The sequence below is a fragment of the Cinclus cinclus genome, chromosome 8, assembly GCF_963662255.1.
Source record: "Cinclus cinclus chromosome 8, bCinCin1.1, whole genome shotgun sequence".
Taxonomy (NCBI): Eukaryota; Metazoa; Chordata; class Aves; order Passeriformes; family Cinclidae; genus Cinclus; species Cinclus cinclus.
This window is the reverse complement of record NC_085053.1, coordinates 15,395,922-15,540,100: the sequence shown is the minus strand read 5'-3', so window position 1 is coordinate 15,540,100 and position 144,179 is coordinate 15,395,922. Positions and strand designations below refer to the sequence as shown.

The window sequence follows — 144,179 nt, the reverse complement described above, 5'->3', positions numbered from 1 at the left end:
CTTTATTCAATGGTTAAGTTCAGAGGTACAACAGTTTGTTATTCCACACAGCCACCTCTCTGTACTAAAGCCACCAAACAATACAGGCAACTTCTGTATGGGTGTGCAGCATTACCCTTCTTGTGTCATAGTTTCCACTCTTACACTGTTTTTTCCCACAAAAAGTTTTGGCTTCTTTTTCACTGTATCTGTACATGTAATGCTATTTTTTGGTAACTGCTAATAGTTAACCATCTATACATGAAGGAAGCATAACAGACTTCCTGAAGACTCCTATGTCATGGTCACCATCAGCCAGAGTTTGGAGATGATCTTCTTGAAATATTAGAATAGGACAGTGCTCTGTACTTGGAGGTCCACAACAGGTCACTAAGGTAAGTGTATTGTCAAAAAGTAAGTCCATGCATTAAACATTCATTAACTGCTGCAAGTAGAGATATCCTCAGGTGGAGCAGCCTTGGGACTATAGGTACTCTAAGTAAAGACAGCAAAACAGACAAATTTCAAAAAGCAAAAATCATTTCAAAGTAAACCTAATTCAGAACAAACAGCCCTAGTGAAACATGTATTTCCTTTGTATATGTTGTGTTACCTACATAGAAACAAGAGGTAGGAATCTAACAAGGCCTAGCAGTGAACTTACATTGGGGGGATTACTGATCTTTGTTTACATTTCCTGTTCTGTAGCAAATCAGTAGGGACATAGCAAAACAGTGCTTATCAGTTTTCAAACATGCTTGAATCAGGTCTAAAGCACATAAGAACTTCTCTTCCTTTCCTCAGATATATGTATTTCCTCCAAAAGCACAAAACAGGTATTTGTTACAACTGCATTTTGCTCACTAGAGATTTTTGAAAGTATAATCAGAATTAAATGCCAACAGACAGTCCTGTGAAAATATGTACAACAGAGAGAATTACTGTGGCACTACGTATTTTAATGCAAAACTAGTTGCAAAAAAAGGTATGAAAATATAAGTCAATAAAAAGCGTGGAATGCAACTGCTTTTATAAAACACATCCAGCTTTAAAGAGAAAGAAAAGATACTACTTTTGCAAGTATGTCACTGTATAATTTATAGGAAAATTAAGACTTTTCATTTCAGCTACTAATAATTTTCAGAACATAAAGCATGAAAGTCTGAATACTCCCTTTTTTCAAGCAGTAAAGGTCTCAAGTCTTTACCCCATTCATATTTGTTATCACATTCCAATCATTTGTATTACACTGATTTCAAAACATACAAAATGGTCCATCAGAATAATGTATTTTATAGATGTTACAAACTGTATTACAATCCTTCTACATTATTTACCATGGAAACTACAGTAATTTTCAAGTAATAAAACTTCGTGCTTACTTTCTGGAGTTCTAATTCTAAACATATCATTCTGTTCAGTGATTCAGTATTATCTGGTAGTACCACACTCAAAAGCATTCATTCCCCTTTGTGAAAAAATCAGTTAGAGATGGTAACTGATATTTGCATGAATTCAGGAGTCTAAGCAAAACTAAGGTACTGCACGTCTGTTCATTAAGAAGTCAAATCAGCATTCAACTGCCCCTTTAATTATTACTAATATTAGTAAGAAAGATTTCAACTCAAAACATTATAAGAATGATTTGTCTCCCTAATCTTTCAACAGATGAAATAAAAAGAGCGTTTTAAGAAGAGGTGCATCAAATCCAGCATCTGGGAAAAAACTTTCTGGATTACTATCAGTCTCATAGAGTAATGTTAACTGCTGCTCTTCAAACTTCAAAATAAGTGGTCCATTAATTTTTAGCTCTTTCTTCTACTCCATCTTTGAATTTCTTCATTTTGCCTGCCAAAATACCTGAATTGATCTGCGCAAGAACATGATTCTCCATGTGTTTTCTTGTGTCTGCAAAGAATCAGTTTCAAAACCAGTTAGACAATTCAAAATGGAGACTGACCATAAAATCAGCTAATCATTTCATGAACATACTGAAATAATAAATACAAGAGACTTATTTAGTACTCTTTAAAACACCCTGAAGTCCTGCAGGTGCCCGGCTGCTACACGGGGAGGGCTCTGTGTGCCCTGGACCCCCAGCCCGGCTGTGCGTGCACATTCTGTGAACCCCAGGGCAGCTGCTTCTGCCTGGCCCTGGAGCGGAAGAGCCGGCTAAAGCACAGCTGGGGAACAGCTGGCTAAAGCACAGCTGGGGAACAGCAGCCTAAAACACAGCTGGGGAACAGCTGGTTAAAGCACAGCTGGGGAACAGCAGCCTAAAGCACAGCTGGGGAACAGCTGGCTAAAGCACAGCTGGGGAACAGCAACCTAAAACACAGCTGGGGAACAGCACCCTGAAGCACAGCTGGGGAACAGCAGCCTAAAACACAGCTGGGGAACAGCTGGCTAAAGCACAGCTGGGGAACAGCAACCTAAAACACAGCTGGGGAACAGCAACCTAAACCACAGCTGGAGAACAGCTGGCTAACGCACAGCTGGGGAACAGCAGCCTAAAGCACAGCTGGGGAACAGCAACCTAAAACACAGCTGGGGAACAGCAACCTAAACCACAGCTGGGGAACAGCTGGTTAACGCACAGCTGGGGAACAGCACCCTAAACCACAGCTGGGGAACAGCTGGCTAAAGCACAGCTGGGGAACATCAACCTAAAGCACAGCTGGGGAACAGCAGCCTAAAGCACAGCTGGAGAATAGGTGGCTAAAGCACAGCTTCCAATGGTGTGTGGCTCTCACAAAGACATAACATCTACTAGGAACACTGCCTCTTCATTTTTCCCCAATGCTAGAAGTTTATGAGTCTTTTATCCAAACTAAATTATGTTCCTAAAGAAAATTTTATATTCCTTTGGGAAGAAAATAATAAAAGGGAGAGTTGTATAAGAGTGTTTTATAGAAAACAAAACAAAATATTCAAAATATGCAGCTGTCTAACCATCCTACATATCCAAATATGGAGTTTTAAAATGGGTTCATTTTGGGAAACTTCCATTCATGGGAAAGCACCCACAACACAAAGAGAAAGAATATATGTATTAAAAGGAATGAACCAAAGGCAGAATTTGAGACAACTTTCAGGGAAAAGCATTTCACCACCCCCAATATGATTGAATATCCATCTTGCAAATAAACTATCCAAACAGTGGGGGGGAAAAAAATAGTAAGAATTTTAGATCAAATTAAAATGAACCACTGGATGGCACTGAACTGTAAAACAGGAGAACTTGGATTCTTCTTGCAGACCTGTGTCTGACTTGCTATGAAATCTCATTTGCTATCCTGTCTGCCTCAGTATCCTCCATTCCCTTTCTCAGCTCTGGTGAACTACAGAGGTTATGGACCAGCTGTCACAGTGTTATGCTAAAATCAAGAGTGACAGAGGGGGTTGAATGAAAACATTCCGAGATCAGCTTCACTCTCACTGGCCTGCTCAACAGACTTTCATTGTCTGAATAAGTGTCCATGATGTCTGTCAGATTTGCATCCTGTGCTGTAGCCCATGTTTCCAGTCGAAGCTCCTTGATAAAGTTTCTTTCAGCTATGCCTACCAGTCCTTCACTCCCAGCACTTAAGTACAGTGAGCAATAGCAACTTTGAATAGGTGACACCTGGATCTCCAAGAGCTCTCTTAAGCACTACTTTATAATACAAAAAACTAGGTGCTGCTGAAATAAAATCAACTTTCTTGCACTGATGATTTGCTCCTGGACTAGTCCCACTTTTCACCCAATTTGCTTCTAAAAGCATTTCCTTTGAGTCTGTCTGATTCACTCCCCCCTCTGCCTGGAGTGTAGATCCCTGCATTTTGTGTACTGAGCAGCCCCAGCCTGTGCCAGCCCTTTGCACTAGGCCCTGCAGCCAGACACCCATGAAATGCATCAGGGAGCAGATGCATCACTTCCCCCTGCAAGCACTGCAACAGCCACTGCATGGGTGGTTGCTTAATGCCAACAGTGTGATGCGTATTTCCTGTGCTGAGGGAAATTGTATCTTTCAGGAATTGCATCAGGATCTGGCAAAAAAATAAAACAGCTAGGGAGAACATATTTCAATATGAGTGAGCTAATTATAATTTTGGCTCCTAAAGCTTTTTAACAGCCAACATATAAAGTCCAGCTGGCATGTCCTTCCGCCTGCCTGAAGGAAATAATCCCAATTTATAGCATAATCAAAAATCATGTTTCTATATTTTTGGGGTTTTCTTTAAATTACTGCCAATACTTCTGCCTATGGAAAAGCTCCGACTGCTTTCCAAGTGACTGAGCGCCAGGAAGAAAAAGTTTCAATGTAGACACATTTTACTGCCTCTGCACTGGTTTAAAAAGCACACAAGGTTGCCTGGCTGGAAGTAAGGGGAAAAGAAGTATCAGTTAAGTAAGGAATTTGTGAATTACGTAGCCCTGTGTAAGTAAGGGGTCTATTTTAGTTTTCAGATTGTCATAAAGTCATTGGTGAATTTGAGAGAATTCAAAAACCAGTTACAACAGAAGGAAGAGGGGATTGGGCAGTCTGCGGAAATGAAATCCAGCCCACAGAAACAAAATCTTGCAAGAACCCAGCACTGAAGTATGCTATGAGAATAAAAAATACATAAGCAAGTGCACAGATACAGTCTTTTAAAGACGAATGTTATTTGGTATGAAGGCAGAGGGTGTTGCACAGCTCTCAACACAGGTTTGCTAAGTGTATCAGGCTCTTACTTATTTCAATTATACTCTGAAAAGTTTGAAACTACCACAGATGTACAGGGAAGTACTGAATTTCACTCACTATACCTGCAGTAATAAATCAATCAGTAACTCTCAGAAAAATACTACAGCACTACTTGCCCTGAAACAGCTTTGTGAGCATGCACCTGCAGAGGCAGATAAATTTTTCTGCATCTCATAACTAAAACACTACACCACAAATAGCAGTTTGCAGTGATCAAAACAGCATTTATATGTCTATTTTTAAGTGATGTTTCTTTAGCAATATGATTTTGATTCCTTATGCATCAACGTAAACTAAATGAAACATACTCTAGGTGGTATTGAAAAAAACCTAAGTGACCAATTCTAGAAACTTTATTAAAATGCTTAAGTTTTAAACTATCAACATCATAGATTTCAGCATGACTTTTTTTGTATGTAAAAAGTTTGTGCAGCAACCCTAAATAAATTAAAGCCCAGAAATATGATCTTGATTAGTAATCCTGCAAACCAAGGACAGGGAACCATATTTACTCTTCAACTGATAGTCACCTACTTGTGGGATCTGTAGCACATGAAGTTTAAAATGTAACATTTACTCAGGTTCTGAGACTGGAAGTTGAATAGGGTACACCTCCTGCATTCTGTGGCGTACTGAGACTTGAATGCAATTTTCTATGCCATATTCACCCACTCTACATTTGTATGCTCAGGTATTCAAGTTCCTTCAATCTAAGTCAATGCCTGTCTAAGCCATCCTGTCTAACAGCAGAATCTAGATGGAGGACTTTAGGTGTCTGAAGAAACAGTCTATTTCAGCAATTTTCTTCAGTTGCACAAATTCTTTCAGTAGTTAAACAATGTGCAACTTTAAATTATGCTTTGGATAGAAATGAAAGCAGAATGGAAACCTGCCTCCACACCTTGCCTGCTGCTTCAGCCTTTAGCCTTTACAACACCAAAACCTTCAACTGCTCCTGGTGCCTCTCCTTGGCATGCATTGTCTTATTACACTACACAGAATGTAGTTTAAAGTACCAATCTTTTATGATTTACTAATTCAGTCTGTGACAATTGCCCAGCACCCATCAGTCTCCCATTACTAGTTATTTACTAGCAGCTACATCCAGAACCCCGATTTCCTCTCAGGACCCCTGAGGATTTTCCTGTCTTATCAGTTAAATACAAAATTCTGCACATCTTTATACCTTGATTATCTGGGTATCTTAACTACATGTCCTTCGGATGTAACATTTGGGTTGTATGAGCTCCTGAGGAGAGGATGCCAATCTTCAGGTCTGGGGCTGCAGGGATTGCCAGGATCCATTTCCTGGGGCTGGGGCAGGTAAGGCAATGTCCTTGCTTGCAGCAATGAGCTCACATTACATCTGATGAAGACAGCACTCATCATCCTGGACTAACAGCACAATCAGCAGATTGAGGGAGGAGAAACTCATCACTTCTTAGACCACATCTGTAAGAGTGTATTTGGGGTTGGGATGTCTACTACTACTAGTCAAAAGACACAGGTAAATTGGTGTGTCACCAACACTGTCAGGGACAGAATATACATATATATCTCCTGAAGATATGTATATATCCAGAATATATATATATATATATATATATATATATATATATATATTCATACATATGTGTGTATATGTGTGTGTGTATTTTTCCTCATTTTTATATACACACAGACAAAAATAGACAGAACACACACATACATATAAAAACATAAGCATTTATTGACTCACAGTTGGCTATGTGCTAGAAAAACATCTAGGTGATATACTTGATGTATATTTTCCTATATTTCCCTTTCTATTTACCTACATTTAGAAAAAGGATATTGGGCTAGAGAAACTTTTCTTGTGATTCAGTATGGAAGTTTTTGTAAGTATTATTTTCAACTGTTTCAGTAATATGTTGTTTTCTATCCCAAATATCCACAAAGCATAATTGACAAGAATCCAAATAATTTAGAGAGGTTTGGATTAGCTCCTGTTTTTCATAAAGAAAGTATGAGTTTCAGGAGAGTGGAAGACAAGATGAGCCACAAGAGAATCAAGCTGCAGCCATGGTCCACAGAAGTCTGAGAACTACCAAATCACTAAGTACTCAAAATTGTGTGTAAAATATGAATAAAATATTGATTTCATTAAAAATGTTAAGGACTACTTAATTCAACAACATTTTATATGTTTGCATATTTATTTCCAAATTTGCATATCTGTTTGCATATATCTTGTAAAGCTGAACATTAATTATACTTTAAAATCATGTATAAATTGTAACCAAGAATATTGTATGAATTTTTGAAATAAGAGACACGCTCAAGTACCATTAATTATAAACTGCCATTTAAAGCACACTGAAGCAAACCTCATATTGAGAAAATATTGAGACCTTGATAAATAAAGAAGGTAGCAAGAGTTATTAACTGGCCTAGCTGATTAAATGGTGTGTCCTACAAGCACAGCACAGATTTCTTTTCTCTCTTTCTCCTTCCAGATCTTTCTCCCTCCTGGGTTTCTTTTACTTAGAAGTGACACATGATGATTTGCTGGCCAAGGTAAAATTCTACAAAGACCACATGATTCACTGGTTCATAGTTTCTGTTTAGAGCAATTCATTTTTAAAATTTTTATTCATGTAGAACTGAAAGAAAAATATAACAGCAGAAAAAAATTCATGAGTTACTTTAATGGACTAACGTCAAATGAGGTGAATTGAAGTGATTTTCTCACACGCTAATTAGATATGTGAAATGATTTTAATTAATTTAAAAAGCAAGGTCAAATCTCAAGCAGCTTCCAAAAACCTACACTTGCTAAATATACAAGGCATGTTGATCTGATTATCACTTAAAGTGGCAATTGGAGACAGTCAAACTTCTAATACTTTTACATATAAGTCCAATGTCAGCTATCCCAATAATCATTAAGAACCAGGAGTTTCCTAAGAAATGCTTCCTTAAGAAGACTGCAAAAAGCATTACTTGCTCTTGTTAATTTTAAGAAGACATGTTGAAGATCCATAAATAGTTAAAAGAAAATAATTCAAACATACAGTTTGCATAGAGAAGGCTCCAAACGTTTATTAGTGCAAATCAGTGTTGCTGCCCTTGAAAGTTACCTATCTCTGTAAGACAGGTGACAGGCTTAAGGGACAGGCTGCTCCCTTAAGCAAGGACAGCAGAAAGGGAAAAGTCCACACCTCTGTCTAGACACTCCAAACTTGATATCTTAATTTACATGAACAATGAAGCTGAATTTGCATTAATCCATCACGCTGAAAAGTATATAAGCAGAGATGCAAACTCACATATCTTGCTGTGCTAGCTTTACCTCGTCAGTGCAAGGAGCAGACTGACAGCCAGGAGCAGTGAAGTCTCAAACTTCTGCATGTGTTACACAAACAGGACCACGTCCATCAGCTTCAGTGGTCTTGCACTACAGCTTGAATTTGGCCTGCATAGGTCTGGCCTAACACTGGCATGTTATCAGCCATTCACGCTCCTTGGTCAGGCAAGGGAACGTTCTTCAAATCTATGGAAGCCTCTTTGCCCAATCTAGTATTTCCCACTAGAAATAAAGACTAGAGGGAGAGCCACGAGATGGATTACAGAAATGCAGTTCTGTGGTTATCACTATGTTAAAGTGTGATTACACGAAAATAGCCAGAGAGCAGTCACCTCAGAGACATAAACTTCTCATTTAATCCTGTCTTCTGAGAAACAACTATTCTGCCTGCATGTTCTTTCTTCTTCAGCCCACACTTGAGACAAAGCAAGTGGTTCCATAAGAGGACATGCATACTTTAGCACAGAGGCCTACTGTTAGCATTTCTTCCACCATGCAAACACTGTTCACACTTGCAGAGCTGAGCTAGATTTGCACTAAACTTTAATAGTTGTAGATTCATACTATACCATGTCAGTGGTAAAAAATCATGGCAAATTTTCTTGCTCTCTGCAGGAAAATAATGTGAAACCCCATGAGTTCTGACTTTTGATTTCCTAATTTTTTTAATTTCTCTTTTGCTTTTTATGAAACGGTCTGCAAAGGAAATAAAGGCTGTGATTCCCGTGACCCTTCAGAAAATCACATGTCACTACTTCCAAAAGTGACTGATTCTCAGCCCTGGTTCTTTCTCCTATATCAGGGCATAACTTGGAGAACTTAGTTTTAAAGTAGCAACCAGCACAGCTGTATAGACCAGGGAACTTCCCCGATGTCCAAAAATGCAATGAATAAGTTACCAGCAGCCATCTGATGCGTTTCTTCCAATGCCCATATCCTTCACCTACAACCATGGAACATTTATTTTCAAAAGAGGGGAAAGAAAAAAGGTGCTTTGTTGAAAGGAAGACATCTCTACAGCTGTAATTTTCCATTCTAATGAGAATCTATAGTGAATGAATTACTAAAGCACTACACAAGCACCAAATAGTTCTCCCTCCTGATAGATTACACTCTAAAGGCAACAAAAACTCATGGTTGAGGCACTAATGAGTATTAGATAACCCATCTGTTTGTAATAGGAGCATGCTGTAGTGCCTGTAACAGAAGGACATCGTTTTGATATTCTGTTACAGAAGGGTCTAGAACTAGATTTTTTTTAAGAATTGGAATTCAAACGAAGATCTTTGTAGTAAAAATATCAATTGCAGGGATAAGCCAATATCCTGACTCAGTGCTATGCACTCAAACTTGTACAACTATAAGTATTTAAATATTGAGTAAATTTCTTTTGCTGAGCTTTCATGACTACAGTTACCTATTTAGCTAAAAGCAGAAGTAATTTGGCAGCATGATTTAAACACATGCTGAACTAATACAGCTTAAACTTTAATTTCCTCTGTTGCTTTATAATGCTTTGCTATTTTGATACAAAACAGCAATTGTATTAGATTTAGGCCTCAGTAACTAATTAGTAGGTGGTAGTAGAATTACTTAATAACGGTTCAGAAATATTAATATAGCAATTCACAGTTTGTGTCATCTTTGTTTAATTTTAGTGCAGGTAGGGAGTTCAGTAATGTTTGACAACAATCATTGTAATTTGGCATATTCACGACTTGCAAGACTAATACAAGTAAGCTATTGTCTAACTTACATGTTTTTCCTGATTTTTCAAGTCTAATTATCTTCCCAAGTGTTTCATCAGCAAATTAATTTCTTAACTGAAAGTAGTATACACAAAATATATATAAAGATGCACCCATCAATTCTTTATTTATGCAAAAGCTACAAATATCAGTGTAGCTGTTGGACATTTTCATACCAAGCATGCTTTAGATAACTGCTTTAAAATGGATGACCTGATAAATGTACTAATTCCTTACTACTTAGCAGCCTATTATCAGTGTGATTCTCAAAGAGAGGCAGGCAGGCAGGGAGGAAAGAAGGAAGGCAGGAAGGCAGGAAGGCAGGCAGGAAGGAAAGAAATGTAGTTTTGTCCTTTTTCACATTATAATAAAGAATAATTAATACAGAGAAAAGAAAAATGGTGAGAAAGGGATTTTTTCAGATAATTGCCATGCCTTGTTATTGTACTCTTACCAACAGACCATATTCTGATCACACTTCATAAAGAACTGTGCAAAAGTAATTTTCAAATTTCACTTTTTGATCTCATTGATTTTCATTTTAAAATTAAAAAAAAAACCAACTGTACTTGTTGGAAATATACCTGTAACCATTAAAATGTCAGGTAGCTGCAGCTGGAAAGGAGCTACCATCTTATGCTTTCAGGTAGTCCATCATGTGTCTCCCAGTCTTGGCTTCCCCAAAGATGCAAAAAGAGACCAGGGGTGTTAAAAGACAGAACATGAACTTTTGGACTTGCGTTCTGCAGTTGCAGCCATGAGAAAAGAGACCTCTGAACGTAACAGTGATCCACAAAGCAAAAACAGGGGTTGTGTCTTTTTGCTGCTTTTATACATTCTGCAGAATGCCAGCAGGTTGTTTTACAAGTTTCTGAAAAGCTTACTTTTTGCTTTTTGAAATAGAAGGAAAACCAGGTTTAACTCAGCACTAATTGGAGGGGATGGAAGTACTGAACCTTTGTCAGTTTTTTTTCACAAGTGCTGTTGCTTAGCAGTTGAGACATACTGAATATACTTTTGTTATGCTTTTTGTAAACTCAAAGGCAGCATTTGCTGTAGTACATTATCAATTACTCCGGCTCAGTTCTGTATACTCCACTTGAGGTGACAGTCCACCTTTTCATGCACTCTTACATGCACAGACAACCGTGAGACAACAAAACTGCATTTGATAATGTCAGGAAAGGGAGCCTCTAATCTTCAATAACTTGATTTTTGCAACTGCCAGGCTAATCTACTGTTACAATACTACTTCATCCTCAGAAGCCCTATTCTGTGCATAAGCAGTGATGTCAGCATTGCAAAGGAAGGGCTGCATGACCATATTAATGAGTCTATCACCCACTTCCTAGCTAAGTGACACTTTTTTAATGGTTAAAGAAACTCTCACAGCAGAGCCTGTCCAAAACCAAGTAGAAGTTAAGCATATCACCTGAGATATTTCATGTAGCTTTGGGGTTTTTAAACTGGCCATGTATTTCCCTCTAACATGACAATAAAAATGAGACTTACGGAGCAGGAAAGAAAGAGAATATGAGCAATAGAAATAATTCATTAACTGGATACATCAAAACTACTAAATGTATACAGTGTTGGCAGACTCTGAGAAATTCCTGTGGATGGACCTACACTGAGCAATCTGATCAAGGAACAGGTAGAATCAATGCCATCCTATGTATAGAATAGAATAAAGTCAAAGTCTTAACTACATAGAAAGAGGTTTTCCTTCTTTTCTTTCCCTATATCAAAATGTCCACTTCAATGAAGATAAAGCCAAAACTATTGGCTTATTCAAAGTTCAGTCAATTTACTAATAGAAAAGGCAGAGTCCTCTTGCTTTGAGAAGTATCTGTACAATCTATGACACCAGAGAAAGCACATGGCTCTGTGACATTTGTATTTGTAGGATTGCTTAATTTGGCTCTAAAGTTGAAACGTATCTATGCCAATCTAGCTTTCAGATGAGTTTTGCAAGCACAGCCTCATATGTTCAAATTTGTACCTACTTAATTAACAACAAATTAAGATTGCTTTTTTAATGCAAGGTACTTTTCTAAAATGATCAGTATATGAACTGAAATGTATCGATCCTCAGAATAACTTCTTGGCTGAGTTGAAACCAGCAAACAAGGAAGTCTGAACGTGGAACTCCCCCCAGCTGTATATTGAAATCCCCAGGAAACCTTTGTCTTAGCCATGTTCTGAAAATTATTTCAGCTAGGGGGCGTTCAACTAACATATTTTCCATGGCTGCACTTCAGGCATCAATCTGTTCCCAGCAGCTGTGACAGCAGCCTCCTGGTGAGAGCTGTAAGTGCAAAACCCTGATATTCCAGGATTTTAAATTTCTCCCTTACTCTCTATGCAAGGGCCTCAGACTTCACTGTGAAGCTATAGCAACAGGAGTAAATAAGAATTAGTGTCTCATACAGAAACGTGCCTGCCACTTGCTCATTCTATAGCTCTACTATAGGCACTCTAACACGGGTACTCCAAAGCTCTCCTGCTGTGAATGTAACAGGGATGTGCATTATACCAATACAGTTAAGCCATAACGCACAGAACAGATCACAGCAGAAGTTCACGTACACAAAACTCCTACTGGCATAAAGCACAGATCATACCTCATGTCACCCCAGCTTTCTTACTTCCTACAAGTGACAGCAGCAGCATAACTACAACCTTAAATACATACCAATGCAACTATTTTGAAATACTACATTTGGGGTATTTATGGTGGCAAAAACTTTGTATCAATTAAAGCTTAACTTCCCTGGCCACATGTCACATGTGGCTCCAGGACACTAGCACCTCCACTTCGCTGGGTAAGTTTCCTTGCTGGACAGAAGTCAGAGAAGTTTCATCACGTGTTCACACACTAGGGTCTGCAAGAGAACATTTATTCCTGCCTCCTCAATGTAGGCAAGACATGAGAAACAGCACCTTTTTACTGGTTTAAATAAGGGACACAGATTTCAAAACTTCGAACCAACAAGATAAATACAGATCTATAAGCATGGGTTCAATAAGGGTAGGTAGACACTGAAGTAAGGCTAAAATTTTCCTTCAGAAACTGTCACCTCTCCTACACTGATGATTCTCTGGCATGTCATAGGCTTAGCTGACTGTGTTGGGGCAGGAGGTCTGGTTAAGAAAATGCTTTAATACCCCTTCAGGCCATATTGCATGAGATTTCTTCTGCTATTATCTCCCCATCTGCAGATGAATAACAGAGAAAAAGTACACATTGCAGCAGGTGACTCATTATATTAGTGGATGTCCTGTGCTAAACTCCAGATATGAGAATTTCCATCATTTCATGGGTACCGCTTTAAGAAACAAAATGAGCTGAACTTCCATTGTGCTGTGGGAAGTAACAGCACATCAGAAGTTATGGTATTACATATGGACTTTTGCTTCCTCCTGGGAGTTGTTTTCCTTAGAAGCAAAGCTGATTCCTATTTTCCACTTTGCTGATAGCTCTGTTCCTGCATAGTTTGTACTACAGTGGGAACTATAATGCACCCTTCCCTCTCCCTCCCACTCCTGCATACCTACACACTTCCTCTTTCCAGAACAAAAGCTTTTTCCAGTTATTTAAGGAATCTCACAAAATTATACTTCCTATCCTTATATACTTCCTATCCCTCAATCATTAGCTCCAAAATATATATTTGAAGGGGAAAGTATAACTGTTACTCAGGAGCTGAGGCTCAAGCTTCTATCAACTTTGTATTTAATGTTAAAATAGTCATGGGAGAAAAACTTTTGGGGAAAATGGGATTCCCTACCCAGTTCTGGTTGCACTATCTGTATGAAAGCAATTTGATTTCAGAGGATTATTAATGGAAAGATTTCAGAATCCAAACTTACTATAAATTCTGGTTACCTTCAGTTATTACTAGTTACTGTTTTATGGAACTACCATCTGGGATTTAGTTCACAGTCTGCAAGCAGTAATGACAAAAACTCAAGACAGGTCAGGTTACTACATCTTAGCTATCATACCCCTTGAAAATACACTGTACAACCTTCAGAAAAACAGGCTTCCAATAAACACAAGAAGGAAGTTCCAGTCTCTGATTAAGAATTCTCCTATCTCTTAGCCCTGGTGCCCAGGCTAATGAGATGACTTTGAGAAAGCTGTCTTTAAGTGTCTGCCCTTTATGCTGTCCAGAATTCTGCAGGCTGTATGGCCCATTATATGTTTCTCATAATACTGATTTGCCTCTGCCATGATCCGTCTCTCTGCTGCCTGAGTGCAGGAATGCCACACACTAAATTAAAGGGCCAGAAGTACAGGGCATTTCAAGAAGGACAAGGAGGTGGCAAAGCTCACTGATTCTGCAGGGAAATTGCTTTCGTAAGGGAAGTGTTTCATGTACTCAGGAGGTCTGGAAGATGTAGTTTCTGGGAGAAGGTGGTTCAGTGCTGATAGAGGTGCTAATATAAACTGTATATGAGACTACTGCTGTAATTTTAAAACTAAAGGGATATACAGCCAATCCTTCAGCCTTTCTGTTCCCCCAAAGTCAGTATTTTGTTGATTTTAAAGCTTTGCGTTGACACAGTGCCAACCAAAGGCAAACACTACAAAATACAAGCACAGACCCAGCATGTCACTTTACAAAACAAAAATAGAATGGGGAACAAGTACTACAATGTCATGCAAAACATCTCTAGGCCTAATTAACAGAGAAGAAAGAACACAATTTTAGATGGAATTAAATGTCCTTAACCTAGAAAAAGAAACATTCAGAGAACTGGAATAAAAACAGTGCCATACACTATTGCATCAAAAAAAATCCCTCAGCTAAACTGTAGCATTCTATAAATTACTGAATTTAGATTGAATTAAGAACTGCAAAGACCTGAATGCTGAAAATTACTGTCTTTTGTTACAATCCATAAGAAAATAGCCTAAAACTGGAGGTAATTTTTTTTTAAACTATGATATTTTGGAACTGTTTTGGAACTTTGCTTACAATATTTAGCCACACACAGAGAACAGGAGTGGTGTACTTGAGATGAAGGAGTTGTGGGGCACTGGACTACAAAACATGCATGGCCACAAACTGATCTGTGATTAGCACAGGGCAGTGGAACAGCCTTTGATAATCAAGCCTCAGAATAGGATCAGACTCAGACCAGAGCTGCTCTTGTCAGTAACAACTTTATTAAGCAAACCACTGACATTCCCCCACATGTAAACAGAACAAAAAACCAAAACAAAGCAAAACAAAACAAAGCAAAACCAAAAAACCCCACACTTTTATTGATTATGCCTTTCTTTTTGAAGAGTGCATTTTCAAACATGCATGGGGGAGCCTAACTAGTACCACTGTAAGCCTAGTTCAGACTTGCAGTGAATTCAAGTAAAGAATTTTCCATTTACATTGCAGTAGGTCTCACTAGGCCAAGTTTACAAAGAGCACATCCCTGTAAATGCAGTCAAGTTGAAAACAATGGCCCAGTTCATACAAGTACAGTTTTGTACAAGTATATTGTAGGAAGGAAGGTGTTCAGGATACAGTGCTACAAAATCACCTCAGCAAAAAAGAATCAGGCTGCATATGCTAAAGGTTGAAAAAATAGGAAAATACACTTTGCTGTATAAGAGACAAACTAGTGTCTGGATATTTCCTTATCACACAACCCTCAAAATGTAGAAAAATTCACGCAGCAGTTCCAATCACCCATCCAGCATGAAAATAAGTGTTCATAATAATTTGTGATGGTTCTGAAACAATAAAGAAAACATGCAAATTACAACAATACAATAAAGACTTGATTATGCAACTGTTTTGCCTCTTTCACTGCAGCAATAAGCAAGCAAATAGAGACTGAATTGAACACAATTTATACTGCAAAAGAATATTCACTTGTGTTACTGCTTCAGCTACTTAAAAGAAATAATTTTGGTAAATCATTATCATTAGGGGACCCTATTTAAGGTCTATATCAAAACAATCTTGAGACTGATTTCATCATGCTTGTGCTCCACTTCCAGATTTTCAAGACAGAATTGCTTTGCTCTCAAAAGACAGTAGAATACTTTTTACAGAATGTGCTCAAAATTTTTAAGAGTGTCAGCATTCCAGTTTTGAGAATTAATATCTTGAAATAATCTTTCTTAAGTATTTCTACATAAGAATACCTAAGCATATTAGAATTTACAAGTCCTTTTTTAACCTCATCACAGTCACTGGAAGTGAAGTACAGGCTTAAATGTGTTCTAATTTTCATCCTGAACCAGTGGATATTCCATTGTATTTTAGACCAAGACAGAACAACACTGAAAACTATGTATCAGGCAGCTTTCAGAGTACACACACAAGATATGCTATACAAATCATGGCTATATGCTAATAAAATAAGTTATTTCTTTTCTCATACTGTTGTAAGAAAAGACACCAATATGTTGTTTATGGGGGTGATCAGAAGAAAAAGATGCCTTTTATTCAGCTACACGAAATCTAAATACAAGAGAACGTTTCTCTTTCCTGGTTTCTTCTCAGAGCAATGGACTTTCTCACACCACTGTGGGTGAGAATCCACATTTAAAATTTGATTCATTAATGGTGCTAGAAGCAGCATTAACTCATCCTCCAGCCCCTGCGAGCTGTGTCAGAAGGGGTCACAGAGTAGTGGTGCTGGCCAGCAGCCCATGACAGCATGGCAAGCAGCCAGTCATTCTGCTATGGACAGGAGGGGGTTCCTGAGGGAATTTTACAGTTTTTCTGTATTTCCACTTTTACTGCAACCCAAGATCTTCTGCAGAATTTACATGCACAGCTTATGGATACTAAAGGCTATGCTTCTCTTTCACTGAATGCTTTCATATGGAAACCAAATCAACAGTAAGATTTCTATACAGCTTCAGGAAGCTGAGGTGCACGAACTTCTTTCGACCACATCACATCCACATTCAAGACCTTGCGGAATTGATAATTTAAGATAATTCATGCTTTCCTTCCAAGCTGAGAAAAACAAATAAAGGAATTAGCAATACCATCTTGTCTAAATTCTCTATTTAGGAGGAAAATAATCTTCTTTGTTACAGTTTCCTGTACTTTAACATTCTTACCAATGAATTACCGGATTTGGTCCTGAAACATTCTGCAGCAATTTGGAAAATTTCTACATACCTGTGAAATGAAACCAAGTTACACATGGCTTCTGAGAAAATAAAATTAAAGCTTGCATACAAGAAAAAGAGGCAGTATGGGTTATGGAGGAAAAATATGCACCATGGCATACCATAATAGTCGGCAATATCACCAACGCATCAGTTTCTCATATATATTTATAAAGCCTGATATGTAAAAGCACCTGCCCACAAATGCACAACACAAAAATCCACAGTTCTTTGGGAAATGGACTCCGTATAATCTGATAGAAAAACTTTACTGCAGCATGCTTGAAAATAGATTGAAAATTATTGCCCCACTTTGAACATTTCCTGAAATGCACTGTAATATCACTACAAAGCTGACTGCATCAATCAGATATCTTCAGATGCTTCATTTGATTTTTCAGAGAGATGAGAAAGCAACAAAGTGACTAGACCAAGCAATTCCAGGTACTTATAGCACATTAATCAATTTGAAATGAACTCCTTTTGTCTGCTGCTGCAATGGTTTAGAAGATATTTCCTAAACAAATAGATAATACTTTCTTTTCTATTACAACAGATCAAACTCTGAGACTTATAAAAGAAGTTTTTTTTTAAAACACACCACACAGTACTAGTGTGCTTTTTTTATTATTATTAAAGAGCATGCTTACAATTGTGAAATTGTGGTTGCAGAAGTTCAAATAAAGCTTATTTTTTAAATTCTATCTGACCTTGGATTTGACAAAATTGTATATGGGTCAAGATTATGAAAGGGATTTCATTACATGAAGTTATCTAAGTATTGTTCAGACTGGTTTTCAGGATGAAATACTAGCTGAAGTTTGTATTTACTTCATGTGCAGTCACTTTAACCTTGCTATTTGCACAGCACATGTCTTCCTCACAAGACTACAGAAGCTATTGACTATAAATCTTGATAAAATAAGCTGTTCATTCCTTCCTTGTCAGAGCACTCTAAAAAGTCGCATAAAAGAAAACAATTACTGAACTGAGGCAAATACTAAACGCTGATCCTTGAGGTTTTACGGGGTCTTCTATACATCAGCTTCTGCCCACGTCAAACCAGCAGAATTAGAATCCTTGTAGGAAAGTCAGAATACAGAATTTGATTCACTTGTGACACTAAATTCATATGAATGCCAAGACAGCAGTTATAATTTTTCTAATTGGCACTGTTCCTGAAAACTCAAGAGTTAAAAGAAGATTAAATGAGCACAGTAATTCAGCTACTTCTTTTATCCTTGCATCTTGCCCATTCAGTCACCAGTGACACAATGTGTGGCGATAACAGGAATGGAAAAGCACGTATTCCCCATCCTAGTGGGGAAGAGAGTGGCCAGAACTGCCAACTCAACAGTTTAAATTACCAAAAACCTCCCATGAATGCTTTCCACTATCTCTGGAAATAATCTTGGAAAGCAGGTTCTATCCATTTTTCTGCTTTACTGATTAAGGAAGTTTGTTCCACTTACAAAAGCAACATCAAATCAACATAAGAAAGATTGAGGGCCCCAACTTCCTGTTAAGAACAGACAGATGAAAATAAATGAAAAATATGAATTGAATAAAATATAATAACATAAGATATAGTAAAGTATGAATTAAATAAGAATATGAAAAATACACAGCAGATGATATTTTGGCCATGTGTCTTCACAATAATGGTTAACAAAAAAAAAGCCTGGATAAGGTGAACTGCCTGTAAAGAAGGTAAGATTGTTCCTTCATTGGAGAGCTATTAACATGCTCCAGGCAAAGTTTCTAATTCATCCCAAAAATGTTTGGCATTTTCGAATTTAAATTAGTGGCTTTCAGGGAACCCACTATAAGGAAAAAAGTACTATCTTTTCAATCTCTCTCCAAAAGGTGACAGAAAAAAACACCACTCCTGTTATTTCCATTGTTTTCTACAAATGAACTTTCTTGATATACAAACCTGATTCAGCTTTTACTTATGTGATGCTAATGAGCTGCTCCTGAACTTTGTGAAGTAGATAAACAGTCAGGTTATTTCCTATTGACCTTCTGTGGGATAACAATTCACTGACACTAAGCAGCAAAAGATGCATTATGATTGAAGTCCTTTTTCTATATAGGATTCCATGCTTTGGCTTACAATATTCTACAGCCTTTAGGCATCTGGGAATCTCAGAACAAACAGAAAAGTTACCTGCAGCCCTACCTTCAAAGATGACTTATTGGATAAAATAACCAATAATTGGCCGAGCACACAAGAACACCGTAAGATAGGCCCATCTTTGAAGCACATAGAAACAGGCCTCAAAAACCAACATTAGCATTACTATACATAAACTAGTCAGATAAGCTGTGTATTCGCAGTCCAATAAACTGGATTTGCTCAATCCAAACAGGATTCTGCAGTGGCAAGACCACAGTCACTATTTGCATGCTGCAGTGCAGTCTCCTTTGATAGTATGTTGCTGTTAAATCTTTCTGAAAACCAGAGATTACCTACTGCACTTTCTGAATTAAATGAAAGAAATTACAAAGCTATACAAACCTTTAATACTTAATTAGCTATCCAATCAAGGAGTGAAACCAAGCAAGATGATATGACTGATAATACTGATGATATAACTGATCCATTTGGATTGTTATTTGTCACATTATTCTTCTCCAAGTGACCACAGAGACTTAACACAAGTAATGAGGAGAGCTATTCTTTGGTTGCTTAGAATCAAAGTGTAACACATTTGCTGGTGATTTTCCTAGCTTCCCCTGTCAGCCCTGCCAAATTTCTTTACAGCGAACTAATACCCAGTTATTTTTGCCAAGTCTTCAAGCTTAGAAAAGTGTGATATATCTGTTTTCAGAGGCTGAGAATCCACAATTTTCCATATCCTCACGAGTGGCAGACCTTGCTATTTAAGCACCACAATCCAAGTGTTTTTCCTAACTGCCACACAGAGCAAAGCAATTGTTTTAGGTCATTTCAAAGACACCTCTCATGTGGAAGAAAAGAAAATAATCATAAGATCAGATTTGCAACCTTGTGAAGATGGCAAGTTACATGGGTGAGCTGTAGAATTAGGTCTGTAACTGGAAAGCATTTCTAAAGTCCTAGAAGCAGTAAACAATAAATGTGATGGTGCACAGGAGATTCATGATGCAGACCGATTTGCAGGAGAACATGCAGAGAAGTACGTGATTACTGTCTTACAGCAAACGAATGGGACATAACATTATGTTTAAAGGAGGCAAATTTCAAACTAAGTTCAACATAACCAATCCATCCTTCTTAGCAAAACATCCTATCAGCCTTAGGAAACCTCACCACTAGAAAGCCACAGTTGTTTCTCTCTCAGTAAGTCAGGTGCATTTCCTATAGCCCTGTGGGACACTGCATCCTCCTACAGTTTTGTAACCTAACACAGGCCTGTTACCTCTTAACAGATACAAAATCGTATGATCCAGATGCTTCAGCCTTGAAGACTCTTAAATTGCTCAAATACTGTAACTTTTTAACCAACTTTTAACTTTGGTTTGCACAAGACATTCTGATACATATAGCAGCTACATCTGCACGTATCTGTCAGCTCAATCCCCACAAGGACTTTTTTGGGGCCTTTAATCAGAGGTTGAATTCATGATCTTGCTTGTTGTGGGCAAGATATAGAGACTTTTTCCAGAAAAGTGATATTAAATAAGACCTACGTGCTTCAGAAGGACATCCTGTCTTTCTGTTGGAGCTTTCTACAATGTCCAGTTCTACACTCCAACACACAAATCTAATGCTAAACCCAGAAAGTAGCCTGAAAAATGCTACTTCTAGGGAATGTTTGCCTCCATTCCAACCCCTTATTATTTTCTGTTCCAAATCACCATGTATATCATAACCCACTTTTTACTCACAGAAGAGAAGGGAAAACTTAAACCCCACAATTCTACTCCAGGAGAATAACAGGACAAAATTCAGTTTAGAAAAACAGGGAAAGAAAAGAGAAGCAACTGAAAAGATAAGAGAGATCTAGAAGTCCTTGAACAACTAATTTTTCCCCTGCTATGCCTGGCTCATACCTCCAGCTGCCAGTCTGTCAAGTCTGACAATAACTGCTGTGATTGGAATCTGCTAAAGAAAATAGGATGCTATGAGCAGCCATGTTTAATTAAACAGTGAGTTCACATTAGCAATAAACACAGGAAGTGTCAGAAGTCTTGGCAAAAGCCAAGTACACAGTGTCACTTCTCTGCTCTGTACTTAAGTGGTCCTTTTTACTGGTTGTCTTTACAACAGAGCAGAGACATTCAGGACTTCTACATAAGTTTTCTTAGGTATGCTACTGAAATACCAGGTGATTCCACCTGTCCAGAATAAGAATGTCTAGTTCTGCTTCAGACGTTCTGCTTCTTAAGCTTTGATTCACAATTTCACAGAAACATGAATGCAGACATGGGGAGCTTGATGGACTGAAAAAATGCCTCTCAATGAGGACTTCTGCTTTGATAGAAGTAAATCTAGAAAGCAGCACCAAAACAGTCCATTATCTGTTATGCAGTCATGGAAGAGATGTAATTAAAATCATTTCATACTAGCTACAATATTAGGACTGAAATTACTCCTGAAGACCTCATGATATCAGAGGTTAAAAGCCTAAACCAAAACAAACCTGAGTAGAACAACTGAGTGGAATGCTTTTTTATCTGTCAGCATGGAACTATGTAAAGACAAGAAGTCACACACTGGTTCTCTTTCCCACAGTACACACCACTAGAACAGTTTTTGATTAGAGGTGGATGTGAAAATCAGTTCTTTGCAATTAGCTGAGAGTAGGCCAACCATGGAAACACCACAGAAGTTAGAATATGATACTCAATAAGAATCATATGAAAGAAATTTTAAGAAGGAATTATACTTGACAGAACTAGAAAAATCATCAATGGTAAGAATGAAAAGAAACAAACAAAATAAAAAGAAAAAAAAAGTGTGGCATTTATTTCTTTCGGGAGATAACATCTATATGATCAAAAAGGGTTGAATAATCAGTAAGATTAGATTTTATTACAATCCAAAATGAAAGAGGTTAGCCATGCTTGGAGATCTAGAATCACTTTTTGATGAAAGAGAATAATAGTTATTTGCTCAATTAGGTCACACAATCTAGCATTAAGCTTATGAAATAAGCAACCTGATGCAGTAAACAATGTAAAATGCAAAATGCCACAGGACAGATAGACAGAATTAAAACTTCATGGCATTGGTCTAATGAAGAAGGTGCAGGAGACCAAAATTTTCAGAAATTTGGGAGAAAAGCAAGCTCTTGAAGTCCAGGATAATGCCAAAAAACCCCAACAACTCTGCAGGTCCTGAACTGTTCTATGGAAGTTGTTCAGGCTCAGATCAGACGGATCAGCATCAGTACTCTCAGTAACCTGTAAAAAGATAAACATGCTCACCATTTTTGCATCCACCCATAACATTTTTAAAAAGACACACTCTGCTAGAAACCAAGGAAGTATTACAGAAGCAAAGATGAAGACTAAAGAAAAAGTGGTCATTGCCAAATATTTATTTATGCTGCATGTGGGTAACAGACAGGTTCTGATGAGCACATCTTGAAAAAAATAGAGGAATATACGTCAAATATTGTCTCCCTCAGTGCACATGCTGACTGTTTCCTGGGACTGCTGCTGCTTGGCTCACCCATGAAACAATTGTTTCATTACAAAAATAAGGCATTTTCAGTGGTATGAGAAGTAAAATGGTAAAGATGTTTTCCAATCTCAGAATCACTACAAAGGCCCAACAAAGCAACCCCAGAGAGGAGCAGAACTGAACTAGTACAAATCACCATAAGGCATACTCTGACAATATACCTGCCTCAGGAAACAAGAAAGATTTCCTATACATACTTTTAATTAATTCATAGGAAATTTCTACTGTTTTATGAAAAAGCACCATTCCATTTCACAGCAATTAATTATTTCTTCATGCACTATTATCAGAATGTGCTACCTTGTATTTCAAATTTTGCAAGTTTTGCCAAAAGTACAACAGTTGAGGTTAAAATGCACACTTGCAAGGAAACTTTACTTAGCATGTAGGGAAGTTACACAACTGTGATATTCAGTGGCCTGGGAAAGGAAGACAGGAATAGCAATCTGCAATTTTAAGTGACCAAACTAATTGGGAAGAGGAAGTCTGGAAAAGTGCACTACATGGTCCATTATTCAAGTGAATAGTAAAAACAACAGTCTTGGAATACAATGAAGCTCTTCTAGTTTTATAGAGCAGTTTCTTAATATTAAGGAGTACTTAGACACGAAATGAGGAGAGAATTAATCTACCAGGAAATTAAAGATAGTAGATTAACCAAAACTGAAAAATTGAAGACAAAAATAAAGGACAGGGGAGTAAGCAAATGCAATGCACTTGTTATATTTTCAAGAACAAACAACTTTCTTTTTTAAAAACCTAGTACTTAAAATCGGGATCTAGACTATTTCAGTTAGCCCCTCCCTGAGTTCTGCAGGACTTCAGCTGCTGGTTTCAGTTTTCAGAAACTGAAAAACAATACAAAACAATCACCCTTGAAAGTGATTCATTGTTCTATGATGTTGTGTTCTTAAGCACCTCAGTTCCCTTTAAAGTCAGCTGCACAAGGGATCACAGCAGTGGGCAGCAAGAAATATGCAGGTGTCCTCGAGTGACCCCTCTTTTTTGTTTTTTGGGTTTTTTTGTCTTTTCAAGGTGTTCAATGGAAGAAAGCATCAGAGGTGTCTGGATTAAATCTCTTCTCGAACATTTTTCTTTTGAATTTTCTCCTATTTTCATACAGCTAGGAAACACAGATGTTTTCACCTTGATTGACATAAGAATTCCAACTGCTTGCAAAGTGTATTGACATTAACAAATAATTCAGTTATTCATAATTATTATGAGAAGTACAGCATCAGTGCCAGATAAAGCATTTGAATGAAACCATCTGCAACTGATATTTCTCTCATGTTGGGACATGAGATGCATCTCACTATGCTGGACTCAGTATATGATTCACTGTGTATTTTAGCTCTTTGACTTCATCCTTACTGTACTATTTATGCAATTCAGCTTCTCTATTTTCCCTCTCAAGAAGAACCAGAACCAAAGATAGTAAGGCACTAAAATCAAGATCTCAAAAGCAGTTTAGACATTTGGACACATAAGGCTTGCTTTCATTGAAGTAAATGGTAAAAATCCTCAGAAGAAACTGGAAGGAAAATCGAAGTTTGTACCTTGTCACATGTGCAGTTCCCTTGGTAGAGATCTTCCTATGTAAAAGGAATATTATTCAATCTTAAATTCTTAAGAGGCATAATCATTACTAAAGGATCACTAAAGAAAAATGTCAGTTTTAGAAGATAGCCACTAGATGGAGCAATTTAATATTAAGATTCCATTTATAAAGATTCTTCCACCTTTCCCATTACCGATTTATTTTTTCCTCTTTATGCTAAGGATACTTAGAAATACTGTGTCCTTCCATCCTATGCAAGTAAAAGGAAAACTGCATATGAATAAACACTAATGTTTCTATATTTTGCCTGTATTCAAGCAAAGGCTGGAAACAATGTAAGATCATTCTAAATTCTAAACCGCTTATGTTAAACTGTTAATTTAATTAATCCACCAATCTACACTCCCTAATCTTCAGAAACATTAAGCATTAAGAAATATTAAGCAGTTTATCAGAATACTATGCTCTCTATTCACCAGACACCAGAAGTTTTTGCCAGCACAGATTATTCTATCCTACCCTTAACATTAGCCTAACTACTATATATATAGAATTCTTCTATATTTTAGTATCAAACTGAGAATTAAGACTATTTTGTACTGACACAAAAGGAAAAGAGACTTGACCTCATTAGCTTGAGTCCAAATTTACATCAGTTGTATCTAAGACAGCTGTAGAACTACAGTGCCTTCTGTCAATGTAAGACCAAAAGCTGAACCTATGACCACTTATATTTCTAATGTTAATTTCAAGCAACAATTTGCAGTTGTTACTATCCAAAATATCACCTGATAACATCTATCTTTACCTTCTGAAGGTGATATGTATGTTTAAAAACAAAACAATGGTGTTGTTGCTGAATGCAGCTCTGAGGCACCAAGAAAGTAAATCCTCAATGATTACATGGGTCTTACAATCCTTCTTAAATACTGGATTTGCAGGGAAAAGGGGAAGCAATAAACACAGTTAAGGACAGCCTGCAAACAGCAATCCCAGCTGGCCTCTGCTTCACCCTTTTCTTTTAAGGGACTTCTGTTATATCATACTTATGAAATATTCATATTTCTGATTGATAAGTATGATAATCTAAGCATCATGAAAACAAGTTTTACTGTCTGCTGCATCTGAAGTCTGCAAACATCATAATAACTGTATTATGTATTATACATTTTAATAACCTTCCTATTATTGCACTTTTCTAATGTTAAATCAACCTCTACCTGCATAGCAAGTGCAAATAACAACTGGGTCTATTATTCTGTTTCGGTTCATGGTGAAAATCCATGCTTTTAATGTCTAGATGTGGTGCTTTCTTTTAACAACTGTTACTATTATCTGTCATGATCAATGATAAACAAAACCCAAATGTTAGGCTGTTTATACCAGTATAAAGGTAATCGTGCATTTCTCTCTAACAGAATTCAGTCATGGTTCTAAAGATTCTCAAGATGTATCATTGATATATACCCATACCATCCATCATTATCATGACCACATTTAGCACAGGTTCAACTACTCTAATTCAATCAAATAGTCGTTAAAGACATTGCAGTTCAATGCTTACCAGATGGATCTCAGAATGAAGAGAAAGCATATAGGACAGGAGGAGGGTAAACCTTATTGTTTTGTTTTGAGATTATTACACTTCGTTTTTATGCCTTGCTCCATCAGTGCACTACTTCCAGGGAGAACAGGGAAGAGAAGGCAAAGAAAGGCAAGAGAAGGGGAAGAGAGAAGGCAAGAGAAGAAAGCAAAGAACAAGCCAAGAATGAGCATGTGCTGCATTAGCTGGAGGTATTTCTGGCACTTGTATAAAAGCTGCCTTCATTAAAGCTAACATGTTAACACTGCAGCAAGCAAAGGCATAAATGAACATAAAGAACATCCACATTATCACATTTCAAACATCAAACCAGTATACTTCAGATCTCTCCTCCATTAACTCCACCTCAGTGACTGCCTCTGGCTGACTGCTCCTTCTTGACACAGTAGCTACAGAAAACAAATAAAGGCTCCAAAATGTTTTCCCTACATTTTTCAGTGGCTTCTAGCTTCATTTTTCTTATAAAGAACAAGTTCACTAACTGCAAACTACCTGCTAGACAAATCAACTTTAAAATGTTTTAGACTTCATTACATGATGATAATAAACAATTCAAAGCCGAGGCCAGACTAACAGTATGGTGTTTCAGTGAATCAAGCACAATAACACAAAATGATGCAGCTTACTCCTCGAGTCCTCCAGTGTTTGCCCTAGAACATTAAACCCATGACATTAAGTCCTTACAAGAAAACACTTTACACTTTTAAAAAAATCACTGGCATCTATGTATCTAAGCAAATTAAGAGAAGCACAAGAGTTTAATTAAGCTCTCAGATGCCTAATCACTCTCCAGTCAGAAATGTCATTTCATGACTAACTTTGCAACTAGGCTTCAGTACAAGAAATCTCACTTAAGCCTTTCTACATTGTGGTATTTTTCAGAACACATGAAAACACCAGCAGATTCATTCACACAAGAGAAAACGCCTTTGAAGAACCTGAAATGTGTGGAAATTACAGCTAGTTTAAAAGGTATATCCCAAATGTAATAGGTGTGGTTAACTTCCCTGCTTGCTTTTGTTATGACCATCCCTCTCCAGGGATGGGGGAAAGAAGAAAGAAAAAGAAGGAAAAAAAGAAAAAAAAGAAGGAAAGGAGAAAGAGAGAAAGATACTAGTCTTACTTCCCCTTATGCTTAAATAACAGTTAAGGGGAATACACTGTAACAAACCATCTCTGAAGCACAGGGTTTATAAGCAGCAGAACATAAATAAAAGCAATGCAAAGTTGCACTAAATTACATAACAGCAAGTTTGCCACAGCCTAAAAATAAAAAAAAACAGAAGGTGATGGGGTTAAGACAAGGAAGAGGGAGGGGGAAGTACTAACGTATTTGGTATCAGAACGTCTTTGAATGTTTTTCTCTTTACATTATTTGATGCAATTGTCATTTTCTCAGGAAGTTTTTAAGCTCTCTTCTCTCCTGAGGATGTCAGTCCCAGCAGAGCAAGAAGAATGCAATTAGAGCTAGCTACAAACCTGCCAGGTAACTCTTGTTCTAAGTGTTCATTAGATGAAGATAGATCTGCCCTTTTAATTCAGACACATTGCCTACTAAGTACAAGTTAATAACTACTCAGGACTTCAGTCCCTGATGGAGTTACATATGCAGGCTACTGTCTCTGAGAAGAGATAAAGACATGGAGAAAAAAAAACAGCCATCAAGTTAATCATGACCAGAAATCATTACCATCTAAGACTGACTGTCTGATGAAGTCTGTTTCAGGACCATTTGACATAGTTATTCATGTGTCCACAAACATATTAGAGCTAAAAAAACACTGCTGTATAGATGCTGCATCACCAGACACGTCATACAAAGGACTTACTTCCTCGTTTTGTCAGTCTTTGCTGCAGATTTCAAAACAGCAAGTGAAAATTGGTTGAGGACGACCAGAAATTCACACACACACATCAGCACATCCACAGCACAAGGTGAGACAAGTCTGTCGATAGCATGCAGAGGATGCTAGGAGAATGCAGAGGAGATGGAGATGCAGAAGAGGATGGACACAATCTTCTGACTTCTGTGAGCTGCTAGCAAATCTGCAGTCTAATATTTCTGGAAGCAAGACTGCCCATAGGCAGGTCAAACCCCACGTTACAAGCATGCAAGAGACATCCCTGCAGCAGCCTTTCAAGCACAGATCTCTTTCTGGGTAAGCCATGTCTGACTCATCCTTTGCAATGCATTTCCCTTTCCTCCAAATGTAGACTGGGATTTCAGCTGAAGCTGTGAAACTTTTTGTTTAATATTTGAAAAGCCTTTTCAAGGACCTTGATTTTACTAGAATAATAGGAAGTTGCACACCTTACTGCTGCACAAGAAAGTCCTTCAATTATCTTCTGTGCATGATTTTCTGATGTTTATTCATAGCAACTTTAGGTCACAACCAGCCACCTACATTCGTTCAGGAAACCAGTCTTCATAACAGGATGACCTATTTGTCATCTTGCCTTGTTTTTGTAAATTAAGATATTTTCTCCTAGTCACCATTTGAAGTAATGTGCTTGCAATTTACAGAAAGGAAGCAACGAGGCCAGGAACTATCCAGAGGTACAGCTACCTCAGACTGATCTCTTCTTACCTACATTGTTGGAAAATAAGGTCTTGATGTAATCAGTGCTGCACCAGGCCCTATTCACTTCAGTGGATTCAAGGAAAGCACAAGAGTCCATCTGGGCAGTTCATTTGCAGAAACAACATCAAGTATAATAAGCTAGATCCTACAATCAAGATTAATTAGAATCACTGGGACTTAGCATAAGTGTAGAGATCAATAATGTTGATCCACTTGTGGGCTCATAGCCTTAATGTAAAGGCATAATGCATTTTGTTATTACTTCAAATAATCTAAGTGGATCTCCTCTAGGGAAATGAGGTCTGATCTCAGCAGCTGGCTCTGCACAGGTAAGGCTTTCCTCTCCCCAAGGTACCACTGACATTAACTGGCATAAGGCAGACTTCTCCTCATAAGAGAAGGATGGAAAAGAAAAACAGGAGGCCATAATGAACAGGAATAAACCACCTTCCCCTGGAGCACTCTTTTCTCACTGACTGCAGGTCTTCCCAGGGTCCAGAATTAATAAAATAGATAGTAAGATAAAGTTTGTTGCACTCCACACCTCATAACATCTGCCTACACTTAGCCCTGGGTAATAGTAGGTAAACATAAAAGACAAATTTTAAGTAGAAAGTGTGCAGCAATTGCTAGGAGGGTTATGATTACACCACAGTAATCCACAGGGAAGTTGTAAGATTAGTTGTGTAATTAAAAGAGTAATAAAGGAATAGTTTAAGTATACTTGAAATATGCATGCACCACAAGAGCTAAATAAACTTATGTAGTCATTTTAGTTTTCTGTTCATGACATGCCATAAACTTGTCCCCTTCACTGCCACTGGTACATCAGTAAGAGCCACAGAGAGCTCTCAGGTGCCTTTTCTTACACAGAATTCCCTTTGAGAAATCTGAGTGAAAGGTGGGTAAGTAACTCCTTAGAAGTGCTATGAAAGAAATGAGTTTTCAAAAAGAAAAAGGAAAATTATCCACACTTTTGTTTTTTTCGATTTTTTATTTTCTCCTTTATGGTATTTTCTTTAAGGAACACCAGCAAGTTGTTGGTCTAAGAAAGATTGTTATATAAATTTATTTTTTGTCTCAAGTTTTAACCTGACCTAGACATATTTATTCCTAAACCTATTGGAAGATGTATTGGAAGCCTTAAATTGAAGATTCCTCCTATTACCACAATAATTTGCAAAGCAAAACAGGAAGATGGAAAGTACTATTCTTCATTAATATTTTTTTCAACACCCTTAGGCTGAAGTAAACAAATAAAGAAGGCAAAGACATATACATTCTCCATCTCATTTTTCTGTGCCTCATAGTTCCAGAATTTCCTAAGGTTTTTAAAGGATCCAACTTAGAGGGTCAACTATGCAAGAGTAACACTGCTTTGTCTAGAAGTCAGGGAGAATTAATGGTTACATTATTGAAAATCTGTTGTGGTGGGGTAGTGGTTTGGGTTTTTGTTTTTTTTTTTTTTTAACTAAGGTCAGGCAGGGCTACATTTCTTTTATATAGTTAGTTAGTTGTCTTTATTCCTAAGTGAAAGGAAAGTTAAAAGTTAAATTTTATCCCAAAGTAGACTTCAAGTGTGAATTTTAGCATTCCTGCTTTAGGAGATAAAGATTTCCCTTTACAGGTATCAATATTACCTGCAAAATCAAATAATCTTTACCCAACCCATTAACAGGGTCATTAATTCTTAGAGCTTGTTCTATGCTTAAAAAGGTGGTGAGCTGGCCTAGTATTGTTCTGCCCCACTCACCTATTAAGAGCATATGTAGAATCACATCCAATTTCTTCTTTCCTAGAGTTTCATTTTGCCCATACCTAGGCACATCTCTACACTGCTGTCCCTCTAGACCTACATCACTAATTTAAACAAACAAGATTCACCAGAAGTCTAAGTAAGAAATTACATTCCTCGTAGAGGTTTGCAAGTAGTGAGAGTATACCTATCTAGGGCTTTTCACAGGTCAACCCTCATTTCTAGATGCATCACTAAGTGAAAGTAAGCTCTTTCTTAGGTGATATATTGGACTAGTTAGAACTATTCCAAAAAGTACCTTTGATTTTGCTTACAGTATCCTGAACGTTTACCTAGAGAGTTCAGTACTGTGCTTAAGGGTGCACAAGTTGTGTTTTGTACCAGGAACTCTGAATGTCTCAGCTATTCACTTTTCCAGGTCTTTGTGACAAAGACATTAATAACACAACCTGAAGAAAAGAAACAACTAAAGGCCTTAGCCAGAAGTACTGACATCCATTACATTCAGTTTGCTTTTCTAGCCTGCTGATTGACTGCAGGGATGAGCTAACAATAATGGCTGAAGAAATTGCATTCAGATATTTTAAGGCACAGGCTGAACTCAGAACTCCATATAATGCTAAATTCTCGGACTTACATACTTAACTGCCTTCTGTTCTGGGACTCATTCGGAATGTCTCCTCTTCCTCAGCAGTTCACTGTCACAGTACTTAAATGCAGAGCTACAGTTATCCAGGACTGCCCCATGCTTTCCAGACTCTAAAAGAACAATTAGGAAGTATCAGAGCTTTTGCTAAGCTAATATTGTTTTACCAAGCCAGTTTCTCCCTAGATTCCTGTGCCACCACACTTCCATCAAAGAATCTAAGACTGTGTCCTTCCAAGTTGTGTAAATAATATTTGGAATACAAAAAAAAGATCACAGGCATTGTCTTGACAGGGATAATAATATGCTCTAGGCTACACTCAATAGGCAGGCTAGGTTAAGCATGAACCAAAGCCAGCTGCCTGTTCTCTCCAAGCTTCACTAACTTTGTTGACATCCATCAATATATATGAATTTTCTCTGAGGGACAATCTGTGTTTCCCTCTGACCACATCTTGTAAATTAGACATGCAAGCACATTGATTCTTCTCCTTTGCAATGGGACCAGGCAAGGAGATGAGCTGCAGTAATGGACCACACGCATGCTGACAAGTAAATGAAGTCCTAAATCACGGTAATCCAGTAATTTGTGATTACTTCTTTATATCCTTCAACATCTGTTCTCAAAACCAGTTCAAAAGAAGTTTAAGCATTTGAAAACATTCTATCATGGTCAAAATGAGAAATAATTGTATGAAAGTCTTTCTTTCCTCATCCTGTTTGTACGCACTGTGCCCAAAACTGCACAAGCCACTTCAGGCTGCTGACATGGGACCACTAAAACAACACTAATTCATACCACTGACACTGAAGCTGTGCTAAAACAGATTTCACTGGATAAGAGCCTTTCTAAAATAGTGACTTTTGGACAATCAGAAAGTAAAGTTTTCCTCTGAGCCTGTAATTGCCTGGCCACATAGCACAGAAATTAAGCCACTGTCTTCATGAAGACTAAGTCTAAACATAAATTTGCACATGTGAAACATTATAAACTGTATCAAACAGCTACTTACATATATGTCACTGAAAAAGTAATTTCAGTAAAAATGTGCATTGGTACTGTAGAATTATCTTAGTATTTCTTTTACATGAAACTGTGCGCATATGCTCATAAACTTCTTTTCTACTGCATGATAGACAGTACTGTCAGGTTGGTTTAGTGCTCATCTGTGGAAGCATAAGCACACTTAAAATGCTTCAAATTCGCTAGGAATAGTAGTGGTAGTGCAATGTTGACTTCTGCCATTCCTATTTCCTCAAAGAAACAAAACAACCCTCCAAAGTTTAACCTGCATGCCTAGAGCAAAGACTACTATTGGTCTGTAGCCATACAGAGATGCAGCAGCGTATACAGAACAAATGCTGCTGATGCTTGCATTAAGCTGAATCTATTGAAAATGCCTCAGCTTATGATTTTGAAATGAACTGCACAGAGTAAAAAAACAAAAGAAAACAAAAAGCTATAATTGTTTGACAGAGCATTTTGCATTAGTCCAATTAGCCGAACGTAACATTCAATATTAGGGTGGAATGACAATACATGTGGATATACAGTCGACAACAAAAAGCACACGTTTATGGGTAGGTGAAGAAAACCACCAGCTCTCGACACAAGCAGGAGACTGAAAAGCCCGCTGTCACAGTGTCACGAGGGGAGAGAAAACAATTCCTCCCAGACACTCAAACCCATTTTGAAGCTCTGGGAAGCTTATTATTCTGAACAGTGCCAACCCCCAGAAAACTCACCAAGTATCCCAAGTACAAATGTTTAGTCCTTTAAACTGTTAAAAACGGCATTTACAGCCCCCACTCACCATAACCTCCTGGGCCACTGCTCCAGGTCCCCAGGTGCCTGCTTGAGATTAGCGTGAACTCTCCTTCCTGAGCTACCTGCCTTCGCTACCCAACAAACTGAGGGCTTCACCTCTCTCCCAGGCCCGGGAGAGCCGAATCCCTGCAGCCCCCAACACCAGGAATGCGTCACACGCCCCCCAAACCCGGCCACCACAGGAGGAAACGACAGGATTCTAAGCGCTGGAGCCTAAAGGATGGGGACGCGCCACCAGCGGAGTGTGCAGGGGAGGAGGTGGCGAGGAGGTGGCGAGGCGGCCGCGGGGCTGAGGGGAGCGAGGGGCGTGAGGGGAGCGAGGGGCGTGAGGGGAGCGAGGGGCTGAGGGGCCTCGCGCCCGCCTTCCCGCGCACCGCGCCTCGCGCCGCTCTGCCCGCGCGGGGGAGGTGGGGCCGGGGGGCGCGCGCGCCGCTCTCCGCCTCCGAGGGAGCCCGCTCTTACTCCCGCACGGTCACGTGCTCCGGGAGCCGCAAAGCAGCGACGCCTTTGCGACAGGGTGACAGCCAAATGGTGCGACATCAGCGGCGGCCGCAGGCGCAGCAGCCGCGGCGGCCCCAGCGCTGCCAGGGCCGAGCACCGCGCCCGGGCGGGGAGCGCACCGCGGGCACCGCACGGCGGGGAGGGCTCCGCGCCGCTCCGCGCCGCTCCGAACGCGCCGCTCCTCACCGCGGGGAACGCTCCGCACCCCACCGCGGGGAACGCGCCGCACCGCACCCCAGTGCCCGCCGAGACCCCCATGAGAGTAGAGGGGTCAGCGGCGCCCCCCCCGCGCACCCTCGCCCGCCTGCCTGAGAACGGAGCGCTCCCCCCGCCCCCGATGCGCCCTTAGTCCCGGCCCCGGACCCGCCTCCCTCGCTCCCCTCCCCGCCGGCGGCGGCGGCAGCAGCGGCGGCCAGGTGCGGACTTCAAACCCCGGCGAAATGGCGTCCAACGCGGCGGAGAGGGAGATCCTCTTCACCGAGCTACAGGTAAGAGACGAGGGGCGCCGCCCCAGCCCCACTCCCCTCCCTTCCTGGCGGGGAGGACGGAGGAGCCGCCGCGCCCCGCCGCCCCCTGCCCGCCGCTCGGCGCGGGACGCCCACCCCACCCCGGGCCGGGGGGCCGGCGGAAGCCCGTGCTCACCCCAGGCCTCTTCCCGCTGCTCTCCCCCGGGAGCGGAGGCGCCGCCGCCCGGTCACGGCCCCACCCTGCCGCCGGCCGCGACCCGCTTTTGTCTGCGCTAGGCTCTCTCCTTCCCCCGCCGAGCGGCCGCGTCCCTCCGGCGGGGCCTGCCCCGGCCGCGCCCCCGGCCCCGCCGCCCCGGCATCTCCCCCCGCCCGCCCCAAGGCTGCCCGCGCCCGGAGCCCCTACGGGGACCGGGGCTCTCGCCCTCCCCCCCGCGCGGGGCACGGCGCTCGTCCGGGCCGGGCCCGGAGGGCTCCCGGTGGCCACCCCACGCCCGCGTCAGGGTCAGGCAAAGAGCCTTTCTCTCCTCTGGACATGGCACCGCGCAGGAGCCGGAGCAGCTTCCTTCTAGGCCTTGAGCGCCGAGCTTGGGAAGAGGAGAAAATGGTGCGATCAATGTTATTTGTCACACTGCGAGGGTTCTTGTCGCTACAAAAAAAAAAAAAAACAATCCCAAAAGACCCCGCCACACTAGAGATTTCCATCCCTGTAATTTGACAGGTTTTGGTTGCCTGTGCAACTGTTACTTTCTGTTTGTCATCTGCAAGGTTAGATGTAATTCATGTAATTCATGAGCTTCACTTTCGTTGGTCTAATCTTTAAATGTCAGCACAACCTGCTACCTCTTCAGTTTCCTTGTTCCAAAGCAAGCTTGCTTTATTTTTTTTGTTTATTTGTTGGGTTTTTTTTATAATATATATCATTAAATCCATTCAAGTTGTTAGGTTTACCCAGATAAAGAATGTGTCTCTGAATTTATTAGTTGGACAGTGAACCAAAGGAAGAAGTCCATAAATGGAAAGTCTTGAAAATAATGGTCAAATAAAAATTAAAAAGGCCTGTTTTAAAAAATAGTGATTTTGTTTCCTTAATGCTGTTAGGTTCTCCTCTAAGTCTGAATGTTGGAGGTGTGCTCACTTGAATAGCAAAGGAAGCGAAGGCACAACAGATGTAGGAATCTACTTAATATTGTAGCACATGAGATGGCTGAAGGCTAAGAATCCATCTAAAATGCTGAACTTTAATCAGTGGCTCATAAGTGCCTAGGAAGAATCAGTATGTTAATACAAACTTGATACGATGATATATAAGCTGGTAAACCTGTTTGAAGTGGAGACCTCTGTGAATAACTAACTATAGTCATGTTTCAAGTAAGCTAAATGGAAGCAACAGTTCTGTAGAAGTACCCAAAGCAGGTTTCCGATTACTTTAAAGTGAAATGAGTGGAGATTTTTGTTTGGGGGGATTTGAAAGGGTGGTTTTGGTTTTGTTTTGTTACTTTTCTTCTTGAAAGATGAGACTGACAGTGATGCTAATTAAAAAAAACACCAACCAGGGTGGGTCCACCTAGGATGGATTAGATTTTTTGGTTGCACTGTCTTCCATTATGTATGGTAACTTCTGTATCAATAAATACAGTTTCTTGCACAAGACAGAAAGGTTAGTTTAACATGGGAATGCCAGTGGGGTTTAAGTTTTGTGCTTTTAGGTATTTTTAAGGGGAACTTTCATATCAGAAAGAACCGCTGTAAAGATGGCGTTTTGTTTGCCATGCCATATATTAGCAGTGAAATATAAAGGCATCAATATGGTTCTGCTTGGGAATACCTCAAAACAAATCGCTCTTCGTATACCTGTACATAAAAGTTGGTATGGTATGGTATGGTATGGTATGGTATGGTATGGTATGGTATGGTATGGTATGGTATGGTATGGTATGGTATGGTAAAGGGAACTACAGTGAAGTGTGAGATAACGCCATTTTGCTCATGTTTCTTCAGGAGGGAACTTCCTCAATCATAAGAACTCTAACTTAAAAAGTGCTTAAATGTGAAATGGACTTTTGCTTGCATATTGCAATCCCGCACAGAAAGATGAGGAAGTTGTAGAATTCGTGGCTACAGTAAAGGTTTAAAGGGTCAGGTACATGGGTTGATCTAGATCATGGGTGATGTGTGGTGGGTTAGATGTTTTGTTAATAGACGTGCAAACTGACTGAAAACAAGCTGAACCCAGTGTAAATGCCGAATTCGTTCCTGACACGGACTCTAAAGTATCAGTCAGTATAACCCGTTGCTTTGTGCTGTGCTATGTGCTGTGTGCACCTGGTTATGACAGCCCTGTGTACTCCAGCGTGCTGTAGGAAAACTGTTAGCTTGGGGTGAAGTTAATAGGAGTGGATCAGTGGTTATGAATCAATTGAACACTCCTGACAGAAAGATTGGCAGACTGTCACAACTACTGACTAACAGGATGTGAAGTGGGTTCTAAGAAAATATATATTAAAAAAAAGAGCAAAATAACTAGTTGCTAATAAGAAAGTGGTAAAACATAGATGTGATACATGTACTTATTTCAAAGGCTTAATTAAACAGGCCTTAAATAGACCTTAGACTTCACTTCTCACAATGAAAGTTTTGTATCGTAAATAAGTGTTGCTGTATCAGATAGAGCAATTTCTTATAAACCTCTGCTAGCAAATATCCACTTGATATTTCTGTCCTGCTTTTTCTGCAAAATATTGTATCCATTCTTCTATATTTTATTTTACTTTAAACATTTTATAGACTGATAGTGCAATGTGGAAAGTATATCTTGCTACTTAGCAAGTTTTAAACTAAGTTTGTTCAAGGTGGAAAAGGCACTGCTTATTTTTGAGTAGTTAGCAAATGCAAAGTACAAGGTAAACTTGGCAATAAGCAAATCCTCTTTTTAGTTTGTTCTGGTGGCTTCACCAACGAAATTGCCTGATTACTAAAGATTGAAAGATTACATAAAGCCAGATTACCCTTTTTTACCTCCTTTTATCTCTAGTACAGCTTCTTTAGTAGGGGGAGGAATGAGCTTGGGTAAGAACCAGTATTGCTGATGTTGCCTTCCCTTTCAAAACTCTGCTGTCCTTCCCTGGGCTTGCATCCCTTAGAACTTTGTACACCATGTAAACTAGCCTCTCCAGTGCTTGCTCTCAGGTTAATTGCACTGTCTTTAACTCTTTGCTTCCTGGTGGAAGTGGCACCTCTGTTTCTTCAAAGAAATTCAACTCTAACATACAGTGCTGTAGTTTGTTAAATAAGGCATCCACAAAATAAAATATTTTTAAGTTTTTAATGGAAAAAAGTTTGGTTTGTTTTTATTTTCAAATCATTATTAAGAAGAATATTTTTTGTGAAGTGTGTGTGCTTTCTTAGCAGTGATGGTAGATGTCAGCATAATAAATTCTTATGGCTGGGTTAACAGAAATTATTGCTGAGAGTATTTAAATGAAACCATTGTGTATGCCCAGTGATTATACTTGTGTACTTCTAGGTGTTCACTACTGCTTCTTTTCTAGATAGTGTAAATCTAAACTTGGGGCTTTTACTGTTAATGTTACATGATTTATTTTACAAAAATTTTTACTTCACTCAAAGTAGTGTTTTGCAAAGCAATAATTGTTTAATATCAGGGGAAAAGAGTGTATGATTTGTGTTTATTTGCTTAATTGAAATTGTTTGGTCAAAATAATTGGGCTATGCCCTGAAATTAATAACCATGTAACAAATACTCCATTACTTCAAATGGAAATATTAAAGGCTCTACCTGGAATTAATTTTTCAAACTCAACCATCATACATATTTTTAATATTACAGATCATTGTGAAAAATGTCTTTATACTGGTCAGCATAAAGGGATTTTTTTAATGGATGTTTTGTTTTAATACCCTGATCACCTAATTTCCTGAGGTGCTATACTTTAGGGATTGTAAAGCATAAATTTCCTGACAGTATCATGTTTAAAGGCCATGGTAATTTTTTCTTTTAGATAGTGATGAACAGTACCATGACTGAAATACGTGTAAATTATGATTATATGGTGGCACATCCAGTATAGTTTTGGGTCTGTTTTTCCATTTCATATCTAGGGCAAGAACATTTGTCAAATTAATGTGACTGAACAATGCTTAGTATTTTGTTGGTCTGCATGACACAGATTGGACTGTTGAATCTGAGGTTATACAACTATGTTTTGTATATAAATGTCTATAAAATTGGTACTCGCATTTGTTAAACTACTAGCTGGGATTCTGAAAACATGTATTTCATTCCTGGCTTCTCTGTTCTCAGCTAGGTGACATTTAGGCAGATGACTTTGCTTACTCATGTCTCAGTTTTCTCATCTTTAGAATAGAGGTAACAATGTCTGCTTTTTTGGAGTTAGAAAGTACTGGGTATTTATTATTAGCTGTGGTCAAGTGCCTAAGGACACTGTAAAAAGCTACAAGTAACCTAATTAATCTGTTTTGAAGAGACATTGTAATTGGGCTGAGCAGTCAGCACTAAGATTGCCTTCAAATAATATTCAGCTAGGACAGATTAGCTTTAAATAATTTTGAATGACTCTTGTTTCTTCAGGAGGAAAGAATGTCACCTTCAGGTGAAAATATCCTGAACTAGTCAATTGCAGTTTAGAAATGAAAATATGTGTACAGCTACTTGGGAATTCTTAGGTCCCTACAAATGCTTTCACAATTGATGGATTTAGAGAAGCGCTTCAGGGGTTTTTTTTCCATTTGTGGATGTATATTACTCTTTAAACAGTCTACAGTTCAAATCCTGTATTAGCAAAATCTGCATCCTGTTCTCAGTGGAACATTAACAGTCCTTAAAATACCTTTTGGTAGGTGCATGGGTGGAGTTTTTGGTTTTGTTTTGGGGTTTTTTTTCCATTTTTAAAATTCTGTTAGTCTTCCTATTAACACAGGAACTTGTATATGATGTAGACTTGTATGTATTTGACTGAATTTTCTTTATCAGAGCAGCTGTCTTTTTAGGACCCAGATCTGTTATTTTAACTCAAGATAAATTATTTGTGATGGAGAGTAGAAAAGTATTTAGTTGCACTATATGTAATAGCTCTTCTGGAATAGTTTTGTACATTGTGAAGGTCATTCATTTCAATGTAACCTAAAATCTGCAGTAGAATAACTAGATAAATATGGAACACACTTTCATTGGGAAACAGTGGTTTGAGGATTTCATGTTGGGATTGAGCGTTTCCTCATCGGTGCCTCGGTGCTGAATCTGAGACTGTGTTCTGTATGTGTTACATGCAGCAGAGGGCTCGGTCTGCTTTCTCTTTTTTTTTTTCTTTTGCTAGAAATCACTTGTACAACTGATACAAATAGGTTGATGGTATGCTTTTTGCTTGTTTTGTTTTTTCACTACATGGGTCCAGTAAGTGAATGGGTTCAGGAACAGACTGAGCTGAAGCATCTCTCATGAGGCTGCACTGTAGCATGGGGAAAGCTTTTGTATGGTATACTTCGAAGCTTTAATTATTAATGCTTGGTCTGCAGTTCCTGGCACAAGCAAAAGAGCATCTTTGCTAGTGTTTGGTGTGGGTGGGGGAGGTTCTTTTTAAAGAAATGAGATTTATGTAGAATCGAATCCCTGGCTTCTGTTACTTTGAGATAGGATTGAGAAGTACTACATTGAAACAGAAACTAATAGTGCCATTAGCTAACTGCAGGCCTGTGCTTACAAGTAGCAGTAGATCTGTTTGTTTATTTGAACTGCAGCAATGCAGTTATGTCATGGTGATATGTAAATTTTGATATGTCACAGTGACACAAACTGACACCATTTTTGTTACTGCCATTTTACAGCTACCCAGTTACGTACTGTTTGACACCTCACCAGTGAATTGAACCACTTGTATGGCAGTCTGGGAGTACATCCTTTGCAGCAAAGTACTGCTGTCTGGGATTTTCATGATTTTGCAGGATGATTTTCCAAATGCAAGAATTCTGTGTCTGTATTATCAAACTAAGGATGTTTTATGGCATCCATCAGGTTTGCCAGTGCAAATTCTGATAGCTGGTGAGGATGAGATGGCTGAGGTTTCACTCGCATGGTGGTGAGGAGACACTGACATGAACAGGATAGCAGTGCACACTTGCAGGCTTATGTTCAGCTAAATGAACCAGCTTTGCTGGGAATTCTGCTGCTGTTCTGCGCTGGATAACAGAAGAGGCTGAAATGAAGCTATTCAAAGGCAGTGCATTTAACTTCATGAGTAGGGTGAGCTGAGAGGGTTCCTGTGATAAGTTCCTACAGCTCAGTTGTGGGACCACCACCAGGTGATTGTTTTTTTAAGAGCAGGCCACGCCTTACTTTTTCTTGATGTTAGGTGTAGATACAACTTCTTATACTTTGTATCAACATTATGCCCACTGTGGCTGTACTTCCTGTTTACCGCTGCTGTGCACAGAGCACTTCTGGAGTGGATGCACAGAGATGGCAAGACTCTGCTCTCAGTAGTGGAGCTTTTTGCTTCCACTGGGCAGCCAGGGAAAAATTAGGAATATTAGCAGAAGTGTATTTTCATAGGCCAAGCATATCTATACTAAAAGCCTTTGTTATTTTACTTTAGATACATAGCTAACTGTCAGATAGGTACTAAATAAGAAATGATGATTGGAAAGGGCTGGGCTATGAAAGTTTAATATGTACAGCATTTCCCTGTTCTTTTCTTGTGCCATGAAGAAAGGTTGATGTGTGGCAAGACCCAGGGACAGTGTGCTCTGGCCCAGCATGCAAATCAGGGTTAGTAAAAACCTTAATGTGGAAGTGACTAATAGCTCGCTGCTTCTACCTCCAATTCCTTAAAACCTTGTTTTCTCCACTGGAGATGCATTAGTTTTTAGATGTTAGAGAGTTTCTGACTTCTTCTCTAAGTTAGCGCAGATCAGAGAGCTTGAATCAGAGAGCTTGAATCAGAAGCCTTTAATACCTGGTTCCTGTCTCTGGTGTTATGTGTGGGAGTCTGGCGTTGAAGCAAGCTGTTTTTTCTCTTGAGGTGTTTCTGACATTTGTTACCTTGCAACGTGGTGGTAGGGTTCATAGATTTTAAGTTTCCATTAAACGCAAGAACATGTTAGCCTGAAAATGAAAGTAGCAGAATCAGTTCTGTTTCTATCGAGAAGAACCAGGGAGACAGTTTTCCATTAACTTTCCACACTTTTTATTAGGATGCAACAAAATGCAATAGGCAGAAAGAAGATCTATAACCAGGAGAAGGCATAATTGATATGCAATACCAAGGTAGTAATAGACTGTACTAAAGTTCTAAGCTAAATTTCAGGAATATTGTGGAGCTCTCTTTGTTACTGTGATGAAACACTTCCAAGCAGATCAGGTCAGAAAGGAGAACTTTTCCTGGGGATAAATACAACAACAGTAGTTTTCTGAGCCCTAAACCCAGGGAATATTGCTCAGTTCTTGGAATGTGGGGGCTTATAAAACCTTGTGGTTGTGTCGGGGTTTTTTTTACCTCTTTATAGTCAAAGTACTTGAGCATCACTACCATATACATTTTCTCTAATGAAATTTAAGAAGTAAATACATGTACGCTAACTTCATAAATACATATGCAATATCCTATGTACTCATATTTGTTAGACTATTGAAATAAATAGGTTATTAAAATTATTAAGCAGTAGTGGTAAGTTTAATTGTTATTTACCTGAAATAGTACATGTAAATAATTGCGGTATGTGGGTGTTCTGAAATTATTCTTTTATTCAGCTGTGTGTATGTATATATTTTTATATATATAAACTGCATGTAACTTTTGAGGAGAAATTGAGAGTTGATGTATAAAACATTAAAAATAGTCTTTTCTTTTTTTGTTTTTTCATTTCAAAGTCCCAAACACAAACTGTCTAATTAACCAGGTAATAGTGCTATGGTTTAGTATATCACTGGTGCTATAGGTGGCCTGTGAACTTAGGAACTTTAATGTATGTATTTTTGAAAACTGCTAAAAGTATATTCAATTTGGTTTTCTTTGTTGCAGTAAGATGTAAGGCATGTCTGGGACATAAATTTAGGATGAAAAAGTTCTAGTTGGTTCATTGATGATGTCACGTGCTGGATTTGGAAGCTTTACCCATACAGACTTGAGTCTGTTGCTCAAAGAAAGTTGTCAGACTTTGTCAGCTGGTACTGCTGCTGGAAGTGAGCATGTGCCATATTGTGTTGCTTTACATTTGCACAGGCAGCTCTGTGGTGAACAGATTTTATTGTTTTGTTTTGGTGGGATTTTTTCATCCTTAGATTAGTTTTCAGCTAGATCAGGTTCATAATTGCAGTTCACTGTGTGGTCATATAAAGATTTATACTGGCATATATATGAGTGAATGGTCTGGGGCAGGAATAAACTGTTAGGGGAGGTCAGGACTGCTGGTTCTTTAGGATGCTTTTTTTTGCCTGCAGTGGTGGTTCATGCAGTAAAATGTTTATCAGATTACAGATTCACAGCTAAGGACTGTAAAGAGTCCAATCCTTTTCTAGCTTTACATTCTTCAACAGAAAGTCTTAAAATGTACATGTGACAGTGAAAACCTGTTTGTCTGAAAAAGCATTAAAAATGGAATTGGTTTGGACATCATGTGTGGATGGAAGATGTAGCTACGTTTAGTTTGTTGAAGGCTGAGAACAGTGGTAAGGTTTTGTAGCAGTACCCAAGGTCAGTGCAGGGGTATGACCCCAATTTTACTAGCTAACTTTTAGAAGAAGCCTTTGCTGTTAAACTTTTTATGCACTCAATGCAAGGAAGGGTTTTGAAAAATCTTGAGTCTTTTTGTTATTTCTCTAGCTGAAGTAGAAGAAGAAGTGAGTGTACAATTGAAATGGATGGGATTGAATTTTGGAGTTAAGGCAAAGTACTGTGCGAGTAATATTGTAAATGTACTGCCTATAAAGGTAATGAAGAGACTGAGGTATTATATGAGCTTGATGTGAAGACATTTGTCAGTTAATGAGGAGCTCAATAACTGTGAGGCATTTGAATATTCAGTAGGGGAAAAAATCCCGTACAGTGATGAGTTCACTGTTTGCAATAAGAAAATATTTCTGAATGGTCACGTGAGCATCAATTAAAGCACCACTTTGAGGACTTTTAACCACTGTGTGTATACAAGATTGATGCTGTGTTTCAGAGGTCTAGCCTAATTTGGGGAAGCAAAGGCCTAAAAATCTGATGCAGAAGTTAGAAGTTAGGGTAGCAAAGTGATTGGATGTTTTCAATGTTCTTGTGTTGAATTAATTTCAAAATTACTAATTCTTTCTCATTCTCTGTGGTAACAACAGGCTTATTTCTGTAATGTAGACTAGAAGCTTTATGCCAGTCCTTAGAAAAATGGAAAAAACTTGCTTGGTTCTGTTTTTCTACCTTTCTTATTTCTCTTCTGCAGGAAGAGGAACATAACCTCTTCCTTTTATGACACATTTTAGGACTTGCCCTATTTACATCACTGAGCTTACTAGATATGAGATTTAAGTTTCTTTTTCATCATTGTGATATGTGTTATCACTTGGATTTTTTAGTAACATAAGCCCCAAAGCATTCAAAAGCTATTGCTGGGAATTTAGAAGGAATGCAAATTGACTGTGTGTCCTGTTGCTTTTTACAAGTACAGTATGTAAAACCATCCACTGCTTTTCAACTTTGTATGTTTATTTATATGGGAAGACACTGCAAAACAATTAAGTGGAATGAGTTTTAAGAGAATGTTTTCTTTATAGATGGATCTGCATATGGCATGACAAGATTCTTTCTTTCCTATTACTCAAATTGTGGAAGCTAAAATTATAAGATAAATTATGGCAAAGAAGTGCCAGCTTTTCTGACAAGTGTTGTTAACTGCTGAAGTTGTAAGTGCTGCCTGCAACCCGTCCAGATCATGTAGGGAATTACATGGGCATAATCAGATGAGGAGACTCCATACAGTAAACCAGATTTTAGCAAAATATTATAGAAGACTAAGTTTCAAAGACTTGTATTGAAAAATACAAAAACAAGCATGCAGATGTATAGAACATTTTTAAATCACCAAGGCCTTTTTGTAGACATATTCTAAACTTAGTGACAGCAGTAGAAAAGTAAAAGTACTGTAAATTGTACATGCCTGACTACTCGTGTAGCATTCTTGAACTGCTGCCCATTTGGGACTCGGCAATCGCCTTTAATGGAAGCATGTTTTCTTCAATATTGGAGTTTGTTTGTTGCTTATTTATGAGCTCATATGAAGCCGTTGTTTTAGGCTGAGAATGCCTGGATGTCAGAAGTTATGATTTGCAAATTATAATATCCATAACTAGGGGTCCTCAGAAAGATTATTTAAATTTTGTTACTGAAACTCATTGTTTGGGGAGTTTTCATCAAGTTGCTCTGATTTCCGTCTTTGGTTTCTCCTCTCCTGAAGAGATGGGAACATGACATTTTGAAAATCAAAACAGACAGTGCTTCAACATTAGAACAACATTATTTCTTTCAGAGGGTTTTTTAATTGTATTCTACTTCTTTATTTGTGCAAGTTAGTATGAGTCAAGCTAAGTATTTTTCTGTTGGGTGAAAGATTTAGTTTAAACTATTCACTTTTATCAGGCTGGTTCAAATATGATTCCTCAGCATATAAGCAAGCCACTTCACAAACGAACATCTCAATCTGACTTTTTTCCTTTTCTTTTTCTATGTGCATTTTTCAAAAAAAATATTAATCTATGGTAAAATACGTGGCATCAACAGTTAATTTTTGTTTTGGGGGCAAACTCCTTTCTTGAATTCTGCCTTTACTTGTAACATGCTACATAATGCAGAAACAATTTACAATTGTAAATTTAATTGCTTTAGAAACTGATCTTTATCTGTATTAGGATTTCGTACGAGAGAGCAAGTGAATATATTCTCAAGTTTTAATTAAACTAATTCTAAGAGATTTTTTTTACAAATCTTTAGATGTTTCTGAAGTGCAGGAGGAATAGGAATGATGGCCTGCTGTGATGGGGTATGCAGTATCATCATCTATTTTTCAGGTTAGCAGCCAGCACTAATTTGAAGTGTTTCTTTTTGATGGGAGTAACTCAGTGACACTGTCAGGGCAGCAGTTTCTGTGCACGTGGGAAATGATTTATTTAACTCCAGTGTCATTCTTGAACTAGATGACCTTGGGTATGAAAGAAAAGCAAGAGAGATCCATGTTCTACTAATGGTCTCCCATTTTTGCAAGTCTTTTCTCTTTCTACGATACATTATACAATTTTAGGAGCTCAAAAGTAGCATTTCTTTTCTTTAGCATTTCCCTCCTTTCCCATCTGTTGCATCTACTTTAATTCACTGTTAATTTAAGGTTTATGCAGTACTTCAAGTAAACAGATTTTTAAAACTTAGCTACAGTCTTTCTGAATAGATTCACATACATTTTCTAACCTATGGAGCTGAATTATTTTCTTCTTCATTTTTATCAGGCCTGTAGTTTTTTCTGCAAATTCTTCCACTAATTTTGGTCTTGCACTTTGCCGACAATGTACATTGCAAATGTCAGATGTTTCTAATTACTTCTATTAATTTTTCCACTGTTATAAGATTATCTGTCCTGAAATATGTATGTTTCTTTATTGCAATGAATATACTTAGTACATAGGGAAGTACAACTACTGGGAATTCCTGCAAACCTGAGATACAAAGGCAGTGAGCAGTTTAGTGGCATATACTGGGAATGAACAGAGCTGCCTCTTCCTCACTCAGGGTTAGCTGGCTGTAGTTCTGGCATCTTCAGAAAATGGGAAGGACCTGTGCCTAGGCAGAAGCATTGGCTGTACCCCAGAATGTTCATAATAATGCTGGTTCATTGTGTCCTAGCTGGGTAAAACAGTACAAAGGGCGTGAAAAAGAAACCAGTAATGCTTAGAGAGGTCAGAGATGTTTGGAGTTGAGAGGATGGTAGCCTGAGCTAAATATAGTAGCTTGGTTTGGAAAACAGCATAGACAGATTGGGACTGTACTGTATTTTTGTAGTTTAGTTTGTTATTATAGGGACTGATTTTTATTTTTCTCCTATGACTCTTGACATCTTTAATACAATACTTGAGAGAGCATCAAAAAACACACCCCACCCACTCACAATCAGCCCCTTCCAAGTGCAGTTAGGAAACAGCCACAACCACCTAACACTAAAATTTCAGAATATGCAAGTCTCTTTCCATCAGGTAGGAGTCGTGTTCCTGCTGGTATTTTTCAATCAGAAGTATTTGTGTATTTTTTTCTCCTGAAGATGACATGCTTTAGATTAGACAGGTCATTATAGAGGAATACACTGTACATACTCTGGGGAATGCAGCAGGTTAAACTTCAACCATAAATAGCCTCTGACTGCAGTACTTTCTTTCCTTAGCTTAAGGCACTTCTTCATGAAGGTTTTGCTCAATGTCATATCTAGAGTAGTTTTTGGTAGATCTTAGTTATTAATAAAGCAGAATATTCTACTTTTGCTTAACATATGTTTTCATGCTACAGTTTCTAGTAATACCTGAAGGTTTTCCTCAGGCTGCTAACTGAAATGCTCCTGAACTGGAATGAAGTGGAAAACTTCTAGTCGTGAAGAAAAATGCCTCAAAAGTTATGAGTTTACAAAAATCAAATTCACAGTGGCAACAAGTATTTCTAGGATGTTTTTCGAAATTGTGTGTATGAAAACTGCTATTCATATGTGCCCTGTAAAATAGGGTGAGGCTTTTAGTATTAAAAAATGTGTCAATTTAGGATAAACAGGGTTACATACCACATTCAAGGTTCCATTCACATGATTGCTGCTGGAAAACACCTTAGCCACTCTGAAAAAAGAAAAGTGTTGAGATGACTAACAAATATGTCTCATTGTGGGTTTTCTGAATACTCAGCAGTATAAAAAGCAATATTCCCCTAATTTAATGCAGTTGTGAGACCTTGTTGTTGTTGTTGTTATGTATACATGGGTTTATAGGATATCCTTTAAGATGTAGTTTTATATGTATGTCTATACATGATGCATTGAAAAAATGCAGTTTTGTTCTGCTTTATTGCTATTATGTTACAGGTCTCATTGGTGCATTGATTATTTTGAAACTGATGCTTCCCATTTTCTATTTAACTGATATTGAACTGTGCTGGTAACAAAAGCTAGATGGAGGGTAGTCCTATACAAGTGTGTGTGCAAAACAGGAAACAGTTTACTTGGGAGATGGTGCTGAGACTGAACATAAAGAGTAAAATGTGTTCAATATGCATTAAGAAATCCTTTGGTAAAATCCTAGGCTTTTATTTTACACTTCTCAATGCAAACATCATATGTAAGTCATATATTCATTTTAGGTCATAAAAAAGTAGATTTACTTAGGGTACTGTATTGAAGTCAGTGGGGAATCAGAGCTCCTAAAAACTTAGAAAATGTAGAAAGGTTTTAAAACCAAAGCTTTAGGCAGATTTGTATTTAGAAATGTATTAAGAATTTTTTGTAATCCATGTAATAAGTGAAGTCACCTCTTTTTCATTGCTGTTGCATATAAAGCAGTTAAGTCAGACAATTTTCTTTTGGCTTCTGTTGTAGGTTAAGACAGGATTCTATTTCTTCATTATTCTATAATGCCTAGGGAATTCTTAAATAGAAAATGGACATTAAGAGCCAATGAGAACCATTCTACCATATTTTAAGGGTCAGAGAAAGAAGGACTGCAGAAACACTATTCAAATTCATCACAATGTGCATCAGTGATGCTCTGTAGAAGTCTCAGACAAATGGGAGTGAAGTCATGCTTCTAAAAATAACCCTGTGTTCATACGTAAACTTTTACTGGAAGAGCATGGAATGAGATGCCTGCATCTCTACAAGTGGAATTTTGGGTGTGGCAGTCCCAACAGGGGAAAATGGCCTTTTCTATAGACCACCTGTAAAAGATGAGGAAAGGATTTAAGGAGACTTTCCCATCCTTCTTTCACTGCTGGAGGTGAAAGCAGGAGCAGGTTTTGCAGCTGGTTGGAGTGTAGGCTGTGAACTTCAGTAACTTCAGATATAACAACCCAAGGTGCTGTGAAAGAGTTCTCAATCCTGGAGTGTGACAACACAGATCCTTGGTATAAATACAAACATACATCCCTTTCCTGTAAGAACAGATTCAGCTACCAGGCTGGGAAACCCATAAGCTCTGGTAAAGCCACTGTTGCACACAGTCCTAGAAAGCAAAAAATCTGGTTGCTTCGCCAGGATCTAGTATTTAGCCACTTGGCCTCTTGCCTTATAAAACAGATGTTAGTATTATCTCTGATATGTATTGCTGCATTTATAATGTACAAAATAGTTGGCTGCTAAAGATGATGGCTTAATTAGAGTGGAATGTAGACTCTCAACTCTTCCATTAGTTTTGAAATGGCTAAAAATAGCTCCTGTAAAACAGTAAAGTAAAATGGACTAACATATCAGTTGTCTGTGTTGAAAGTTGGAATTGCCAGAAACAAAGAAATTTGAAAGTTTTTCTATTCAATTGCTAGTTATCCATCTTAGAAATTGAGGTTTTCAGACAGGGACCCCTTTATTGTACTAATCAGATTAAAGAAATTCAGTATATTGGTCTTTAACATTGTCCTGATACTACTTGCATGTTATTGAGAAATTCCTGTTTATTCTGCGGATTTCTTTTATATCATTTCAATATTTAAGATTTTTAACCTGCACTGAAAGAACAGAGAAGTTCCTGTTGAAATGATTTGTTTCTGTAGTAAGGCATTTTAGCATTCTTCTCGTGCAGTGTAGGTAAAGTGTGTTACACTAAAGTACCACCACATGACAGATGTGGCAACAGCTGATACTGTGATTTGTGGATAAGCAGAATGGTCAATCTGTTACCCAGGATAGATCATAATACTTTTTTAGTGGTAGCTATTTCCTAATTCATTTTTGTCATAATACGAGAAAAATACCACTGGAATTGGACCTGATTGTCATTAAGCATTCATAAATTCGGGTTTGGATTCCTTGAGGTTTTATTTTTGTATTTCTGCATAGTAACTAAAACTCCTTCACAAGCAGAAATTTACCCACACATGTTTATCTTAATGTTAACATTAGAGCTGTATGTATGGTTGCATGGTAACTTCTCTTTAAGTATATTTTTGGATGCATGCCCACCAAGTTATCACCTTTGTACAGTGTGCATTAAGTTTGAGGAGGAGTTATCAAAGTCATAAGACATGATTATGACTCATGTCTGTTGACTTGACCTTTTTACCTTTGAAAATCTCTTCTACCAAATTAAATGCCACATACTGTAGTTCGGATAATGTAGTGACATTATTTTTTCAAACATCTTGAGCTACATGTATAGTATTACTCTGCCCTGAATGTTAGACAAAAACAGGTAAATGTTTTATATGAAAAATATGCAATAAACATATATATATTGGGGTGACATAGAACAAAATTATACTAACTTTCAGTAGCAGCAGAAATTCTTGGTTTAGGCATTTGCTTTAACATGCACTTCAACAGCTATCTCACTGGTTATGGTGGAAGCAGTATGGGGAAGAGGGAGAGTGTTTCTCCCTGGTGGACAGATTCATTTCTGTATTACTTGCACTTAGAGGTAAAGTCCTCACACAACATTTGCATGGCCTTCCCTTTATCTGAAATAGTTCTGTTTCCTAAGTGAGTTATGTTAGACTTCAAGCACTTCAAAGCATTATAACTGCTTGCACCAAACTTGAGCTTAATGTAACTACAGAGAAATCAGTCAAGTCAAACTGAGACAAGTCTCATGATAAGAATTTCTCTAAAGGCCCCTCCCTTGTTTCAGTCTCTGGCAGTAATTCAAAATGAGTGTATGAATTTCTGAAAGAAATTGATACCTTGGATACCCCTATGTAGGGCTTGGCAAGTGTATTACTTTTAAAATACACTATATTTTAAAAGTGCATGCTGTATATATTCAGTAATAATTTTAGGCCATTAGGATGAAGTTTTTTGTATGTTTATATGGTAGAGAAAATTGCAGGTGCTCTCATCAAGAACAAAACAGTAACTCCTATGGGTTTTTTGAAAGTGTTTAAAGTAACAGGCAAAAAATACCAAAATTCACAAATGCTTAAGTCCCTCACAATACACAGTTTTGCTATCAGTTTTAAAATTTGTGGGGTTTTTATTTCAAAGAAGCTTCAAACTGTCAAACACAAACAAAAATTCTCATTTCTCTGCTATTTACTAGTCTTAATATTTTTATGGGATCTCAATTATTTTTTCACCAAGACATTTCTCAGAGGAAGACTAAATTTTTCTGTTCAAATTTAGAAAATGCAAAGCAAGTTTGTGCATTCAATTGCTGTGCTGGCAGTAGGAAGTAGGACACAGATACATGTCTGTTTTCACTGCCCAGTCCAGTACAGTAAGTGTACAGCTCCACTTTAGGATCTGGGGCTGAGGCACTTCGTCTTCAAATATTTTGTGCTTCTTTTAACTTGCTTCTCTTTCATTTGTTGAACTGTCACTTAATCCACCTGTTTTCCTCATCTTTTAAAGGGGAGTGTTTATATTTACCAGATTATTAAAATATGCCATGATAAGGTTACAGGCATTAGATGAGAAATTATTCCAGTGCTTTGATTGCGTGCGTCTTGGTGAGGCTGCATTTTAAGGGAATTACTTCAGTTTTCTTGGCACAGTTCTATGGCACATCATTATTGGCAATATTTTCAGCATGCACTGTGGTATTAACATTTCATAAAATCTTTTTCCCTGTACCTTGGAAGGGATTGTTTATATTTTGGCATTTAATAGAGGTTCACCTACCATGTGTGGTCTGCTTGAAACTATACTGTTTACATAAAATGCAGTTTTCTTCTGAGTATATTATTCTCATGTGTGATGAGAAGTTAATGAAAACTAAGCAAAGTCTCATAGAGAATGGAGAAGTGGCATTATTATAGGCATAATTTTATATACTGATCTTCTTGGGCACATGCTAATAAAGGTTGTGACAGCAGTCCCTAGGATTCTGCTGTTTCTTTTGCACGTCTGAAACTAGAAAGGGGAAGTTTTGTTTCCACTGTATTGGACTCTGTTGAAATTTCTTGGCTTGGAGTCAGAATTTCAAGTTACAGATAGAAGTTTGGAAACTGCTGAAGTGATAGTACCACGGCTGTTGCCAGAATATGTAGTCATGCTTCTTGGATACTGTAGCCATTTGCTGCTCTCCCATTTGAGTGCTCGTCACCTGTGTTGTGCCATGGTCTCTATCAAGTTTTTGTGGTCATGAGAATGGTCAGTGTGAGGATTTTCTTTCAATTTTTTTTGCAAGCCTCCTTGCAGGTTCTTCTCCCAGTGTAAAACCATCAGGAGCTGCTACAACGAGAAGCAGCTGCAGGCAACATTTCTTAAAATGTTTTCTTTCCCTCCTGTGGCAAAGACATCTTTCTCTTATGCCCCTTTGTCTCATCAGTGTTGGCACAGCAGCGCATGGACACAACTTCTAGTTCTGTAAGCAAGTCTTCACTGCTGTTGGAGCACCTTCTGGGGGCCAAGCTCTTCATGTTAGAAAACTCTGGCTGAATCAGGGATTTTTAGTGGCTGGAAGCTAGATGATAGCAAGGACTCCCAGGGAATTTTATTACCTGTTTAGATTAGGTGTTTTGGCTGAGTCAGGCAACACAGTTTTTCATACCAGAGCTGTTGGACCAACTGCTGCAGCCCAGCAGCTATTGTGTCAGTGAAAGCAAACATTCCTCCTAAAGTATTCATCAGGACAACAGCTCAGACTTCCAGAGCTTAGCAGAGGTGACCAGCTGATTGAGGATCTCCCTATTTAAGGAACACGTTTTTCTTTTTTTTTAAATCTATTTCATCTCTTACAGATGCAGTTGGACATTCCCTGTTTGTGCACAGGAATTGAACCCCATTTAATCAGTGTCCTACCTGAATTCATCCATGTATAATGTATTGGACAATGGAGATTTCTGCCTTAAACAGCCTCTTGTTACAAAGCAGAAAGCTGTGACTTAGATTAAATTTAAATCCTGATTTGTGACATGTTAGCACAGCAAACTAATGCCAAAATCTGTTAAGCCTCCAAGTTGTTGGGTTTTGTTGTTGGTTGGTTTGGGTTTTTTTTGTTTTGTTTCTTTTTTTTTTTTTTAGTTCTTGACATTGGGTGAGTGCTGAGATCTTGACCACAATCACATTTGCTTCTGAGCAGGAGGAAATAGTCCATGTAGTTTCAGTAATCCAGACAAGCCATCACATCTGGTTTTATGAATTACTTCAGGGGGGAAGGGAAGTTTGCAATTGATTAACATTGTTCGTAAAATCAAAGACTACTCTAGTTTTAGGAATTACTGTAGACAACTTGACCTAGGCAGTCAGCTCAGAAAAGCAGGGGTTTTTCTTTTCCTTTTTTTCCCATTAAAAATTAGTCAGAAAATTATTATACTAAGATACCTAGTAGTTCCAAATCTGTACTTCTAGCTCTTCCAAATTAAATTTCAAGTTAATAAACATATAGTCTTTCTGGGTTATAAATTTTTTTAATCATACGTAAGATGAAAATCCTATTTTTATATAGCATTTTTTACTATCTTTGTCAAGCAGGTTTTTTATTGTCTCATTGTCTATTGAAAAGATTACTGAAATTCAAGAACGTATGTAAAGAAATGCTAATACTTTTCGGAAAAAAAAAGCAATTTTACTGTGAGTTTTGATAAGGTCTGGTTTGGGATTTTTTTCTAAAGGAAGGTTCAGTGTGCTAGTAGCATGTCACTGTGAAATGTAAATAATATTGTGCACGAGCACTCATCAGCTGTTAAACATGGTGAACTATAAAGCTCCACTTACCTTTCTATAACAACTTCTAACTGAAATTAGCAATCTAAGTTCTTGCTCTAATCAATATTGTCTATAATGAATATATGGTACAGCACAGTGAAGTTATACTGTGCTCTTAGGAACAAGCCTTAGGAGTTACTAATGCCCAGAGTTTTAGTGTTATCTTCTAAGAGGGGGCAGTCTGAGAATCTCATTTAGAATGCAAAGCTATTTAGTTTCCCCAGATCAAGCAGATTCTCTGGTATGTTCAGCTTCATGGTACTCTTCTCAGCAGTATCATTGCCACTGCCATGCAGTTTGTATGTTTTATTATTAAATAGGATTTTGGTGGTAAATACAGTATGTCAAAGTATCTGCTTCACCAACTATTTGGTCCAGAGCTGATCTGAAGCAAAAGTACAAGTCCTGCATGGTTTTCATTATCAGTATTATTATTTTCTTTCACCACACCAGCCAGAATAGACTGTATTATTAAAAGACATGCTCAGACCACTATTCATTATTTTCAGCAACCATACTCAAAATATTTCCCAGAAGTACAGAAGTGGCATCTCAAATTAATCTACAAAAACAGATAGTTTTTGGCCCTGCAATCAAAGTGAGGTTGAGTCTGTTGCAATGGGAAAGCTGCATAAATGGACTCCTTTATTCCTTCTTTTTTTTTTGTTGGTTTTGTTTGTTTGTTTTGTTTTGTTTTTTAATTAAGCAGTAGTATCTAGTTTGTGGTGCCTGATAGTTAATTGCAGTAAGCGTATCTTCAAGTTTCATTACACACTGAAATTTTCAGAACTCTGCAGTGGCTCAGAAACATGTATTTTGCCTCTGCAAAGAGGTGTGCAGTGCTGCCTCTCATTGTTCCCACAGTGGGTGTCTGGGTGACACTGCCCTTCACCTCTGCTCCAGTCAAGAGCCAAGTCCCCAGCAGTTTGCTGTGGCACAGGGGGAGGGATGCTGTGCTGAGCTGGCCAGTACTGGAACCACCCAGCAAAGATTGGCCTCTCTCTTTAAACCAGCAGTCAAAGCACTACCAGAATTTAATAAGAAACTGAGAATCAGTAACTGGCTGCCCATTCTTTTGCCTTGGATTGTAAAGCAGTGGGGCCTGATCTCTGTTTTGCCAGCAGGAGTGGTTTAGTCATTATCTGTTTCAGAGCATTTCCACTCTTAAGATATTTTATGTTAAGTGATTTGGAGAGGGAGAGTAAAGGGAAGAGTTGTGCAAAATTCATTGGTGGCTTCTTGGCATAGAAAATATGAATGGTTTCTTCTGTCTTTGCATGCTGCCTGTTTGAGCACTGCAAAGGAAAGGACTTGGGCCCTGCCCCTAACTCTTGTTTCTATTTACACTTAATTTTCAGGTCGAGTGGGCAGAGCACATACAACCTAAAGGATGTGAGGTTCATCCTGGGAGGGAGTTTATCCAAATGAGAAAAATAGTTTTGTGAAAGAATATTCAACTCTAAGCAGAGACTTGTAATAGGATGTCATCTAATAAAGCTGGAATATGCTGTATTTTAGGTAACTTCCATTTAAAAGTATAGTTTTGATTTTGGCTTTTGGGAGGTGCTTTTCTTAAAGAAAAAATCCTACCCAACTTTGCTGATTTAACTATCAGACATTCTGTCCTGTTGTGCCATTGTGCACATTATTTTCATCTTAAACTGGAACACTTTTGAGGCTGTTCATCTTAGCAGCAAAGCATGTCAGTGCAGGACCAGAGCAGCTTCTCTTGCAGAACACACTCTTGCTCTGCATTCCCAGTGCCCTTCAAGGGTCACTGAGTGCACAGTTATCTCCTTGGAAGAATTTATTTCACTGTGACCTTTGTGCCGGGTGACAAATCTGGATAACTAGGTGAGAGAATACTTTTTGCTCAGAAGTATAATTAACTTTGGATGACAGGAGAGACAGAAGGAGTACCATCTGTGGCTTTTGGGGGGATTCAAAAAAAGAATGCTTAAATGTACAGGCAGTGTGACCAGCTTCCAGTGTTAGCATCCCCACTATTGAACTCTCACTGTCTCAGAAGCAGATTGGAGAAGACAGGTCTGTCCTGAAACCCTTAAATCCAGGAACAAAGATGTTTCTGAGACTGCTCAGGCTGAGGAGAACTTTAACTCAATTGCTGCATATTCAGAAGGCAAATTACTAATGATCATGGAGATTTAATTTCATTGAAGACTTACGAGGGACTCTGTCTGGAACAAGGGCTCCAAAAACCTTTTTATGGAAGAACATCACATCACTTTAACAGATGGGATACAGGGCTTGTAGAGGGATAAAAACCTCCCCTGTAACAAAATACATTATTGTTCAATGGATGAACAATTAACTGAAGTCTCTTCGGTAAACCCCATTGAATAATATTTCTGAATAATTTATAATCATAATTACATTGTTCTGCTTGAGAATTATACATTCTTGGCATAATTTCAGCAAACTTCAGGTGCTATTGCAGCATAGAATAAAGGTTTTCTTTGGGGTTTAGGGTGGGTTTTGGTGGTTTTGGTATTTGATTTGGGTTTTTTTACATTTCTCATTTGGCTTTCTCCTCTGAACTTTAAAAAGTATAATATCCTGCTTTAAGGAAGCAGGTGATACATAAGTTTGTTTCTAGAAAGCTTGCAGAACAGGCTTGAATAATTGTGCTGTAAAAATATATGCTTTTTATTTACAAACATTTTTGAAAATCTCATTTTTAAAGGCTGAGTAGTAGCATACTAATTTGTTGCTCTTTTTTGACATCTTTAATTTTTATGTGTTAGACAAACAGGGAAATCAAAGATTTTAATCTCATTTGGATATACTCACTACTTAAATAGTTTGCCACACAGTTGTGATATCAATTTATTTTCAGTTTCAGATTTAGTTTTCTCAAAACTAAATACTCAGCTCATGGTGGATGGCATTCTTCATTATGAATATGAAACTTTGTACTAGTTGCTCATTACTATTGATTATTCTGTTTTTTAAAAAAAGAATCTATTCTATTTTATGTGCCTATATATGGAAACAATGTCATGTATTTCCTAGTACAGCTATTAATAGTCTCCCTGCATATGCATAATTATTTATTTTAATCTGCACTGACAGAAAAGCACTCACAAATGCACTTAAAGTAAATTTGCATGCGTTTCTTCCCCTTTCATTTCTCACTCAGTTTGTCATTTCTAAATTGCTTACTTGCTCTCTTTTTTACTGATAGTCAAATTCTGTGGCAAGATGTCACTTCTGACTGCTTTGAATATTTAAGAATCTCTGAGTTGTTAACTTTTTGTACTAAAAGTAGAAGCTGTGGGTAGAAAAATTTTAATGAAAGATTCAGGAAACTTGTGAAATAATAGTTGAGACCTGGTAGATTGGATCTTGCTGATGGAAGGCAATATTTCTGGAACATGCACAGACTGAAACAGCTTGACCAACATTATCTGTTGACATGTAGGTTCCAGGCACTACTTTCATGATCCAATTCTTTGGTTTATTAGGCTGATGCTGAGTTTGCTCCTCAAACTCCCTCCAGAACATTTTCTACTACAGTTTACTGTGATGATAAGTGATATGACAAAAACTTTCAACATTTTAATTGTACCTTAATATACCTTTTTGTCCACCCCATTTTTCAGAACTCAAGGTAACTTCATCGTAGTGTTTAAGAAAAATTTGGTTTTTTGGGTAGTTGCATGCAAATCAGGCTAGACATTTATTAAATAAATTCTGAAGTAGGATGGGATCAAATTCAAGTTAAGAAGAACCTTTCTTTGATCTTTACTCATTTACCTCTAGTTGAAATTTTCTGGGTAGGACCTAATGTCTACTACTGTCCAGGGTCTGTGCATGAGGCACAGAAATCTTGTCACATATGTAATTAATTGTATATGAACTTTGCTGGGGCAGGTTCTATAATGTGCCCTTTGTGCTCTTACTTGTCAGTGATGTGTGAGTGTATAGTAGGCTCAATTATCACCCCCTGTGTACTGGGGGTTTGAAGAGTTTTCATCTCCTGCTCTCTTACTACACCAACTCCGGTTCCATGATTGCAAGTCTGCAAGTCCTTTTTTTTTTTTTTTTTCTTCATTTCAGCCTAGCTTGCCTGCACAAGAAATTTTTTTTTTTAAATCATTATTTTTTAAAGTGAAAGGCTTTACTGGAAGGATTAAAAAAATAAAAAGACCTGGTAAATGTATTTCCAGTAAAAACTTTACAGATCTTTATAGATATGCCAGTATTTCTTTAAACAACTGCAAGCATCACTACATTATTTTTTTTAGCAATCTTTAAAAGCAACCCATTATAAAGAATGTATAAAATTTCATCACAGATTATAATTGTTAGAAGTTAGTCTTCTTTCCTCTATGAATCTTGTCTATTAAAACACAAATCTATAAAATTGCAAACACGACTCATTAGCTCTGAGGCATATAACTGCCAGGCAAGCAGCCATGACAAATTCAAAAGTATTTAAATCTCTTGGTGTTAAAAATAGGCACAGTAAAAATATCACTAAATTTAAAATAAATCTATTGTAAAATGTAGCTCCAGTTAACATCATACCTTGTGATATTGTTGCTTTAGGTCGTGTGAGTGTAACCCAAGGTTAGTGATGACCTTACAGGGCTGGTGTACAGGGACCTGAGTGCTGGGCTCTGTGTGTGTTGTCAGAAACAGTTGCCTGGTGATTATATTACTGTTTTTCTTCCTAGGGGGATGCCAAAGGTCTTGCAACCTATGAGAATGTGAGTACTGGACAGAAGTTGGACTTCTCAGATACAATGGTACAGCAGAAGCTGGATGAAATAAAGGACCAAATCAAGCGAGAAATAAGAAAGGAACTTAAAATCAAGGAAGGAGCAGAGAACCTCAGGAAGGTCACAACGGATAAAAAGAACTTGGCATATGTGGATAACATTTTGAAAAAATCTAATAAGAAGTTAGAAGACTTGCATCATAAGTTACAGGAGCTAAATGCACATATTGTTGTAACAGATCTCGAAGATGTTGCAGGTAAAATCAGTTTTTCTTTGCAGCTGGGATAAGATCTCCCCATTTCACTTGAAAAAATTGCTTTGTGAATGAGCAAATCCATGCCTGGTGACCTTGTTATTTATGTATGTCTCTTTGTCTTGATTCACAAATCACTATCCAGTACCTTTGAGTTTTAAATTCTTTTCTAGGGAACAGTATATTTTATGGACTATGAGTTCTTCACTTTCAGTTCTTAGCATACTAAAACACTTTCACAGTCATTTTAATGTTTCATAGTAGATTTTCACTGTGTGAAATAAAATTTCATTAATTCTTCCACTGACTTTCTGTGAATTATACTGTAGACATTAGTATTGATGCACCTTTTTATTCAATGCAGGAAAAATTATGACATTTGTACTTAAAATTTTTGTTGGCTTTTGGTTCTTTAAACGTAACTTAGAAAATGTCTGTTTTTCTGTTGTGCTGTTATTTAACTTATCAAACATTTCTTACAGTGACATTTCATAAAATTTGTTAGGTCTCCAGCCTTTTCCACAGCAAAGCTACCATTTTAAAGACAATTTGAAATGTTTTCACAGGATGGTTGTAGTTAATGGTTTTAATTAGTATTTTCTGTGGCATGGCAGTGAGTCAGTGCTAATTTTGAATGTATTTTTTAAAAATACCAGGATTGGTATTTTAAGATGGAATGTTGTGAAAGTAAACGGTCCTCTTTCAGCTTTGTGGAGTGGCCTGGGAGATACTGCCAGCCTGGTGATTTCAGATTGCATGGACTTTTCTTTGCAAAATGTTAATCATGTGCACAAGCCATCGAAGATTCATGTGAAGTGAATGCCAAGCCTAAGGAAGCTTGGGCAGTAGAATAAAAATCTGCATCATCCTTGTGAGGAAAGGTTGGTTACAGTGAGAATTTAGGACATACTGGCAGGTGAGGTCAGCAATTCATAGTTGGCCCAGTGACATACTGCAAAGATGTTCAAATGTCCATGGTGGCCTGTGCAGTTTCCTTTTGGCATTTGATCTGTGTGAGGATATAAGAGGTGGAGCAGGGACACAGCTGGAAGTAGTGAGGCAAAGTGGTTGCTGCAGCATGAAATGGAAATAAATACAATAATGAATGCTTCTAGATAGCCATTGGGCTTTTGGTAGGCATGAAGCATTCTGTTCCTTGTCAGCTAAGGTTTATGAAAATCTGCTTCAGTGTTGACAGGAGTGTGGCTTTTAAAGAAACAGGAAGAGTGGAACAGAAAAAGAATTGTATACAAACTGTGTATAGACCAATTATTAAAAATCTGTGCAGACATCATTTGCAAAATTCATCTAGCAGTAGAACTTGAACAGTGGATGAGCACAGAAATGCTCTTGTTGGAACGTTCCCTTCCAGTGTAGCATTTTTAAAAGCCTTGTAATAATGAGTTAATGAGCAATATTGTCATTGTGCATGTCTTGGGAAATGCAGGAGAGATTCAAAGGATAAAAATCATGGTTGATCTTATGTGCTTCTACATGCTTTTGATGCACGCTAAACTTCTTAGGACTGTATTCTTAAATTCCATTCTGTTCTAGGTGTTACTGGTAGATCAACTCTACAGTCTTAGTCATGGAAAAGTGCAAAAAAAGCTTGCAAATTCTGTTGAGATCTTTATATTCTCTGTAAAATATCGCATCGGGTATTCCCATGCAAGACCCATACTAACAATATTTTGCATAATCTTTTTGAGGAAAAAAAATGCAATCTTTAATTCTGTTAATACCTCTTTTTAGATAAAATATTTGGAAGCACCCATGCTCCAAAGTTGAAGTGCTTGGGTTTTTTGTAATTTTTGCCTTTTAATTTAAGTGCTTGTCTCCTTCCTCATTCATGGTCAGTAGTTCATGGAGGGGGGAGCACTATGAGTAAATTTTGTCTGACTTGAGACTAATGGCTGCAAGTCATCTTGGTGATACTTTGATTTTTAATACTGAAGTCTTGGGCTTGACTTAAGAAATTGGTGAACTTGGTCTTTGCAAAATAAAGTTGGTAATATAAAAGTTATGACATGCCAACTGTGTGTGTACATGTGGATCCACACACACAAATGGTATGGGGGAAGTACACAGATACATAACGTGCCAGCTGACATAAGGTACCTCAGTGGACAGGTCACAGACACCTCACTTCAGGGATTCTTGCTTTTGCTGAAATAGACAGTGCATTTAATAACCAGTTACTGGTGAACATGGAAGCTCCCCCAAAAAGTTCATTGCCTCCAGAGGTTATCTTTATTCTTTGTTACTGCTTTTCACTTTAGCTTGTGTTTGACCTTCTGGTCACTTAGGAACAAGTTATTTAAAAGAGAAAAGGAAATATATGGGAAATTCTTAGACTCCACAGATCATGAATGCTGAAAATAAGGTAAAGAGGGTTTTAGAGCTGTGGGAATCAAGGTCTGTGTTCTCTTTGTGTACTTCAATAATTTTCAGTATTAGAGCCCTTTGTTTTCCCCTGTCTAACAGAATATACTGTGTAGGTTTTTTCAGGTTCTAAGTAGCAAAGTCAGGATTGAGATTCATTGAGCTGACCCCTTTGACTTGTCAGGCCTGAACTCTGAAGATTTTTTGATTGTTCTGTTCACTGGTTGAAAGACCGTTTTGGTAACTTAGAACAGTCATTTAATCTTCCTTTGTTGCTGTATCTGGAAACTGGGTGTGAACATGTATTTATAAAGTGCTCCCAGTTTAGACAGGAGAAATAATACACAGGCTGTTGTGAGACTTTCTGTTGCTTATGATACTAAGCAGTAACTTCTATTACTTTAACAAGCCACTAATTTTTAGTGTAACTGCTTTGTAATCAGCACAGTATAATCAATACATGTTGAAATAATTTAATATGGCGTTAATGAATCTATTGTAGAAAAATGGGTTTTAGTAACATTCCATTCCAATCAAGTTTAGATGTTTTTATGGCAATATGCCGAGAGCTGAAAGCTCACAATTATTTGAAGAATTGGTACTAAACTTTAACCAGGGAGTGCAGTTGGTCAAACAGCTCTATTACAGCATGTGAGGGTAGATTTTGACAGTGGGTATGGGATTCCGAAACAACTTTTGGCATAGCATAGGTGTACTTTACCTTATAGGGGTTGCTGATGAATCTAAGTTTGTTTTAGAAGTGGGACTTTGTACCCAAGTCTGCCCTTGTTGTGCAGTGTATTAGTCATACAAGGATGCAGAATTTAAAGATTTGTAGGTCAACACTTAAAAGTGAAGCAGAATCCACCAACTTAAAATGGGTAGGACAAGCCTAGTGAACATTATTGCTGAAAGTCTGAGAGGTGTAATGTGTCACATGGAGATGATTACTTCTGTTTTAGAGATGAAGAAATTTTGTGACTAGAAAACATCCTTCTACACAGTAGCAGAGATTAAACTGGTGTTTTTGTGTTTGTTTCAAAAGTAGCAGTATAGGTTGTGGTTTCTGATATGACTCAGGGAGGTGAAATACTGAAATAGCTTACCTACAGCAAGTAACTGATTTAATTAGACATATAACTAATGTATAGAACATCTATAAATTGGGAAATTGGTCTGTTTCATAGAGCTGAATTTAAGGGGGATAGAGACGTGCAATGAGAGGGAAACCTTTGAGCGATTTGATAAAACATGGAGAAAATGAACTCAAAGATAAGTTCATGCCTTTTCTTCCATCCTCCTAATTGACATGGAAGCTATCCACTTTACATCAAATTTGGCTGCAGGCATTGCAAAGAAAATAAATTATTTTCTTTAAGAATATGATTAGCTGACTGGGGGATTTCTTTATCCTTAAAAATGACTAGGTTAATCTGTTGGACACCAAAGCATCCACATAAGACCAGTTACTGGAAACTGATAGAGTCAGCAACCAAACTTATAATAGGTAGTGACTTTTTAGACAGCAGACTCCACCTACAAGCTTATATCCATAGGAATTTCATGGCAACTTTTGGGAACCTCAGTGTAAAATAATATTGATGCAATTTAAAACAATCTCCTGTCACTTTTTTAGTAGTTAAAATACTGTTACCTTATGGAAATTCAGTTGAACTTCAGAAGTTTCCAGGAGGTCAACACTGGATGTGTCTGAATGTCTACTGCTGCCTTGGACCTACTGATGACTTAGTTCAAGTGCTGATCCAACCTTCTGACTCCCTGAGAAAAGCCTGACAATGCATTTTTCTCCCTCCCTGCAGCAATGCCTAAATGCATTGCAGGTATTTCTGTTGGGTATGACACCAATGAGGCTAACTGCAATTAAATATCCTCCAATAAGATTAAAATTAACTATTTACCAAAGGGTAAATAGTTGTAAATTGAGTTGCTTTTAATTGAGTACTTAAGCAGCATGCAGAAGTACCATCTGGGAACCTAAATTCAGAAAGTTATGTGGGATCCTAGATTTCACACTGAGCTTACTGAAGAAATAGCATATGTAGCATCTGGGGAGGAGATCCCAAAGGAATGAGCAGACGTCTCAGAAGAGTAGAGTTATGTAACTACTCTATATAAATATAATTTAGATGGCAGCGATGGTAAAAGGCAATTTAGAAGCAAGAAGTTTTTGCTGGTGAGCACTATACAAACTCCAACTGAAAAGGTTTTCAGAAGAGCCAAGATCACAGTTCTGATAAGCATTTCAGACTGAAAACTGACATTGTCCTCATGTAATAATTAAATAACTTAAATATTTTAAAAAATCATCCCTATTAACTTATTTTAAGCCTGGTGAGTATATTTTTGTGAAAACACGATTTTTCAGGTGCTGGGGAAGCAGCACTGCAGCTCTTCCAGTAGCCTGGATGTGTGCTAACAAGCTGCACAAAACTCACTAGTGTTAAGCAACAACATTCATATTGTTCAGCATAATAAGATATCTATTTGCTTGGAGTCAAGTTGACTTGAAATGCATCTGTTAATTCACTTAATACTCACTGTCGAGAAGAATACTGGGGCCTAGGAGTCTGAACCTGTACACCAGCAAAGCCCTTGCAGTCTGATGCAAAGCTGTACTTGAGTGTATCCGAAATGGCAAGTCTTGTACTGCCCTTATTAACCAACAAATGGGGCAAACTGGAGACTCTCTTCTGTTCCCCAGTCCCTACTTTGAGTGCAATATCAATTTGCTATTAGTACTTAATTCTTGTTTAACTTAAGACATGTACATAAATCCCATTGATTGCAATTACCTGGATGAATTTATTGTTTATTTGTACTATGAAGATAACTAAATGCCTTCAGAGGAGATTTGACCCCCTCCGTAAAGTGCTTTACACAAATTAATCTGAGATAACTAGCCATGCAAAGTCATTACAACCTTCCAGAACAAAGAGAAAAGGAAACAGCTAATACAGATGTAGCTTGTAGTGTTGCTGCTAAGACTGTCAATGCCTTCTGTAATAGAACCGGTTTGTCTGGCTGATTTAAAAATTAATCTGAATTCTATAAGAAGCTGCCTCGAGCTGCTTACTGAGTAGTAATGGGGAGATTGGCTGGGGGGATGGTAGGAGGAGTCCCTTGGAAAGCATCTCTGAAAAGCTATTGGTATTTTTTTTTCTTAAAAACACATGTTAAGAAACATGTTCCATATTTGGGAGTTAAGTGAACAGCTATTATGCCTGAAGGCAAAAGAATTACTTCTTCCTAGCAATTAGTACCTATTGCAGAAAGAGTTTCCTTTGCTATTAGTTACTAACAAAGCATACAGTACAACAACTTTAACTAAATAGTAGAGAGTGGGTTGCACCCACAAGTACAGACCAACTCTTGAGATGACCCAGGTAAATGGTGTGGTTACGCCTTCACAGAGAGACATGCAAAGGCAGATAATAACAGCTGCCTGGGCAGCCTGAAACATGGTATCTCTAATTAGTCCTTAACTTGCAACTTGAGTGTTGTTCTTATGCAAAGAAAGGCTGCTTGTGTACATCTTTAAAAGCTGTGAAAACAGACTTCAGGAGCCCCACAGCCTTCACAGGGATCTTTAAATGGTAGAGGCTTGCATCATATATCTAAAGTTGGTAAATATTCATTTATATGATGAATCTACTTTTCAAGGAGACTTGACACTGTGACTTTCAAGTTCGTGTTTGTTCTCATTTTGAATAGATTATTTGATGAGGATTAGTTGAAAGTGAAGACATAAGTGATAGGAAAGCATTTTGTTAATCTTTGTTTTACTAATAATAGATTTAAGGTAAAGCTGTTCAAGTGCAGTTCCACAGATGAACCAAGCCAAAACATTGAGGAGAGGGATCAATGACAAAACAGCTGAGGAGTAATACAGATTTTTTTTTTTTTTTTTTTTTTTTTTTTTTTTTAGCATCTGGTATTTTCTGTCCTACCTTTAAGTAGTGAGGATGCAGTAGGAGACTTGAAGTGGCTTGAAGTGAAGAGTGAATTAGCAGCAGAGGAAATTAAAACTCCTTACATGAAATCTGTATGTAGCCTTAGCAAAGAGGACAGTTTTGGAGGAAATTACCCAGTAAACTTGAAAGCAAAATGTATTAAATCTCCAAAAGTAGTTACCAGAAGCCTGTACAGAAGATACATGAAATGGCAGATAAGACATCTCCCCTTGACACCTCATAAGTAAAAATTTGTAAGTTACTGGTGCACTGCCTGTGTTTTCTGGTAATTGAGGATTTCAGGAACTTGATGCTTCATCCTGGTTTTAATACAAGGAAGATTATTACAATTGGAAAAAAGACTGTACTGTTTGTGTTCAGTAAATAATGTGTTCCAGAAATCCAGTGCCATTTGTCCCTAGAGAAGGTATTCTCTCAGTTGTGGAGGTAGAAGAAATGTTTTGGGTTTTTTGGGTTTTGTTTGTTTGTTTGTTTGTGTGGGGTTTGTTTGTTTGTTTGTTTGTTTTTTAATTTTTACGGTGGAAATAATTTGTCCTCTTTTACTAAAAGGTTGGAAGAGAAGTCATTGGAGCTGTTAGGGAAGGTAGTTAGTTCTAAAGACAGATGTGCTGGAAATAGTCCAATGGCCACTTATTTTCAGTTTACTAACAGTTCCTGTTGCAGAAGCTAAAATATTAAGTTATTTAATAGACTGGTTATGAAAAGTTAAGGAGTTTGACTTTATAATTTAATTGATAAAACTAACTTGCATTCCATTAAATTAATCCAACAAGAGGGAGACCCAAACACAGTAATATTGTTAAATGAAAAAGCTTTCTCCTTCCCATAGATCAATCAGTTGTTCGGTGACCTGTCTGCCTATATATCCAGTTATCCCAGATTTCTCTATGACTGCCGAGCAGAAAACATTCAGCTTTACAATCAGAAAAAGGCTTATTTTATCTGTTCTTAATTTTGACACGGTGTCTGCAGTATTCACACTAAAGTGGATGAGGATCTACTCAAGAGCTCTATTCAGACGGTGCTCATTAGTATCTAATACTATTATCCAATTTTTTTGTTAAAATACTGATTTAAAGCCGGGAGTGTAAGAAAGCTTAATGGAAAATGCATTTTTTAATTGAATCAAGATGTTGTAGAAGAATTAAATCTCCTTTGAAATAAAAATAGGCTCAGCTGTAAACCTGCCTGTTTGCCCAGTCCCGGAAGTGATTCATGTGAATTAGGACATGTGTAGGAGTCACAGGGCTTTCAGGAGGCTTTTCATGTTAAGGCGCATTTGCAGTGCTGTTGCAAAGTAGCTGTGGACAGGAGTCACTCTTAATTCTCAACTATGATGTTCCAGTTTTGTTTAACTTGTAACTTCATAGAATAGAGTGTAAGGTGGATTTTGGGGGAGTAGTTTGGGTGTTTTCTTCCTGTTTTTTTTTTTTTCTGCATGCTTATGTCTTACCTTTAATTCACAGATTGTCCTAGCACTCCTGATACTCCAAATAGTGATCCTCGGTTTTCTACAAACAACAGATTGATGGCCTTAAAGAAGCAGTTGGATATAGAACTGAAGGTAAAACAGGGAGCAGAAAATATGATACAGATGTACTCAAATGGCTCTTCAAAGGTAAGGCTTTGGAATGCTTAAAGATCATGAAATGAATATGGGTTTTCCCATTGCTGTGACTGTACAATGTATAAACAATATACAACTTCAGTGTTTTTACTTTGGGCTATATTTTTGTTAAACAGTTACATCAAATCTGCTTAAAATTACTTTACCATTTTTTGTTGTGATTTGACACCCACTGAAGTGATTGTTTTATCAGTTTGTGCAGATGCAATTCAACCTAAATAATAAATCCGGCTTACTAAATTTAGTACATCTAGTAATCTTTGACCATGTGAGATTCACTTAGCAGCAAAGCTTGGTAGGACTGACTGGTGTCTGGTGATTTTCCTAGCTCCACTCAAAAGAAAAGTCTATTAGTTCAATATTGTAATGTGCATGATAATTACAGCAATGATGGTGTTGCCAAGTCTATTCTGAACTTGTCATCTAGTTGTAGTTAGCAGTAAAAAGATCAGTGCCAAATGCTTCAATAGGATGTGTGTAGTATTCTGATAGATAAGTCATAACCTGCATTGATACACATACACATGAAATACACATTGAAATTATTTCTTTTTATGGAAATGTGGTAATCTAGAGGTAGCAACTGACAGAATAAAGTGAAATTAAAAATAAAGCCACACTTACTATTATATCTGAGTTTTGCATTCACTCTCTCTTGATAGCACCAGAATTTTTCCAAGGAGGTAGAGGGAAAGTGTCTGCTAACCTCTAAATGGGTTTGACTTATTACATATTCTTTTTTGTGTAATAAAATTAATTATAATTTAAGGATCCCTCAACTCAATGGAAAGACAATCCAAACCTTTGAAAGTAAAGAAAGCAAAACAAAATCAAAAAAGTCAACAAAACCAAATCCAGAAAATAACACAAAAAACCCCCCAACAACACATTTGGTTGAGTATAAGGCAGTCATAGCTCTCAAATGAAAAAACAGGGAGGGAAAGAACCTCCACTTACCTGCCCCTTCACCTTTCATTCATTACTCATGAGCTGCTCTTTTAATTTACTTTTACTAGATGATTAAGGAGATTAATTTCCAGACTAAGGGGAAATACAAGAGTAGATCTAAGAAACAGTGTGTAGTAGCTTGGTTACATGTTTTTGTGTCCAGACAGGAGTAAGTAGAATCAAAATGTTTTAAGATTTTAGCTGAGCCAACACCTGTCTAGGTCAGTGAAGTTACTAAGAGGAAGTGTTTGGCTAGAAGAGTAAGGAATCTGGGAATTACATTGCTACCCCTTAAAACTGATTTTAACCAGAAAGCGTTGGAAAGGAACTTAGTGTTTTCCACTGAAATTGGGCTAGGTGTTGGTGGAGAGGCATTTTGTGTCTACCTATTGTATGGCTTTCTTATAACTTGAAAAAAATAGCAGCGAGCACTGCTTTCTCTTAGCAAATGAGTTTAGACTCAATGGACCAGAGATGCCATCAAGGTCCTTCTGTCCCAGGTAGCTTTATCTGAAAGTGACCTGTAATGTACTAGCTGGGGGCAAATAGAAGAAATATCTGGAGTGCACATTATGACTAAGGTGCTGGGAATGCTGTCCATCCACCACAGTCCCTCAGCTCCTGGAAACCCTTGGAGTCTACATCCTCTGGGGCCATGTACTTAACATCAGGTACACTTAAAACTAATAATTAGATGACCCAAATGGATCAAAAGACGTATATGAATTAGGTTTCTAATAAACCCTTGGTAAGTAACCTTATAACAGGCTGAAAAACTTAACTAAACACTCAGGCTGTAATATCAGACATTTGTAGCAGGCTTTGATCAGACTAGGTAGAGAAGATAAATTCTGGTTTGCTTTAGATTGAGGCATGTAATTAAAATCTATGATTGAATCTTGTATTTGCAATTGGTAAATGCTTAAATGAGCCTACCAGATGGGGACTATATAGTAACTGGGCTGGAGAGAGCAAGCTGGAAAGCACAAGAGCATTGCCAGCCACTTCAGCAAACAGGATGGAAATGGTGGGTATTCGTTCTCCTTTTTTTTTTTCCTTCTCAGTAATGAGTTAGTTTGGCAAGTTTGAACTGTAGACTCGAGGATGCTGATTATGTTTTAAAAAAGAATCCAAGCATCCAAGCATCTGGATGGGGTGGGCAAGAGGGGCAGAAAATCCCCAGTTTGAATCCAATCCCAGTAATCCAGTAGTTCTTTAAAAAGTAGTCACAGGACTGTCTTTAAACATATTAAACTCATTTGTGACCTTTCTTCAAGTGTACTGTATGATCTAATTTCAAATCTGTTGTATTATTTTGAGACCTAAATTTAATGGTGGGAGGTTAAATCTGTTTTCTAAAAATGAAAAAGCAGTCTGTTAATAAACCCATCATCTCACGGGGAGCTTTTCCCTTTGCACTTTACTTGCTTCAGGAACATTCAGCTCAATCTATTTGGACTTAAATGTTTCTGAGATAAGGGTCATCTTTCCTTGGATGTGTGTAGGTTCTCTGAGATCCCATGACAGCTTTGCAGATCAGTTTTAAAGGCACTGTCAGTTCTTCTGTACTCAGAAGATGCACTGAAGTACTTTGTATTCAGCATCCAACACTAAGAGAGCTGCTGAGCATTACACATACATTTTGATTCTGAAGATGATATCTTCTGTCTGTTCAAAACATTAAGGATATCTCTGTAATGCTGGATTGCTTCCACTCTATACATTGAAGGGCTAATGTTGCTCCTGAGCAAGCAAATCCATTCCAGTAAGAGATTATGAGGGATAATCAAGAGCAGTAAGATCAAAAATAAGATAAAAGTAAAGATACAGACGAAGAAACACTTCCAGCATATTTATATATCCAAATGATGTGTGGATAAGGTTTAATACAGGATTTTAGAGTGCATTGTAATCTGTTAATTAAATCCTATATCCTACTAAAGTCAGTGATTACTCCAAAATTTCACATCTGTATTTGACAAAGTATTGATTTAGGAAAGTCAGTGTGATCATTAATTGGATAGGTAACATGGAATCTTAAAATATGAAAGGTATCTCCCTGAAGTGGCAGTGATTACTAAAACTTAAAATCGAGAGTTGTGAAACTATGGTACACAGAGAGGGCACAATTTCTTTCCACAAAACCACTCTTTTTATGTGTAGATCTTGGTGTATCTACCCTGCAGAACGTAGGGCAGCATTAAAATATCTGAGTACATTAAGGTGCAAGGTCATAGAGAAGCTCTGTGAAGGTAAATTTCTCAGCATACAGATTTCTCTTACAGTATGCTTCATGGTGCCAATATTTCCAGCTCTGGGATCTGAGCTTCTTCTCTTGGTTATGGCAAGGAAAGAATTTAATTTCTTTAACTTCTTAAATAGTTGATAACTTCATTATTAAATTAAAAATACAATTATAAACCATGTCCATGAGAAAGTAACTTATTAACGAGGTTATAGAGTGGCTACAAAATGAGTTCACCAAAATACCCTTTGGGCTGTAAGAAGGGTGGTACACATCTGCCCTGGCTGCTGTTAATTACTGTGATCAATAGATACTGCATGGACAGGACAAAGACACTGCCTTAAATGTTCTTATACCTTGTTTTTGTTGTTGTTCTTACTGTAAGTCAGATCACCTTTAAGATGGCTGGTAATTCCCAGAACACAGCAAGAGCCACATGGCAACCATAGAAGTTTATGAAAGTTCATCTTTAGGAATGTTCTCTTCTAAACAGCTTCTTGTGATACTGCTTGTGAAAATGAAACTTGGTTATCTTAGTTTATTTAGATTTAAAAGTACTATACTGTACTTAGGTTGCTGATGAAATAGCTAATGAAGTAGCCCTTGTCTGTTACGTATTTATTAATGCAAAAAATCTTCAGCTTTCATTTGTTCAGGAAAAGGTACTGCAGACTTAATGTGCTATTTAAGCAACACTGTGTTTCTAATTTCAATATTGAAAATCAGCTCAGGGTAGATATTACAATTACTTTTATGTGGGCTTAGTCTAGCAACTTTGTCTATTACAAGATTTTTTTACCATACTCAAAGTAAATTGGAGACACTCTACATATGTAGATTTGGATGTATTTTGTACTTAAAGCTTCTCCTTTCCTTAGTATGAGATTACAAAATATTAACCTACACATGCAATGTTTCTAGATCATGCCTCTTTTACTCACCTTGAAACACATACAGTTACCCTGGGAATGGCTTACAGTCTTTAATCAACCAATGCCTCTGTCCTAAGTTAATTTCCACTAATATCCCTAATATGGTTAGTTTGCCTAATGCTATACTAAATGAAATGTCTAGGCTTAGTTCTTGTTCCTGAGTATGTGTGTTTTGAAACTTCCAGTGTGTCTTGTTCCATGAAAAAGTTTATGATTTCAACTTGTCTGTTTGTTTTAATAGGATCGAAAACTTCTTGCCACAGCTCAGCAGATGCTTCAGGACAGCAAGACAAAAATAGAAGTTATAAGAATGCAGATTCTTCAGGCAGTCCAGACCAATGAATTGGCTTTCGATAATGGTGATGGTGTAGAAAGGAAATATGAATCATTAATGTCAGAATGCCATATAGAAATATACCCATATGCATGGAGACTTACCATAAATTTCTGGTAGAAACATTTGATACATCTTGCATGAACCAAAAATAATCAGACTAGGCAAAATTTTATGTGTCTTGGGGTGCCAAAAACATCTGATGTGAAGGAAAATACCTTAATCGTAATGAAGAGAAATACCATCTATCATCCTTTTAACACCTTATGCCATCCATTTGTGCTTTGTGGTCTCCCTTCATGCATGATTTCTTTTGTCTTAATAATTAGTGATTTTTCTTTAAAGCATATAATCTTTATATTATAATACTAAAAAAAATCTGATGCCAGTGCAAAGCCTGCTTGTCATATTTAAATAGACTGACCTTATTATTTCTAGTGGTAGGACAGATGGAGGAGAGTTTTTCATGGCTTCATAGGTATTTAGGCTAGATTGAGTGCTAAACAACTACATTTAAAGCAACCAAAAAAAGTGTTAGTAAAATTACCTGTCTTGAAATACTCATGCTGCATTTCAGAAGTACTTTTAAACTTGCATTTCATTGAAAATCTTTAAATAATAAAAAAAAAATTACTCCTGATCTCTTAATAGCATGAGTGTACCAGAAACTTATGGGCATATGGGTATATCTCTTAAGTCTTGAACTTCATTTGTGTGCATTTCTGAATATTGACATTGTATGACAATGCTTGTAGTCAGGGCCTGTATATAGCCTAGGTAATGAAAAATGTGTATGTATAAATGTGTGTATGTTTTGTTTTCTGGTGTGTGAGGTGTTTGGTTTCTGTGTTTGTTTTTCCACACCACTTGTTAACACCCCATTTTAGCACATGGATTACGTATATCATTTGTTTACAGGAAAAAGAAATTCAAGGTAGAAAGGGCTTTCAAATGCCTCTTTGTGTACCAACTACTCAGTGCTTTAAACAGAAAGGAATATATTCAGGAAATGTTCTGTTTATGATATCTAAGCACTGTAAGATGTGGACATTAGAATGGTTAACCCAGACCATTTGGCCAAGGCAGTGTATGGAAACTCTCACATTTATTTCTCTGTGCTGGCAGAAGCCATATTCCGTGTGATTTCAAGTGAAGCAGGGGGATTATCAGAAACTGGTCAGGGATCTAATCCACTTGGCTACAGAGCAATTGAAAAGAGAAATGCTCATGGTATAGTTCAGAAGTGTTGAAGTCCCAAAACTTCCTTGCCAGTTGAATATTTGGGATATTTCAGTTTTGTCCCTTAACTCCCCTGAAGACTTGCATATTCTTTTTCTCACATCTAGCAATTCTAGCTCTTCAGGAGGTAGGAGTTGTTTATTGAATTGAGGCCCTGATCAGTTATTTCTTCATTCAAATACAGATGCTTAAAATATCACTTTTTACTTTTATTATGTACTTCAAGCTTCTCTTTGGACTACCAGATGTACATATTTCCTGGTTTTTTTTCCTTTTCCTTCTCCCCTTTGTTTATATGGAGGAGGGGTTGATATTAAAGAAATTAAACCTGGTTGTTACCTTCAGTGAAGGTTGTTTGTTTATATCTCTTTGCAGCAAAACCTGTGATAAGCCCTCTTGAACTCCGAATGGAAGAATTACGGCATCATTTTAGGATAGAGTATGCTGTAGCAGAAGGTGCAAAAAATGTGATGAAATTACTTGGATCTGGGAAAGTTACCGACAGAAAGGCACTTTCAGAAGTAATTTGTCATTACAATTACTGATACTTTGTTTTAAAGGTTCTTCTTTAAAAAAATTGAACTATTTCAAATTTCTTTTAATTTTGAAAAGGCTCAAGCAAGATTTAATGAATCAAGCCAGAAGCTGGACCTCTTGAAGTATTCACTGGAACAGAGATTGAACGAACTTCCTAAAAACCATCCCAAAAGCAGTATTATTATAGAAGAGCTTTCATTAGTCTCTTCGCCCACATTAAGTCCTCGTCAGAGTGTAATATCTACTCAAAACCAGTATAGCACACTGTCCAAACCAGCAGCTTTAACAGGTATGATTTAAAGAGCATTTTTGGGTTTCCTTTTTTTATCTTAATAAATGGTTTAAAACAAGCCTTTAATGCCAACTATATTTCTTGCTGGACATACTTAGTTTTTGTTCTTTTCTTAGATAAAGGCATTCAGAGTTTCCAAGTGTCTATACACTGCAAAAAATGCAGATAAATTTCTTTGATTTATTTGTTTACCTTTTTATAATGTTATTGAAAATGTGACACTCTGGCCTTAAATAGCTCCCTATGGAATGATATTGCTAGCATTTACCAAATGCCTTTCATCTTGAGATTATCAAGTACTTATCATCAAGGTGGATAAGCATCATTATCCCCATTTTACAGATAGGGAAACTAAGCTGTAGAAGGGTTCAGTGAGTTGCCCTGATCATTCAACAAGTAGGTGACAGAGCTGGAGATAGGCACTCAACTTTTCTCCCATTTTTTATTTTACCTCACTGGATTTCTGGAAGGTGAGGTTTATACTACCAAATCATGCGTTACTGCTGTAATCCAAAGGAGGACCTAACAAACATAGATGAAACCATGGGAGACTCTTGTTTGTTGGTGTCAACTGTTTTCCTTACAAATAAGATTGGGTTGATTTTTTTTTTAAAGAGACTTGGCCTACTGTGAGGAACCAGTTCATTTATATATAACTGTGACTTAGGAACATCTCATAGTTTGGGTTCACCTAGAATTGTCCTTCATTGAAAGTAAGGTTTCAACAGGTAAATGATACTTTAACAAAGGTCTTGAACATTTGCCTCACAGCGTTCTTAAAGAAAAACATGCTTTTGACTACTTGGGGGGGATGTTGCTGTTCTAAATTTATTTATTCTGTGGCCTAGAATTCCTATAACGGATAGGTTTGATTTTATGTTCTGTTTCCTAACACATTTTGCATGAAACTATCAAGCCTATTATTAACAGAGCAAGTTTATTACAAAAAACCCACCTGTAATTCAAATGTTACTCAGGATATACTTGTAGAACTGAAACAGAATTTAATTTTGAAGTAGTGTGGGGTTATATTTTAGAACAAAAAGAGGAACTCTTCTGCTTAGCTATAATAACAATAATAGCAACAACAGTAATATGGAGCAAGTCTATTTCTCTTGCATTGTGGTTTATCAGCACCTCAGCTGAGAGTCCTTGTAAAGTTGTGTGGTAAGAAGAACCTTTTTCATCAAATTGAATCTCAAATGATCAGTGACTGTAGGCAGGAAGTATCATGCCTCAGGTTTAAAACAGCTTGCTTTTTTCATTTCCTGTAACACATAATCAAGGGTAAAATACCTTTTAGTGACTATTTCTCTTTAAATGTAATTTACTGATACATGTGAAAATTTTTTAATAGAAATTGACAAAGCTACATGCTTATGAAGTTCTTAATAGTTTCACGTTCATATTGCCTACAAAAAAGCTCTTGTATTGAGTTGGATTTAAATAAATGTCTCTGTGTTTTGCCTCTAATGCTTTGTGAGAAATAGAGCAGTGCTACTGTCATACATCTTAAAGTGCATCAACATAACTTTCTGATTTGCATCCATTCCTTATACCAGAATATAGTTTTTCTGCTTATTAATATATTTTTTTTTCCTAAACAGAGTTTGGGCATGAAGTATTCTTTTACCTTTTAACCTGTTTCGGAAGCCAATAGCATCTCTTTGTCTTCATAGCCTAATGCTTAGCTGTCACTTACGGCTGTTAGCTTCCTACAGGTTGGGATTTCTTCTTAGACTGGTTTCTTGCTGTCTGTTCTGTGGGCTATGATGTTGACAGATTATTTTTAGGTTAAGTCTGACTTAAGTTTCTGTTACAAAAAATTACTTTTAAGTTTCATTTGCTATCAAAACAAGACTGCATTTCAGAGCTGCATTTCTAGCTGACACTGATTATGAACTGGCCAATTTCACCACTACTAGTAGGTGATTTTGTCGGTCAGTGGTGTCACAGTTTTATAGATGTTATCTCGTACAGGATGAAGCCAGCCTACCATTCTCATAACCATCTGTGGTGTTGAGATGTTTTTGTGCTGCTGGAGGAAACTCTTCAATTGGAATAGCAGCCCCTATACCTCATTTAGTTAAAGATGTAGAAGATTTGGAAGAATAGCTTATGGAAGAGTAGCTTCTTGTCTCAGCTTTTATAAATCCAAATTCGGTCAAGTTGGAACAATTGAATTACTTTAAATTACATACTAACACAAATTTGACTTTAGGGTTCAGCAGGCAAATGTGATTTCTTGTGTGTGATTTCTTACACAAACCTGTAGTCTCAATAGTTTGTTAATTTTATCCAATATTAACTAGTTATATAAAACTCATTAAAATTATTATTACTCCATCTGCAAGATCCATTGTTTTAAGAAGAAACTTGAAATGTGTCGGTCTTAAAAAATGACCTTGTTTACAACTCAAACCCAAGTCAGTTATGTTCCCAAGTGAAGAAAACAAAGACTTCTGAGACACAGAACAAAAACTTTGTGTTATCTTGGTGAACTGTTGTTCTTCCCTAGAAGATTGAGTCCCACATAGTTGACTTTTATTGCTTTTATTTTCAATATGTATGTGTGTCCTGGATTTGTCTTTTGATTTCATCTGATCTTTCTGTTATACCCTGTGGGAGTCAGAATGTGAGCTATTGCCATCAATCAGTCATTAGTCATTCACTTAGTTTACTTAAGAGCAGAAATCTTTCATAAATTATTGTCTTGTCTTCTTCTAGGTACCCTGGAAGTGAGGCTCATGGGCTGCCAAGATATTTTAGAAAACGTCCCTGGTCGATCAAAAGCCACATCAATTACTTTGCCTGGTTGGAGTCCAAATGAAGCCAGATCATCTTTCATAAGCAGACCCAGTAAAAGTAAAAGTGGGAGTGGTAGAAACCTTCTGAAAACTGATGACTTGTCCAGTTCAGTATACCCTTACTTTTCTTATTTTTATGCGTCATCTTTTATTTAAATTTTCATGGACATAATGTGTTCTGTAATTTAAAATATTAAATTGATTCAAAGCTTTAAACTTTAAATGTTTCTTCACCTCTTAAGCTGTTAACAAAAGCAAAAGCACAACCACACTATTATGCCCATAAGAACCAATTAAATATGAGATTACATTTCTAAGGGAAACTTACTGGAGATTTTTTTGTTTGTGGAAAATCCTCTTAAGGATTTAAGCTGAGTTTGTGTATTTTACTTACAGATGAAGTCTGTGCTGTACTGAAGCTGGATAACACCGTGGTTGGTCAAACTAGCTGGAAACCAATTTCCAATCAGTCATGGGATCAGAAATTTACACTGGAACTAGACAGGGTAAAAATGTGGTCTGATTTCCTTGACAGCTGTAGTTGATTCTTGTATTAATTTCATTTTGCTTTTTTTTTCCCTCTTGCTGTCATTTTGTTCAAATTTTGTAAGTGCAGTACTCCCATCTTTACTAGAATGAGCTCCCTAGGCTTAGGCTGTTGTGATGGGCCAGCATTTTAGAAGTATTACCTTTTCTAAAGAGTTACAAACCAATGTAATATTTTTGCCAAGATCCAACCCTTAGTGGGTGTTTGGAGATGGGAGAGATGGCTTGCCTTTTCATTTGGATCATCAGCTTTTTATTATTTATCGGTAAAGTGGGATATCAGATCAGTTTGGATGTTTTGGTAAAGCCAAAACTTTTAAAAAATTTTAGAACTTTTACAGTATGTTTATAGAAGTATTCTCCTGTAAAGATGGTCAGTTCTTCAGGAATAATAAATTCATTCATAGTTCTTTGTTATAACTTTAAAGCTACATGGAAGGCACAAGTATTTGAGTTGATACTTTTGAAGTAGAATTTATGTTATATAGATTTAATCAAGTAATTTTTTTTAGATACCTGATTGTTCTGATATTTTAAGGTACAAGGTTTATTTTTTTCCTGTCAGTGTTAAACACAAGCTGAAAATGAAACTGTATTTTAGGAGCTTAAACGTTATCTCCAGTAAACGTTTACTCCAATACATGCTTCTCACATGAGAAAAAATAAAAACCACTTTCCTGTTTTTGCTTTTTCCCTGCCAAGCCCCAATCCAGATTCTCTCCATCTAGGAAGGAAGCAATTTTAGACTTGTAGGTAGAGAAGTTCAGGTTACAGTTAGGAGTAGTGCAGAAAAAAACAAAGCAGCTATGGAGCCCTGAAGCCTCGGTTATTCTCAGATTAAGACTAGAACTTCTTGGTGCAGTACCTGCTCCTGCCAGCCTCATATGTGTCATGGGCTGTATTTAAGAACTCAGGTTTTGGTGCCAGAAAAGGACTTTGCTTCTGCTGTTCCTGGCCACATACCCTGAGACTGGCAGAGCATGGTGCCAGTAACACCAAGGTGTGGGTTCAGTCCCCATATGGGTCTTTCACTCAAGAATTGGACTTGATGATCCACACGGGTCCCTTCCAACTCAGAATATTATGTGAATCCTTATGTGCTTGAAATGCACAAGCCAAGCCCCATTAATTTTTAATCTGGTGCTTCTTCTTGACTTTTACTTCTTTTAAAACCTATCATAGCTATGGTAGACAGTAAATTGATGTATCATGATGGAATTGAAGTAGTAATACACAATGGTGCTGTTACATTGCAAGATTCACATGTATTGCAGGATTCTTCACTTCTGGGACAGGTTTTTGTAACACAGACATAAGACATTCTGTATAAGAGTATAAGAATATTCTTATGTATAAGAATACATAAATCAACATGGGCAAGATGCAGCAGTAGTTCCTGGTAGTTTAAAGTTTTTGGCCCCTCTTTACAACCATGTTGCAACCATGTATGCATTTCTAGAAATACTGTGTTAGGTTTTGCATCATCCTCTGTGTGCAGGTACTAAAATGTCTGCAGGCATAAAATGAAGTTGATACTTGTAAAAAAGTTTGGAAACCACCAAAACTTAGGTTTCTAAGCACAAGTTACACTTTGTTGTCAGAGCTTGAGTTAAAACATCTTGAACAAGCAGTGTTGTTAGACTGACCCAAAAAGTCTGGTGACTGTGGCTCTCTGCTTCTACTCTCAGGAAATTTTACACCTGTGCTTTTATTTGTGCACTGGAGATCTCATCTGAACTGAAGTGAAATGCTGTGATCATCCTAATGAGAGCTTCAGTCTGACTGGTTAGCCCTGACAGCTTTTTAAAAGAACAGCTCTTCATCTTGGTCTTTGAGTTCCTTGATCTTACAGTTGCACTGTGGTAACTCTTGCAGAACAATTGCTAATAAGTGATTTCCTGTGTCTGTGTTTCCTGTCATAGTCACGTGAATTAGAAATCTCAGTTTATTGGCGTGACTGGAGATCTTTGTGTGCAGTAAAGTTTCTGAGGTTGGAAGATTTCCTGGATAACCAACGGCATGGCATGTGTCTCTATCTCGAACCCCAGGGCACTCTGTTTGCAGAGGTAAGAATGTTTCTTTGAAGCACTTGAACATACTTGCAAGTATCACATGGCAGAATAGTTTAACAAGCTTTCCTTGAACTTTTAAGAACCCATTTTGTTCTGAAACTTGAATTATAACACATGTTATTTGAACTGCAGGTTACGTTTTTTAATCCAGTTATTGAAAGAAGACCAAAACTCCAGAGGCAGAAGAAAATTTTTTCAAAACAGCAAGGTGATTCTTGAATATAAACATGTAAAGCTTAAAAATCTTATAGATCTGTGAAATTTTTTATACAGAGGTCTAATGTTTGCCTGCAGATAATGCTGTTGATTTTTAAGGATTTGGCACTGCATTTAGAAATCATTAGAATTCCTTAATATGCTTTAGCATTTAATTGTGAATAATTAGAAATTGCTAAGGAAAATGAAAAATTCAGTTCGTTTTTCATAAACTGTAAATTAATTAATATGAGCTTTTTTAATTATTGGTTTTGGTAACGAGTAAGGAAATTACTTGCACTCTTTTCTTTTTTCACAATATCTATAGGCAAAACATTTCTCAGAGCTCCTCAGATGAATATTAATATTGCCACTTGGGGAAGGCTGGTAAGAAGAGCCATTCCTACAGTGAATCACTCTGGCACCTTCAGCCCCCAAGCACCAGTGCCTGCCACAGGGTCAGTGGTGGATGCCCAGCTCGCTGAACTCACCCTGCCAGCCGGGTAGGTCACCCCTGCAGCTCTGCAGTACCCTGAGTGCAGGAGGGAGCACCGAGAGGTTTCTGCCCTCATTACAGAATGTGTGCAGAGGCTGCTTATCCTGCAAGGCTGCAGACTTTTCCATGTTCTAGTTGTGGAAGACTATTCTATAGCTGGATCCACACACAAGGTTTGGTTTTGGAGAAATCTACAGGTATTAAAATAGTCTTTGCTGTGCACTGAGAAGTTATTTATTTTCTTGTCAGTGACTCTCCTGTAGCCAAACTGGACTTTGAACTTGAGCCTGAGCCTCCACCTGCTCCACCCCGTGCATCTTCCCTTGTGGAAATATGTGAATCTTCCTCTGAGATAAAGGCTCCTGAAGTGCCTTCTCAGGCAAGTAACTTTTAAAAATCTTGAGTTATACAGTTTATCAAGGTTGTAATACTGGCACCTTTATGGTGTATTTCTTCCTTTATATATCAGCACATGCTCCCTTAACTTCCATGCACAGAACTGTGTAAATAGAATGCTCTGATTGCTCTTGGCAGCAAACTTTCTGTGGTTGGTGTGTTTAACACTCCATGTCATTGGTTCTACCATAGGAAAAAAAATTTTAAAAGGCTCCAGATCTATTAAGAGTATTCAGGATAAAATGGTTCTGTTAAGAAAAAGCAGAATGACTGGAACAGTAGGACAGTAGGTTTCATCAGTCTGTTAAAATCTTACTTTCCTGTATCATCTGGAAATTTGCCATTTTAGCCTAGGTAGTGGGCTATTAAAAATTCCATGTGCTTATAGTAAAATTTCTGCATCCATTTGCCTTCACGATCAGTTTTAAATTTTCAGGTTTATTATTCTTCACAGGATGAAGTAACAACTTTTGATTTTGAAAATGGCAGAAATAGTATTGTTCCAAAACTCCAGCCTGAAATAATCTGTGAGTCTGGTGTTCCCCATTCAGACATGAAATACGCCAACACCAGAGAGCCTGAAGATAGAAGGTAAAAAAGCAGTGGTTTTCCTGTTTCAATCTGAATAATATTTCTTAAACTAACAATGTAGAAACTTTGTGACTTTTTTTATTTACATAGATCACAACAAAGATTTCAGTTCAGTCTGAAGGATTTCAGATGCTGTGCTGTACTGGGAAGAGGACATTTTGGAAAGGTGAATGTCAAAAGGCTGTTTCAAGTGTCAAGGCTTTATCAAAAACTAGATACAGCTCTTAAATTAATCTGCTCTGTTTTAGGTGCTGTTGGCAGAATACAAAAACACAAATGAGATGTTTGCTATTAAAGCCTTAAAGAAAGGAGATATTGTGGCTCGTGATGAAGTAGACAGGTCAGTTTGTACAGTATAACACATGGATTCCATTAATCAGTTGTGTGCTCTAGCAGGGAGTTGTTGAATTGAGTGGAAGAGCAAAGTCACTTGTCATCTCCCTGTGTAGCTGGCTGCTGTAGATGTGTGTTCTTGTTGTGGGGCAAGGAAGGAGCAGAGAAACTCCTGGTTTGTTTTAGTGCCCTTCTTATGCCTGAACTACAGCTCTCACTTAAAGCTGATCCTGTTTTTGATTTTCAGGTTCTCTTGCAATTATTTATTCTAATTACTTCTAATTACTTCCATCATATTAGGGGATGATAGTGACTTTACTGACAGAACCTGTGTTTCTATTTCTGAACCTCTAACATACTGTCATGCTCTGTCCATCATATTTTCCCTTTGTATACTCCATTGTTAGGTGTTTTTCAATCTTTTTGACACAAAACTGTTTAGTTTTAGTGCAGGAAGGTGTTTTTACAGTTGCTTAAGAGTGACTGCATTCATTTGCAGGAAGAAGGATATGTGTATTAACAATAACCTACAACTTAAGCAATTGGTTTGAGGAGAAATAACCAGGAATTACTATAGATGATATCTGTAATACTGTCACTGGGTTTCCACTTTACATCTTGTAAACAATTAAAATAAAAATTGGTTTAAATGAATTATCACATGATACCAATGCATAGTTAATGCAATCCAAGTATTTGGAAGGAAAATAGAGCATAATTTTCATGGACTGCTAGGTTTCCTCTCTTCATTTGAGAAAGTTAAACATAAATTAATGAAATCCTGTTATTAAAATCTCTCTCTTGAACCAAAAGAAAAAGAAAAAAAAGTTCTTATCCTGAGAAACAGAGCAAAAAAACAGAGTATAAAATACCAGTAATTTTTGAGAAATTAAAAACTGTGGTTCAGCTCTGAGCTTTATATTGTTCCTGATTTTGTTTGCAGCTTGATGTGTGAAAAGCGAATATTTGAAACTGTGAATAGTGTAAGACATCCCTTCTTGGTGAACCTTTTTGCTTGTTTCCAAACCAAAGATCACGTGTGCTTTGTAATGGAATATGCTGCTGGTGGGGACCTGATGATGCACATTCACACTGATGTCTTCTCTGAGCCCAGAGCAGTGTGAGTATCCCTCCCTTCCTGTGGCATTAAGTGAAGGGCATTTGGCTCAGTGAGTAAGTACTAAGGGCTTTATCACCACATGCCACCACATTATGCCACTTCAATAAATGCTGCTTAAGTTTTTGAAAGGGTTGGTGATTCTAACTGATTTTGTTAGAAGACATGGCAGGTTTAATGTGCCTGAATCTACACTGAATTCAAAATCTGTATAAAAGTATTTAATTTTATAATACTTGGTTTTTTTTAAGATTACATTAAAAGACTGAATGAAGAGTTAAAATAGTAGAAAAGGCTAAAAAAGGAAAGAATAAGCTGATTTAGAAAACCTTCAATGCTATAGCAGTGAACACTACAGAAAACTTATCCTCCAGCCCAAGCAGACATGTTACAATTTGAAAGATGCAAGTTAAAGTGTTTTTGCCATCTGGCTTTGAAACTATGGCCTTGTATAAAACTAATCTGTATCCAAAAAAACAACTGGTAATCTTCAAAGGTTGGCTCACCAAAAAAATCATTAATAATTGAAAAGCAAGACAAAATCCCATTGAAATTTTAACTTTTTCAACAGATTTTATGCTGCGTGTGTGGTTCTTGGACTTCAGTATTTACATGAGCACAAAATAGTGTACAGGTAAGTGGTCATTTCCAGCAGCTGGATTTCGGCTGTTCTGAATAGTAATGAAGAAACATCAAGTGATGGAATTTTGTTCTCAAATGTTCATTTAGAGATTTGAAGTTGGATAACTTATTGCTGGACACGGAAGGCTTTGTGAAAATTGCTGACTTTGGTCTTTGCAAAGAAGGTAATGGCCCTTAAATTTTCTTTCTAGGGGAATTCCATAATCTGCCCTAGTCTTGACTGTTGCTTGAGAGTTTTGGACTGCCAGATGTGTATAGGGTCTATTTACCATGTGTCATTTGAAGGAGAAAAAATATATCTCTGATTGTGCAGATGTGGAGATAGGAGGAAGTTCCTTAGTAGGGAAATATCAGGAGCATGTGAGCATTGCCCTGTTCTTTGTATTTATTTTTTGTCAGTTGTGAACATCACCTATTCTGACTCTTACTTCATCACACCTCTGCTTGTTAACAAGGCACACTGTGCATTTTACAAGTGAGTAGAAAAAAACACTAGGTGGTTTCCTCATTCTGAACAACTTGACACTGCAGAACAAAGTCAATTGCTATTATAATCCATCCTGAGCTCTTGCTTTTTTACAAAGGCATTATCTATTTTTTAGCTCAGAAACAGTTGCAACTCTGAGTATATGGAAATGATGTGCCAAGTATATTACAGCTAAAATTCAGCTGTAATTCCCAAAAGGGAAGCCTAGAAAGTTACTTTCAAGCATCTCACTACTGGCAAATACCAAATAGAAGTAGCTATTACAGTGTTTTTCTCAAAACTCATTGTGTGGGCAAAGATCCTTTTTCAGTTTATATAGCCTGTCTTCCATATATTTTCATTTAAGGTAGCCTAGGACGGAATTGGGTAAATTCAGTAGGTCTTCAAACATGAGTGTCAGGGCATGTCCTGTGACTGTAGCTACAAGTAAGTTCTGTAAATGACAAAACAAAATGAGAAGGAAAGCTCTTTCCTTTAGTGACTGCTACAATAAATGGTTTTCTCAAGTTTTTTGCAGCAGCTCCCGTTGTCATGTCACATCAGGCCTGGTGGTGCTGATGTCCCAAATTGTGCCACTCTGACAAATCCACAGGGCTTACTTTGCTCCATGTTCTTTCACTACACCCCATGTTTTACTTTACTGTCTGTAATTTGCACTACAGAAGCATCCAGAAGGGCACGTTTGGCTAAACCAGTGTGTACTGCATTTTCTTTTGCTAACTGGTAGAAGTGGAGCAGATTGTGTCTTTCCAAACAAAGATAACTGGGTAACAGAGTGTAACTGGAACCTTAATCTGGCTCATTGCATATAGCAAGGGATAGCAAAATTTCAACATAAGTGCATGTGAAACAAAGGCATGGGGAGGAAGAAGGAGGGAATGTTTTACCTCACTGGCCTGAGCCTTCAGGACACAGGCCCTGGATCTACAGTATCAGTTGAAGTTGCTCTGGAGGGAGGTTCTGCTTGGAGGAATAGGTTGTGGAATGGCAGAAAATACTGCTTGCCTTAAATTATCTGTAACTTTCAGGAATGGGATTTGGAGACAGAACAAGCACGTTCTGTGGCACACCAGAATTTCTGGCTCCAGAAGTGCTGACAGAAACCTCCTATACAAGAGCTGTAGACTGGTGGGGTCTTGGTGTTCTTATCTATGAGATGCTGGTGGGTGAGGTAAGTTCTAGTAAGGTACAGTGGAGTCATAAAAAGCAATGTTTAAAGGTTACAAACCTCAAGATACCAGCCTGTTAACATTTCATATACCCTACCTGCCACAGTATCAGTACTCATTATACAGCATGCATAGGTGTACCCAGCTTTACAGTGAGCACCTTAATGTGTGTCATCAAGAAAAAGAAGTATGAAATACTGAGCAGCTACTCACCTGCTGTTGGCTGCTGTAACGCTGGAGAAGTTAGCAAGTCATGTCTGGAGCTTGAATTATCAGCAGTTGTACAAGCCAACAAGTTGCAACAGATCTTTGCTTTACTCTATTTTTAATTACATCATTATGTCTTAAATCAAATTCCAGTAATGGCATAGTAATATCAGTGTCTCTAAGTAAGAGCACAGTACATCTGCACTTACAGTTTGGGGGAGCTAGGTTTCCAGGACATCTGTTACCAAATCTGAATGTGCACAGGAATACCAGTCTTCTGCTTTCGAATGCTTTTGAGGAAAAAAATAAACACCTGTCGCTTGAACAGAAGTGAACTTTAACACATAAAACTGGATAGTGGTGAAAAATTATGCCAAGCACACCAAAATAGAAAACCTCAGTTCCATGTAAGTGAGCTGGTATAAATAAATCACTGTTGAGAAGTTTATTTGTCATTTCAAATACTGCTCTACCTTCTGGTCCATTTTGTAACAGTATCTCCCAGGTGGCACAGTGATAGCACATAGGCTAAAAACTCATAAATTTGTTCTTTTTCAAAAAAAAGATGGTCATTCTGCTTACTTTCTCTTCCTTTCAGATAAGAAAAGGACAGAAAGCTTGTACAGTGTCACCTACATCAGTGACAGGCCACTTCACAATAGTTTGAAAATGCTGGAGCTGCAACATGCTAAAGATTTTACAAAAACAAATTGACCATGCTATTTGTGAATGGCAGCTACCCCAAAGAGCTGATAGATAATTTCCATGTACACCCCAAGTTCAAAGAAGATCCCAGTTTTAGGTGTTTCTGCTTCTAAAAGCACATTTTTAAAACACAGTCCTTCAGTAGGTATTATGGAAGAATACCAACTTGCCTTTTCTCTCTTCCTTATAGAAAGCCATGTATCTGTTTCTGGGAAGGAAGCCTTCATTTCAGGGTGTCTAATTCCAGATATTCAGCTGAGTTTATGTTGTTTTCATTTGTGGTTTTAAGCCTGTTTATAGTGTTCTTCTAATTACTTTCATTATAGTCTCCCTTCCCTGGAGATGATGAAGAAGAGGTGTTTGACAGCATTGTAAATGATGAAGTAAGATATCCACGATTTCTGTCTACAGAAGCCATCTCAATAATGAGACGGGTAAGAACATTCCAATAATTGTTACAGTATCTCTCTCTTGTGCTGTTTCCAACAATTATTTCTGTGAAGAACAAAATAGTTTAGGAAGCTGCACTTAGTTTGTTTGGATTTTTTTGACAATTTCAGACTTGCTTCATTTATGCTGTGCCATCCTGCCTGTCACCTTAAAATTGTCTGTGTCATTCCACTTTATTAGGAGCAAATTTTTCTTTTTAAAGTGTAAAACACTTAAGGCTCTATTTTCTCTTTGAACTGTTTCCTACTCGAGTAGTTCAGCTCTTTTTCTACCCAAACACTGCTGCATTGACATGTTTGGTGGATTAGTATTGTCACATGAATATTTTAATTCAAAGACTTCTAAATCTCTTTGGTTTCATTCCAGCTGGGGCAGGGAACACTGTACACATGGTATCTGCAGTGCCATTCTTGGCAAAGAACAGCTGATTTTGGTTATGGTTGTTAGTGCTATTTCTTAGTGAGATGTCTGCTTTGAACCTAAGTTAGCACCTTATTACAGTTAACAGAAAGGCAGTACTGCAGGTGGTTCCAAAGCCTTTGGAATCAGCCTCTCCATGTAAATGTCTGATGCTGAGTATCAGTTTAGCAGCCAATTCAGCAATGTGCTGTAGCACATACAGCTATCTAAGTAATAGCATAAATATTAGGTAACTTAAAATGATTACTTAGTCCCAGGGACAAAGTGTTTGGCTAGAGAAAGAAAGCAAAATACAGTTTTAAGGGCAGTACCTAGGAAAGGTATTTTTGCTGTGAAAATTCGTGCCAAGATCCACAGGGGACACACTGCACCCACAATACATGTACTAGGAACTTTGTACTGGCAATTTAGTAGTTGGAGCTCTGTGCATGCTCTTTCCATAACAGAATTTCATTCATAACACAGTAGACATTTTTTGATGGCTGCATCATAAATATCAACCCACCTGCTTCTGGGCCCTGCCTAGAACAGGGGGCTGCTCAAAGCAGTACAGTTCTCAAGGGGGAGCATCAAACTTCTGGAGATAACCAGGAAACCCTTTCCTTTGGCGGAATGTACAAAGCAGCTTGAACCCTCTCCTGGTAAATGAACTGCTGTGAAGGAGCTAGCACTGAGAGAGCAGAGTAATCTCTTCTCTGAGCTGAGCAGGAGACTGTAAATCTGTACCCTCACCAGCAAAGAGAAACTTTGCACTCCGTGCTGAGCACTTGCCCGGTACCAAGACATTGGCAGCACAGCATGGAGACAGATGAGTCTGTTCTGGCACTGGTCCTGGCTTAGCTGCTACTGGAACTGTGCTGGCAGGCTGAAAGAGCACTGCTAAAAGCGTTGTCTGTCCATTTCTTCAAGGGGCAAAGACTGCCCATAGGTCAGGCGGTATGAATTTCACTGTCCACCTCATCTTGGTGTTGGCTCTTACACAGTAACACTCATCCTTCCTCCTTCCTTTCCCTCCCCCTGAATTCCTCCACTGAAACTCTGCATGTTTTGTCAGCTGCTACGAAGAAATCCAGAGCGGCGTCTTGGAGCTGGAGAGAAAGATGCTGAGGATGTGAAAAAGCATCACTTCTTCAGGGTGAGTACAAACTAGTACTATTTCTAAGGACACAAAGGAGCAGAGATGGAGAAACTAAACCTCAGTTCATTTATTTTACAGCAAATAGATTGGCATGCTTTACTGGCCAAGAAAGTCAAGCCTCCTTTCGTACCCACGATTAGAGGACGAGAAGATGTTAGTAATTTTGATGATGAATTTACCTCTGAAGCACCTATCCTCACTCCACCTCGGGAACCAAGGATACTTTCAGAAGAAGAGCAGGAAATGTTCAGAGATTTTGATTACATTGCTGATTGGTGTTAACTTCCACACACTGTGAAGCCCCAGCTGACTGGCTCACAAGAATGGCTCTCTCTGAAGAATACCGACCCTTCAATTGCTTTCTGTGCCACCTGTAGCTTCTGGGTTTTTTAAATCACATGAAGATCCTTTTAAGTACTGTTTTAACACTCTTGTGAAGAGTGGTCTCTTTGTATATTGTTTTTTATCCGAGCACTGGAAAGCAGGTCTATGGCGTTCCTAAGCTGAGTTGGTGAACCCAGGCTGTGTTGAACTTCCCGCACACGGGCACACGTGGATCTGTACAGTTTCTCTCACTCTTCCACAGCAGATAATACATCTTTTTAAAGTATCTGTCTCAAGTGGGAAAAGCAGACTTTGAGCTAGGTAATCTCCACTCAGCCACACTGAAGTAAGTTGGGATAGTGGTGACACTCACACACAACCTGGTTCTAGTCGGAGAAGGCAAATGATTTCAGCTAAATATTGTGCAGTCTTTAAAACGACACATTTTTATGTACACCTTCATTTTGTGTTCTTAAAATAATGGTATTGAGAACAGATATGCCTTGTTTTGTAAATTTTCTATGGTATTTATTAGGAAAAACGTTAAACACCTTGCCTTTGAGATAACAACCGTGTAAGTGCTTCCATTGCAAAGAAAAACCCACAAAAATCCGGAGAGTTTACCAAAGTCACTTGCCAAACAGTTTTGCCTTCAAACTCCTTGAGCACGGCTTAAGGCCCTGGTTGGGATGAGGAATGTAAGGAGGACGCTGCTCAGTGTAAGCCTAGAGCAGAGCAGGCGCAAGGCCCGGGCCCGGCCCCTCCCGCACTCCCCTCGAGCCTTTCCAGCACCCGAGGGGGCAGGGAAGTTCCCAGTCCATCCTCCTCTGTCTGCTGTACAGTATCATATCACTTAGGAAACGTAAGGATTTTCAATGTATACATGCTGTGAACATGTATATTTGGAAGTTGTAATGTATTCTTACCTCCAGGCAAGTAATTTAATTGTACCACTTCACCGATGTTGCGTAGCGGCCAAGTGAACAAAAAAATGTATCCGTGTAGGCCACTGACCTCCAGCCCCTGGATTGGCAGTTACTGAGGGTAAAAAGCAATATGTTGTAATAGAATGTATAAATATTTTTGATAAAAACCGTGTATATTTTATAACCCCTTAACACTAAAAGCTGTACCTCAAAAGTTGAGAAGTAATTTAGACCAGACACTGTGTGTATTTTTAAACCAAGACCTATTTTTGGCATCTGCCGTTCTGTGGGCAAACAGTGACTCTTTGAAAATAAATTTCCCACGTGGTCCTTACCTCTAGCACTATTCAGCACTGTAACCTCACAGGTTCATTCTGGCCAGGAGTTTGCTCTTCATGGGCTAAGGCAGTGAGCATCACACTCAAATGATTTAAAAACTGGTAAATTTATTAATTTAAAGAAGAAACACAAACCACTGGAGTATGCAATGCTAAGGTGGTGGTTTAAAATCAAGATTCTGGACAGACCTGCAGGGTTAGGCAGGGGAGAGGCTTAAGGGAGAAAAAAATAAAATAATGGTTACTAGGTCTAAATCAGGCCAGTCCCCCACAGGATCGGGCAGGCACCTTCCCCACTGCTACAAATCATGTTGGAAAGAGTGACTCAACTCCTCAGCATTCCTTGTTTCCAGGTTCTGTATGGATTAGAAACAAATTATGTTCCTGTATCTAGCTGAAACCAATACTTTTGAGGTACAGTCAGCTCGCCCTTTTTGGTTCCCATATATATATATATATATATATATACACACACACAAGCATCTCAAAGGGTGCTTAATACTTATGAAAGTATCCTCAAACATACCTTTTTGTAACTACATCTTGTACAGAAATCTTTTTTTAATCTAAGCAAATCACTAAAAAAAAAAAAATTAGAAAAAATTAGAGGGCAGGGTATGTTCACCCAGTTAAGCTGAAAAAAGCACTAATTTTATCTCTGTAGTTTTTTAAATATTTTTAGGCAGATTAAGATTTAAACCCTAGATTGTAAATATATTTTGCTATACTTTATCTGTATGTGGCTGCCCAAGCACTTTGTAAGGAAATTAGGATATTTTAGAATGGTACACTATGCATTAAATGAAATGTGCCTTTAACAAATGTCATTCTAAGTGTTTTGCAGTCATTAATATCACAAATTAAAGTTCTAAATAGAGTAATTTGTAAATTGTGTCGCAAACATGATTTTGCTATTTCCTGAAGTGGCTGATCATGTTTTCTCCACAGGTAACTTCAGAAAAGCTCTTTTCATCAGGAGGGGATCCAGTCTCTTGGTGGAAGCTCAGTAGGCTTCCACTGATGTTTTATTTCTTTAAGAACATGACAAACTGCCTCTGAGCAGTGTGCGGTGTGGGCTGGGGCAGTCCCTGGCCTGGCTCAGTGCTCTCCCCCCAGGCCTGTCCTGAGGGCAGCGGGCACGGCTCAGCCGCTCCCGGGAGCTGCTTCACTGCAGTCTCCTCCCCACCACCATTCCCCAGCAAGCTCTGCAACCCAACCACGCTGAGCTCGTGCTTTCTTCTGAGTACATTTAGAACAGAATTCCTTTACTCTTACGAGCCACGTGGAATTTTGCACAGCCATTTTCCCCAGAGACGGACGCCTCACTCCATACCCGGCTGAACGATCCTTACAGAAAGGGCTGGCTCCCGAGTTCCAAGGATCCAGGCCCAACCTCCGCGGAGTTAAGGCTTGAAGAGGTTCTGCCCTCGCACTCGCGGTGTGGAACGCAGCCCTGCAGGGCCCTGCCTTCTCCGGGCCGGCTGCCGAGCCGCCCCTCAGGCCCAGCGCCCGCCCCCCGCCTGAGGGCAGCCGCTGCTTCCGCGGGCCCTGCCCCTGGCCCTGCTGCCTACAAATCAATTCAGAGCTAGCCCGTATTTTTTTCTTACTGTGCTTCACAGTAACTAGTATAGAGCAGCCAATAGTTAGTGGCCTTCAGAATACACCTGCCCCTTCAAGCAGATTCCTAGTTCTGCCTCCGTGTTGCACAGTTCCTGCCATCTCCACACCCCGGGAGATACAGGAACTGCTTGTGGGACTGCGGGGTCAAAGCAGGATTACACGTCCCTGCCTCCAGCTGCTGCACTTCAGAGCTTCGCACAGATGTATTTAAATTCCTATCCAGGCAATCTTTGCTGTTTGCAACAATTTCAACAGCAAACACACACCCGGCCCACGGATCCTGAAAGGATGTAGGTATGAGCAGTCTAGGCAATGTACATCTCAATCACTTTTAGCCTTTCATGGAGTAGATTTTACCCATAGAGCGATGCTGGAAAACCGCATTCACAGTAAAAGCAAATTTCCACCTTTGAATTTCCAGGCTGCAATAATGCATTAAAGGTTGGGCCCAGCCCATTTAAAGCATCCCACCTTCACCCACAGAAGATTCAGGTGGAATAGCTCAGACCAAAACCAGGAACGCCCAGATAATAGAAAATGTTGCAACAAAATCAAAGGCAATACAATCAGACAATGAATACATGCCTACTACTACTGAGTGTTGTACCCCTTCTAACATGTGCAGCAGAATCTTTCACGGCTGCAACCAACAGCTCCTGTGGTTTAAGATGATTGTACAACCTTTGTTGTTTACAAGAAAAAAGGAAAAAACAAAAAGGTTAATTTTCACATTTCTGGTATCTATTAGCAGAAGAGGATTAAAGCTCAACTATCAAAAAACAAGTGAGGGCTAGTGGCAATTATAGCACTGGACACAGCCTTCCCTCTGGCTGGCTTAGGACCAGATGTGCAGCAAGCTGACTCCTCAGCTGTTCATTTGTGTGGTTAAACTGAATTTGCACCTGTGATACAAAATCTCAGGAACCACAAGACTCCCAGTTAAGCACAGTTGTTGCTTTGTGCACAAAGGGACACTGTCACAAGACAATCTGTGTTCAAAGCTCTTAGTCTGGGCAGGGCTGAACAACTTCAGGCCTTCACTCAGCACCTGATGCATCAGTTCAAACAGCAAGTGCTCACTTAGAAAATAACCACAGGACTGACTGCAGTGTGGGCTGGTAGGCCAGGAATTTAACAGAAACTTGTAGCAGAAATACTTTTTACTTTTCTTTGTACAGGACTAATCATCATGAAGTTACCAGGAATTCAACTAAAGTGAGTCCTCATGCTTCTCAGTAGCTGCTTTGTCATTACATCGAATTCACAGCAGAAAAGCAGAGACATCAGTGAGAATCAGACTGTGCCAAGGATAGGATTAATCCTTTGCCAACTAGTTTGGAAATATTCTACAACAGTTATGCAAAAACTTGGAACAGCATTTCAGCAGCTATTTACATTCTGGGTGCAAGCACCCACACTACAGCTCCCTACAACTACTAGAACACTCTAGAGATCAGAAACTGTCCAGAAAATGAGCATTTAACCTGCCTTGTGACCAAGCCCACAAGTATGAAGCTCACTCCACCATTCCATGGACTGCATTCCAGTTCTCAGCATGTACAACAGTACGTGCATGTCACATTGCAGTCATACCCACAAGATGGTGTTTTTGGAAAACAGTTTATTTGGGAATTACACAATATTTTAAATTCTCCAAAATACATCTTACTAGATCCCTACAAAAGAAATCTAAGTAAGTACAACAGTATCAAATTAAATTTGTTGCAACAATTATTAAATATTTACTTTCACTAATATATACATACAAAATGCCACACAATGAGCTTGTTAACCCTTGGAATGTGTGCTGCTTTCCAGCAGTTATGCTCCATCTCCATATCCTCCAGTTCCACAACACGAAGACCCAATATTAACACTTTGTACATCCTTTATTATAGGCAAAAATAGTTTGTTTTTGTTGGTTTTTTTTTTTTGGGGGGGAGGTTAACAGAAATTAACCCTCTGCAATCTCACAGCTGTGGTAGCTTGTCTACTGGGGTATCAAACTTGAAGTCTGCTGGGAAAAGATCTGGAGCTCGAGGATAGATCAGCCTGTATGACTGTCTAATCGTAACATCAGCCACACCAGCAATATCACCAATTTCTACAACAAAAAGCAGAAAAGTTATTAGTTTTTACTTTTTCCATTTGTATTCAAGAAACCAACAGCATAACTTATCAAGAGGCACTGGACACTTGCTTTACTTGCAGTTTTCCCAAATGCCTGGTAGAAATGGTTTTCACTGTTGTGACTAGTATTTTGGATACGTAACTGTCTTCTTATGTGCCACAATTCAACAATCTATAAATCATGGAATAACAAATTTCAAATTGGCAGAGGGCTAAGAGTATAAAAGTGATTAGAAACATTTACTGCAAACTCTACATATGACCAGCAATATTTTAACAAATCATCATCAACTTCTGGCTCTTCATTTTTATGCTTTGATTAAATATAAGCAAAAAACTCAGTAACAGACAAAAACTGATACCTTCAGCTAAACATGAAATTAATTTACCTTAAAATGCACCAAGAAATAAGGCAGAGGCACAGAGCACTGTCTTAAGCTGAGAGAACACTTGTTTGGGATGCACAGAAACTTAAATGTTAGTCAGGTTAGGAATTTAAATCTTGAACTGCATGAGAGAGCCTTCAGCGCTGTCCAAAAACACTGGAGCAGTGTGGAGCCATGGTGTCCATGGCAGGCAGCAGTGTTTTAACAATCACTCTTAAGAGATGCAACCCAGTAGCTCACAACCAGTGAGGATGAAGGTACTGAACTTCCCAGGCTCCAGATCACCCACAGGCCCAGGACAATGCCAACAGGATGGAAGCTCCAGGGCCACAAGCAGTTATAAATGCAGAACAAAACACCATAACCTGACAGATAAAAGCTATTCTTTATCCAAAAGGAACTCTCTCCATAAGAAATTGCTATATTTTCAACATTTCTGATCTGGACTGGACAACTCAGTGGAGCACTTGGATCCATTTCTCACATCAAGTTCTACCCTCTGCAGCCTTAGCAAACTTCTTTCCCTGGGCACTGCTGCCCTGTAGGCCTCATTCCCTTGAGCCCCAGGGGCTGATCCATGCTGCTCTGTGGCTCAAGAACCCTGAGTTCTTTACTGGTTCCCCATGGGAATCTGCCCCAACTGATCCACAACAAACCTTGACATCCCACACTTTTCATCTTTACCACAGGCTCATGGTAAGTCAAGGTCCATGTACTAATGCAGGCAATTCCCTGGCTGCAGGAACGATTAAAGATTCAATGTAATCCAAAGTCCAGGTGCTCCCTGCAACTGATGCCAAGTTTGTGTCTGGAGTATTTTAGAGCACCAAAATGGACACTCAAAAATATTATCAGTGATATACGTGAACTTACATTATTATGCTCATTTGAATGCACTGGTCCATTGCATTCAAGAATCCAACTCCTAATACTAGAAGAAAATTAATGCAGTTTACATTGAATGTAGCCAATTATTCCATGTTCATTTTGGGGACTGGGAGATCCTCATTTGGCCCTTGCTGTAAGCAGTTAGAATAGATCTTATCACCATTTACACAGACCTCAGCCAAGTTTTACAGTAACACTGAATTTTCTTTCAAGAAGAAAGACATGGCAAACTAAAAATAAACCAAAAATAAAACCCCAAAAAAGCCAGGTCTTACCTTTTTGTGTCCTTTTCTCTGAAGAAGCCTGTGATGCCATATAAATAGCTGCAGCTGCCACAGAGATAGGGCTTCTCCCAGGAACCAAATCTAATTCCACAGCTTTACGGGCAATATGTGTTGCTGCCATTTGTACTTGTTTGGGAAGACCCAGATTAGAACAGAATCGTGACATGAAGTCTCCAGTTGTAATCAAATCAACACTGGTTTCCAGAGCTTTCAAAATAAGTTTAAAACACCGGCCTATTTCTTTCTTTGAAATCCTGGACACTGCACATATTTCTGGGAAAAAAAAATAAAAAAAGAGTATAAATTAAATCTTGAGCTTCACTGCATTTGCTCCCCCCAAAACAATCAAACTTGATTCTCAGTATATTAAGACCCACAAAGAAGGCCAATGTCCTGAAGACCACCATCACTAAATAAGCTGACCATTTGTGAAACCTCCATCAGTGCAGATTTATCACAAGGCACTAATTAACACAGTTCACTTAAGGGAAATTTGGTACTCAATCCTAGAGAGTTGCATCTCTGTTAGTGAAAAGTTGCACAAATGTACTACAGAACTGCTGGTTCAAATTCAGTTACAACTGTCTCCACTATCCTCTGATCAAAGCAATGGCTTTTATGCTTCACCAACACTCAAAGTAACTTTCAAATGCTAAAACCCCCCATACCCAAGAGCCTACCCCACAAATTCTTCTACCCTCCTCTCAAATGTGAGCTGCAGCTGAGAACAACTAATTTCAAAAAGTCCAGGAATAAGAAAACCAATCTCTTACAGTGACAGTAACTAAACCTTTCCTTCATAGCAAAATTGAATCTGTATCACTGAAAACTTACCTTTGAATGTTCTTGGAACACCCTCTTGCCTGCAGGCTATGTAGAGACAAGCAGAAGCAATAGCATCATTACTTCTCCCCTTCAGGCTCTTTTGCTCATACACTTGCTTGAATAAATTATTTGTTCGATCCTTCAACGCAAGAAGATGAAATTTAATTAACTCTAGGCCATTTAATTAGCAGCAGTATCAAAAATTCATGTGCTCATTATATTATGCTAACTAAGTCAATGCCAGAACAATTTAAGGAAGGGAGACATGAACTTACAACTATATTTCTAGGGAGGTTGATTCTGTCTGCCATGTTTGTAATTTCTTTAAAAGCATTCATCATCGCACGATCAGAGCTGCTCATAGTTCTCCGATTTTGGTACTTTGAATTCCCAAATTCATCAAAACTGGCTGCACCTGTGCCCTGAAAAGAAAAATTTGTATCATCAATAATACAAGCAACTTCCTGCTCACTTCAAGAGCAAACATCTTCCAGCATCATACATTTTAATTCAAGGCATCAGTTCCAACAGTTGTGCAAATAGACATCACTGAAAATAACTCATTCAACCGAGCACTATTCCACACAACAGGTTCTACACTTTGCACTTGTCTCAAATAGTGAATTGCTTCCCAGAGACCACAGATTACAGGGGGCTTTTTCTTCCCTCATGTAACAATAGTTAAAGAGTCAAAAAGAAAAACATAATATATAACCAATGTATGCATCACAGTACTCCTTTCACCAGTGCTGAGGTCCAGTATTCTATTCTATGCAACTCCTGTGTGTCCTTTGGGCTGCATCTGTGGCAGACAGGTGTGTCAGCAAAACAATTTAATGGTCAGCTGGAGACCAGTTGTTACAATGATAACCATCATAGTGAAGGCATGGGCAAAGAGAACACACAAACCAATGAGCTACTCAAACTCCATAATCTCTCTGAGGTGCACTTCTGCATTCAATACATGCTCTCTGACTGACAGTCGTACCACTTGCTCTTGACCATTCACTTACACTGTTCCCCTACCCATGCCCAAGGCCTCAGTGACACCCCACTTCCAGCAGCCCTAGTGGATCCCTCCCTGTTGAGACACCATCTGTGGTGCTCACACACCTTGATTCACTGTGGCAACCAAGGACTTTGGCACAGAACCCTCCTCACAAGTCACCCTAGCTCCTTAATGGATTCCAGAACCATTCCTGGTTTTTCCCTACTACATCAAACATCCTTTAATACAAAATAAGCACCCGGACGTGATCCTGGCACCAACACAGCAGAGAGCTGCTCCAAAGACAATCCTACTTCCCTGGGTGGATGAACACCTCCAACTACTCAAAGGTTTCCAGTAAGATGAAAAGGTAAACAAAGAGGAAGAATAAAGCACAATCTTCAAGCCACGAAGAGCCTGAATAGGCAATACTATGCCTTCCATTCAAAAATTATGCCAGAATTTCCCTTGGCCCAAAGTAGAGAGGAGTCTCAGGCCAAAAGGCTCCTTGCTGGCCATCATCTGTTCCTGCAGTGAGTTACATTTGTGTTTATTATGGCCTCCTAGACCAGTGCTATGCACAAATACGGGAATTGCACGAGCTCAAACAACAGCAAGTCACCTGGTCCTTGTCTAGTCAGGCTTCGTATCAGACTACTCTAGCAGGAAATACTGCTCTGTCCTGAAACCAGCAAGGATTCCCCTTCACCAGGGGGATTTGCCCTAGTCCACTGGTTAAGGAGAACCAAAATAAATAAATAAGAAACCCACATCTATTAGGTGCTGTGGAGTGAAACTGGACAAGGATTTTATCCTGCCAATATGAGCCCTCTTCAAGAGCCATGCCCAATATATAAATCACAACTATAAAGGGGTGGAAAACACTCTTCCACCTCAATTGTTAATATAAACCACAGAAATTCTCCCTGCATTTGTTATTTAAATGCACCATCTACTTTCCTTGGGAAGCTTTGAAGGGCAATGCTTTCATTTCAGCCCTTGACAACCATGTTGGGAGTCCCTTCCCTTCATGGAGAAAGAAGCTACAGAGCTTTAACTGAAATGAAACTGACTTTATGAATCATGTGGCTTACTGTTGTGGCCTTTGAGTCAGGAATTCTACCCATTTGGCTTCCAGGCAGAACAGAAACCTCATGGATACTATCCTGGAAACAGCCTTCAAGGTAGCTGAAGTGAAAAAATGCAGTCAAGTAAATAGTGACATTCTCTGAAAGGGGCTCAGTGGAGGTCAGGTTTACATTCAAACAGCTTTGTACCCCTATATTTCCCCACAGCAGCAGAAAGGGTATGACCAGTATCATCCACATCAGACTTGTGGTTAACCACAGCACCAACACATGCCCCCAGACCCAGCAGTCTTCTTGCCCAGTACAATCAGCTCATTTGGACCAGTCTGATGGATCCTTTCTCCTTTTCCAATCATCAGCACCTGATGCCTTCTCATTGCTTATAAATATAGCACTTTCAGATTCAGGCCATGCACTTTAACAGCCAGCTTCCTTTCAGAGATATCTGATGAAAGGATAGGAATTTTATGCCAAGAGATCACATTAGATCTTTATTCAACCAATATAAAATATCTTAAGAGTTGCAGTTACTACAAAATAAAAAAAAAATCAATTGATTAGCAAAGGTGACAAACGACTTTCCATAAGATGGGAAACAAAACTTATAGTTTTCTTTTGGACTCATAGAAAAGAGTTCCCTGTATCAAAGCAGAACTAAAAGCTGCTTAGTTCAGTTATTTTTCTTTACGCTAGAATTTCAGAAATAACTATAACCTTCTGGCAGTCAAAGCACAATTAACATGACACTTCACCATGCCTCCAATTGATCTGCATTGTAATCAGATCAACTGCAGCTCACAGTATCTAATTTCAGAGTTACAGTTCTGTGCCAGTGTCCTGAAGATCTGCCTGTGGAATCCAAACCACTTCCACCACTGCCAACTATGCTATTCACCCTCTCCTCTTCACAGGCAAATTAATCTTTGTTCCAATGCAGGCTGCTGCCTCAGACAGATGGGTTCCTCAAGCATTAAAACCAATTAGGAATTAATCTCTTTGCACAGGCAGAGCAGCCTCTGCTGTTAACACATACAGACCACACACCCCCCACAGGAAGGGGCCCCAGAGCAGCACCTCCTGCCTTCCCAGGAGAGAGAGACAAACCTCTCTGTGAAGCAGAACTGACCCTCTTCCTCTACTGTTACAAAGCAACATTGTTGTAACTCACTGAGACTCCATTTCCATCAACAGTTCACAGGAGTTTACAATAGATATAACAATGTGCCATGAGAATTATCAGGTCCTTCTCTTTTGAATTTCCCACAACACAGGTTGTGTTTTAGGGGTTTTTCTGGTGGGGGTGTTTTTTGGGAGGGTGGAACAGGTCAGCTGTAAAGATTTTGTTATCTGCAGTCCTACCTCAAGCAGAAGAAATAGCCCTGGTCCTGTCCCCTCTGAAAGGTTAAAGCCATCTCTGGCACACAGATATTGGGTCCACTCCTAGCCATTCTAAGAACTGCTGTTAACTGAGAAAATAATAATCTTACCATCCTTCATTTTCTGGAATTCACAAAGGTTGTTCTATACTCTGTCAGATACTACTTACCCTCTTCAAGACTACACCAATTTCACCCAGGTTCAACTGCTGTGTATACCTAGGTCAATCCACATCCCAGCCTACTGCTAGCAGGGACTTCATATGACTGCTTGAGAAATGTACTACTTTCTTGCGTCAGTTATTTTTGCTGCTGTATGAATACAATTCATAACCTTTCTGCACTGACAGGAGATTTCTACAGCATCTTCTGATAAAAACCATTCACTTCCTTCCAAATGACTGAATAAAAAAAAGCAGCCCCTGATACAGAGCTCACATCAATGAGCTGACATCCCAAAGCTCCTGCTTACCAGCAAGACAAACACAGGAACTCCTGTGCAGAAAACATCCTGGTTTGGCAAAGGGACTCTAAATTTCCCACAGAAAATAATGCACCTTCTGTAATTCCTCCCTGTGCAAATGAAGTATCCACAGCTGGACTGACTGCCCCCTCAACATTCCCCAACACAATCCTGGCAGTTCCAGTACTTTTTACTCAGTTGTCATAGTTCAAATCATGCCACTCTAACACTCCCACATCTTGTTTTCATGGAATGGCACTCTTTGCTACAGCAAGTTTGGTTATGCCTATTTTGGGATGTTCTGGTTCACAGCAAAACTTTCATTAGTTGAATGTCCATCACTGAAAGTTCTGAGTTTTCAAGGGCAAACAAACTTTTCATGGAAGTTTCTGTGTGTCTTTAATTCTCACACCAAGGCTGCTATCCCTCCTTATTCTAAATTAGGATCTGAACCTCCAAAGGGAAGGGGTTAACAGCACAAGTCACTGATCACACAAAATCTACCTTTAGTTGGAATGTCTTTTGTCTTTTACAACATGCCGATTCTAAAGGAGCTCATGTCATTCTACTGACCGAATCAAACTGAGCTCCAAGAAACAAACCTTGTATTTACACAGCCCAGAGAGAGAAACAATGTGAACCTGGATCAGACAGTCCATTTCTCCATCTGTCTATGAAAGGTACAGATCTTTATCACAGCTGACCAAATCAGCAACAGAATCCAAGCCCTCTGAACTACATGCTTTCTGATCCTACATAGGTGACATCAGAATTCCAATGACTTCTACAGCACTGCTTCACAGAGCCACTTAGCAAGGCCATGTTTAATGGAGCAGTGCAGAAATTTGTTAGCCTGAATGTACTCCAAAAGCTACCTAAAATCCTAAAATGTGACAGGCTGCAATGCTCACAGCTGTCCAAAACACAACCATCTACTGAGACAATTCCTCAAAGAGAAGGCTTCTTTTTCACTAATGGGGAAAATTAGCTGCCCATCAGTATTCACTTGCTGACTTCTTTGCTTTGAAGAATTCTGGGATGAAAAGTATGCTGCACACTGTCCTATATGTAAATATTTAGGCACTTCATCCTAGCAGCATCACTGGGACAAAAACTTCTGAGAAAAGACAAAGCAATAAAATGCTTTAATCAGCAACTGCACCCCTTTTCATGAAACATTCGGGAAATCCACAAAAATTAATTTGGATCTTGCAGTAAAAAATTAAGTAAAATGATTAAAACTTACCTGGATCACTACTTCATTAAAGGGAATGCATTTGTGTGACTAGCCCTGCTGGCTCTCAGGAGAAACAGTGGGATATGATCAAACCACAAAATTTCAATCCAAGTATAGATTAAGTATTTTCCTTTGGGGCACTCACACCACAAAGGAATTCTACATTTAGTGCTTTAACATTAATTAGAAAAACATGTACATCATGAGATCTCCAGGTCTCCAATATGAATCTGATACAGATTTTACTACCAAAAACATAGCAGCACTAGCTACTGAGATCTCAACACTAATTTCAGAATCACCTCAAATACACTTGCTAAGTCAAAGTATACTTCTTTTAAAATTGCAACATCAGCTTTCCTATTTATAGCAACATGTCAAAGGGTAGCAAGTAACTCCATAGCACTACAAACTTTTTGGGTTTTTTGCAAAGGTTGTCCCTTTCTCTCTAACCCCAGGAAAGGGTCACATTTTATTCACTGTTGAAACATACAAGTTCAGTTCAGGCAAAAATATGTATGTGGCATAGTTTCTCTATGGATGCACAATCTGGTACGTGGTATAAAAACACTCAGTAAAATTTAGCATTTACAGTGTTACCTTGCCAATCATTGTACTCAAGTCACCATCACTCAGCAAAGGATTCTGGGTATCCCCAACTCGAGATGGGTCTTTGGTTGCTTTGTCATTGCTGAACGTCCTCCACTCTGACCCCACGTCTATGACCCGGTCACCTGAGAACACAGAAAAACACAGTCTGCATTGACACAGCGCTTTAAAACATTGCGTGAAACATCAAGCCAGGCATCTGAGCTCTGCACTGCAAGGAGGCAGTCTGCTGGCACTCCCAAACACAACAGTAACTGGCAGGACAATGAACCAATGAACCAGAATGTTAAAGATCTACAAGGTAAAGCAGTGGGGGGGGGAATGCAGCTAGAGCTACACAGAAGACAAATAACCAAAGAATCCAGAACACAGGAACTGTCACCTCTATGGACTACAGTTATCCATGAAGAATATCGTGGCACTTCCAATACACCAAAGGGATCAAGATCTCAAAAGGACTGCCTCTTGATTGCTCTCAGTGCTCTCAGTTGTAACTTAAGTTCTACTACATTTGCCACATTTTCATAGTACACATATTAATTATCTATCATGCACAATTCCATTAAGGTATAGTACAGAATGATTTCTCTTGCATCATTTCCAGGTCCTCTGGAACTGGAAACTGTACTCTCAATTTTGTACGTTCTAACCCACCATAATGACATTTTGCAGTTCAATTTTTGTTCTTGAAGACAGTTCTGCCCAATGCCCAATTTCATGATGCTTGACAGTATCAATGTAAGGTATATAATATATATATATTCAACTACTTCTTAAGCACAAATCAACCCTGCTATAACTGGAAGATTTTTCAGTACAGATTCAGAATAAAGAGGAAAAGCAGCACATTTTTTGAAAGAGACAACTTCCCTTGCAGTCCTCTCAATCTCACACTCACCTAAACCTTTCCTATAGCAACTTACCAGTCTGAGAAATAATTCTCACCAACATTTTGATACAGGCAAAAGCCCTACAGTAAACACAACAATAGGAACTTTTGGGGGGTGGGGGAAAACAAAAGTAAACACAAACCCCAGCCCCAAACCCAGAGCAGTTTATTGTGTTCACAGATCTGAAAAAGCTGCACCTCTAAGGTGTTGACTCCAGAGCAATACTACAGAATTTTTAAGAACACGTGCACAGAAGAACACGAAAAGGAACACTTTTCTTAGTGTTATGCAATAAAGCAGAATACAGCTCTGTGCAGAATGCCAGAAGAAACTTCAGAATAATTGGTACCCTTCTTAGCTAAATCTGTGGAAAAAAATCCCCACTTTTATCAATATTTAAGTTTGTCATGAGAGAAATGTCTGTCAAAAAAAGTAGCATCGACTGTGTAATTTCCAGTATGGAAGTCTTAGAATGAAATCACAGAGGCTGATTTAACCTGTGAAAACACAGACAAAGTATTCTGCAAACAATGGTAATACAAGATCCAAAGCTGGAGAAAATGCAGGTTTGGACAGAGTGATGCCACTGAAGAATTCCCTGAGGGATACAAGGGGAATCTATTCTGACAGAATAGCTCAACTTTTAATGTAAAATTATGCAAGGAGAATGCCTGAAATTGAAAGATGCGAATGAACCAAAAGAAAATTGCTACAACAAAATAGAATAACTTTAGGTTAAAGGTGTTCTCATGAATATCTGTCAGACCTGCTCATAACTATGGCTCCACCTTTATTTACTGCTCTCATAAAAATGAAGAGGGAGAAGAAAAAAACAACCATTAAAAGCTACAGGGTTACAGATAGAGTAAAAGGCAACACAGATCTATTCTTTCTGCTACAAAGGTCAACCCCCACACCCCTGGCAAGCTTAAATTTGCAGACAGTGTGCTCCTGTGACTCCTGGACTCTCTGTAAATATTAGATTCAGTAGTGTTCCTTCTATGGCCTAGCAGTAACTTTACTTTTAGACAAACCCCCAATACTGTTTACAGCATCTAAAAAAAGCAAAATGTACTTAAAATTCTGGCATGGTATAAATAGAACACTGAGTACAGAGCAATGATGTAATATTTTTCCACACAAGTGGGAATGACCTAAATGACTCACTCAGGGATCTGCCTCCTGTGAGTTATGAACCATTCCTGCTCTAACAAAAAAGTTCTATATCACTGCCTGCTTTGACAAACACATCACAAACAGATGAGAAGATTGAGACTACTATTTCAGAGTGAGAAAAGATTAAGTAGAACAAACCACTGAATATAAAGCATTTGTGTAAACAACATGCAGTATGCAAATATCTTCATTTTGCCAAGAAATCTGCTACTGCGGGAAACAAGTTTTTCTGTATAGTGTCATTGAAAAGATACAGAAGTCCTAGGCAGTACATTCCTTCAAAAGGCTTCTATTAAAGTGTGACACAAGCTAAAAGTATTAATGAAAATGGAACGAATAAGCCCACAGGTTTCTATAGGTTGAAAATATATTCAGCTACAATAATCAGTTGGATTATCCCATTCAACAAGAAACAAAATGTAGCATTTATCATCTTCACTTACATACAGTTACATTAGATACTCCTTTATTTGATTTTTCTCTATCAAATGAGTTCATCTCCTCAGCTTCCTCCTCTGAAGTACATATAAAAACAACAGTTTACAGGACCAAATCCTTGTGAAATGTATCCAGGCTGATATCTTTCTGAACAGATACATTTTTTTTCCATTGCCCCATTTCTTTTCATAAGCTACTCTTCCAATACTCAGTTTCTGTTTAAAAAGCAGTCTAACAGCCTAACACAGGCTCTGGTGCAAACACACACTGCCAACTTCCCTGATTCATCATCTGAAACTAGCTCATTTAGTAAAATGCAGAAGTGCTACTCAGAACAGAAAACCTGAGGCCAAGGTTACTTTTCTTCACAACTGACACATGCAAAGAGCATGTGCTAGAGAAATGCAAGAGTAAATCCAGGTCAGACTCAAAAATTAAAATAGAATTTTGAGCAGTTTCTAAAACTTAGTTTGAAACATCTACACATCAAAATTTCTGTATGTTTACTCCTTCCCTAAACAACGTGGTTTCTCAGAGGAAAAAACTTTGAGCCAACAAGTCCTGAGTTTTTATTTCCATATTTGCAGAGAAATAACACCAGCTTTTTTAATGTTACACTCCACTTGCAGTAATTCATAAAACATATGTATTTTCTTCTCCTTCTGCATTTTGCATTAGGTTATAAGAAGACAAGATATCTTAAAACAGAAGATGTCTAACCAAAACAAGAAATATGACATTCATGAGCAATGTAATCTTTCATATCCAGTCTTGAAACACTTCTGAGAAGGCATGTTCTTAAGTTCTTTTCAGAGCTCTATTGTTAGCTGTATATTACTTGAAGTTCTGCATATCATTAACTAATATTTTAATTTTACCATAAATACAGCATTACAAGTTCATTTTCACTGTGAAGTCCCAAAATACCTACTGTTAGTAGAGAATGTTCCATTCTCACAGTTAGTTAAGGAATCTGCTGCCATCTAGTGAGCACATATTGTACGTTTAATTAAAAGCATTTTACAACGCCAAATTTAAACATATACATATATAGGATTACATTTAAGTTTCAGTCAGCTCCTTATTAAGCAGAGTAATGAGGTGCTGCCACAAACTACAGTGAAAAAACTAAGGAGCAGACTACAAGCTGGGGGAGGATCATGAAGACATGAAACTGCTTAGGTCCGGGCTGAGCAGAGTCAGATTAAGCTTCAGCTCTCAGCCTCTTCTAACTCCTAAATCACCTTTGCAACCTCCTGCTGGACTTGCTCCAGCAGGTCTCTCCTCTTGGTACAGAGAAGCCCAGAGCTAGACACAGTACTCCAGGTAACCATTCCACATTCTATTTATAGCTTACACATTGACCCATAAGGTACCACACAATCTTTTTCCACTTTTCAGCTTTAGAACTTCCATTAAGGACCAGATGTATTAAATGTTACCAAAGAATAAACTCATAGGGAGGGGGGAAAAAAAGAAATTAACACAATTTTACAGTCATCACTTTTCTACAAAATTTCCAGACTTTAGTAAGACATTAGTATTCTTTGTAAAAGTTACCTTGTTTTCAATGAATTGTCACCACCACAACCAGCAACACCAGTCTATTCACAAGACAGTTAAAATAACTAAAGCAGGCTTTCAGATGCTAAAAAAAACACAAAAACCCCCACAAGCAAATAAAAAAGACACGGATGATTTTAACTAGTTGCCAGACATCAACAGCATCACACCAGTACCAAAAGGCAGCTATGGATTAAAACAGACAGTATGGCACCACAGGCAAATGACTGCTACAAGAACAAAGGCTCAGCAGCTTCCTGCATATCCAAATGATGACAAAACTAAAAGGACTTACAGGCTTCCTAAGCCATCAGCTTACATAATAATTTTGGAGGAAGCAAACGAGAGTAGAAAAGTTAAATGATCAGGAGGACAAGTCTGGTCAGCTGAAGTTACACCTCCCCAGGACTTGAGGCCTTTAAAAGATTAACTCAAATACTTCTGAAGGATGCTCCAAACTATAGAATCTCAATTGAAAATGTCATGTCTGTTCTACCCTATATCACAAAATTTTAGACTCTTTTTCCATCAGAGGGGTTCAGACTGTTTCTAGCCCTTACTTGCCTAATCACCTTGTCAGCCTGAAAAGGAAGCAAGAACCACTCCCTAAATGGGATTATTCAAATTACTACTGTTACTTACTAGAAAAATCTAGTACTTCACCTAATGGAAGCATTAGTGGTCCTCAAATACCTTAGGTCACCAGCCAAAAAATCCACTAAGTCTCCTCCACCCTCCAGGAAATTTCATGCTAAGAGTAGTGCTTCTTACAATGCCTCTTACAATGCCTGACAAAAGATGCTACCTTTTAACATCTGTTTCCACTATTACAAACACTACTACCAAACACCTAGAAGCATCACCCTTTGCCTTGAAAGCTGAAAAATGTTAGAAATAAAACAGACTATTTAAAATGCTGGCTGAGAAAGGCAAGTGGGTTACTTCCTTCATATTATAAATTTCCTGTATAAAGTATCCGTGAATGCTCATGCAAGAGTCAACTATTCAGAATGTCTCTAAGCATCAGTATCCTTTATTATCATCTTTCCTCTGAATGCAAAGAGTTTTTCTGTAAGGACCAACTTTTGTCAGACACTTTTTAGTGGACACCAAGCATGTAAAGGCTGCTAATACACATCCATATCTAAAGATTTTTGCCTCCTTTTTTAAGCAATACTTTGAATTAAGAATTCATATTTTAAAGACTAATGATACTTGCAGAAAGGAGTAAACCTGAACATACACCCAAATATTAGAAGATTTTTCCCTATGGATGTAACTGCCCTCTACTGGATCCAAGTCAGAAGTACTTAAGCACCCTCCACACTTACTGGATACTACAAACAGATGGAAAAATAAAAGTTTCTTTGATTTTCAGGGAAAAAAAAAAAAAAAGGGCAGCTATACAGAAGCAAGCAATCTTACCCCTAATGACAGATGTCCTGAGTAATGAACTGGCCAGCTGAGAGGCAATTGTGAAACCCCTTCCTACTCATTATACTGCCAAGCAGAAAAACCAAACTGGTAGTACAGTCAAATCTTGCCTATTCTTCATGGATCACACTTGAATTTACAATGCACCATTACGATCTCAAACACATCAGAAGTATCAGCCAAATAAATCCTCAGGCAGATTTTTCTAACAGCCTTAATGCTGACCACAGGCTATAGAAAATTTTCCCTAAAATTCTTCAACTGAACACCCAGGTATACACATAACACAGCATAAATGTCTGAATATTGGTCACAATGGATTCAAAGCTGTAACACATTGATACATGTCCAAGGATCTTCATCACCTGGAGACAGACTTCTGCTTTTTTATCTAAGAAGGCTGCCCAAGAAAGATCCATACAAGAGCACTGCTCCTCTCAGCACACCTGCCTACTGAAGCAGACAGAGCTAACCAGGTAGAGAAAATCTCTTATTACACACTGAAATTAAATTCCTCACTGCTTAACTCCTGCACACTAAGACATTTAATGAAGGTATCTATATAGAAATTTAAGGAATGTCTTAGAAAGGTATTCCTAACCTGAGATACTACACAGCAGTACATGCCACTGGACTTGTTCCTATCTTCCTCTGAAATCCACATCACCTTGCTACATCAAGAAAATTCAGTGCTTTGTCTTCAACTTTCACCCTGCTTTCTTCAGCCGCTTCTGGCGTAATCAGCTGAATCCCAGCCTCTTTTACTGCCTATAAGGTAGTAAGCAAAATATCTGCCTGTCAAGAAAGAGGATTTACTAGCCTTCTGTTCTTGAACAACCTTCTTCATTGCTTTTCCTCCCACCAAGTCTCTCTGGAGGATGAGATACTGTGAACATTTTAAGTGAACACAGAACTAAGCCCCAAGAACTCTGTCCATGAACTCTGCCACCAGCCCACAAACCCTTACTGTAGCACATAGCTCAGAATGACCGGAGAAAGGCAGGGATAATAAACCACAATTCTTGTAACAGCAAATAAACCCAGACACAGTTGCGAAGCCACAAATGCATGTCAATCCAGACTAATATCAAACTTCCATGGATAATTGTAATTTAGGTCTCCAAGTGCCTTTCAAGCAAAAAGCAATTATGAGAAGGAAAAGTTAACAAGTTGGAAATAATTACCATGAAAAGAGAACACAAACTAATCCACAAAAGGTAATAATGAAAAGGCAGATGAGAGGTTTTAGTAGAATGAAACAGTATTTTGAAACAATAATACACTCAACACCAGCTTCAGTCATAATGACATCACAAGATGAAATTATTTTAATACTGCACAGCAAAACACCAGTTTATTTCAAACATGTGGAAAGTACTGTGCAAAAAAACCCCAAGCACACTAGATTTAACTTACATTTCAATCTCATTGAGACTAAGAAGACAACCTATAAGTAGAAAACAACTGATTTTTTTTTAACTCGCTATAAAAAGTAGTACTTGCAACATACAGCTCTGCCTAAAATATGGAATTCACTTGATAGAGATCAGATCCTCCTTGGCCTAGCCGCCTGCTCCCCCAAAACTTTATTTACCCTTTCTACTGCAGACCTGATAAATGCAAGATCATTTATAAAAATACTGATTTAATCTCCTATTCCAAGAAAATTTATTACAAACCTGAAAACTATTTACAAACCAGCTATCTTATCCTACAACACAGTTCTATATATAATATTCTTGCACTCTTTCCCTAAATAAGCAAATTCAGTACTTTACCAAAGCAAGAAAGAAAAACATCAAAAGCAAATACTTTTAGTTAAGTCAAAGACTATTAGCTCTGTCTACAGCTAAACTGCACAGACACTAAAAAAACAAAACAGCGAAGTCACACCAGTATGCACCTTACAGCAGTAAAGTAAGAGCACAAATTCAGCATTTGCCATTTACACCAGACACTAAAAATCAGTATTTTATTTTTAAACAAACCTCCCTAGCACTTCTTTGGCTACACAGTATATTGATTTTTCCATGGGAGGGGTTAACGGTTCTAAATGAACCCCTTCACCGAAAGAGCTCAGTAACTTTTAGTCCATCCTAAAATATATTTTCAGTGGGCTCTGCTCACATATGATCATGACGCATGCAAGCCCTGAAACAAAACTTTTCTATGTAAAAACAGGAAGTGAAATCGTTCCTCTCTTAAGGGGAACATGTCTCATGGAACCCACAACAAATACAGAAAAGCTGCATTTGGAACACACGAAAACTAAGTTTTGTCTTCACTCCTTCCAAACATCCCTACTTCACAAGCATCTCCAGAAAACAGACATTAAGGACTGGATCTGGTTTACACATTCTCTAAATTTCTTATCAGACCAGGTGAGAAAATATTTAGTGCTCACACTACTCCTTGGTCACGTGTTCTTCAATTACTTATTGCCATCCTATTTCAATGGCTTTCTGAATTACCTGCTGGATACCCTAGCTAAGGAATTGGACACAGAGGTAAGATAAATTGCTGAATTAATCCAACACACAATGAGAACTATGAGCACAACACTATTAAAGCCTTTTGGTTACAAATCCACAGAAATGGTTACCTAAAAAACTTTTTTATCCTTTCAGTAATCTTGGTGGTAAACAGCACTAAGATAATTACAAACACATTAAAAATTCAATTCAGAAACAGTTTCTATTAATATTCTAATCATCCTGCTCATTGAAAATACTAACATTTTGAACTAAAGAATTCAACAATGCTATTAATTCAGAAAAAAACAGGACAAACTCCTCAGGCAAGAATTCCTTGTGACTAGGTAACAGAAGGTACATGAAGTGAGACTTTGGACAAATTCCAAGTTCCAAAAAATTACATTTGTGAAGAAAAAGCTCTTCCTATTCTCCCAGTGACAGAACTATCTTAAATGTTATGAGCCAATCAAGATGGGCTTTTCTAAACTTTTGCTCAACCTCTATGACAGCTATGCAAAGAGCTGAACATGCACCAAACTATTTTTAAGTACTAACTTAGCAGCTTGCTATCACATTTCAGTAGGAAATACCACTGTGGATATTGGTATTTTTAACCAGAAAATTTACTCTTATTCATCGACCTTTATCAAAATGCATGCAATTTAAACCAGTCCTTTTTAACAAGGCAGTTATAACCCTTCCTTTAGAGGTTTTAAATTGTTCCATAGTTTTAAAGGAAGCTGGTACTAAAGTTTAAATATTTTACTATTTACTCTAACAATTTATGTAGAGGTTTGCTTTTGCATGAAAAGACATTTCAGTTTCTTGGCTAAATTAGTAATAACTTCACCACAAAACCTTTAACTTTCAGCTTTTTATGAAAATTTTTAAATTCAGCAAGGCAAAACAAAAACACTGCAGTCTAGGAAAGAGGGATATAAACAATTTGAAATATTTAGCACCACTGACTGAATCACCCAAACATGCACCCTCTCAAGGAGGATTCTTTTCACATAATAGCCTAAAAAAATTAAAATAAATCAATGAAGTTTAAAGGATTATCATAATACAAGCATGGAAAGTTTCCCATGATAAAAGGAATAAAGACAATAAGGTACATGTAAGATACTCATTCTAGAAAAGATACATAAAATGTGTATGCAGCAGGTTGAAACATAACTTCCTCTTTCTCATTTAAACAAAAGACAATGCATAACAGGCCTTTCATTTCAAATATTCCATTTTACTTAGAAATACAGCTTAGTCTGTGGAAGTTATTGCTATACAAACCACAAAGTAAAAGAGCTCCATAAAATTCCAGTGGGAAAACTTAGGATAGTCTTAAAAGCCTTGGGATAACTGGCTAACAAACACACATGCTGGAAACCATATAAAGATAAATCTTTCAGGGCAGAAGATAACCTGTAGCTACTGGAAAAATGAGGTTGGTTGGGGTTTGGCTTTGTGTTGTGCTGTTTAGTTTTAGGTTTTTTTTCATTGTAAGCAGGTTATTTCACAGAGAGGTTTTATAACATCTCTTACACTTTCCTGAATGAAAAAAGAATCATGAATACTGGACTGGACAGCATGATACTCTAATTCATATTACAGCACATTTTAAATTTTCAGTCTTTGAATAGCTTAATTCTTTTCACAGTGCAAGAAGTTACCAGAAAACAAGCTATTCAAAACAGCAAACTTTTAGCTAAAAGGCAATCACAATAAAACCTAAGCACCATACAAAAAGCCAAAAACAAACGAACACCCCATCAAATCTATCATCTACACTTGGACATCAAGTGAGCACAAACCTACACAGATCAATTAAGTTACAAGGCAATTTAAAAAAATGTGAGTAACTACTTACCTACTACTAGCCCACACTCAGAACAAATCATATCACCAGCTCTGTAATCCTCCACTAAAATGGAATCTGGATGATTTGGGCAAGTCACCCTCGGAAGTACATCCAAACTACGAAACAAATGAGAAGTATTCATTACTATTAAACAAGCAGGCTGCATATCAAAAGCAAAAGACTTCCTTGCTGGTAAGAATACTTCAATAATAACACATTTAATGATTTAAACTAAGGAATAATAACTCGATTACCTGAGCTGCACTTTTTATTTAAATGCTGTAAGATTTGACAATCATGACTTCAGATCACCTTAAATTCAAATTTTCTTGTAATGTATCTTGTACCAAAAACCACTTCAAATCAAAAACATAAACAAGAGACTTGATTAAACGCAGAGTAACTCACAAACTACTGCTAAATGAAGTTTTCCAAGAAGTTCATGGTGATTTTTCCACTCCAAATGAGCATTTTCACTCCTGCTCAGAACAGCATTATTTACCAGGTCCTTAACTCAGGAGGTAGTGCACATACAACATGTGTGTTTAGAAAATTCCCAATTTAAACAATACTTTACTTTAAAAGAATTTGAAGAATAAATTCCCTTTTAATTTAAGCAATTAATAATGAGATCTTAACAAAAAATATTGCCTCATAAGGCAAAGAACACAAGAAGTTCTCATAACAGGGATCTCTCTCATACCCATGGATCTTCAAATATTATAACTTCCCATAAAGCATTAGCATTTTAGTTGCTGACTGAAGTAAGAAACAAGTTTTTAAGCAAACATTTTGAAAGTAAATACCACATAGTAACACCTGTTCAGTAATTCTACTAAAGCAAATGATTTCAAAATTGGAGTAGAAAGTGTTTACAACGGGATCCATGTATTCCACAAAGCCATTTTGCTCATACTTAAAAAGCACAAGAGTACAGAAAGTTGATCCCCAAAAAATTTATCATGACTACTAGCCTCCACCAGATTAAACCAAAAAACAATTTGTAATCCTTTCAACTGTAAAAAATTTCCAAATGGAATTACTCTGAGTTACCCTATTTTCCACTATTATTTCAGCCTAACCTATACTTTCCATCTTATTTTTCATTTTTAGATATTTCTGATGAGTCTAGAATACAAACAACCCAAACATTTGAACCCACTGACTGTTCACAAAAATGCCTGCAACTTGAAACCAAACCTTAAAATCAATATAACTACTAATATCAAAACCTCCAGAAAGCACATGTCAACACAAGATCTTCAGAGGCAAATTATGTTCAAAGCACTATATTAAAGCACTTTAAACTACTTTCCTTCTACTCCCAGCCAGAAGTTTCATATGACAACATTGTTGACAAAGCATTCACAATCATCTGACATTCGGCATTACACAAAAGGGAGATGGCAAGCAAAAGAAAGAAAAAAAATCAATCCAGCCACCTCAAAGAATACCATCAGTGGTTTGTTTCAGACTTTACCTTCGCAAAACATTGCAAAAATTTGTCTCCTCGTCCCAACTGAACTCGGTTTATCTACATATATACACTGCACTCCTTGCAATGGGTTTAATTTACTAAGCCACCTACAGCGAAGGAAAATGCATGGCACGTGTGTAAAGGCCCATCTCAGCAAATAACTCCCGAGTTGCAGCAAGGCTATTCGGAAGCACTTCTTAGATCCTAGGACAGGTTTAGCAGGAGTTAGAGTCATTACGTGGGCCTTTCCGACAAGGGGAAAAAAAAAAAAAAAAACAAAAAAAAACTCGGTACGTCTCCAGGAGAAAAGAACTCGGAGCCCGAAACCCGCCTAGTCCAGTTTTTTGACTAGTGCCAGTAGGGATTTAGGGTGGGAGCCTCCAAGCAGTTTCCCGGCCCCGATAAGGTGGAGGGAGGCCAGGGAGCTGCAGCTCGGCTCAAGGCGGTGCTGAGCCGGAGGGAGCCGGGGCCCGCACGGCGGGGCGAGCCCGGGACCACGCGAGGCCCTCAGGGCACGGCACGGCCAGAGCCGCCATCGGGGGACGAACCGGGCCGGGTCACCGTTCGCACCGAGCTGTCGCTGACGAGGAGCCCCGCACTCAGCTCATAAATCCCTCAGAAAACCTCCGCGTCTCCTTAGAGCGCTACAGCAATAGCGACACGAAGACGCCAAGGCGGCGAGCTCGACCCCTTAGAGGCCGCTCAGCCCGGGACCGCCAGCCCGGCCCACACGAACAGGCGCGGGTGCCCTGGGGCCCGGCCGCCCACCGCCCGAGGAACGGCCCCGACAGACCGGACACCGGAGAGGGGCCGGTGCGCCCTGCACCGCGAGAGCCACGCTAAAACGGCGGCACCAGGGCCGGGTAAGGGCAGCGATGGCCGCCGGTCAGTCGCAGGCGGCAGCGGGGGCGACGCGGCCATCTTCTGTCCGTACCGCGGGCAGGAGCGACACCGGGGCCGCTCCCGCCGCTCTTTCGGGCCCCCCGCGCCCAGGCCGCCCCCGTACCGGCTGGTAGACGCCATCTCGGCGGGGCTGCAGCAGTGCCGGAGATAGCGCGGCCGAGCTGATCCGGCTATTAAATCCCGAGGGCGGCGGGCGGGGCCGCCTTGCTCTCCTACGGGTGCCGCGAAGGGGCGGGCGGGCGCACGGGGTGGGGCGGGGGGCGGTTTCTCGCCCTGCGGGGTTGTGCTCCAGCGGGGAGCCGGGCTGCAACCTTCCCCTCGGCCCAGGCAGCCCCCCACAGAGCCCTGCACACGGCCCGCCGTGCCGGCCCGGGCCGCGACTCCGTTTCAGCTGCTCTTGTGAGCACTCCAGCGCTTTCGTGAATTCCCACACGAGACGAGCGTGGGCAAAACCGCCGCAAGTTTGCACAGAAATACGGGGGGTGCAACACGTCCTCGGCTTCGATTCCCAGAAAGGGGAAGAAAAGTTTAGTTCCTCCTTCCTGCCATCGCCTGCTAGCGGGCTGAGGGAATGAGGAGAAGCTGGCGCTCCTCTGGGCAGAACCCGCGGGTGTCGGGCCGGCCGTGACTCGGAAGCCCGCGGCAATCGGGCCGTGCTCGGACGCTCGGGCTGACTGAAGCAAGCACAAAGCCCGCAGGTTTGTGTGGGCTTCCCTGGTTACGCCGCGCACCTGCATGGTGTGATCAGCTCCATTCTGTCACGCATCCACGTTGCAGGGAACGTCAGGCCAAAGAAAAGAAGCCACAAAAACTGGTCTTTGCAAGACCTAAGCTCTTCAGCGCAGGACTCGAGTCCTGGCTTTCACTATCCAAGAGTTTATCTGTATGCAAAATTAGTCTGCAGAATGAGCAGCAAAACTGGTTTTCAAGCCCAAGCCATAAAACAGTGGAAAAGAAATTTATTCCTTCAGAATGAGCCTACCCTCGCTGAAAGAGAAGGATGAACAGAACAGGAGGGCCTACAGGTGTTGGAAAATGACATTATTTCAATGCTTCAAAGTGATCGGCATTGAAGTCTCTCAACAGTTATAAATTTGCTAGCTATTCATTAATCAGATACACAGGACTTTTCACACCTGTTAAGCCCACGTGTCCACTATATAACAAGAATATTTTTCAATTTACTAGCTCAAAGGAAGAAATTTGCTCTGGTCAAAAAGTTCTCTAATACTTGCTAAAATTGAGTCAAACTAATTATCACACAACCTCCAAACACTTCTCTACCACCTGCAGTACTGCTTTCTGGTTGAAAATGGGTAAGTTTAAACTTGACAGCAAATTCCTTAGGATATATTTAAAAAAATACAGAAACATTTTGGAATGTAAGAAAGCTGAACTATTAGCAAATAAGAGATGCTGATTAAAACTTTTTTTTTTTCCACTTGCAATGATCTTTTTCAGAAATGCTCGGTAAACCCAAAAGATTAATGAGTAATGAGAAACAAATCACTGTAACTGTTGGTGTAAATACATCACATGATACTAAGTTTCTCCGTAAGGTCTGAAATATGGAGCAATGACTGCAACAGATGTGCTTCATCACCACAATGAGTCCCTGCAAGCTTTCCAGGTTTGTCTTGGTTTCTCCTGCATTCTGTTCTACAAAAAAAAAAAAAAAAAAAAAAAAAAGTTCTACTGACAATCACTGTCAACCCTCCTAACTCTACTCTCTTTAACTTAGGACTGAAAGAATTTCATTTTCACCATAGAGGGAAAGTAATTTTCAGAAATGTTGCAAAAATACAATAGGGATTCTTTATTCCTTGTCTGCAGCAATTTTTCAAGCAGCAGACAAAAAGTGGTTGATGTGGCAGATGGAAATGTCACTCTCTCTGTCAATAAATGATTTTAATAATACACAAAGTTTACCTTGCTGTCCCCAGTTGTTCTTTCCCATCACTGTAGCCACAACAATAATCCTGCTTAAAACTTACTTCATTGGTCATTCTGGAGTTTCTTAAAATTTCACACCAAGTTTCTCATGCTGGTTACTTTCAGTAATAAAATTGTGTAATTAAACTGCAATTCTTACTTTGCAAATATTACCAGCATCATTTCAACAATAATGCAATGGGATATTCAGATTCTTTTGCAAATACAATGAACAGTACACTAATGAAAACAAATCACTGGTTCTTATTTGTATGTCTAAAGGACATTTGTAATGGTTTGTTGATTTATAATGCAGTCCAGTAGCCTGTTGCAATCTCTTAGTTCCTGCAACACCTCAGCTCCCCAGTGCAACTTGCATAAACAGATTTTAAACTCCTTGTAAAACAGAGTGTAGGTTTCACAGAAATTTAGTGTCTAAAAAGAGTTTATCCTGGAATTTAATGTAGGAATGTTCAAATTAAATTAATTCTAAAATTTCAACTAAGCTAATTTAATTGCTTTTTCTACACAAAGAGTACACACCGCTTTCAAAATACCAGCCAACCATCTTTTGGCAAGATTTGGGGAATGGCTGTGCAGGACAGCTACAAAGACTATGGAAGTCTCAGCAACTGGACTCCCAAAAGCCCAAAACCAAGAAGTATTAATGAAAAAATCTAGTAGCTCTTCTCCCAGTCCAGTTTCTATACCTTTTTTTTTAGGTCCTGGCCATGGTCACAGTCTAATGGAGTTCATTTAAGAGTCCAGCTATGTGATCACAGAATGAGTAAAAACATCCGCAAACCAAGTTACTGAATTTGTTCAGGCTTTGCACTGTAAGAGCTGTGTTGTTGTTGTTTAAGCCCAGCTGGCAACAAGCACCCCCCAGCTGCTCACTCACCCACCACCCCAGACTGGTGGAATGGGGAGAAAGAATTAAAAGTAAAACCTGTAGGTTGAGATAAAAACAGTTTAATAGTTGGGGAAAAAAAAGGTAAAAAAGAAAAACAATAGTAAATAATAAAGATTATAACAAAAAGGATTTAAAAAAAAAAACGTAATGCACAATACAGTTGCTTACCATCCACTGACTGATGCCAGACCCCATTCCTGAAGCCAGATCAGCTCCCCCTTGCTGCTAACTCCCCAGCTGATTACTGGGCATGACACTGGATGGTGTGAATATCCCTTTGGCCAGTTCGGGTCACTTCTCCAGCTATGTTCCCTCACAGCATTTTTTAATTTTTCGCTCCTCCTCTCTGGTAGAGGAGGAGACACAAAGAAGTCCTTGATTTAGGATAAATATAACTTAGCAACAACCAAAACGTCTGTGTGTTATCAACATTATTCCTATACTGAATCCAAAACACAGCACTGTACCAGGTACTGAGAATAAAACTAATTCCCATCTGAAACCAGGACATCTTGTGAGAAGAACATAGAAAGATCATGGAGGACAAAGCACACAGCCTTGAAAAGTCACCTACCTGGATTGCTACTGCTAGTGGGAAACCCATCCACAGATTAAAAGATTGTAGAAAGAAGTGAAAAAGGAGGCAGCTAGAAAGGAATTCTCTATATTGCTTTCTTTTGAAAGAAGTCCTTTATCTACTGTGCTTGAAACCAAGCTAGTTGAGCTCCATAGAATAGCATTAGGCCCCCCTAGATCTAAAGAGTCTGAAGTAAATTTGATGTGACATTGCCAATGTTGCACCATGGAAAGAAAAAGAATGATGCAAATAATTATGTCACTGTACATCTGATTGTAAAGGAGCCTCTCAAGTAAAGTCTTCTATATTTTGCTTTGTAGATTCATCCATATAATAAATACAAGGTAGACATAAGTAAACAGAATTCCTATTCTAGATGCCACTTTTATAATTGTATTGAGGACTGAATACTTTCAGAACACCATGCATGACAATTGTAGGAAATAAAATAGTAATTATGTAACTTAGCACTTTTCACTTTATTTAAACTGATGCAATTTCTGCAGACAGAGTAGGTAAGGCAGGTATGTAGAACTACTGCAATTATCTAATATGAGCCATGGGTCTTCATCTTCCTCTAGTGCAGGTTATTTGGTTTCACAAAGTAAGATGTTTCTAAGTCTCTCTCTAGTTCCCGTACTATCTCATACCAAAAATACCTCCCCCTTTTTACTTGTAAGCTTTAAAATACCTGTATAATTTATTTATTTTACATTGAGTCCTATAAATCTTTTCTTTCAGTAAAAAAAAAAAAATACCATTGGGGTTTCTTTAAGAGAAGAGCAATTTATTTTTAAAAGACTGAAAATAACCTCTGAGTTGCATTAGACATATTTCAGGAAATCATTAACACCTCAGAAGGTAGTAGCAAAAAGTTATTTACAATGCCATATTCATTCTGTACTGTATTAGGTATTTTTTCTTAAACTTCCAATTAAAAAAGCCTACTTTTAGATAGTTATATGGAAGAGTTAATAAGAAAAATCAGCATGTCTGTTTATTCCAGTTCTTCAGGATCACTTCAGCTGCATCTAGTGTGCTGTCTTTCTGCAAAACAAGGAACAACACTCTTACTGCAAGTATGGAGTTCCTGAAAAGTCATGATTATATAATCTCAAATCAGTATTTGGTTGTTTCAGTTGCAAATGTCTTTTCAGACAGTTTTTCATTGACAGTTATTAGGTACAAATCTGGACTCTACAAAAAATTCAATGCTGATTCCTTGAAAATATTTAATATTTAAGAGATATTGTCTCAGCATTCATATCCCATCCCATCCCAAGAAAGCAATACTTAGATAAAGTCAAGGCATTAATGCACTGATGTAACTTAGCAGCTATGGCTTGGAGACATGCTAGCACACTTTCCTAATTCCTGTGAGTACAATTGGGATTTTTTAATCTCTTTGCAACCATGTTATGCTGTGAACTGCCTAAACATAATCCCTCCAAATTGTGTAGTTTGGCTCCAGCCTGGTGACTCATGCAGGCAGTCTAACTTGAAATGATTAGTGCTGTTTATCAGCCACAGGTAAAACCAGTAACTTTACCCTGGTTGTTACTGGCTCAGTTTATACCATAGATTTTACACCTCATCAAAAGAAGTAATTCCCCTTCATTACTGTTTCAGGCTAAGGCTCTGATTTTTACACAGAACAGTTCAGGATTTGCACATGTTCCATTAGGCTAACTCTGTTACAGAATTGGGAAACATCTTAGAGCTTTCATCTTATCAAAGTTTACATACCTGCCTCCAATGTCTTTCAACCTTTCAAGAACAGATTTAACAGGGGGCTAGAATATGTGCAAAGAAGGTGCTCACAAAATGGCAGCAATCAGCTACTTCACAAAAAAACATATTTTCTTTTGTAATATGGAGCTCATGTGAAACTCAGTATATTTTCAGGCAAGTGAGCTCAATTTAAAGGTGACCTCTTCACTGGTTTTGCTGTTGGACACTGAATGAGCATGGGGCACACACTCCGCTGTACAGTTATTCTCTGCTCTGGATTATGGGTATCACATTAATTGATAGCTTACCTGTCTCAATAATTTTCACTGTCACCACTGGTCAAGAATGTTTGTTAAAATCAATACAATAAGCTTGAAAGGGCTACCCATCCAGGTGTTTTCTGCCAGTTGCCCTTCCTAGCCATGCCACCCACACTGATGGTATAAAGTCCATCAGCAAAAAGACAATTGAAGATACTGTGTGCTGACTTTTACACCGAACTAACTTTATGTTCCTAAAAGCTTTCAATACAAGAGGTCCTGGGAAAAAAATGTAACAGTCAGTCTCTTGCAGATTCCTATACTGCATTCATTATCAGGATACAAGTTTACCTTAATGAAGCAAAAACGTATGTATTTTTCAAACTGTTTCTTTGTTTCAGGACCACAGAATGCTGAAAGAGGAATGGCTGACAGCTTCTGAAACATAAAACAGAAATAGCATTTGCTTATTTAAATTTGTATAAAAAAAAAAAAACTGATTTAAGCACAATGATTTTACTGTTCTGTTTCTGGAGCTCTCCCTCCCAACCCATGAGGGAAAGACAACGTTTAGTCTTGTATGCACTAGCTAGGCTTTATTAAATTGAAATTGCTTTTCTTAGGCAAAATATTTCAAAGGTACTTTTGTATAACTAACACTTAAGCATGCTGAAAGAAAAGTGCTGGGATGTAACACAAACCTACAGTGTACATTTTCAACATAATTAGCAATATTTTAGTTACACCATTATCAGCAACACCAAATATTTTCAGTGGAACTTCTCTACTACATTATTTAATAACTACAGCACTGTTCTTGCTTTCAACACAAGGTAATTTCTAAAACTAGAGTATGACTAAGACATCTTACCTTAGATGCTATCATCCATTTGACAAATTTATAATCATAAGGTTGTTTCTCATCTATATCAGAGAGATCCACATCTAAATGTAAAACAAATATGTTGTAAGATTTCCTAGACTCCAACGGAAAGGCATTCATTAACAGCATTTTATTACAGTTAAGAATTAAGACATATGTTTTTATTTTAATATATCATCTTAAAATTATACTATAAGAAGTAAAATAGGCCAACAGACTGAACCTTTCCCTTCTGATCTGAGTTCCTGCTTTCTGTCCAAAGCAAATTCACATATTTAGCTTGGAAGAAATCCATGTAATACTCCAAGAAGTCCTGAAGTCTGGGTTATTGGGGGTCAGGGCTATGGAGGGTACTAAAGAATGCATTTATTGCATGGACAGCAATAATCCCTGAAAATGCAGTTTTCTCATCTGTGAAACTGGGGTACCTAAAACTTCCTGACACATGATTAAACTGTGATGTCCTTCTGTGTCTAAACATTTCTGTCTAAATGACAAATGAGTGTAATTTACACCAGTTAGTGAAAAATGTGGAACTAAAAAAAACCTTTCCTGTGGGAAATCTTCCTTTGAAGCTACCATAACTCGTATTTTCAAAAGGTTTGTAAATTTTGGTAGCATTTTACAGTGTTTAGAGATTAGAATGCTTCAAAGATTCTTTAGGGTGTGACTTCAGATTAGGAAAAACAAAGAAACAAACAAAAAAAAAGATGAGAAAGAGAAAAATACAAATTATTTGAACTCAGGATATTATCCAGGTGCTTGGCACTCAAACATTTTCATAATCATAGACATTTTGAAAATAGGAATATTTGTCTACCTCCTTAATCTCCTCTAAAATCTTGTCAAAGCCTTGCAAAACATCAACAACAAGTTAAGATCACAAATGCTTTGCTGAAGCTGATAAAATCGACCTTACCAGTGAAGGTGAAAAACTGAAAATTTCAACCCGTTAGTACTCCCGACAATGTTATGCACACATATGTGTGCATATGAAATGAGAATACAGTTTAAAATGAAAGCTGCATTTTCTGATTAACCAAATTTACTTTCCACACGCTCTTTAATAAACTTTATACTGACTTAACGTGGAAACATCAACAATCATGAAGTATCCTCCATCTGGAATGACAGGCTTTAGTCCAGCCTCTTTCAGTAGCCGAGCCATCCGATCACGCTTGCTCTCCAGCTCTCGAGACAGGGAGTAAAAATAGCACTCCGGGTCATCCATGCGCTTGTAGTCTGTCCAAAACGCCTGTGCCAGAGCCTCCTGGGAGCGTAAGGTCCAAAGTACTCATCAACACTCAGTAAACTCACAGGCACTCACACTTACTGCTGAAATCAGTAAGGGATTTTTGTTCAGTCCTGCCCCTTACCAAGCAGATCACCTCACAAATTACACAAGATACATCTCTAATCTGTTTGCTACTTTGTTACACTTTGTGCCCTGGCAACACCCAAAACACCCGATCCTTCGCTAGGCGCTAGTCATATAAATAAGTCCGAGTCCTTGACACAAGGGTTTACAATCTGAATTGAAGTTACGTTTAATTGTTTGAGAAAATGTACCATAGAATACTAGGTACTAGTAGACAGAACTTTCACTTATATTTGTTAGGCAACCATTAAGATTGTCATGTTTTATGCAAGAAGTAGTTTGTAGGTGAAAGATGAAAGAATCTGCAAGACTCTTCTTTTTTTTTTTTAATGACTGGTGAGCTGATCAAATGTCTTTCTTCTTCTTACACCCTAGAATATGTATTTTGACAACTAAAACTTAGTTGTTGTGATTATTTTTTAATCGCACGAGGCCAACAGCTTTTTTACATCAAAATACAATCTCCTTTGCCCCATCTGTACCTACCTGTAATGGAGTTGGGCAAGTATAGAGTGTATTTTGGTGAACAACTTGCAAATGCTTAATCAGGTACTCAGGACCAATGGACCAACCAAGCTAAGGGAGAAAAGCGTGCATATATTATACTTACAGGCAGTTGTGTTACTAAAAGATAACAAATACTAAAAATTACCCAGTGTCTCAATTTTTTCTATTTTAAGAATTTTTTTGATTAATTGTTAAGAAAAAGCTGGTTTACACAAAGCTTGGTATATGATACCTTTAAAAAATGGTAGATTTGAGACAAGACTTATAGTTTCCCTTATCCCTGTCTCTCATAGGATACTGAACAAACTTTTAACTGTTCTTCTAACAAGGGTTAGAAATCAAACTAAACACTTATTAGGAATACTATTTCTAATTGGTTTAGAACCTTTCCATCTCTTAAGCTCCTTTGTCAAAGCCAGTTTGAATATGAAACCAAAGCTCACTACTGAATCATAAATGCCGTGGTTCCGTTTGAACACAGGCGATAAAGAAGAATTTAGTTGCTAACATTTTTTTTTCCACTTTCTGATACATATTTAAAAGTCAAGATGTGAAAACTGGGAAGTTAAAATATCATAATATCCGTGTTTTCTCCAAGAATCTTTACTGATTTTGAACAAATCATACTGTGGTGGATTTTTTAGTAATTTATGCTCATATGATTTAAGAGACAAGAAGATAATTAAGACATGGAGGTTAAAGACAGGTCATTGTTCTAACTGAATGATATTGTCACATTTTGGAGACATGAAAATTTGCCAGGAACTTTCAGAACACAGGTCATAAAACCAGAGGTGTTTTTAGAGTAAAAAGGCACTCTGTTATTTCTATGATTTTAATAATTTATATTGATTCTTCTTACCTTCCAGCCAGTTACACTGTATGTTTTCCCAGCACTTCCTATGGTTACTGTTCTTTCCCACATACCTGGTAACATAGCTGTACATAAAATAAAATTAATTTGGTACAGGTGCACTCACATATTCCATGTAGTTTGAAGAACTGCACTGCCCCTAGCTCAGAGCTGTATGCTCATTGCATCTTAAGCAAACAACAAGAATGTTCTAAAATTATAGCAATTGTACCAAATGAGAAAGGATATACGGGCCTGTGCTTTTTAGTGTGAAAAGAAGGTAAAGGTTAATGAAAAGAGACAGAAGAGACAGAAAAAAAAAGAGATACACTTTGAAAACAACATGTTATTTATCCTCAGCAAAAATGCACAGTTATGCATTAGAAATAATATGATCTAAGGCTGCCCTTTCACCCTAGGACAGATTATTTCTGATGCCTTGTAATAGCACTATACACAACATTAACTCAGGCACTGCAACCCACTTTACTAGAAGTGTCCAGTTCAGTGTCACTGGCTGTCTCAGACATCAGAAAAAGAAAATAATTGCTAAGACTTCTAAGGCAGAACTAAACAACAGATCCCCAGAAAACTAGCAGAGTGAATAAATTATGCTGTATTGTACAATTTGAACAGGTCTGAGACTGACTAACAATAGCAATTAGCTAAAATATCTGCAAGGATTAAGGGGCTCACAGAGGCCTGTCTCTGTCTTTGCAGTTGTACCTGATAGGAGACCAAAATCCTTTGTTTCCTTTCCAAGGAGATGACAGAGCAAAGGTCTCTTCCTGTACTTTGCATTTTTTGTCCTCTATACAGCTTCTGCAAAGCTCTACTTGAACTCTAACTTAATTAATTTCAAGAGAAACAGATAAATCCAGACACATGTAAGTCTGAGACACAAAGTCAGACAATGTTGCAATTACAATAGTCACCAACATCTATCTTCACCTCATTTGTATACTAGAACCACTACCAATGTCTCTGTCAAGTATTAAATCCCCTCTCTAGCAAGACCAATGAACAAAGATTTTCCAAATTAAACCCCTGAATTTCACAAGGAAGTTTTTGCAGCAGTTATTGGCATTAGACATGGTGTAATTTTTTGAGCAAACTTGCCAAGAAGAGAAATCAAACAGCATGAAAGAAATGGTTTTTCTATTAGCCTACCCATACTCAGCTACTCAACTAGTCTGTGATGACCTTGAAAAGAAGAAGTTTGTACAGATGTATCTTCTACCAAGCTAGGCCAAGAGCATAGACCACTTCCCAGAGGCCCCCAAACTGGCTCTCAGACTGCAGAAAGAACTGGCTTTCAAAGCCAATGATCTCTAGTGTTTTGCTACATAGTCACAGGAATTCAACCCTGGAGATAGAATGTGACAGCATTTCAAACAACAGCAGCAGTACAAGGGCACAGAGAAAGAAGCAGCTCCATTGCTTTTACAATCAAGTTTTAAATAGAGAGGGAAATTTCCCCATGCCACTTGGCAACCATATATGACATCATATGACACCATAACCAAGTCTGACTACAATTTAAAAACTAATGAAGTGCAAACTAACATATAATAAGCCTGTTACCTGGGATGGTACTCAGTTTGTTGAGTGGCTTGTTCAGAATCCTCAGTTATGAGGTGCAATATCTTAATCTGTCAGTACAACCCTAATCATTATGCAGAGGAAGTCCACATTTTTACAAAAGTCAGATGATGGGAAACACGATGAAGCGTTCTACGCTATAGAAAACTGCTTCAGTGACAGCACAAAGACTACTAATTTTATGATCTGTGGCTAGCAGCCCCTGCTAAATTGTATCAAGGAACAACTATCAGATCCTGTAAATTGATGCAATATCCATTTTGTATCTCCTACAAAAAAGAAGTGTCACTGCATTGGGTAGAATATGTAGATCTTATTATGGAAACACAAGAGTTTCTAAATAGGGAAATAGCACACCCTATTTTTGTAGATGTAGAAGTAATAAGGAAAATTAGAAACTTAAGTAAAAAAAGAGCAGAGCCTGTTTCTTTCACTGAAATAACGTTATTGTTTACAGTGTTACTCTGAAAGTTCTAGAGTACTTTTAACACTAAAGATGATATCATGGGATCTGTTAGAGAATCTGTACCTAAAACCTAGTTGACTGGCTTTCTGGGCTTTAATTTGCTTTTTGTTTACACAGTATTTTTACAGTTTATGCTAAATTACAGAATGCCTTTTGTTCAACTGGAAATGTTTTGGCTCGAAGTATTAAGATGCTGATGAAAATGGAGTTACTGCATCTTAAGAATTCACCCCCTGTCCATAAAATGAAGCGTAGCTGACAATGTGTTTGGCCCTGCTGCTGTTGAAAAGGAAAAGGGATTACCTGACACCACACATTCTGAATACAGCCTTGCATGAAATGCTAAGGCCATGAAACACCTGCTAAGCCCATGTAGAAATCTTTAACTAACTTCACTTTGCAACTGGGAGACACAATTAATTACTGTTAAGTGACCTGTTAGGATGCAGTGACTCAGATTACTATCACATTCATGTACCCAAAATGTTCTCCTTCTTCCATGTCTGAAGATCTTTGATAGTATTTGATATTTGATATTTGATAGTACCACTGTCAAGGCAACCACAACAGCCATGGAATTAGGTCACCCTCAAAACAGACTCACAGCCTCTTCATGGCCAATGCAATCAATGATCAGCAACTGTGCAGCTGAGCTAACAAGTATTGCAAGGTCATTTAGATATAATTTTCTTTCTATTACTCATAAGATTCAATTTTCACACTGATGTAGCCCCCACCAATGGATTTTATTGTCACTCTACAAATAGGGAATTTAAGCCTAGAAGCAAAGTTATTCCGCATTTAACCAGTGGCAGAGCCAAGAAAAAAGGTAAGTCTTTTCATGTCTAATTTATACTTAAGTGTCTTGATTTCACTGTTTAATCTTAACTATATGCCTCTATTGCACATGACTGAAATGTGCCTTCAATACAACGAGTACATCAGAACAGGTAGTTCATTCAAGATGCTAACATCAGAAACAAAATACCTGTACATATGAGAAGGAGGTTTTTGGACTTTTCAAAGACATCAGCAGAGCCAACCCGAGGTCACCTGACTAGAAACTTTCACAGCAATACATAGGTGTAGCATTATAGAACTGGCAAAGGAGTTCAGTAACCTGCTCTAGGATAAATTGTCCCGAGGCAGTGGGAGTGATTCCACTAACTTCAGTGAAACTTGGATCAAGTAAAACAAGAGGATCAGGAACCTGGCATCATTATTTGTTTTTCTGGTTTGTTCTTGCAATGGTGCTTTACCCCTGCAGCAACACTACCTGAAGATTTAACAGGCTTTCATATTGCACTTGCAGGAGTCACTCCACTGAAATCAATGTCCAGCATTTAAACCTGTCTCCATCCTTTGGAGGGACAGTGCTCATGCACTATCTCCACAATGACCTTTATTATACTATTTTTTAGTTTTTATAATTAGTGGAGCAAAAATAATTGTGTTTTTGTGAGGACAAATCCTTATTGTCCATTTCCCTCATTGATTATCTCTACAAAGCTTTGAGAAGGAAGCTCTAATTCCTGTTCCTTCTATTAGTTCTTCAGCAAAGCACTGTCAAATACACATACAGTAACAGCAGCTATACTTATCATGGCCAAAAAAGTAGCTGAATAAAGATGGCAAATTCATATGATCATAACTGACTTACAAACATCAGTCCCACTGGTTTCTATGGATATCTGCTCCAAAGTAATTTAAGAGCTTTGGAAATTCTATTTGGAAATTATTCTTCAAAATACTTTTTAGAAAAGAGAGGGAGTCTCCTCCTTAGAGCCTAAACATCAAAAAATTACAAAGCTTGAAGTTTGAGCTTCTTCCAGAAAGCATTATCCTAGGGAGGCAAGTTCACAGCATCATTCCACGAACCACTTCTAACATGCCATGAAGAATCAGTACCTATTTTAATGTGTTTATTCCCTTTATACACCAGCCATTCATACACCTCATCACTGATGCACAGGGTGTCATGTTTAATACAGAGATCAGCTATTACTTGGAGCTCTTCTCGGGTAAAAACCTGGGATTAAAAAAAAATTAAAGGAAAATGCATTAATCACAGTACTTAAGGCATTCTTTGAAATTAAGGTGGTGTTAAAGCAGGACTCTTACCTTGCCTATCGGGTTGTGTGGGGTATTCAGAATAATTGCTTTTGTTTTGGAATTAAATTTGCTTGCAAGTTCAGCAGGATCTAAGACCCAATCAGCACTAGATGCAGTGTTTCCATCATTTTTCTGAAAAAAAAACACCAAAAAAAACAAGACCACAATAAATTTGTACATGACTTTAATACATGTTGCAGCCTAAAGAGAACTACTTAACATATCACCCTCAAACACTTTCATAACCATATGTAACAACCTATCCAATCTGTCTAGCCCACCTGAGTGAAGGTAGTTCTAGGAAAAGGTAAACTATTATTACAGTGGCTGTCCTCTCCTGGCAACTGTCTGTCTAAAAGCCCCTGCAGGAATTGGTTTCCAGGATCTTGTTGCACACATGCTGATTATTACAGTGTGTAATGTAGAAAGCCCAGTCACATTACAGGAGAGTTTACAGACTTGCCAAACAGTAAAGCAAGTGTGTGCTTGCTTGACTGAAAAAACTGATCACCACTCAAGGTCTTTTTCTCCTCCTTAAACTAATGAAAATGGCCAGAGAGTTAAAAATCTGTAATTAATGGTTACAAATGGTTAAGAAGTTCGGGCCAGTTGATACAGAGAACATGGAGCATGGCCACACTACCCTTCTGACACCTGCAATGACTGGGAGAGGGACAGACCCAAAACAAGGGTGTGAAACAGCAAATACTTGGAGGTGCTCTGTCATTTGAAACATCCCTAGAAGGTGGGCATCCAGAGGAACAGTCTCACCTACTCCCACTGCAGTCCTGGAGGTTTTGTCACTGTGTTCTGATTTCATGGTGTTCCTGCACCAGTCCTGCCTTAAGAGCCTGTCAGCCCTTCCCATGCAAGGCTGCCAGTTGCACAAGGCACAGTTGGCATACAGAACAATCCTTGTGTTTGGACAAACAGCCCAAGCTGTGGGCATAATGCCAGCAGTACCAATTTGACAATTAACCCATAGCCTATTTAACAATAAAGGAAACAGTAATTATTGTATGTATAGCAAGTATGTCTACTATACGATCAGTCCTTATTTAGCAAGCATATTTTGGAAAATAAACTGTATTCTGTCATTGTAGGAGTTGCTGCAGGGATCGGGAACCAAATCTTTTGGAAACCAATGGACAGAGAAATTGCACTGATACATGGAGCTCCCTTCCATAATTTGCACTGAAAACTAAGAAAGCAGAATCAGCTTTCAGACTACATAAATGAAAGCAAATAAGAAATATTGTTTCACCTTCTCCAACACTAATAAAATATTCTATCTCTTTTGGACTTGCACTATAGCAAACTATCTCATTTTTGTGTAATTTGATATCATGAAAAACTCTATAGAAAAGCATCACATAGGGGTTCATCAAACTGTACTGAATATGGATGAGAAACTTTATATAATTAGTAATTTTTAAAGAATTACTCACACATCTCAGTGGGATAAAAACAGGCTTTGCACCCGCCATCTTTACCATTGGCTCATAACAGTCGTAAAATGGCTCTATTATTATTACCTGAAATTACAATCATCAGTATCAGAAACAAAGAGTTTACCATGCATGATAGCATCATATTTCTACATTTACCTTGGTGCTATAACTTGCTAATGTTCCTGGCACTCCAGGTTTAATGTCATAACATTACAGAATATTCCTCCTTTTAGAGCACAACACAATAATGCCCTCAGGCTAAGTATGATAAGCACTATTTGTTCCTGACAACACACAGAGGCTGTTTTTCTACAGTTACACATTACAGCTATGGAGTTATAATAGGAAGAATGTTCGACACACAGATTTGAAGGTGCAAGGCAAAGATGCAAAGATGGGAAATAGCAATGGCAAATTACTGAACCACAGCAGAGCTGCTCTAATTTTGCCCATGAAATTCCAAGATCTCTGAGTATATAGAAATCTCAGAACAGTTTAGTCCCCAAATTTTATCAGACAAAAATTCTCAGGTAAATAAAGAGGACAAACTCAAGAAAAACTGCACAGAGGCTAAACAATAGGAAAACAAAGCAAACAAATTACCAAAAAAAAACCCCCAAAAAGGCACAAAGGTCAATAGAACTATTCCAAACAAAAAAAAAGAAGTGACTATCAAAGCAACAGAAAAGCAAGATAAGAATACAACATACACGTGAAACAAATGAAACACTGAAAGCGAAATACATGACAACACTAAAAGATTTTGCCACTATGGATAGAAATATTCCTGTATTCCCGTAAAATGACTTTTAATATCATTGTCAAAAAGGCGGATATGAGTAATAGTGAAGAGCCAAGTCATCACAACTAGTAGAGTAAACTAACAAGCTTTTCTACTACCTTTACTGCCACCATGCAATGGCCCAAAACAGAACCTGATACACAATTGTTACCCAAACACCAACAATTCTTTGTACCACCCTTAGTTGTCTGTTGCAGAAAACAGCCCACATGTTTTCTGAAATAAGAAATCAGTGTGTATTGTGTCACCTAACAGTAACAGTGATAAAGAAACTGCCAGAGATACCCTAAGTGTGAAAAAAGGTGTTTGTAAATTGATGAGTGATAGGAAGACATCCAAAGGATAGTCTCCTAATCACGGCTTCTGAAACCATAAGTCAGATGTCCAGCTGTAAAAAATTAAACCAATGGGGATTGAAATAACCCCAACATTAACTTATATTTAGAAGTAGACAGATAAAGATAAAGATAAAGATAAGATAAAGGTAAGATAAAGATAAGATAAAGATAAGATAAAGATAAATATAAAGATAAATATAAAGATAAATATAAAGATAAATATAAAGATAAATATAAAGATAAAGAGTATGCGTATTTCCAGTAAAAACTTACTTCATCTCCCTCCTCAATTAGTGCCTGTATTGTACTAAACAGAGATCCATAAGCTCCTACAGTCACCAGGATATCTGTGAGAGGATCAATCTTTCTTCCACAAACTTTCTCATAGACTTGAGACAAGGCTTTCACCAGTGATGGATGTCCCTGTTCAAAGCAAACAAACAAACAAAAAGTAACTGACTGGAGTGTTCCTGGGAAAGTATAAAGCCTGCGTTTGGGCTTTTTTCCATGTGTATCAAACTATCACATTTTGAAATAGAAAAATACATTAACCCTCAATGTTAGTGGTTGTTAACAGGTTGCAGGGTTTAAACTTTTTGCACACTATGAAAAGTGTTCTCACTTTATTTGTATCTACTTGGAAATTATTTTTATTCTTTGACTCTGAATGCTTTTTAATTTCTTTCATATTATCACATCTCAGAGTAGGTCTAGATAGCCTAGAGCAGAGCTAAGACAAGAGACAGAGAGAAGGGAATACTCTGACACCAATTCACCCCCACCTCCTTTGAGTGTCTCAGCTCCTTCTGTTTCCTTCCTTATGTTTCAACTAAAAGTATTTGGGGCAAGGAAAATATTTTTATTGTACTTATATATTGCTGATATAAAGAACATGTGATCAAAATATTTATTCATATAGTCTCATCCCAAATCTCAGAGTGCCATTCACCATTTTTGTCCCCTCCAGGGACATGGCAGTTAACATACTCTTCTCAAAATCGGCAAATACAAAGAAAACAAACATGCAAAAAGATCATATACAACATGGAAATAAGAAGGCACAATTCTGTTTATTCAGGAAAACTGCAGGATTCCCACTTTAAAAATATCTTTTTTCTTTTGGGATACCTGGTAGAAATAGAAAACAGCTCCTTGAGAAAATGCAACTATGTAACAAAAATCTCAAATATTGAACACTGTATCTTGACACACAATGCATTAAATCATGAACCCTTCTGTAAACAAAAACATTACCATAAATTAAGGCTTACAAATCACTGCTGATTCAAATGACAGCCATTTCTTGCCATGGGCCAGTGAGCAAGACAGGAATGCTGCAGCACACAAGCCACATTAGGCCACTCTATGGTGCTACAGTTGTTGAGAGCTCAGAGTTTAGCTGAGACAACGCCTCAGTTATCAGATGAACGGGCATCATTCATTCTCATCCCTCCCACGTGTGCTACCACAAATACTTGTGCTCAAAAATCTTAGAAGTGCAGAAGTTTGCAGATGAAGTACAAAGGTTGAAAACGGGAATATTAATAAAAATTCCTCTTTTATTACTATCTGCAGTATATCTGTCAATATCCATAATTATAATGGGAATTATCAAACCACTTGTCTATAAAGAACAAAGTGACAGAAACAAATAATAATGGCAAGCACTAGGAAAATTGTACTTATGCTTGATTTGCAAATATTTTTACAGAATCAGTCTGTGAATATTTGTCAGAAGGTAGACTTGGTGTGGTTTCAGCTTGAGATCATGTTCTTCTTAGTAGCTGGTAAAGTCTGTTACAGTACAGCAGCCAGACAAGACTGCAGCCCGTGTTCTCTGTGACACTGTCCCCTGTGCCCAGGGTCCTCCAAAACCTTGTCTCCTTGGTGAGCAAAGACCTTACAGACACCTTATTGTGGGTGATGCACATACTAATGTTTAGCCCAGAAGTTCATTTAATTCAGGATATCATTTGTGTGTATCTTTGTACATACATAAAGGTCCCGGTTGATTTTGTGGCTTGACCTGAGACCTGCTGTGTCACCCTGGACCTGCCCATTGATGACTGGGTTATGTCTGACTGTGGTTAGCATTGCCAAGCCTGACCCATGGATTGACTTCCTGGCTTGATCTCAGGTGAGCTGAGCTGCCTCAGCCATTATCTCAGGGCATGCCTTCCTTCCCAGGGCACAGCTGCCCAGACCTCCACTCTACTCACTGCAAGAGCTTGTCCTTCAGGGAAATGCTGGCCACTGCTGCTCCCCATCATTTCTAATGCATGCAGACTCTCAGAAAACAGGCAACAAGTTTTGTTGGAATATGCAATATAACAGTGATGCCACAACTACCAACAGAGTTTCTGGCCCACTGGTGTATATAACGATTTTCTGCCCCTCTTGCATAACATGGTAAGCTAGAAAAATACTTGATAGACTCCTGAGGGTCTTGTAGCAGTCCTGGCACATGATTCTCATTTGGGCAATACAGTTTATCACAAAACAGAAGACAAGGAAGTGGTCATACTAAAACAGTAGTAGTCCTCTGGAATACCCTGCCTTGGACACTGATGAATGCCACATACGCATGCTCAGCTCAAGACAGAAACTCTAAAGCCATCTTAGAGAATGGATAATGAATGTATTCCAGGGGCAAAAACTTCCAGCTTTCATCCCTTCCTAGTGTCCACTGAAACCTACTAAGTTCTATGGGTGAATCTCTCCTGATCCTCAAGGTGCTGCCTCCAGTGGTATCAAGTATTTCTTTCTCATTCTCCCATTGTACTGTTTGATTCATGTTCCCACTGACCAAAGTCAGATTTAAATGTATAACCTACACTCTTTAAATTGAATCAACTCCTCAGAGACAGTCTATCCCAGACCTACTCTACCATTTTGCTCTTGCTGAAGGATTCTGCCTTGAAGAACCCTACACAGAGGAAGTCCATTAGTAACAGATAAGGCTACTAGATCAACTTAATTTGGGACATAAGACTATGATCTGTAGTTAAAACTAATTTAAAGTTGGGGTTTTTTTCCCTGTGTCACATTTTCCACTGAACTTGAGTCCTGGAGTTCCACAATACTTACAAAGCCTCGGGTGTACTGGTTCAGTCTGTCAACTGCTGCTACTTTTGCCAGCTCTTCTTTAACATAGCTGGGAGGGGATATATCAGGAAGGCCTTGTCCGAGATTAACAATTGAGGGATCTGCTGCCACTTTTGTAAATTCAACCCTGAAGGGAAAAACATTTAAAGTTAACATACCAGATAAATTATCTTTTTATTCATTATCATTAGAAGGCAAAACAATAGTATTTCAGTTTGACAAATTTATAACAGTGGGAAGAGGTAGAATGCTCACATGGGGAGCTGAGGGCTGAAATAATGTAAGTGACCACAGGAGTCAGAAGGCACCCAAGAAAAGGTTGATGTTCTGCATCCACAGAATAACTTTTCTGCCAGAAATATGCTCAGATGGGCAGATGCACAAATGCAGAGTTACTCTGGATACAGGCAGAAACCAAATACCAGGCACATTAAATGTCTTAAAGGTTAAATTCAGTCAACTGAATGTGTCATTTAACTACCCAATCACCTCAGAGTGATGTAATTTTTTTAAAGTAATTTTAGGCAGCAGACTGTGTCAGGCTGACTATTAACATTCTTAATAGCCTGTAGGATTCTTGAACAATTTTTCCTTCCTCCCTTCGCAGGTCAGCTTTACATTTTACTCTTTCTTCCCTACCAAAACGTTAACAAGACGTAAAAAACAAAACAAAGCAACACTCCCCCCATCATAACTCTCCCTACATAGCATCACAGTTCTGTCAAAAACAAAATTAGCTTGAGGCTGAATAATCAAAACACCTTGTATGTATGTACAAGTAACTAATGCAACACATACATACAACTAAGGTAAGCCCAAAATAGTCTTTCACCAACTAAGAAAATTCCAGATTTATTAGTGATGGCAATATTGCTTTAGGACCAGTTTATACCTAGAAAAAGATGTATTAAAAATAATGAGCTAAATTATAAAACAAGTATAATGGCTTTAAAAAAAATCTGACTTGTTTGGTAAACACAAATGAGGTGTAATTGAAATACATTACTCAACAGAATTAACATTTAAATTTGAAAATTAGCTATACTACCATGCCCATGAGTTATACTTGTCTTAAATGGCTTAATAAATGAAGAGAAGCCCAAGCCTAATATTTAAAGTTCAAAAATAACAATTGATCATACCTTCAATTGAATTTAATTCACTCCTAAACAGGTGCCAAATATATTCCAGCAGAGATAGCAACTGCCATTTACCTTATTATTGGCAATAATTATCTTTTTGGAGAGAAAATACACCAGCCAAGGACATTTTCTGAAATTTGCAGGTATTTTCCTCTTACTTACCACACATTGCTATCAAGGCCTTCAATTCGTCTTGTATTTTTGTGTCTGAAGGGCATTGTCTGCAAGATTTAAATACACAGACAGAAGGGTTTTGTTAAGAAAGACAAAGTATGATACTGTTGGATTCAGCATGAAAACCCTCATTCACTCTTGCTCAAATATACCATTGCCATCTGAATTCAGGAATTACAGAAAATTATAGACATGTTCTTTCATTAAAGCTTCCATAATAGCTCGAATTCAGACTAACAAAGAAAGAAGAAAATACACAAAAACATCTTAAATTCTCATTTGTCATTATCTAAATCCACTAAACTTACAGCAAGGATGAAAGAGGGGCATAATTGAGCTCAATAGCTTCAAAAATGATCTTAAAAGAAAAAAAATAGTGTACATACTTTTTTTTTCTTTTCTACTATTTGCTAACATCTTAAAGACTATGCTAGTTCTAGTCCAATTCCTGCTTAATCCAGTTTGGAAAATATGCATTTGCAATGTAATTTTATATGTTAAATTGATAGGTAAGAAGGAAATTGCACAGGCATTTCATATTTTCATATGATTTTTTTCATAAGATTTTTTGAACTTTAAAGTATCTACCTTAAAGCACAGCAAAATCACATCAGAATATGTTTTTTTCTGTATATTCAGACATTAAATTAAGGTATTGGAAAACTTCTGTAAAATAGGTTTGTAATGTCTAATCTATATGGAGGCAGAGAAAAACCTACTTATAGCTGTGATATTTTTAAGCTAAAAATGAAAGGTATTTGGGGAAAAGAAACCCAAATTTATTTCTATGTGCAAACAAAAAAGGTGCAAGTTCATATCTATCTTTGCAAACTAACTTGATACAAAAAAAAAAAAATTACATAGAAATTACATACTCCCTCAGGACTCCAGACACTCCTGTTTCTTTGAGTCTACAGATTTTTAGTTACTTTTAACACTGCCAGCTATTATTACCAGAAAGACTCAAAAACCATATTCTAGCCAGCATACTCTGAGATGAAAATGTCTGCATTGCCATTACAGTCAAGTTTCAACTCTGAATCCATAGTCATGACTCCTAGTAGACACAGTATGCAGCAGGCCCATGCTTGCACTCAACCTGCTTACAGTAATGAAGCCATCTCATATGTTGTGATATGAAGAGTGGGAAGATACAAAATTAAACAGAATCCTCTCTGCTCCTATGTCTTCTCAACAGATCTGATTCTGACCTCATCTGTGTGACATGAACACCAGAGGAATCAAACACAGAGCACCTTTTAGTTGTCTTCAGGAAGAAAACCTTTGAGATAACTAGACAGGTCAAGTCAGATTTCTTAACACAGAACAAGAGAGAATTAAGGGAGAGTCCTGACAAGGTAATCTGTATTGCAGTTATTTAAAAACACACATATTGTTTAGAAAATTAATCAAATTTTACAGTGTATGTTTTGGTAAATATGATTAATGTTTGGCTGTACTTTAAACATACAAACAACACAGGTAATATTTACACTAACACACACATACACATCTTTTTTATGTGCCAGACTACTTCTTGTAGAGGAAGGAATAAGACTCATTTTGAATTTTGCTAATTAACAGTGATAATTCTGTATGCTACCATGAGTAAATTTGTTCCATGCACTGCCTCCCCTTAAATTGTTTCAATTTGCTAAAAGCTAAAGGCTTATCAACTCCAGGACTTTTATAATTAACCATAAGGTAAATCTTAACTGCATTGAGTAACCTTCCCTACTTAAAAATGTACTGACAATAAAATAAGCCTTCACATAATTGTTCCATACTACATAGGTTTAAATATTTAACAATTCAAGTATTTCTATTTCTTTCTTTCTTATGTCTTGGAACTAGTTTTAAAACAGAATAGCAGGACTTGAATTAATTTTCAGGTTTTCACAGATTCAGATTACAGTGGGGTTCAGGTCAACCTTACTACTTTGGGGAAGCCAATGAATTAACAGATTTTAAAATGAAACCTTCATTGGCACTCTTTTTCCCAGAAGGTCATGTCAAGTCTTAAGACTCTTCTTTCTTTCAGCCCAGTTATGTCATCACCTGATAATCTCCAGTCCATTTCTAGGTGCAGGGCTAGGATTTTCAGGAGTCAAAGACAAGTGTTAAGCAGGAAAGCCAGGTCTTCATCAAGCTCTGACTGACCTCCTACTTTCCCTAACACTTTCTAATCAGGGAAGCACCTCACAGAAAGCCAGATGCTGCTTGTATTTATCTTTTATTTTTCTTAATTCAGAGAAACTTGTAATTAAATTGAATGTAAATAAGTTTAATAAGGTTGGAAGCAAACACTCTGACATGCCTTATAAATAAATTGTAGAATACACTGTCAAGAACTACAACTTAAGCCAAGATCATTAGAAAATTTAAAATTAAAAAAAAACAAACAAACAAAAAAAACCCCCAGTATTAAACTTGAGGACATTTAATATGAATATCCAACTCAGTTAGATAGACTAGAAATACACATAGCATATGAAAAACTGATTAAGGCAAAAGCTGACCTACAAAGTGGCTTGCACACTAAAGGAAACTTCTCATATGGGCAAAATATGTTACAACTTTCCAGTATACTGATTCAAGCATCTGTTTTGAAGGATCTGTCATCTGGCTTAGTTAACCCAATTAGTTGACTAGATGAACTGGTAACACAATTTACATTCCAGTGTTCTATATGGAATGCAGAGTGTCACCTCCAGCTCCCTGCTATGCTGGAAAGCTGTTTTCTCTCAACATAACTGGAAGGCTAAAAATGAAGTTACACAATCTTACAAGCAGTTAAGCTGGGAAATTGAGAAGATTCTATATAAAATTAAGTTTAAGATACTTATAGACCCCTTGTTATTGTAGCATCAAGAAGCAACATTAGTCTCATATCATTAAAGGAAAACTGAGATAAAAAGAAACAAATTGTCTTACCAAAAGCCTGTGATAAAGCTGAGATTGAACCTGTCACCTGTATCTCAAGCTTCTCTCTAAAAGCTAGGCAATCTTTCTGGTGTGATATGTGCTAGATGTGACTTTAAAGACTGAAAAGGATACACAAAGCAATAATCACCAAATTCTGTTACGCCAGTATGGTTAATATTTGACTGATTCAAATACCATATTTTGTTCTTGATAGTAAATGTTTTTATCTATAACAAGAAAGAAAACACAGCTAAAGCATATATATTTGCAACACTACAAAATTAGTGCATCCCTAAAACATTGCATGATCTATGGAGCTGAAGGAATACTTACTGCAGAGGTGGAGTGTTTGATGGATCTGGAAAGCAAATCTGTTCTTAGCTGGCAGATTCTAATGCCACGGCAAGAGAAGTTTCGTGAAGCAAGAAACATGCCTGCATAATAAATAAGTGACCTGAAAAACCTTACAGATTCTAGGAAGGAGCTCGTACACATCACTAAGCAATTTTAAGACAAGATCCTCTCCTCTTCTCCCCAGTTATTTTATTTCAGTTAAGTAAGTGCTACTAAATTATTACCTTGTAGCAGTTGTATACACAGAGGATGAAACTCTGTAATTGACAGGGCTGAAAAATATTTCTGAGTGTCATCTCAAAGGAAAGTTTCCTTTATTTGACAACATCGATCATCTTTTCTTTGAATAAAAGCTAAGATTAATATAATTCAAGCTTCAAAGTCTCGTGTTTGTGTAATAAAAATCGCTATTAAACTTGGTAATATAGAATAGAAAAAGAACAAAATTATTTAAAAGTTGCATTTCTTTAAAACTGGTGTCCATTTCCAAGGGTTTCAAATCAGGTATGCTGAAATCAGGAACATTAAGATGACCAGTCACACTAGAGAGGGAGGCCTATGAACTTTATGTAACTATACTCAGTTTTGTCACTGTGAGTTGGCAAACACTGAGTCTCTCCCAGGGCTGAAAACAGCAAGAAAAGACACTTAGTGTAGAATAACAGATCATTCACATACTAGAAAAAAAATGTGTCCTGTGAACTAATAATTATCAAAAGAGGAGTAAGAACTGGTACTTCAGGCAACTATTTCCAGAAGATACTTTAAAACATATGTATAAGATTACATTGCCACAGTGACTGAAATGTGTTAGAAACATGTAACCCACAAATCTGATGTCAGAAACACAGTAGCCACTGAAGTATAATTATTAATTTGTTTTCCATAGTTTACTCATTAAAGCACATATAACTTCTGTTTCCCCCCTGACCTGGCTACCTGAGAAGGGGAAGAGAACAAAAAAAGAAAAATCTATACTACTAGTATTAGAAACAAAGGAGTGCCATTGCCTCTTAAAATGATACTATGCAAGCCTCATGAGCAGAAAGAAAAAAGGTAAATCAATAGCACAGTAAAATATGTTTTCATTAAGAAGAATGTTTTTTGTCCAACAAGAAAGTGTCCTTTACACTTATTAACTAATAGAAAAGGCCAATCTAAGATGCCTCAATGCATAAATTTTAAAAGTATGCTGATTTTGCCTTTCTTGTACTCCAGTGCTACAAACTCAGTCTCACTTCTGAAATTAGTGTCTTTCTCACACAGTACTGAGCTGTGGCTAACTCAATCAGACCTTCAGAATACCTTCAGAATCCCACTGCATTTAGTAATCTGCAAGCAAGTAACTGATGTTCATTTACAAGAAGAAACTCTGCTAGTCTGAGGACTAATGAAAGTAAACAGCAAGTAAACCTTTGACACTAGCTAGCAGATACTCTGAAAAACACAGAAGGAATACGTGTGTTTAAAAAAGACCTGAAAATCCATTTAAAGTGATTTCTAATAATACCACTTAGCATATTCAAGGTTATCTTTGAGAATAATGATGCCAAATCAAAAGATTATGAAGGTCTCAATTTCTCCCTTTGTTTAAGGTTACAAAAACTACTTGTGTAACATACAGATGCTGTCTTCAAACATGACCATGACATTGGTGCTATTCCCCAGGGTCAGACCAAAGACAGCCTCTTGCAGCCTGCTGTGAACACTTGCAATAGTTAGTACCGAGAGACAAATATGCATGTCTTTGCCTCTTTCACTTTGTACTTAGAAATATAAAAATTAAACAAAAAACATGCAAGCCTTACATGCAGAACTAACTTGTAGTAAGAAAAATTACTGATAGTTGTAAATATTGCCCACATTAGTGTCATGGTGCACTGAAAAACAGAACCATTATTTGACACGAGGCAATCCCACAAAACCACCACACTACATGAGCAGCAGCAGACCTGTATAACTCTGGTGTGGTCAATCTCTGCAAGTGCCCAGAATACCTGAAGAAGAATAATATTCACCTTTAGTACCACAGAAATGTAGAAACTGTGAAATTACTTTGCTGAACAGCCTCAGTAAGAATGGGCACTGGCATGTAACACTTCTCCCACTGTTTCTATCTTTGTGACACTTTTCCAGTGAAAACAGAGACAAATATACTGGCCATCAAATGAAAAATCCTCCTATAAAGTACTTTTATGAATCCTTTTATGACTTCTTTTATTTCTAAAAATACATCTTGTCTCATCTCTAACTCTGAGTCACTCCACTTAAGCTACTCTAGGAAAGGGAAAGGCCCCCTTAATATAAACAGATACTCTCCCACACACTGAATGAAACCAACAACTAAAAACAAACCAAACCAAACCCACCAAGGCCTCCTCTTTTTTCCCCCAAACACATGCGTTCCCACTATAATTTTATATGACATGTTAAGACATACCACAGGCTCAAGAGAATTATTTCCTGTTACTTTTACGATGAATGTACTCCCAATTATTACCCCGTATGTGTTTTAGCACAACCAAGTATGTGCGAGGCACATCAATTAGGTGGTTTATATAATCCTAAAGTAAGTTTTTATCATTGGTATACAAAGTTTCTTCCAGATCAGGGTAGTTACACAATGCCAGGCAGCTAGAGAAGTAATGCAAACCCCATTTCAACTCTCATCAAAATCTGTGAGGTTTTTCAAACACAGAAAATGCAAATGGTCTTTGTGGAGGAATTAAAAAGTAACATTAATTTATTTCTTAGTCTTATTAATGCTTGTTTTTTCAGTCTTGGAGTCAGACATCAGTATTTTGGCTGAGGGTCATATCTGCTAAACCCAGAAATTAAATTAGGAATTCTTTTCATCCCGTTCTAATTTTCAGTGCTCTGAAGGATTCATGTAATCAGTCGTCCTGGAATTCAGGCTTGCACATCCATAGAGAAAACAGGAAAATTAACAAGTTAGAGGAAAAGGGATAACAAATTACTACTCTTACAGTTTTCTGTATTTTTAGGGGAGTGAGAAGCAAGTGAAGCTACCAGAAAGGTCAATGCAGTAAATGTTTTTTAGTGGGACTGGTAGGAAGGCACTTGCTGGTTGCTAACTGGGTTGAAGCTCAGGTTTGGTACTTAAACTAGACTGGAAGATACTGTTAGACTTGGTCATGGGAAAGAGATGAATCCATCTGTGTACTAACAATCATTTATTTCATGCTGTGTTTTGTAACTGTTCCAGCATAGATACAATCTCTGAGTTGTAGGCTCTTCTGCTCCCTTCACAGCTGTCCAGCCTCCTGGTCACTCAGTACCCTGACGTGGGGATGCTGCCAAACCTCTGGGGCATTTTATAAAATGTTATAATTTTGTAATAAATTGATTTTTTGCATTTATAACAAAAGGCCAAATGCTGCTGTTCCTTCATTTTTTGAGCTTCAGTTATTCCATCTCTAAAAAAAACATGTCACAGAGCTTGAACAACACTTGGTCAGACCCCTTAAGGCGCTGTATTTTTTCAGGTAACAAACAGCCTCATTGACAAACCTTACTAGAAACACTGAAAACCTGTCTTCCACCACAGTAATGTCATAATGTAAATATAACCCCTGATATATTTGTGTTTGGCTTAATATTTTTTGGATATGCAAACCTGGAAAATGTTATACCTCGGCTAAATGTATTAAGTCTTTGAAGGAACTGTCTCTTCTTATTGTCTAGAGGATGAAAGCCTTGGAGAAAGAAAAAGTGCCATTTTACCAGTGGAGGGCTCTCCAGGACTTTTTTTCCTACCATCTATATGCAATAGCTGGTTTATTGGGCCAAGAGAACTGCTGCCAAAATAAGGGAAGTTGGGCAAGGGCACTGAACTTAAAACCTGTCGTATAAGATTTATCATAGTAGTCAACATTTTGTCATTTCTTCTTCCATAATCTACAAGGAATGGAGCAAATTATGTGCGGAGAAATAAATTTTACCATACGGATTAAGGAGCTTTTTTTCCCCCCTCGTAGAGCAGCTCTACCCTGTAGGCACTGTGCGTTGCCCTTGCGCTCCGACCCACACGTGTTTCCAACCTGAGGCACTCCCGGGGGAGGCCGGAACCTGCCGGGCACCGACGCCGCCCGCCCTCACCCGCAGGCCCCTCGCTCCGAGCCGGGGTTCCCCGGGTCCGCCCGGCTGCTCTGCGGGGCAACAGATGCGGGGCAACAGATGCAGGGCATCTGGGAGCCGTGTCCCCCGCAGGCGCTCGGCAGAGAGAGGCCCCGAGGGCAGCGCCTCGGCCCGGCCGGCGCCGCCACACTCACCGCCCCGACACCGCCTCCTTCGCCCGCCGCGACCGCTCCCGATGGGGCGGGGCCGCGGCCGCCCGTCCCGCCGCTCTGAGGGGCGGAGAGCGCCCATCCCTCCCGGTCCTCCACTGCGAGCGCTGGAGAGATCCCGCCCCGCCCGTCCCGCCGCTCTGAGGGCCGGATAGCGCCCATCCCTCCCGGTCCTCCACTCCGAGAGCTGGAGAGATCCCGCTCCGCCCGTCCCGCCGCTCTGAGGGCCGGAGAGCTCCCGTCCCGCCCTTCCCTCCCGTCCCAAGGCCGGAGAGCTCCCGTCCCGCCCTTCCCTCCCGTCCCAGGGCCGGAGAGCTCCCGTCCCGCCCTTCCCTCCCGTCCCAAGGCCGGAGAGCTCCCGTCCCGCCCTTCCCTCCCGTCCCAGGGCCGGAGAGCTCCCGTCCCGCCCTTCCCTCCCGTCCCAAGGCCGGAGAGCTCCGGTCCCCCCGTCTCTCCCGTCCCGTCCCGCCGTGAGGGTGAGGAGCTGCTGAGGGCGAGAGGACTGCGAGCCATGCGGAGCAGCGACTGCGGGGGCTCTGCGGGGCAGAACCAAGGCTTAGAAAAGTCTCTACCCGACACCAAGTTGTGGTGGATATACATATATATATATATGTATATATATATGTACACATATATATATATGTATGTATTTCAATCAGAACTTGAATTGCGATTTTTCCCCCGTCACCTCTTCATGCTCGACTACATCTTGTTATGGAGCTACACACGCACATGTACGTAGCATCTCCCAAGTTTCATAAAGCTTAGCGCTCTGTTGGGAAAAACTGGGCTAACTGGTTGCCTTTCTTGGGCTTTGGTCTTTCTGGAGGGAATAAAGTTTCAAAATGGTAAAAAATTATCTCATGCCTAAGTTAACCACTTATAAGGAAAATAATGAGATTTTCCAGATTTCTTAAGGTATTCCATAAGCTCACAGAATCTGCATTTTTAAGGTTCCCCTTGACAATTAGTACTCCATTTGTAGATGAAAAAGTTCTTTTGAATCAACCCCTCATCATCACCAAATTTGATTATTCAGTTAGAAATAGGTGTATATATTTGAAATGTTTTTACAGCCTATTTTCCTGTTCTTATAAATCTTTACAAAACTGGTTTGCCTTAATAACAACACCATTGTACTGATCATTTACACGTACTAATCATTAAACATCATTGTTTAAAAGAAACACTGTACAACTCCAACTGTTTTTTTATGCTAAGTCCCATTGTGATTCTGGAGAGCTGAAATAACCCACAAATCGGATTTTTCAAGGGCCTCGCATGACATTGTGTGAAGTACATTTCTTGTTCAAAAATGTTCAATAATACAGATAAACATTTTTGAAAGAACTGTACAAGCCAGTGAGAAAATACTTCCCATAGCAAGTCTTCATTGTTTCATTCCAAAGTGGATACTAGAAAGACCTCTGATGTGTCAGCATGAATCACAAAGATAAGGATTACGGGCAGAATGCAGATATGAAATGGGATAGATAGACTATTAGCATATCATTACCATATGTATTGTGTTATGTATATAATCATTGTGTATATTCATAGAAAATTAAAGAATAAGAGCTGATTGAAGAGAACCAATTTCACAGAACAAACTAGAACACTACTTGGATATAGAAATACCCAGAACAAAACAGCAAAATTAAGAAACAAGTCTCAGCAATTATTTTAGATCCTAAATAATAAGAAACATGATGAATTTAACATTTTTTTTTTCTTGAGAATTCTTGAGGTCACAAAAATCAGAGAGGACCTCTGCAAGCATGCACTGGAGGGCAGCAGATCCCAATGTCTGCTGTGCCATGAGGCACTTCAAAAAGCAGAAAAAAGAAACTTCAGCCTACCATTGGCCTTTTGTTCCATTGATGCACATATTTTTCAGAGACTTCTGTACAAAGCAGGTGTCATGGAGTAATCCATGAACTGTGGTATTTCCCAGGCTTCTGCATCATCCTGTCTGCTCGAGGCCCATGATAGAGATAGCTGAAGGCATGTTGGTAAGATTCTCCTGATTCATCCCCAGATGATGAAATAAGCATTGTTTCAATTCTTACCCTAAGTGATGCTCAGTGTTTACCAGATCAGCAGAGATAGTCAAGAATTCAGGAGGTTTTGAATCTTGTCTGCTCCAGCTGGCACTGACATTTCCTATCTTGCAGGATTGTGACTCTTGGTGAAACAAAATCTTTTTGAGCATATGAGTTAATAGGATCCACTGCAGTTTAAATAGTGTGGCAAAGACAGTAGTGTGTTCTGTTAGTTACAATTCTATAGCCTCTGGTGCAACAGTTTTGGTTTAAATTTCAACTGAAGTAATATGAAAAACATTTAAGAGGTCCAACTTCTGCAACAATCAAAGTCTACTGTAGTGGTGGACAACTATAAAAATTGTAGTTGCTACCTATGTGCAGTAGTAATTTTTCAAATTCTTCCCCAAAAAATAACTTTTTTTTTTTTAATGTCATGGTATTTTGTGCTTCAAGCAGGAAATCCTCACTTTGCATATCAGCCAGATGGTCTTGAAGGAGGTTTTATCATTGTTAGAGAAACTGAGTAAGCAGTCCAGCCTTCCTAGACTTTGAGCATTGTGAAAGTCCAAATCTTCTGTTTCAAAGATCACTAACTTAAAAGAATTTTACCAGTTCTAACACAGCTGGGAAAATGGGAACACTGAGCCTAATGATTAAATACATTTTCTGATGAATGCAGTATTCAACAGTTTTCATAATGTTAAATCAGTCCTGAAACCCAAGGCTACGCTAAAGTAATAAACTCAGGTTTAGTGAGGCATTTTCTTTTTAAGATTTATCTTTCATACATAAAAATAATTTCTATTTCTATATTTTAAAGGTAATTTGCCATCACCCGAATTTAACTTTTCTGACCCTTTTTAAGCACCTCAATTATCTTGTACTGAGGTTCAGTTTAGAAGCATCTTGCTCATTTTGTAAGTGCTTAATAATGCCTCCTCAATTTTTGATAAAAGTCTTCCATGGCAGCTTAACACATTTTCATTCATTAGAAATAAGGATTAGTGCATTTTTAGCCTAATTTCTTTTCGTGTAATCCAGTTCTATCTCCTTTTTCTTCTTCGTGTTTATTTTTTGGTTTTTTGTTTGTTTGTTTGGGGTTTTTTTCTTTTTTTTAATAGGAAAAGAGGTCAGGAATTTCTACACTTCAAAACTGGTTAGTGAGAGCGAAGAAGACAAAATTACTTGGCAGAATTTGGGTGCCCAAGCACACTATTAACAATCCATTAAAAATCAGCTGATTTCAGCTGTGTTTTGTTCATCAGAATTTTCTACCCTAGCTACAGTAGATAAGACTCTAATAAACCTGTGTCTTGGTCAAATCAAAGTAGAGATGAAGAACATAAAATTTAAATTGGCTTTCCCTTGGCATATAGCCAATGTTTTCCAAAGTCGTATTATACAAGTCATAAAAATAAAACCTTACATACAGCAGTTGCAAAAGGCAGGTGTGTGTTGTAATTTCATTTTTATATGAATTTAAGGCACTTAAGTTGTTGGGTTTTTTATCAACAAGAAAAAACATTTAATTACTGATGTGACAGAGAAGTCTTTGTCACAGACTTGTTTACTAGCAAGAGATGGACAAAAGCCAATTTTTCTCATTACAGAATCAACTGGATAGCAGATTAAAGAATCTCTTTGCTCACAATTCTTCTTAGTATCTTCCTCCATTCCTTTGCTATCTCAGAATTGCACAGCTATGCTTTTCAAGTCCTGCTTTTCAAGCAAAAGCTCAAGAAAGGCATGCTGGTTTCTGCAGTAGCTCGGTGTCCTGTCCTCATGCCTGTGCAGGATACCCACACCCCTCTCAGCCATGGACAATTTGGAGTCTCTCGGGTGGGCAGGACCATCCTCACCCCCAGCCCATTGCTCTCGCTGACACTTCACAATCTGCCATGCTGTGCTGTAAAGTCTGCTCAAGAAAGAGTATGAATCTTGCCTTTTCCAAATCCTTATTTGAGGAGATGAGGAATTGGTATGCTGTCTTGAAAAGAATGCATGATAATACAGATGAAGTATAGCCCAAATATCTGGTAAGTCCATCTAAAGGCTGAGTCCTGCCAGCATCTGGATTGGAGAAGAGGATGTGACTCTCTGCTCCCACACTGTGTGACTAACACTAGATTGTGTAAGGGAAGTCTAGGAAGCTGGAAATACTTTGGTGAGAATTTCCCATATTACTCAGAGTATGGAGTATTAAACAAATGCACAGGATTTTTCGGTCACTTGGGGTGAGCTGTATGACTCATGTCTGACTACATTGTTTTGTGATTAAATGTTACAAATATGTGCCAAGGAACTCCCCATAAGAGGTTGTGGTGAAAGCATTTATTTTGATTCTCATTAAAAAATAATGAGTTTTTCTTTTCTTTCCTGGTAGGCTGCACTGTTATAATTTGCTTATCAGATAGTAGTTACTGTATAAGCTTGGCACTGTTTTAAAAAAGACATCATGGCCAATTAATGTGATCCTGGAATTCAGATTATACTTGCTTTATTGCCTCTAAAGATCTAATCTTAGAAGGTGCTGAGAAGACTCTAATTTTAAATGACCTCATACATTTTTAATGAAAGTATGAGAAAGAAAATTGAATGTAAATGCAGAGTGAAGCAGGTGTTGGAAAGCTCTAGCATTTCTTATTAGTACCCACAAACAATTAATTTATTAGATTATTTTTCATACTGCCAATGCTGATCTTATGACTATGTATCTTTGAGTTCTTTATAAAATTAAATACTTTTATGTTGTGAGGGTTTGTGGATAAAATTAGCTTTTTCTTCCCCCCTGTAGAATTGTGCCATCAAAAATAACAAAAGAGGATATGACAATGGAAGTATTTTCTGACAAATTCCAGAGGTTCCTTCCTTGTATTTAAATTGAGGTAAGGA

The 144,179-nt window shown here is 38.3% G+C and overlaps 3 protein-coding genes across 5 annotated transcripts; 1 reads left to right on the top strand and 2 right to left on the bottom strand.

Moving 5' to 3' along the window:
• The first annotated feature begins 33,243 nt into the window (after window positions 1–33,243).
• PKN2 (protein kinase N2) lies at window positions 33,244–88,170 on the top strand. 2 transcript variants are annotated; one of them, XM_062497762.1, is made up of 22 exons: window positions 33,244–33,580; window positions 57,139–57,439; window positions 65,277–65,428; window positions 69,804–69,921; window positions 71,511–71,656; window positions 71,748–71,961; window positions 74,692–74,829; window positions 75,168–75,277; window positions 77,240–77,383; window positions 77,522–77,597; window positions 77,913–78,087; window positions 78,330–78,459; window positions 78,931–79,067; window positions 79,158–79,233; window positions 79,316–79,407; window positions 80,344–80,520; window positions 81,089–81,151; window positions 81,247–81,323; window positions 82,675–82,817; window positions 84,054–84,161; window positions 85,652–85,732; window positions 85,814–88,170. In XM_062497762.1, exons 1-22 carry the CDS (start codon window positions 33,533–33,535, stop codon window positions 86,015–86,017), a joined length of 2,910 nt encoding a protein of 969 aa, XP_062353746.1. In that variant the 5' UTR covers window positions 33,244–33,532; the 3' UTR covers window positions 86,018–88,170. The 2 variants fall into 2 exon arrangements, with proteins under 2 accessions (XP_062353746.1, XP_062353745.1); XM_062497761.1 differs by having other exon boundaries at window positions 74,692–74,877.
• A 2,406-nt stretch (window positions 88,171–90,576) lies between these two features.
• On the bottom strand, window positions 90,577–111,562 carry GTF2B (general transcription factor IIB). Of its 2 annotated transcripts, XM_062497764.1 has the most exons (7): window positions 111,534–111,562; window positions 109,060–109,166; window positions 99,209–99,342; window positions 93,732–93,878; window positions 93,466–93,595; window positions 92,623–92,904; window positions 90,577–91,047 (listed from the first exon to the last, which is right to left on the bottom strand). In XM_062497764.1, the coding sequence occupies exons 1-7, from the start codon at window positions 111,548–111,550 to the stop codon at window positions 90,914–90,916; spliced, it is 951 nt and encodes a 316-aa protein (XP_062353748.1). In that variant the 5' UTR covers window positions 111,551–111,562; the 3' UTR covers window positions 90,577–90,913. The 2 variants fall into 2 exon arrangements, with proteins under 2 accessions (XP_062353748.1, XP_062353747.1); XM_062497763.1 differs by lacking the exon at window positions 111,534–111,562 and having other exon boundaries at window positions 109,060–109,216.
• A 4,274-nt stretch (window positions 111,563–115,836) lies between these two features.
• Window positions 115,837–139,938, bottom strand: KYAT3 (kynurenine aminotransferase 3). Its single transcript, XM_062497928.1, has 15 exons — window positions 139,931–139,938; window positions 139,228–139,778; window positions 134,915–135,015; window positions 131,645–131,703; window positions 130,323–130,467; window positions 127,509–127,658; window positions 126,093–126,179; window positions 124,654–124,776; window positions 124,441–124,561; window positions 120,474–120,550; window positions 119,591–119,680; window positions 118,810–118,996; window positions 117,715–117,788; window positions 117,195–117,281; window positions 115,837–115,899 (listed from the first exon to the last, which is right to left on the bottom strand). Exons 1-15 carry the CDS (start codon window positions 139,936–139,938, stop codon window positions 115,837–115,839), a joined length of 1,923 nt encoding a protein of 640 aa, XP_062353912.1.
• Window positions 139,939–144,179: the final 4,241 nt, after the last annotated feature.

Coding starts and splice junctions, on each gene's coding strand:
- PKN2 (XM_062497761.1), top strand. CDS start 33,533: ATGGCGTCCAACGCGGCGGAGAGGGAGATCCTCTTCACCGAGCTACAG. Junction 74,878..75,167: donor GAAAACTGATGACTTGTCCA/GTTCAGTATACC, acceptor TTTTACTTACAG/ATGAAGTCTGTGCTGTACTG. Junction 79,408..80,343: donor GCTCGTGATGAAGTAGACAG/GTCAGTTTGTAC, acceptor TTTTGTTTGCAG/CTTGATGTGTGAAAAGCGAA.
- GTF2B (XM_062497763.1), bottom strand. CDS start 109,216: ATGCAGCCTGCTTGTTTAATAGTAATGAATACTTCTCATTTGTTTCGT. Junction 99,343..109,059: donor TGAGTGTGGGCTAGTAGTAG/GTAAGTAGTTAC, acceptor CTGTGTTCTCAG/GTGACCGGGTCATAGACGTG. Junction 93,879..99,208: donor TGAGTACAATGATTGGCAAG/GTAACACTGTAA, acceptor TTTTCTTTTCAG/GGCACAGGTGCAGCCAGTTT.
- KYAT3 (XM_062497928.1), bottom strand. Junction 131,704..134,914: donor TCAAACACTCCACCTCTGCA/GTAAGTATTCCT, acceptor TAAATCTTGCAG/ACAATGCCCTTCAGACACAA. Junction 117,282..117,714: donor AATGGATGATAGCATCTAAG/GTAAGATGTCTT, acceptor TTTATGTTTCAG/AAGCTGTCAGCCATTCCTCT.